Source organism: Mirounga angustirostris, unplaced genomic scaffold (genome assembly GCF_029215605.1).
Source record: "Mirounga angustirostris isolate CCGP_5_RB_7025 unplaced genomic scaffold, mMirAng1.0.hap1 SCAF_147, whole genome shotgun sequence".
NCBI lineage: Eukaryota > Metazoa > Chordata > Mammalia > Carnivora > Phocidae > Mirounga > Mirounga angustirostris.
In genome coordinates, this window is record NW_026991855.1 from 1 (window position 1) to 122591 (window position 122591).

The 122591-nt window shown below is 40.0% G+C and overlaps 2 protein-coding genes, 1 long non-coding RNA gene and 1 pseudogene across 3 annotated transcripts; all 4 read left to right on the forward strand.

Annotated features, from left to right (window-relative positions):
* Positions 1 to 38599: 38599 nt before the first annotated feature.
* Positions 38600 to 69289, forward strand: LOC135363376 (mitotic spindle assembly checkpoint protein MAD2A-like; annotated as a pseudogene).
* On the forward strand, positions 69156 to 95188 carry LOC135363375 (rho GTPase-activating protein 20-like). The gene is made up of 10 exons (XM_064583929.1): positions 69156 to 69285; positions 75714 to 75863; positions 78333 to 78374; positions 79012 to 79096; positions 83196 to 83273; positions 85496 to 85562; positions 88088 to 88276; positions 91559 to 91734; positions 93119 to 93280; positions 95021 to 95188. Exons 2-10 carry the CDS (start codon positions 75760 to 75762, stop codon positions 95132 to 95134), a joined length of 1017 nt encoding a protein of 338 aa, XP_064439999.1. The 5' UTR covers positions 69156 to 69285; positions 75714 to 75759; the 3' UTR covers positions 95135 to 95188.
* Positions 95189 to 97493: 2305 nt separating this feature from the next.
* On the forward strand, positions 97494 to 103088 carry LOC135363377 (uncharacterized). Its single transcript, XR_010409009.1, has 3 exons — positions 97494 to 97607; positions 98847 to 99022; positions 102286 to 103088. It is a non-coding gene; the product is annotated as an uncharacterized LOC135363377 (long non-coding RNA).
* Positions 103089 to 110056: 6968 nt separating this feature from the next.
* LOC135363374 (rho GTPase-activating protein 20-like) lies at positions 110057 to 116412 on the forward strand. Its single transcript, XM_064583928.1, has 4 exons — positions 110057 to 110220; positions 111867 to 111978; positions 113218 to 113393; positions 114782 to 116412. The coding sequence occupies exons 1-4, from the start codon at positions 110125 to 110127 to the stop codon at positions 114977 to 114979; spliced, it is 582 nt and encodes a 193-aa protein (XP_064439998.1). The 5' UTR covers positions 110057 to 110124; the 3' UTR covers positions 114980 to 116412.
* The last annotated feature ends 6179 nt before the right edge of the window (positions 116413 to 122591 follow it).

Sequence of the window (122591 nt, forward strand, 5' to 3'; positions counted from 1 at the left end):
CCTACAGGATATGCTTTCCTTTATTAATCAAAAAGGGCCACTCACAGAAGGCGTCTTCCGCAAATCAGCCAATATAAAATCCTGCAGAGTCCTAAAGAAAAAACTAAATTCTGGGGTCAAAGTGAACCCGTACAGTGAATCTGTTCATGTGGTCGCATCCGTCTTAAAGGTAGGGAAGGTTCTAGCATTATCCACACGTGAGTAACTGAAGCTATGATTGGTTTCCTTCATCATGACTGCTCAAGAACTGTAATGGGCATAATAGATTAAGAACCTGACAAGCTGAAAATGCTTGACAAAATCAAAATTTAAGGAAGCTACTTTAGGAGTTAAAAGCCCCATGTGTTAGAAATACTTTCTGTTTTCACTACACACCGCCCTCCCCACCTCCACTCCTGAAGTCTCCATGCAAAATACTAATACTGAAATGACTACTAGTCATGATAATAAATTTCAAAATACGCACTGACACAAACACACTGTTTACCGAAGCAGACATCCTCACCACCCTGCTAATGATGGCAAAGTTTCCAAAAGAAATGGAGCAGGGAAAAAATTTAATCCATCCACCTTGGCACTAATTAACAGCTCTGAACAACCCTATGTTAATGTAGTAATGAGTACAGTCTTTGAATCTCAGTCACATTTGGTCTTCCCTTGTCCCCCGTTAATGTTCGAAGATGGGATAAATAGCAAATGACTTAGGTAACCACTCCTACTCTGGGGCCATAGTGATATCCAGTAGTAATATACATGTAGGCATTGGGAGACAGGAGAAGAATGATGATACACTAGGTAGCAAGGTGAGCGTTGCCCTCTGTAAGGTGCACACATGGAATCGATTTTTTAGCAAGAGTTAGGAGGTTCCTTCCTGATTCTGTGTTATCAGCACCGACTAGGAAGAGGGTGTGCACTTGTGGGTATGGTGCTTAGACATTTCTAAAGTTTTCTCTTCCTGAAGTTGACGGATCTTGGTGGAGAATCAGACTCTGCAACCTTGGCCTTGATAATATCATGGCAAACTAACTGGACAATTGTCCTAAACTAGAAATGAATCTATCCTCAGGACCACAGTGAGTCTGCCATTAGACTCTCGACTTTTAGACAGTTAAGAAAAGGAAGAATGAAGCAATTGTGAGAGTAGCTTTCTTCCAGGGAGCACGCATACCCCGAGTGAGAAGACCTAGTTCTTTCCTAATATGTGTGCAAGAGCCCACCTGTTTGTGTTTTGATTGTTTCAGGCCTTTTCTTGCTAGAGTTAAGAGTTAGCACCTTGTCTAAAACAAGCAACATGGGTATGTGTATTTCTGTCCAGGAAGCTAATAGGATTTAGGATAGTCTATAGCCAGACCCTGTCAGTTTGTGGTACTTTGCAAAAAAAAAAGCACTCACACAAAATAAGTTCCAGATGATAGAAGGGAGCTTTATCTTCATTTCCACCACAGGCTAAGCTCTGCTTTTATGCCTCTAAGTTTTAGCGGGAGAAAATCCAAGCACCTGCTCCCGCGTGAGCAAGTCAATGGAAAGTCGGAGCCGAGCTCCGTGTGGGTCCCAGTTTGGGTATCTGTGAAGGAAGTGGGGACTGAACTGAATTTTTTAACTACATATTTTCTCTGGAATATTTCCAATAAATATTTTCTACAATATATATACATATTTTTTTATCTCCATAAGGACTTTCTTAGAAATATCCAAGGAAGTATATTTTTATCCGATCTCTATGACAAATGGCTCAGTGTTATTGATCAAGGCAACAAAGAGGAGAAGATAACTGCAGCCCAGAGGTAATGATGCCATAATTACTCTACTCTGGTCACATCTCCAAAATACACCCAACATACTATCAGGAAAACATTGGCTTACGTTTTGCAGCTTTGCCTACTAAAATCATGACCAACGCCAAAGAGTTTCAATTCTTCACACCCATGGGGTCCAGCTTCAGAATAGAGGCATGCTTTAGGGCTATTATTGTTCTTCTCCTGATCTTATTAATGTGGACTCCTTGGCCATTTTACCCCTTCTGGATCCATGAAAGTGGTAGACGAAATTCCCTGGTCCAAGACAGATGCTAGAGCATTGACTTCCAGGGCTATGACCTTAAAAGTCTGTGAAACATTTAACTAAGCAGAGAAGTTGTTATCTGGCTCAGGAACTGAATTCAGTGCAACAATTTTGTATACCTTCACCTGGAACTCTGCTAGAGCGGGTTGTGTGCTAGATATACAAGGATGTACCCTGTACCCTGTCTCTTTTTCCAACCTCTTAAGTGGGATCACTTACCTAATTTAAAAGTGTGTTTTTCTGACTTTAGGCTTTTAGCCCAGCTGCCAAGAGCAAATGTTGTTCTCTTGCGATACCTTTTTGGAGTGCTATACAACATTGAGCAACATTCCTCATCCAATCAGATGACAGCTTATAATTTATCCGTTTGTATAGCCCCAAGTGTTCTTTACCCACGTGATTCCAGCAGCTTGGAATTGGAAGACAACTTGATAAGAAAGGTAATGAGAGCTCTCATTTTTGTCCCCCAGGGGGTAGAATCCCTACTTTGAACCAGACAAGTGCAGTAGTAACTCTGACGGATGGAACTTTGTGAAGTGCACATTTTCATTAGGCCCCTGTGGAGTGGGAGAGTTCTTTATCCTACTCTGGCGGGGTCTGGGAAGGGGTGTCGTTAAACGGGAAACTCGGAGCAGTCGAGTCACTTCTTCCCCCTCCAGGAGACTAAACACTAGACTGACTAAATGAGAGAGAGAAGAGTCGTGTGATACGATAGGAAAGAACCTGGGCTTTGGAACTTCACCAGTCAAGGTTCAACTCTCAGCCTAATCCCTGAGGGACTCGTAACCTTGGGCAAAGCCATGGTTTCCTCACTACACAATGGCGACAACAGCCAGCTCCTCCGGTCATCACTGGCACATCCTGGGTGGCCTGGGCAATATGAGCCCCCATGCCTCCAAACACATTGGCCTTCCTCTGCCAATTGTGGCTCATCTAGAAAAGTACTCAGCTACTATTTCACCTCTGCTACGTCATATGGAAACTAGCAAGAGATTCCAGAATATCCTAATAAGATGACAGGTCTTCCCCAAGCTCACACAGAGAGAGCCAGCATGAGGCAAAGCAATGCGTGAGAAGGAACTGAAGTTAGACAGACAGATACGTTTTCTCTCCAGCTGTGTGGGTTTTCCCTCACAACCCCACCAAAATCCCTGCTTCCCAACTTTATGATACTTCTTCATTTAAGAAATGGTTTTCTTAAGTTGTCGTTCATACTTTATAAAGTTTCATAAGATGGTATACATCAGTTACAGCTCAGTAAAACTGGAAACAAAATTTAAAAGCAAAAAAATAAGTAAACTTTAATAAGGTAGGCTACTTTGAAAATTATCCTAGTTTTATTTATTTTTTTGATATGTATTTATTTGAGAGAGGGAAAGAGAGAGTGTGAGAGGGGCAGGGGCAGAAGAAGAGGGAGAGGGAGAGGGAGAAGTCCAAGCCGATTCCCTGCTGAGCACGGAGCCCAAAGTTGGCTCCATGTGGAGCTGGATCTCACCACCATGAGATTGTGATCTGCGCCGAAATCAAGAGTCAGACTCCCAACAGAGGGGCCCCGAAATTTATCCTAGGCTTAAAGACGTAACCACTGATCCCAAAATGTTAGCTCTTAACCTAGGCCACGCATTATAACTTTAGCCCACGGATGAGCAGTATTTTAAAATGTGTACCCAAAGTACACGGGAAAGTATCACTCTTTCTAAGTTATTTCTGAGAGAACTCTGGTTTCTATGTGTTTTTGTTTTTTGGTTTTTTCTTAAGCTTTTATTTATTTACTTGACTGAGAGAGACACAGCGAGAGAGGGAACACAAGCAGGGGGAGTGGGAGAGGGAGAAGCATGGTTCCCGCTGAGCAGGGAGTGTGATGTAGGGCTGATCCCAGCACCCTGCTTTCATGACCTGAGCCGAAGGCAGACGCTTTACCGAGTGAGCCACCCAGGTGCCCCTGGTTTCTACGTATTTTTATCAAGTCTGAATTTTACTGGGAAGTCCTTCCCATTTTTTCTTAGATCCAAGGTCTGTATACAAAATGTGATTTATAACTATGCCCTATGGAAAAGAGCACCCCATTCTTGTCTTTTTGTGTTACAGATTTCTCTTGTACAATTTCTCATTGAAAATTGCCTCAGGATATTTGGAGAAGACATCACTTCCCTCTTGGGCGAGAACTCAATGAGTCGTGGTAACAGCGAGAAGGCTGCAGGTACCGGGAGTAATTTAATTGGCTTTAGTGAGAAGCAGACAGCAAGGTTGCCAGGGGTCATGGGAGATGCTTAGACAGAGCTGTTCTGGAGCCCAGAGCATCGCCAGGGCAAGGATTTCCATGGGCTCCTTCTTCCGAAGGCAGGCGCACAGGTCAAGGGAGGTTCCACACTGTTGTGAGACCAAAGAAAGGATAAGATGAGGTCTCTGACTTCAAGAAGTTTCTAGTGTAGATCATAAGGGCATTAGGACTCATCATGGTATGCTACAGTGTTTGGGAATTTCTCTAACAAAATTTGAATGGGTGCCATATATATATGTCATATCATACATATATGTTTAGTTATATATATAATATATAATTAGAAATTTAGAATATCTAATTTTTAAACACAATGTATATACTTATGTATATTAGATGTGCTCTGGTTGAAGCCAGAGCAAGTGGCCTTTCTTCCCCTCCCTCCTCTTTTGGCTCAGGGGCTCTTGAGGTACCACAGGATTCCAGTGTCCTTTGAACTGGGTTGAAAAGAACTGGCATCAGTTCTTTCTCTCTAAAATTGTGGATAAAAATATTGTCTAAATCTTAGAATTGTTGTAAAGATTAAATAAGGTGATGGATGTAAAATAAATTTCAAAAAAAAGCCATTAATAGGACTAGGAGAAGTGCCCCTGAGACTAGAGCTAGTATATTTGAGCCTAGCTAATCACAGCTAACTCGTAGCAGTCCACCTTATAATAGACTTTCGATTCAGAACTTGGAGACACATCTCATCAATCCCTCTATATTTTTGACATTTCTTGGTTTTATGACGTTTTTGTCATTGCTTTGAGGAAATCTTTAGGAAAATACATGTCATCAGGAATTAAGATAAATCTAGTGTAGTGTCTGAGAATATGCTTATATAAGACAACTGTTTATTCTTCATTTCAGTAGTGTCAGGAAATCAACCTCTTGAATCCAAGCCAGTGAGAGTGAGAGTGATTTACAAAAAGGCACAACTGCAGAATGATACGAAGACCCCATCTGGCATGGTTCCACCCAGCTACCTGTCTACAGTTTTCTAAGTCACTGAAGACTACCATCTACATAATGACACTTGACTCATTCCGTATAGAAAATAAAATGAACTGTTTTTCCAATGAATGAAAAATGAGCCCCTTCCAAGGAACTTGCTCATCCCATTAGAATTTTTCTTTTGCCTCATCTCATATTATCCATATTGAGGAAATCTTCCCACAAAGTATCTCCTCTGTCTTCAATACCTACCATCTCATATTATGTACTTTGTTGCATTGTAGTGTATTGCATATTTTTATACTGATGCAATAAAAGTAATTCCATCACTCAGTGGGTTAGACATCCATTTTACTTGTTTATGATTCATATCAACACTTCAGTGGAGGCTCATCTGAGCAGTTCTGGTCTCAGCTGAGGTCACTTGAGCACCTGCAGTCAGCTGGCAGCTCATCTCGAGCTAACCTAGGAGTCTGTTTATTGGTGTTGGCTCTCAGCTGGTCCCCATGTCTTCAACGATCTAGCCTGTCCTGCATATGGTGGAGGAAGAGTTGCCAGAAGCAAGAAAGGCTTTTCAAGAGTTAATGTGGGAGAGGACTGTGCAAAGCACCATGCCAAAGACAGTGATTTACAAGACAAGGAGGTATTCATTATTTATTAAGACCACACATGATAATCAAAGCTCAAGGCAGCACCACTACTACACACATCCTTTTATTCATCGGCTTTTAATCCTCAGTGGATTATAATCAGCATTTCCTAAAAGGCATTCAAAGTGTGGTAGGAAGTATCTTTGAAATAGTAACTGATTTTTTACCTCAGGTATTCTTTGCCTCTATCCTTGTCCCGGTCTTAAGCTGTCTTACGGACAACTAGATCACTTCCTCAGGGAATAGAAGCTATAGGAGAATATGAGGAAAAGGGAGCCCTTTGTTGCTTATGAGTTTTAAAAATTTAGCTTTCTAGGAAACAAAACTTACTCATGGCATAGAGTAGAAGATTTAGGTGGAAATCTCATGGGAAAAGCCCAAAATCATTAGGTACATGGGACATCTGCCCCTTTTCCTGGATAGAAGCCAAAAGAAAGCAGGAAGGCCTCACAGAATAGCTAATTGACTTGTCTAAGAAAGACGGGGCCCCTGTGGGTCCACATAGAGTTTCTTATACCTCAGCATGGAACAGATCAGTAAGAAAAGTATTCCCATCAATTCCAGAATAGTATGGAAGAACTACAGAGAGCCACCAGGTTTGAAAGACATGTCTCAACAACAGTAGTACTGACCAATTCCCCAGGACCAGAGAACAGTTAGGACATCTCAGCAGATGCTAGTATACATCAATGACCCAAAGCAGCAGATAAGTGCCACCTCGCCATTTCATAGCCTTCTAACTCCCTGGCACTAGAAGACTCCAGAACATAGACACACTCCTGGGGGAAATTAAGAGATCCTGAATTTCTACCAATCTGGGAACAGAGAATCAAACTAGACACCAAGCGAGCTATTTAAAAACACAGAATTGGACATTTATTACATATGTCAATGTATACATTGAGGTTGGTATCAATATATATAGAATATATGATCCAAGCACAGTTTTCCTAGAAAGGGTTCCCTGGTCAAATAGGTTAGGGAAATTCTGTATTTTCCTTTTGAAGTCAAATGCTCCAGTTTTTTCCACACTTATTTGACATTGCTTGGCCCTTTTGGAGTAACCCCATTAATTAATGATCCTGGGAACATACATTAATAAACATCGCTCTGAATTTATTTCTTCTTAACTCACAGATTTTACCATTTCACTCACCTGCTAAGAAGCCATCAATAGATCTTTGAATTTTTGTTTTTTTTTTCAGAAAAAAATGTCCTTTTTTAGATCCTCCACAATGCAACCTGCTCTAGTAATCAATTTTGTCTTCACTCTTTCCCATTGTAGATCCTTTGCTTTAGCTAGGTCAGAAACGTTACTGGTCCCTGAATAAGTCACACTCACTTTTCTAACTATAATCCTCACCTCTCCTTGGTCTCTACGTTTCCACCCACTAACTAGGTAGCCATCTGGGTTCTCCACTCCCAGAATTTCACAAAGCCTTCCTGATCTCAAATTAATTGTTCTTTACATGAGCGCTTGCCCCTACTAGACATTGGCTCGTATGCTGCTTTGCACCGTCAGGAATTATGCCAGTGTGTTCATACATTATTCAGCAAATCCAAATTCCTGTGGTAAACAACTGTATCTTGTGTTAGTTTTATATTACTTTTAATGCCTGGCTAAATTTCTACTCAAAAAAATATGAATGAATATGTTCAATTTTCGAAGGGTGTAGAGATTTTATACACATTGGTAGCAACTGCAAGTTTTAAAACTGAAGAGGTAGAATACAGCACATATGGAATTTCAATGGGTGGCAATAAGACATCATCAGTTTGACCAATTTTTTTAGATATGACTTCACAGCCTTATTCACAAGTTCTGGGATATATTATTTTTATTCATTATGTAAAAAATCTGATATCGGTGTGATGCATTTGGGAATAATTGCATTTTTGTATTAAATTTCTTCTAAATATCAACAATCCAGAATAAAAGGGGCAAAAAAACATGGCTGGGCAATGCATCTGTGAGTTTTTAAGCCAAGGAAGATATTAAAAAAAAAAAAAAATTGAAAAGAAGAGGAGCTAGAAATACCAGAAGGTAAAGAAAAGCTGAAATTGAACTTATTTGTCAATGGCAACTCAAGAGATTCCTGACCTAGGAAAATGGTTAATAAATGTTAGTATTTCCTTCAGGAGACTCAAGCATAATGTCTCCTTGAGAATAACAATTTATTTCTTAAATTTGAGGAAAAGATCCTAGGAACTCTGATAAACTGTAAAAGAACTTAATTGCCTAATCTAGAATGAATAAAAGGCAATTAGACATTCTGATATTGGCCTTTACCGTACCTGGGAGTAAGATGTGTGTAGTCATCAGTCAATCTGCACTTAGTGATGTAGTTAAGGTTAAACATCTCCAGAAGTAAAATAAAGGTACTTAGAATGACTCTCCTATTTTATTCCAGAAAGAAAGCGACTCACAGGCTACCAATATCAGCAAATTAATATCATGGATGGTTGGGATTAATTACCATGATAAATTAAGTGGGATATATATATAATCACTCAATGTTTATTCCACAAAAGCAACATGTAAGAATTTGGTGAGTGGAATATATATTAGTACAAGAAGCCACTTCTTTTCAGAGAGCACTGAACGATGCCTTTTATATTTTTCTGTAATTCTTTCTATGCTTAAGCCGAATGGGCCAGTAATACTCTGAAGATTTATAGTGGATGGTGACTCTATTTTCCAGTTTTGTTTTGTTTTACTTACCCACAACATAATTGGTGCTAAGAAAAAATTGGCTTCCTTATGGTCCTGGGCCTAAATGTCAGTATTAATTTAGTTGGCTTAATCTTTTAAAAATGGTATCATTCCTTTGTCAAATAAAAGAAACAACTAGAAAACCAAACTGTCAAAGGAAAGTTATAATTTCCTAAAATGGAAAAAGAGAAACTGCTTTGTAAGAATGGGAGTTTTTCCAAAATGTAAAAATATAAAACTAGTTGGGAAAGAAAAAACAAAACAACACCGTCTTCAGGATAGTGATTACCTCTGTGGAAGGAAAGAATGGGATTGAGTAAAGGGGGAAAAAAGAAACTTCAAGCACACATATATTAATTTAATTTCTTGAAAGATTTAAAAATGCTAACATTTCACCACGTGCTTCACACTTCTTAAGAAAATGTTAGAGGTGACTTTATTACATAAATATCCACAACATACCCATGCATACACACACACACACACACAATTTGTATATATAAACATACAAAACATTGTTAAATGAATAAGTAAACTACAGAAATTCTTATCATTCAGCAATTTTATCTTTTTACCATAGGTTTTGTGATTCCTCTGTATGGATGACCTGGTTCACTCCGTCTAGTATTCCATTATATGATAATGCATTTATGTGTGTACACATCTACCTTGATCAAACTTTCTAGAGGCTTGCCTAGTTTATTAGCTTTCAAAGAAATAGATTTTAAAAATCATCTCCATTAATGTTTTTTCCTAGGTTATTAATTTGTGTTTTGCTTTTACCATTCTGTTGCTTCAACTTTCTTACTGTTTTCACTTCTTCATCTAGCTTCTTGGATTAAATGCTAGCTCATTTAAATTTAGTAAATATATTTAATAAGACTATTCATAACTTCTAAGTACTGCTTTATCTATATCTCACAAATTTTTCATATTTTAGTTTGTTGATAAAACCATTACAGTTTATGATTCTCTTTGTGAAGTATTTTTTCACTTACTCATTGTTTAAGCTTTTGTTTTTTTCAGATTTTCTAACCTATAGGATTTTAATTACTAGTGGTAGTAGTTAATTTCTAAATAAATTACATAGTAATTAGATAATATGGTTTGAATAACTATGACTTTTTGTGACTGAGAGTATACAGTTAATTTGATACATATCTAATGTGTTGCATGCATGCTTTAGGAGAATGTGTATCCTCTGTTGTGTTGTCTTTTGGGTGCAGGCATATGTAAATTCACAATTATGTCCTATGCGTTCCTCAGATTCTCTGTATGTTCTCCAAATATGTGGTTTCTGAAAGAGGTGTTAAATTTTGCCATTATGCTTACATGAGCTTTTCAATTTTATTTTGTAATTCTGAATTTTTGTAGTTGTTGGCTTTTGGTGTTTTATAGTTTAACTCTATATTGTTAGGCAAATACAAATTTATAACTTCTATAGCCTTTTCATGAAGTATAGCTTATTTGCTTTATTCACATTAATGTGTTGACTTCATATTCTATTTTGACAGATATTGTTGCACCAGCTCTTTTTTGGTTCATATATGCTTAGTATATTTCTTTTTTTTCCTTTTTATATTTTCTGTTTCAGAGTGTGTTTGTGTGCATGTGTGTATAGCAGTGTGCCTTATAAGCAGCATATAACTGATTTTTTTATATCCATGCTGATAATTTCTGATTTTTAATAGAGTGATTTAATCTATTTACATTTATTGTCGTTACAATGTACTTTGAGTTACACTGACCACCTTATTTTGTATTTTTCTTTCATCAGAGATTTCTCCTGGTTTCTTTTTTCTTCCTTTCCTAATTTTTATGTGTGTACACATCTACCTTGATCAAACTTTCTAGAGGCTTGCCTAGTTTATTCATGCAGGCTAATTTTTGTTGGATTGATAATTAAAGTTTAGTATTTTCTCTATCAATTTTTATTTATATATATTAAAATTTCTCAGCTATTATATCTTTGACTAATTTGCTGCAATATCCCTCTATTATCTTTTACTAGAATCCACTAAAATTTTATGAAACGGTGATTCTCAAAGGACACTCCATATAAACAACTCTTTTAATTTTTCTCTTTATACTGCATCCTGAGTAAACTTCTCAGTTCTTTCTTCCAGTTTATTAATTCTTTAACTTTGGACATTCTAGAGTTAATTCTTTTAGTTTCATGTCTTTTTTTCACGCCTATATGTTTTCTGGGATTACTAATCAGATCTTTTTCCTATTCATGTAATTTAAATTTTTTCAATAAAGATCATTTCAGGGGCGCCTGGGTGGCTCACCGGGCTGAGGATACGATTCTTGATTTTGGCTCAGGTCATGATCTCAGGATCCTGAGATGTATCCCCGACTGAGGCTCCCCGCTCAGCAGGTAGTCTGCTTGAGATTCTCTCTCTCTCCCTCTGCTCCTCCCTGCTCTCTCTCTCTCAAATAAATAAATAAATAATCTTTAAAAAAAAATAAACATCATTTCATTCGTTTTCCTCTCTGATTTTGGTACCAAGAAGGAGGATGCTGCTGTGACAAATACCTAAAAATGTCAAAGCAGCTTTAGAATTGGGGAAGGGGTAGAGGTTGGAGGAGTTTTGAGGGGCATGCTGGGAAAAGTCCACATTGCTGTGAAGGGAGTGTTGGTAGAAATAATAGATGTTGAAGGTGATTCTGGTAAGTGTTCAGAAATAAAAGCGAGAGCTTCAGGGATAGACTCTATCTTCTTAGAGAGTATGTAACTAATCAGAAACAGAATGTTAGAAATATGGATGTTGAACATCTTTCTGGTGAGATCTCAGATGGAAATGAAGAACATGCTGTTGGAAACTGTAAGAAAGGAGATCCTTGTTATGAAATAGCAAAGAACTTGGCTTACCTAGTGTTCTAGTGTTTTCTGGAAGGTCGAACTTGCAAGCTATAAGATTGGGTATTTACCTGAGGAGATTTCTCAGGGAAGTTTTAAAGGAGTTTGTTTCTTCCTGATTGCTCATAGTAAAATGCAAGAAGAGAGAAATGAGTTGAGGCAGGTATTAAGCAAAAGGAAATCAGGACTTGAAGATGTGGAAAATTCTCAAGTTTTCCAAAATCAGTTTGTCATTTCTACTCTAACACAGGTGCTCATGCTGTTGCTGCCCCTAGATGGTTCCTCCTGTTCTCTTCCTGTCCAAATCCAACCTATAGAGTGTCAGCTTCCCAACAAAGTCTGTCTTGATTTGTTCAGTCATGTTGGCATTTTCTCTTGTGAATTTCTATAGCCTTGTAATCATTTTCGTGTAATGTTTGTGACAGGTAGTCTTTAAGGCACATCTTTTTTTTTTTTTTTTAATTTTACATTTTCTGAAACTGAAGTACCCCCCCTGTCTGTGTATATATGTTTTGGGTTTTTTTTTTCAGCAATTCTCTGTCCGCCCTCAAATGCTTTTAAATGGATAACACATGCATAATCCATGGGTTCTAGAAAATGAGGAAGTAGGAAACTTGACTTCGCAATTGTTCTCAGGTGGTCCTCCATGGCACCTTCCAGAGCCACCAAGAGCAGGGCTAACGCAGTGGGAAAGTTAAGTAAACCAGTGGAGCCCTGCTCTGGTCACTCTTACAACCTTGAACAAGCAGCTCACCTCTTTCTTTCTTTCTTTCTTTTTTTTGTACTTTTTGGCTTTATTATTTTATTTATGGGTCTGAGGCAAAAGGTTTTGTGAACCTGAAAATATTGGTATAAATATGTAGTATGTTTTAGATTTGTCTCTCTCATTAGAACACAGGCTTCTGCACCCAAAGGGACTAGCGCAGTTATAGCTAGATAATTGGGTCAGCTTGTTCTTGATCGGTTTGTGTGCAAACATCAGACTACATCCACAGTGAGCATTCCTCTTAATCTTTTCAAACAACTGTGTGCCAATCTCCTAAATGTTAGTTTCTTTCTGTGTCTTAATTTTCTTAAAAAAGTGGTGTCTTAGGCCTCCCAGAATGAACATGAATTATTGCTCTAGTATTTATACACAGCAAGTTTTAGATTTCTTTCCAAAACACATGCATGGGTTTTAAGGAAATCTGTAAATGGCTATAATTTAAGATCAGAAAGTATTACCCTTAAGATAATATTAGAATTTGGAAGGAAAAAAACACAACTTTTATTTAGGAACTTGTTATCTCGAACATAGAATTCTGTTCCTGCAGAATTTCAAGTTATATACTTAGTTTGGATGCAAGAAGCAAATGTTGGAAAACTAGAAGTAGGTGAAGTTTGAAAAGACTACACAGGGAATGAATTTACATTATCTACTTTCCTCCTTTTATTTGGGGGGGGTGAGAGAGAAAACAAGCATACACTTTATTGTAAGAAACTGGCTCACTTGGGATGCCTGGATGGCTCAGTCAGTTTAGCATCCAACTCTTGATTTCGGTGCAGGTCATGAGATTGAGCCCCACATCAGGCTCCATGCTCAGTGTTGAGTCTGCTTGAGATTCTCTCCCTTCCCCCTGCTTGCATGTTCTATTAATTAATTAATTAATTAATTAATTAATTAAAATCTTAAAAAAGTAATGGGCTCACACAATTGTGGAGGCTGGCAAGTCTGAAATCTGTAGGGCACGCTGGCAGGCTTGAAATTCAGGTAAGAGTTGATGTTACAATCTTGAGCCCAAATTCCAGGCTGGTCAGATAAATGAGAAATTTAGGCAAGGTTTCTATTTTGCAGTCTTGAGGCTGTATTTCTTCTCCTATGGAAAACTGGTCTTTGCTCTTAAAGCCTTCAACTGATTCGATGGGGCCCCCACACACTAAGGAATGTAATCTGCTTTACTCAAAGCCTACTAATTTAAATGTTAATCACACCTAAAAAATACATTCACAGCAACATCTAGACTAGTGTTTGGCCAAACTATTGGGCACCATAGCATAGCCAAGTTAACATAAAAAATTAACCATCACAGTGTCTCATTACCTATTAGGCTCTGTTTTCTGACATCTTTTCTTCACTCAGCTCTACTTAGTTTCACCTTAATCCACCAAATAAAATGCAACATGATTTCAGCCTTGTAAGGGTCTCCAATTTGCTAAAGACCTGAAATCCCCGAACTAATCAAGATTTCAGAGAGCTGTCTAGATGACACAGCCACAAAGACCAAATCTCCAGGAGCTTTGTGTGTCAGAGGTTTTCCCGCATGGTAGGTTTGGTGGAAGAGACAATGAGTGAAAGAAGTGGATTATGTGAGGCAGGTTGAGCTCAAAATGTTAACACAGATTTGTCCCTGAATTGACCTTATGGATGGTGTATCACTTGTGTCATTATTTCTAGAAGTAAATTTTCATGAAGTCTTTAAAGGAGTACCTTGGTACATATGTCAAGACTGATGAAGTGTGGGTAAGTAAAGGTGGATCTGAACTGCTCTTTCCTGCTGCATTTGGAATCTCAGTGGTCATCTCCTGGATTTGTTTAGAGCAGAACTGATACAGCACATTTCGAGCTCTCAAAATGACATTTGAATGCATTCAAATGAATGCAAGTAGCTGTATAAAGTAAGCACTAAAAAATGAGATTAACCACTGCTAGGCTTTATGAGCCCTAGCATGTTTTTCTTCTAGCACCGTGGTAATAATAAAACTTACTTGTAGAGGTCTTGGCAGTTTAAAAGCAGCACATTTGTATTTCCACATTTGAGTCTCCCTCCAAATAGCATGATGGTGGGAGGGGGGAACGCCTGGATGGCTCAGTCGTTAAGCATCTGCCTTCGGCTCAGGTCATAATCTCGGGGTCCTGGGATCGAGTCCTGCATTGGGCTCCCTGCTCGGCGGGGAGCCTGCTTCTCCCTCTCCCTCTGCTGCTCCCCCTGCTTGTGCTCTCTCTCTCTCTCTCTCTGTGTCAAATAAATAAATAAAATCTTAAAAAAAAAAAAACAAATAGAATGATGGATAAAATATTGTTCTACAGATATGGAATTTGGGATTCAGAATTCCGATTTCACTTGCTGAAGGACAAATAGTAAATACTGGGGTCAGAAGTAGATAGACCACAGCTTTTTCCACTACATCATCTACTCTGTTAAACATTCTTAATTGCTGTTCTGGGAGATAAAAGTCATTATGTTTCTAAAGGAGATTATGAACAGCACTGAACGACTTGTTTTAGTGGTAGGGGTTCTTACACAGGAAAATAAAAAGCAACTACTTGTGGCATTACTGTGAAAGCCCCTTACTATGAATTATCAGAGAAAAAAGTTAAGTTTACATGAATTTCATTGATTTAAAATGTAACATGAAAATGCTGGAAGAAAAAAGAAATGGTGTTTTTCAGTTATGATAATAAAGGAAGTAATTTTCTTTTGTGACTGGTAATTGCATTGGAAAACATTAAAAAAAAATACGTGCCACTCAAATTTAAGTAGATCTTTGAAGAAGTGGAGGAAGGAGGAGATTCATTCTGAGGATCAGCTTGATCTTTGCTTCTTTCACAGAGATCAAAAGATTTATTGTTACTTGAGAAGGAAAAGCAGAATTCAGTTAGGACTGAAATGAAGGACGCTAGGAGCAGAGTAGCTGCCTTCTGTACTTCCTAATTGGGTATCCTGTCTCCAACTAGATACTCTTAACTGATTCTTCAAATTCTTAATTTCAGTAATTAAGTCATGTAGACATCGGAAGGATGTTAACAGAGTCCAGTAAGAGCAACAGGATTCAAAGTCATTGCAAATGACTAGAGGAGCAAAGAGATGAAGGAATTGGAAAAGAGGAAAACTTTCTTCCTGGCCCTCCAAAGTCAATCTGCAATGCCTCAAATGAGTTCATTTATCATTCACAAGCTAGATAATAGGTCTCAGAAATCTCAGAACGGATTCTCTCCATATAAATCCATCCTTTGTTTTAGGTTCAAAACCTAATTATTCCCATTCTGTCATCATCAGCTCGCGGACTTCCGAGCCGTGCCCAAATCAGAATTTGCTGGCTGAAAGTATATTTAGGGGCCTGAACTTTGTGGCAGAATGTTCTTAACTTCCCTAAAATCAAACTCATCACACACAATACATTAAGTTCTGAAGTTGTGTTGTTTTTTTTTTTAATGCTTTATTTATTTATTCATGAGAGTCAGAGAGAGAGAGAGAGAGGCAGAGGCAGAGGGAGAAGCAGGCTCCCCGCCTAGCAGGGAGCCCGATGCGGGACCCGATCCCAGGACCCGATCCCAGGACCCCGGGATCACGACCTGAGCCGAAGGCAGACGCCCAACCATCTGAGCCACCCAGGCGCCCCTGAAGTTGTGTTTTTTTTAAAAGCACAACCATGACAAAAGTAAGTGATAAAGCCCCAACTGCATTTCATTTCCATGACAATGAAATGTCATGGAACAATGAAATGTTCTCTGTTTCTAAGAGGATCATACGTTCTATAGCACATAATTTAAGAAGGCAAGTTTTAGAGCAGTACAGACATTCAAAATTTGGGCCATGTATTTAATTAGGTTTTAAACTGCAATTGTTATTCATTCTCCGTCTTTTGCCCTTTGCTTATCTCAGTTGACAAGCATATTCTCAATAGCCTTCCTCTTTTTCCACATATATGGAATTCCAACCATATAGAGTTGAGAATTAGGAAGGAAATTAGTATTCCCTAAACACCAGTCACTGTCCTTCATAGTGCTTCATTTTATTTACTTCAGAGCTTTCCTCAATATTGCCTCGAATGACCTTGCTCTTTTGTTCAGTTGTTCATGGTTAATTTGTCCCTCACCAGAATGTAAGTTCCATGAAAGCAGAGTCCTTCTCTGTCATGTGCTCTTCTAGATCCTGAGCCCCCAGAGGTGTGCTTGGCACACAGTAGGTATTTATGCTTTGGTTTGTGTTTGTTTTTGTTTTTGTTTAGAGAGAGAAAGCACATGTGCGTGGGGGGAAGGGGCAGAGAGAGGGAGAGAGAAAATCTTAAGTAGGCTCCACGTTCAGCATGGAGCCCGACACAGGGCTTGATCTCATGACCCTGAGATCATGACCTGAGCCAAAATCAAGAGTTGGACGCTTAACTGATTGAGCCACCCAGGCACCCTAAGGTATTAATGTTTTTTAATAAACTCCAGGCACAGGATTAGACACATTGTGAACATTACCTCATATAATTCTCAAAGTGATCTTGAATATAAATGTATTATCCCTTTTTCACACGGAGGAATCAAGCTTAAAGGAATTAACTAACTTGTCAAAAATCAAACAATTAGGAATTTAGGTCTGATGGTGTGTTCTGTTTGGGGTCCATGTTATAAGGAATGTTCCCAAAGTGGTCCATGGCTGTAAGTGAGAGGATTATGGGTAGTAAACAAAGTGGCATTAAGTAATGACAGCATTAGACCATAAGAAAAGTATTCCCTCTAAAACTTCTTTGTAATTAATTTTATTACATCAAGGATAAAGTCTCCGATTGGTGCCAGTGCCATTAATCTGGTGCTCAGATTAATGCTTCCCCAGTAATTGCTACTCTCTCCCTCTCTCTCTCCTTATTTCACTTAAGGGCGGCAGGTAAGTCTATAAAGCCAGAGTTTGTTGGCAGTGTATAAATTTTCTACAACTTAAAGCAAGTGGTTCTGGTTTCCCATTTGCAATAGTTACATAGTTCCTTCAGAAATGAAATTTTAGATAAAAGTCCTGAATTTAGGGGCGCCTGGGTGGCTCAGTCGTTAAGCGTCCGCCTTCGGCTCTGGTCATGATCCCAGGGTCCCGGGATCGAGCCCTGCATCGGGCTCCCTGCTCCTCCCTCTCCCGCTCCCCCTGCTTGTGTTCCCTCTCTCGCTGTGTCTCTCTGTGTCAAATAAATAAATAAAATATTAACAAAATAAAGTCCTGAATTTACTTAAGGAAAATATTAATGGTACAGGGGATCTATTTGGCAAAAATTGTGGAGGTGGCACAGTGTCTGGTTTAGGAAACCCTGCTCTAAAGCAAATTTACAAGGCCCTGAAATAGAAACAAGCAACAGAAGGCATTGCTATGATCGGGAAACTCAGACACATAAAATAAGTATCTCCAAAATTCTTTAGAAGTGGTGTGCTTGAGGAACAAAAAACGAACTCGACATAACTGGGGAAAATACCACTGAGATACAAATTCTGGATGTACAGTGAAGTTATAGTTCCTGACTAATGGTGCCAAAAATACAGTGGGGGACATATATAAGTAACCAGAATACAAGTAGGGAAATAAAAAATGCCCAAAAGAAGAAAAAAATACATGTGGATGTGAGAAATCACAGCTCTACGGTGTTAGTTACCTTTAATTACCTTCTGTTATCATTAAGTTTGTTAATTATAATTAATAATTATTTACAGTAATGACATATTTGTTTAAAGTCATAATACATAAATCCTATAAATATTATAAATTAACTTACTTAATTTCAATTAATAATTTTGTCATGCATGCTCAGAATAATGAGTATCCTTGCTAAGCCTATCGTATAAAAGGAGAAATAAGAACAAATAGCTTTAATCTCATTGTAGATGGCACACAAATGCAGAATATTCCCACTTGCAAAAGGGCTGGGCACTCTTTCTTATAACTAACTGCAAGAAAAGCCTCGATGGCTTTGGCAAACAGGACCTGCGAAACTGCCAACCATTTAGAAGAAATCGGAATTCATAACCCCGGTAAAGCTGCCACGTCTTTAACACGGTACCAAATCAGGGCTCCACCAAGGTATGGTGCTGCCCGAGAAACTGTCATCACTTAGTACACTTCTGCGTAAACCTCTCCCGATGAAGGGACTGGATTTGCTCTTCTAGTCTTTATGCTGACATCTGTTTGTAGGGAGTATCGGAGTCCATTCAAATGGTCCCAAAGCTGGGGCTTTCTGTGAGGCCACCTGTCCGTGGCTTGCTCCTTGTTCTGCCAGCAGCTTCCAAGGCAGAAGCTATAAGCTAATCCAGGACATCTGCCACTCTCTAGCTCCGGAGAGGCTATCTGGTGACAGGGCGGGCAGGGACCCGACAGCACAGACTCCACGTCCAAATTCTGATTCTCCCGCTTATTTGAGCGAGTTGCTTAATTTCTCGAGGCCTCAATGTCTTCAACTGCAAATTGAGTGAACGGATCTTATTAGGAGATTTTGAAAATTAAGTGAAATAAAGCAAGAGGGTATTCGGTGAGGCCGGGCACATGATAAGTGAAACGTCAGTTATCATTAGCTACTATTAGCCTGTGTTAGAAGTACAGTGTTCTCTCCTCTGGGCATTCCAGAGCCCTTGGGAAACACGAGCCTTTTCATCGGACGCTCTTGTGTCGGTCCTTAGGGTAGCGCTTCAGGCCCGCTTCCCCCATGCAACTTTTGGCTGTTTCCTCAGCCCCTCCGAGTTCTCCCCCCCTCTCTCTCTCCCCCTGTACCTCCCCGGCCAGAAGAGCGACTCTGGAGGCCCTACCTCCCTCAGTGACTCAAATCCCTCTCCTTCTGCTACACCACCAAAGAGAAAGCCTGCATTAAAATTCAAACAGGGACTTTGGTTTCTCCAGAGAGGTGACTTTCACCATAACCTCCGCAGAATCTAGTCTGGAACATTCTTCTCATTTGCCACTCGCTTTAGTTGGCTAAGAGTTCACATCGAATACAGTGCTTGTGCTAATCTTTTTATAGCCACTGGACGGCAGCTCCCTGGAAACTTCTACCTTTTGCTTCTGACAAACAGTATGTCAGACATTTGCCCAAACAAAACACAAAGAAAGTGCCTGAACTCCGCCTGTGCTATCTTTGCATGCCTTTCACTTTATAGCCAAGTGCTCCGATAAAGACATCGTGTACATTTAGTGAGATAGAGTGTGTAAGACCCTTAGACTCCTTCGCCTGTGTCTAGAACAAAATGTTTGCTTCTTCAGAATATCTATCTGGAGGAAGAATCATTCCCGAATGGTCTATTTCCAGGAGTGTTTGCCGAGTGGGCAGTGGGCCCCCGCTGCTGGGTTCTCAAGCCCTGCCAGGCTGGCTTAGCCGTTTGGCTTTCTGAGAGCCAACTGGAACGAAGACACCACAGAACTCTTACTCAGTCCTTGCTTTTACTCATCCTGAGGCTTGAGTGTTCACATCTCCTCGGATTCTCAATGTACCGGAGTACCCTTATTATAAATTACCTCTTTGGGCTTAGGCGAGCACAAGTGGATATCTGCCATGTATAATAAGAATTCAAATTTAAAACTGAAATTAAAAAAATTTTAAGGACATTAAGCTTCTCAGCAATCTATTGGGCTTTTATTTTTCTTTCACTGTAAAAGCTCATCGACTTGTTTCAACAGCCAACAGGTAGGGTTAACTGCCTCTAAAAATATCAGGAAAGAAAAACACTCTTATTCAGTGAATTTCTCAAAGTAATGAGGAATATAAAACACACACGTACATAGCATTTCAGATTTCATTTTACCCTCGCCAAAATTATCTTCTTGCTAAAATGACCTAAATCTTTTGAATTAAAACAAGAGGAGTTTCTTATGATACTCAATATTCAATATTCTTGTGATATTAGTAATATGTGCCAACTCTAGAATTTTAAGTAGTGATATGATATACTTTTGCAAATGCGTATCATTTATTGTAGCAACAGATTTTAAGCAATTTGTGGGACTGGGAAGTCACAGTAGCTGCTTTACTTCTTTTTGTAACGTATATGTTAGGAAATTTAGTCCCACCATCCTTCCTCAGGCTCTTCTTTGACTATGTACACATACCCTTCCAACATACTACGCACTTTCTTGTCTCTGCATCTCCCCCTTAACTAAGTTTGCAAGGAAAACTTCTAATCATCCTGCAGGGCGTGATTTAAACATCACCATCGGGGCAAGTATTCTCTGCACTTTCTGTCTATAGCTCTCTGAGCAGAAGCAATTTTTTACTTCCCTTTTATTTTTCGTCATATCACTTTGTAAAAACATCTAGCATTTTTATATCTGCTCTATTAGTAATTTCAGGCCTGTCACCCCAAGTTATCTGTAAATCCCTTTATGGCAAAAACTAGGTCACGTTCATAATCGTGTCTTTCTAGCACATTAGACAACTTCTCATTGATGACTGACATTTAGTACATGTTTGTTGTTGTCAACAAGGAATTTCAGTTCAGAAAAATGTGAGGAAAGTGTCAGGTGGTCCTGGAGTGATGGTTTTGAGAATTACTAAAATGTTATTAAATATAGTACTAGGGCCTTTTCTGGTTTAGACCTATTTTTTCGATTTATGATTTTATTAAAGCTTGCCAAAAGTTTTTCAAAGTAGTTTTATCAATTTCTATTCCAAGCAACAGTGTGTGAGAGTTCCAGTTGTTCCCTACCTTACCAACGCTTAGCATTTTCACATTATATTTTTATACTTATATACATACACACATATTACTCGATTTGGTTTGACATCTTATTCAGCACTTTTGTTTCTAATGTTTATAAGTGAAGTTGGACTAGATTAACTAAACTTTTCCTAATTTAATCATTTCCTTCATTCCACTTTGGGTACATGCTTCCTTTTTTCTAGTTTCTTAGAGTGAAAACTTAGGTTCACACAGATTCAATAGTCTTTCTGGATTTGTATATGTATGTGTGTATACACATATGCATGTATGTATACATATATTTATATATTAGATATCATTAGATATATATCTTAATATATTAATAGTATTTATAGTATATAATATCAATCTTATGTCTTACATATTCTTATTAATATCTACTTTTTTACTGTATTAATTAATATGTAATATAATTAGTATATTAATATTAGCTATAGTAATATCAGGAAAAATATATCTTAAGGTAGAATTATTTTCTGAAGAAGTTTAGGTTCTAATGATAAATATTTAATATATGCAATATATATGTAATATACGATACATATAATATATAATCTAATATATAATAAGATATATATTAATGACATAAGTTTATCATATATCTTTATTTATACATAATTAATATGCATATATTAAATATATATTACATATTTTATATTTGTATTTGTATGTATATTGTATATTTATATTGTATTTTAAATGTATATTATATATTTTATATATATTACATATAATATATAAATTATACATTAGACTATATAAGTAAATAATATATAAGAAGTTTAAGATCTAATGATATATATCTAATATATACATAAATATATATTAGATTTATGTATGTGAAAGATATATTCAATTATATATTAGACTATAATTTCATACTTATATGTCACTTAATATATAATGTACACATATAATGTGTGATTGATATATATTATATGCCTATACATTATATATTATATAATTTATACCTTTTGTGCAATCTGCCAAGATAGGTGGGATTCTTTCTCACCAGATTAGCTTTCTGTGCTTATGCTACTGTGTTTTCTCCCAATTACTTAAAACAAATAAAACCCAGAAGTTCCTTACTTCTGAGACAGCTAGGATTGCTTACAGTTACCCTAATTTCTGCTTATGTTCATTTATAAATATTGTGCCGTCATTTCAATTACCAAGAAACCAAGCTACAACCATTCATTGTTCTCAGGTACTTATGCATCCATGTTAGAAATCAAGTGACCAACCTCCTCTGCTAATGCTTTTGACTCTTCTCAAAGCCAGCCACAGAATTCAGGAAAATCAAAGGTGAATGAATAAGCAAATTCAAGATGCCTTTTTAAACTATTTTGTTTTCTTTTTTTCTTACCCTACAAAGGAAACACTACTAGAAATAAACTTTATTTAATATTCCATCTTTCACAATTAGCTCAATAGTATCATAAAAGCTACAAGGGAAGAACTGTGAAATCAGACAAGTTTCACCCTCATTGGTTGTTACATTCTGGTAAAAGTGTTATTAATTTAATGTATGTCAGAGATTATATACTTTATAGAAAAGCACTCATATATCATACATAATATGTTACTATCCTAAAGGGAAACTGATGTAATCCTTATGTAACCTTTGCATATTCTACCCAAAAAGAGGATTTTACTTTCCTCCATTCTGATGTTGTTGGTTACTGATATAATCAACCACAGTCATTCATCCTTATCCTCCACAGGTAAAAATTTCCTTTCCTGCTTGCCCCAAAGCTCTGACATTAGGCAGAGAGGCCAAACACTGTCTTCTGTAAGGAAGGACAGTTTCAGAGCCTCGTGAAAAGGATTGTACCAGGCACTCTAATGACGCTTCAAGGAATGGACTCAAAATACAGCCCAGAAGCAGCAGTTTGAAAGACACCTGGAAGGAGACTGATTTCCTGATCTTGCAACTTGTGCTCGGGGTATAGGGATCTTTAGGAGATTTCTCCAAGAACAAAAGAGCTGGTGGGTGCAATTTCCCTCCCCCGCGCCCCGCCCCCCAGTCTAAATATCTAGACAACTGCAGGATCCAGCATGAATACTCTTCACTTAGCTTGCTAACACCGTATGCCTCACCCCTGCATTCTCCTGCGGACCTGCCCACTTCAACACACCCTCAGCCAGAGTCCATCCAAAGCCGCATCACAAGCCTGGCAGTGTGCAAGCAGCCCTAACAGGGGCCAGCACCACTCCACAGTGACTCCTGCCCTGGGGAGAGGGCAAGAAAACCACATACACCAGTTTGTCTGCAGCCCCAGCAGTGGGCTGGGGGCAGACATATGGTCTGACTGCAGGCCCCACCCCCCAACAAAAGCTCCTCGGGGGACAACACAGGGAAAGTACCCTACAGTTCAGTGAGACTGAAGCTCTGGCAAACTGCTGATCTGAGTAAACTCAAGCCCAGGAGGGCCTCAGACTGGCCTATTAACAGCACAGAGACCAAACCCTGCCCACAACAGACAAAGAGAGCCATTGCAGATGACTGGACTAAAGACAAACACAGGTCAGCCACAACAGTAAGGCACATACAACACACATAGGAGACGCCTCTGAAGCATCAGGTTCTGGGCAACAGGGGACATTGCACTGCAGGGCACAACAGGAACTCTTCTTCATAAGGCCACTACCTTCAAGAGCAGGATATGTAGCTGACTTTCCTAACTCAAAGAAACAGAGAATTAGACAAAATAAAGAGATAGAGGAGTATGTCCCAAATAAAAGAACAGCACAAAATCACAGCAAGAGAGCTAAATGAAATGGAGGTAAGTAAAATGCCTGATAGAGAATTTAAAGTAGTAGTCATAGAGATACTCACTAAATTTGAGAAAAGAGTGGAGAACCTCAATGAGACTCTCAACAAAGAGATAGAGAACATAAAAAAGAACCAATCAGAGATGAAAAACTCAATAACTGAAATTAAAAATACACTGGATGGAAAAGAGGCAGCACGCTGGAGGAAGCAGAAGAATGGGTCAGTGACCTGGAGGGGAGAGTAACAGAAAGCGATCAAGCTGAACAAAGAGGGAGAAAGAAGAATAACAAAAAATGAAACTAGACTTAGGGAACTCAACACCACCATCAAGCATAATAACATTGCATAATAAGGATCCCAGAAGAAAGAGAAGAGGGGGCAGAAAATGTAGTTAAAGATATAATAGCTGAAAACTTCCCAAATCTGGGGAAGGAAACAGAGATCCAGATTTAAGAGGAACAGAGGGCCCCCAACAAAACCAACCCAAGGAGGTCCACACCAAGACACAGAGCAATTTAAATGGCACAAAGTAGTGGGAAAGAGAATTCTTGAAGCAGCAAGAGAAAAGAAACTAGTTGCGTACGAGGGAAACCCCATAAGGCTATCAGGTGATTTTCAGCAAAAACTTTGCAGGCCGGAAGGGAGTGACATGATATATTCAAAGTGCTGAAAGAAAAAAACCTGCAACTAAATACTCTATTCAGCAAGGCTCTCATTGAGAATAAATGGAAAGATAAATAGTTTCCCAGACAAAAAAAGTTAAAGAAATTCAGTACAGCCAAACCAGCCTTACAAGGAATGTTAAAGGAGATTCTTTGAGTGAAAAGAAAAGACCATAAGCAGGAATAAGAAGCACAAAAGCAGTAAAATCAAGTATATCTACAAAAACTAGTCAAAGGAGTCACAAAATAAAAAGATGTAAAGTATGTCACCATACACCTAAAATGTGGGGAGAGAGGAGTAAAAATTTAGTGCTTTTAGAATGAGTTCAAACTTAAGGGGAACCATCAACTTAATAAAGACTGCAATATGTGTATAGATGTTACATGTAAACCTAATGGTAACCACAAATCAAAATCTGGTAATATATATGCAAAAAATAAAGAGAAAGAAATCCAAGTAATCCACTAAAGAAATCCTCAAACTGTGAGAGAAGAGGGGTATGTTCCCTCTAGACCTACTTTGTTGAGGGTTTTTATCATGAACGGATGTTGTACTCTGTCACAACTTTGTCTGCATCAGTTGAAATTATTGCATGGGTTTTATCCTTCCTTTGTGGTTGTGATGTATGATGTTGATTGATTTGTGAATACTTTAGTATTTACCCTTGCATCCCAGGAATAAATCCTATTTGATCGTGGTGAATGATTTTTTTAATGTATTGTTAGATTCTGTTTGCTAATATTTTGTTGAGGATCTTTGCACCTATGTTCATCAGAGATACTGGCTTGTAGCTCTCTTTGCATTTTTGGTAGTGTCTTTATCTGGTTTTGGTATCAGGGTAATACTGGCTTCATCGAGTGAATTTGGAAGCTTTTCTTCCTCTATTTTTTGGAACAGTTTGAGAAGCATAGGTATTAACTCTTTAAATGTTTGGTAGGATTTGCCTGTGAAGCCATCTGGCCCTGAACGTTTGTTTGTTGGGAGTTTTTTTTGGTTACTGATTCAATTTCATTGCTGGTAATCAGTCTATTCAAATTTTCCATTTCTTCCTGATTCAGTTTGGGAGATTATATGTTTCTAGAAATTTATCCATTTCTTCTAGGTTGTCTAATATATTGGTATGTCATTTCTCATAATATTCTTATAATCCTTTGCATTTCTGTGGTGTTGGTTGTTATTTCTCCACTTTCATTCTGATCTTGTTTATTTGAGTCCTCTCTCTCTTTTGATGAATTTGGTTAAAAGTTTATCGACAAAATTGATAACTTTGTTGATCTTTAAAAAAAAACAAAAACAGCTTCTGGTTTCATTAAGAAAGACTTTTTGAGGTGGCAACCTTTGAATACAGACTTAAAGAATGAGAGATGACAATCTATGTGAAGACCTGGGCAAAGTATATTCCAAGCAGAAGGAATAGCAAATCTGAATCTCTGAAGCAGCAACAAGTTAAGGGAAGAGCAAGAAATCTGGTATGGCTGAAGCAGAGTAACAAAAAAGGAGGAAGTAGCAGGTAAGTTCATTAAGGAGGTAAGGACAAGATCATATAGGGCCTTGTTTACCATGGTAAGAAATTAGAATACAATTCCAACCAAGATTTAAGCAGAGTAGTAACATGAGGCAATATAATTTTTAATAAGATCACCCTGGTTGATATGTGGAGGACAGACTGCAGAAAAACCAAGAGTAGAAACAGGGAGATAAGTTAGGTAGTCCAGATGAAAAATGATTATGAACTGAGCCAGAGTGGCGGCTGAATAGACGGTGAGAAATAATTATATTCAAAATATACTTTGAATATAGAATTAGAATGGTCCATTTTAGAGCCCAATCCTAATGAAGAAGAAGCTCAAACTCAGAGAATTGAGTTCTCTCCTGCTGGCTCACAGGACAACCTTAAGTTTTCATGATAGGTTAAGGACCTTGCCATAGCTTAATGGGAGCTGAATTTCTAAAATATCTGGGCTGGCCATAGTGTGTCCTCAAAGCTGGGACAAGAGTTCCCATAGCTGCATATTTGACTGAGTGACTGACAATACTGTTCTCTGTGAGTGCCAAAATAAGCAGTTCTTTTTCCTCTCATTTGCCCATGAGGATCCATTATTAATACTTCATCTTTTTCATATACCTTGTTAATTGGTGGAGTAAATGATTTTGTAAAAAAATAATTTTCCTTTCCTTGGTAATGGAAAAGTCTTCGTGTTATCCAAGCATAATAACCATCATTTATTAAGTGTTTATATAAGTCAGACCACACCAAATTTCTTACATATTTTATCTCATTTATTCATCTCAATATGCCTATGAAGTAGGTATTGTTATGACCCTATTTTTTTTTGCACATGAGGTAACTGAAGCCCAGAAAATATAACTGACCTGCCCAGAACCACATGGCCCATAAGAGTAAGAGCCAATGTTCAAACCCAGAACTTTTTCCAAAGTCGTTACTCTTAACCTGTATCATATGCATACACAAAAATAGGCTGTGGATAGCAAGAGGAAACCGATATAAATATTGTGAGACGGAAGATTATTCTAGCTTTCCCTTCTCATTCACATGTTCATCCAAGTCCATTATACTTAAACAAAAAATTCCCCATTTCAGATCTTTGGGGGTCTTCTAGGGATTCTTTTACCTATCAGGAAAATTTTCCTACAATGGTGGAGATTTTTTTTAATAAAAAGGAAGAGAACAAAAGTTAGAAGTTAAAAATGGAAATGGTAGAGAATAGTTTCCCCTCTACGTCTAGGTAAATTCATTTCACTTAAGAGCTCTCTTTAATCTTGGTGAAGATAGAGACCCTGAGCGAGTAAAACCAGTATTCTTCCCAACACCTGCTCTCACACAACGAGGACTAAGGATAATCAGGGAAGAAGAACCTACTCAATCTGCATCACATGCTTCACTAGACTGGCATTGTTCCAGACAAATAAATTACTTGACTACAGAAGGAGCAGTTATATTGGAATTTCAACTAAACAACTACAATAAGAGCAAAAAATAACAATATTAACAACTATGGATTTGTGCACTTATTAATTGTTCAGAAATGTGAGATCCACAACTCTGATGTGTCTGTTGTCCAATGCTTGGTCTGTGGTATACAACAAAAACTTTTCCCTGAAAATTCGTGTGAAATTTACATCCAGTGAGATTCACAGAACCCAATTTTTTATTGTCCATTTTGTCCGGGACTCACTGCCTTATTAAAATCACCCTCTGTCAGCTATTTTTTTCTAATGTGTATTGGTTTCTTATTTAGTCAAACTTACACATTTTATTTCCACTGAATATGGAATTCTAATTCCTTATTATTTAACCTTAACTCAAATCTTACCCTTTTTTTGATAAATTAGGACACACTGGTCTTATAAAATATTATTTGTAATTATCTGCTAGTACATTCCTCTCTCTTCTCTCATTTGACAAGTGAGACATACAATAACTCAATCTTTATGTAAAGATATTTGATGAAATAATATAGATTTTACAGAATACTGTGTATGTTATTTCTATTGAATAATTCATTTTAGTGTTTCCATCCATCAAAATATAGCATTCATATAGAGTTTCTCGAATAAATTTTTTGCCCCTTATGAACAGACATATATAAATGAAGTAACTGCCTTATAACATGAACTTGAGTTGACTTATTTATTTGTATGTGGGGGTTTATACACTGATTTGTCTCCAAAGATCAGTTGAATTAATTTTTAAAAATGGAAAACATAAAAATTTTAATGTGAAGACTACAGGGAAGGTTTTAATTAAGGAGAAGGCTGACAGATTTTCCTGGTGATGACAACACAGACCTTGTTAAATTTCTTTGTGAGGACAATGAGAGAAAAGATAGGAAGGGTGCTTTTATAAAGTTATTGTTATTATTACTCAAGTCAATGAGCTGGTAAGTACAAGCTTAATTATGACCTCTGTTCGTCATCTTGATACTTAATAATGCACCAGATGTGCTTTTCCTGCTTTGTCAATTGCCTGATCTATCAGTTGACTGAGTATTCCCTGCCAAATGTGTAACTATCTTCCATCTCCAGAGGAGATAGATGGTTTATCCACATCTAGCCTCCAGGCAAGTGCCAACTCATTTTCTTCTCAAAAGATCTTGCTCCCTGGGACAGGTTCCATCAGAAATTAAGCTGGACATTTGTTGCTTACTCACCACATCTTAGGTCAGAAGAAACATAGGAAACAGTATCTCAACTTGATAAGTGATTGAGCTATGTCAGATGGCAAAATAACTTTAAGTTAAACAGTTATTTTTGACATGGAGTCTTTCCAGAAGATTCACTAGCTCCAGAAGTTAATGAAATGAGTGTCCTACACAGATACAGCAAAGGAGCACTACTAATTCAAGTGCTGCTCTGCAGCTAACAATTCCGTGGAAGTCTTTCATTTATTTCTCAGAAAAGTTGAGCTCAAATTGAATAAAGAATTGTATTTTTTAAAAGATAGAGAATGAAAGATTATAAAAAGGAGTATTTTAGATTCTTATAAATGGAAAGATATAAATTATCATTTTTTCATTTTAAACTATCCTTTTACTAATGAAGAACATAATTCTCCAATTTTCAAAGAGTAAAAACTGATATTAAATTCCAAATTTACTTACCAATTGAATTACCCTTCAGCTATTTCAGGTGCTCACTATTTTTTATTTTTGGTCTTCATAGGAAAATTTAGATCATAGTTTAGGTCAAACAACAGCCTTACAATTTTTTGTTTTGTTTTGCTTTGGTTAGGTAAAGTATTCTTTACTCAAAACTCAAGAGTTAGTCGTCAGTATTGTACTGACAAATACAGCCTAGGTAACATACACAATTATTTTTGCCTTTCAGAGTAAAAGACCTTTGTTCTTTAGCAGATACACACTCATACACACACACACACCTACAACTTGAAAACCGAGCTTCCGTTAGGCCCTTTCGCCATCTGTCTGTAGAAGAAATCAGTCATTTGATAGGCTTTGTCATATAGACTGACCATCTGCAATCCTGGTAACAGTATTTAAGCTATGAGATCCCAGTAGGAAATCTGTTTAAATGTGCTTTCTCAGGTCATCCAATGTTTCATGTTTTCAACTATTTTAAAAGTAAATAAAAGGGGGGCGCCTGGGTGGCTCAGTTGGTTAAGCGACTGCCTTCGGCTCAGGTCATGATCCTGGAGTCCCGGGATCGAGTCCCGCATCGGGCTCCCTGCTCGGCAGGGAGTCTGCTTCTCCCTCTGACCCTCCTCCCTCTCATGCTCTCTGTCTCTCATTCTCTCTGTCTCAAATAAATAAATAAAATCTTAAAAAAAAAAAAGTAAATAAAAGGGAAAACTTGGTTATATTGGGAGAAGTTTCCTTTTCAAGCAGAATGATCTAAGTAAACACTTCTGAAGATGATATCTGGATGCATACAATTTGACATTGTGCATTTCTGCAAAAATACGAGATTAGTTGAAGGTATCAATTAATAAATAGGGATTATGAAAAGTCATTTTAACAAATATAGAAGATTTTGATATATTCACAGAAATAATATAATTTTGGATATAATATTAGATAATTTTAGTTCTTTAAAATTAACATAAATTAACACAGTTACTTTCAGGAAATTTAATCCCAGAGCTGAAATAAGGCTGTCTGTGCCATACTATCAAATATATAGCTAGCACAAGCCGAATGTACTAGAGAACAAAATTAGAAGATGACTTCACGAAGAGTTCCATGGCAAAAGTCATTTCTACAAATTATAGAAAGAACTATTAGTTTCCTCTCATAAATATACAGTAAGAATATTTAGTTTAAGTTGTGAAAGGCTATCCACTCATGAAGGCTATTCATTAGATACTTAATTAAATATAAGGCATATTTTACAAAGGTACATTTTATGTGTAGCATATAATTCAATATTATCAAGATGCCTTAGTGTCCCTCAATCTTATAAAACTTAATATTCAAGAATGGGTCTGATTTCACTGTTTGTTCTTCATAAAACCAGGAAAGAGATAGTTGCAAATAATCCAAATTGTTCCTTCTATTATTAGGCATTACAGAGTCACTGAAGCATCTGTGGCCCCAACAGTCCTGCTTTCTAACTATAGACAGTCACCATGGGCTAGTGGGTACCTATATCCTCTAGATAACATAGAATGGAGCAGAGAATAAACACCTGTTCTTCAGGATCAGCACTCACTACCAGCCCTGGAGTCCTTCCTAGCAATTCCCCTATCCCTTCTACTCTACAGCTGGCCTTTTTTACTCATCCCTAACCTCAGCCAAGTTCCCTGAAGGTTATTCTTTGTCTCCTTAAATCTTTTACATACAGGTCTCTCCTCTCAGCCAGACTTCCTATTGAACTCTCTTGGCCATCTTGCCCAAATGCCACTTAACAGCTCAGGATGATCATCTGTGTCTTGTCTCTCCTTCTAGATTTAAAGTTCCTTGAGGGTATATACCATATTTTATGCCTCACTGTGATCTCATGTAAACCTACAAAGTACACTCAGTAAGTTTACATTAAGTTGATCCTAGGGCCATACAATTTCAGCATAAAATTCATTGGACTGGATCAGAAAGAGTCAGACTTGACTTTACATGTTTTATTGGAGTTGGCTGCCTGAAGAGCTGTGTGGATAAAGACTGAGCAGTGGTTATCTGCTGTTTCTGTAGGACATGAGAAAGATGACACCCATGCAAATAGTTGTGATCTTAGCATGAATTCGAGGCAAAGAGTTGCAGCTTCTCATCTAAATGTTTTCGAAAGATTCTGTAGAAGTGGTCTTGCGTGAACTTTTATAGGATAATATGTACTCTTGGTCACGCTCTGCTTCTGTATTGGTCAAATGAATATTTATTTATTTCCTTTAGACCAATGGGACCAGTCTCTGGCCAGGAATCTGGGAAATGGGCTAGGTAGCGCCCAAAATGAATGCTGGCTTTTGGAGTGTAGGCTTTTAGGATTGCATAATACTATCCTTTATAATTACTGCACTCCTAATCTGTAATGATAGGCCATGTACAAGGATATTCAGCGTCCACAAAAGACTGACTCTTCATAGTTCCTGGCTTAGTAGTAACAACCACAATGAGAATTTCTTGATTCAGAAAAGCAGAATAAAATTCTCTAAATTTCAAAGAGTAAAAATTATTATTAAATTCCATATTTTCTTACCAAGTGAATCACCCTTCAGCTACTTCAGGTGCTCACCGTTGTTTTATTGATTCCTTGCTTCAAGTTTCGTTTTATCATATTTAATAGCAATTATTGACATTTTTTATGACTTCTCATAAAACTGGAGGCCAAAGCAAGTGGACTCACTTGCAAAAATTCTGAAAGTAAGATTAGTACTTCCATCTTCCAGAACTTCCTAATCCTACATACACTAAAGGAACCTGAGTGTCACTAAATGTGTGCCTTGGGTTCTCACCTCTCCATCTCACATCCTCCAGCTGCACCAACAGTTAAAGCCAATCTTGATAAAAGTTCTTTATTAGTGTGTTCTCATCAAAAAACACCATACTCTACACTAAAAAGCTAAGGAGTCAGCCAAGTTACCATTTGCCTTTCATCACTGTCTTAAATCTTGGAAGTTTAGATTTCAGAAGACCAAACAGTATTCCATTTAGAATTATAAAGCATTATGAAACCAACAAGGTGCTTTAATTTCACTCAATTTACATTTAGGACCTCTCAGCTGCTATTTCTCAAGAGTTGCTGAGAAACAGTTTTTACTAAATCTACAGAGCATTTTAAAAAGGGTGTAATTTTCCTCCTACAACATGGAATGTAGAGAAGCTAGCTAATCAAAAGCAGGCTCTTTACTAATGTAACAGTGATACAAACAATATTAAATATTAAAAGTTTTATTCTTGGAGAAATATTTATGAGTTATGGGAAAAAGTAACACATAAAAAGTATAAAAAGTAACCACAGAAACTTAAAATATTAACAGCACATACAAACAAATGGGTTAGCCTGTACTGTGAAATGGTAAATGGACTGAACAAAGTATTATGTTCCATTTTCTCTTATCTACACTCATCAGAGTTAATATTGTGCAAAATGCTGGGCTATGCTATCTGTTCCCATTTGTAAAGAAGACTTCTGCACACTTTTCAATGCTCTCTTTTTCTTTTTGATAGGCAGAAAGTTTCATATATACAATTTGCGTATTTTTCTGTCAACGGTTTCTGCAGGTCAGTGTAAAAATAGAATGATTTGATCTTTTTAAAAGTGTGCTGCTTTTTGAAAGAACTTTTAAAGAAAATTTTTAGAACTGGGTGTTATACGCAACTAATGAATCATTGAACATGACATCAAAAACTAATGATGTATTATATGTTGGCTAATTGAATTTAAATAAAGAAAAAAATTTTTTATTTCATTTGTTTTTGAGGGAGCAGGCACAAGAAGTTTAGAAAGATTAGGCATACTTTATTCAATGTATTGAAATGATTTTATTTCTCTTCTGGTACACTGAGGTATGAGCCACTTAAACACTCAAATGGGGTGATCCTGTGGATGGTACAATGACAAATACCTTTTTAAACAAACATCTCATTGGTACTTAGCTGTGAGGGCAGAGTACCAAACTGAAGGCAGAACCTAAATTCCTTTTTCAGCATATGCATTAAGAAGTAATTGTACATCTAAAACCTTTAGAGTCTTTTCAGTTTCGTTGCCCTGTCATTATAAATATGCACTGTATGGTTTCTCTTCTTTAAGAGCTTAAATATAAGGCAGGCATATACAATTCTGTCAGCACCATCCCAGTCACATCATCTCTCTCCCACATATAAATACTTACATAAGGTTAATTTATACCTGCATTTAAGAATGTTTGTATTTTGTATCCATGTGATTTTAATTTTGTAGAATATTAGGTTACTTTACATTCTCTATATCATAAATCCATCTGTATCGCATCCCTCTGTCAGGAAGGCGTGTCTAGTATCTGTCCAAAATCCCTCCTGTTTTCGTGGACGTCCGTTTCCTCTGTGTGTGACCTTCGCTGATACAAAAAACAGCTGTTCACCATTTTCTATGTAATGTCTTTTTACATGGATCAGACTTTGTATGTCAAACTGAATTCCGGGGTGCCACAAGAGACTTGGGTAGAAAACCCTACGTTTGATTTGGGAAAGAAAATTCTCTGTACTGATGGGAATAATTGCACCATTATACAGCTTTATTATTCATAAGCTGGCTTAGTCTTTGAAATGGAAAATTATGATCTAATTTAAATTCACACATTTAAGATATTAAGCGGATCCCTGCTGTGCAACAGCTTGAAGCGTGTATTCCAACACTGTCCTCAGAAAACTATTTCACGTGAGGCCAGGGCTGCTAAGAGTAAAAGGTGATTTTATTAAGTGTGATAAGACTTCCAAAGACCATGAAAAGAAATAACCCTTCCTCAAAGATCAATTGCTAACATATTTACATACAATACACAAAAGAACTGCCGAAGTAATTTAAGAAAACTTTTTTTTTCAAATTGCCCCCACAAATATCTACTGGACACATGCTACATCGCACTCACTATGCTTTATGACAGTGTTATTCTAGAAGGATTCCTGAGGTGGCCTCCACGGATCCTTCTCCTGGTGTTCACACCCTGTTGTGATTCCCCTCCCCTTGTGTGAAGGCAGAAGCTTGACTTGTTCCCAACAAACAGAATATGGCAAAGGTGATGGGATGTATGTAATTATGTGTATGTGATTGCATGGTTATGTACATAAGATTATAGTCCCGTCTCGCTGGGGTCTCTCTCCCTTGCTAGATCCAAGGAAGCAGGCAGTCATGGTGGGATAATGAAGGCGGCTTCTTGAGGCAAAGGGGGGCTCCCAGCCAACAGCCTGTTAGGGTCTCCAGCCAGAACTCAGCAAGAAAAAGAATCCCTCGGTTCTACCACCACAAAGAATTGGATTCTGCCAACAGCCTGAGTGCACTTGGAAGCAGGTCCTTCTCCCACTGACCCTCAGATGAGGCAGCTCTGGCTTCCCGCCCGGTTGCCTTGTGAGACCTCCCCTGAGCAGAAGACACTGTTTAGCGGAGCCTAGACCCCTTATTCACAAAAACTGGGAGATGACAAATGTGTGTTGCTTCAAGCCACTAACATTGTGGTAATATTGTTACAAAGTAGTAAATAACTAGGTCCTCACTCTTTCTTTGTCTTTCTTGACCTTGAAGTCTTGGAAGCATACAGGCCAGCTATTTTGTACAAAGTGCCTCAAACTGGGTGTGTTTGTTTGGAAATCCCGCAATCCGATCCTCAGGATTAGATTTAGATTCAGGAATAACATAGAAGTGATGTTGTGTCCCTCTCAGAATATCCTATTTAGAGGTTTATATGCTTGGTTTGTCCCACTATAAGTGATATTAAATTGATCACTTGGTTAGAAAGGTATCCATAAGTTCTCTCCATTGTAAAGATACTATTTCCCCATGATGACTAATAAAAAACTTATGAGGAGATACTCCATTCATCATCAAACTCTCACTGATTAGTTTTAGTAACCATTCATGATCCTCTTACTACATAATTCCTTTTGTATTCATTAGTTAGCATTCTACTGTAAGGAACATTCTCTTCTTTCCTATTTACTTACTTATCTAGTGATTGATTTATACCAGAGTGAAATTACAGTTTCTTATTTTAGTCAGCTGTTAAAATTTGTTACTATTACTGTATCCCAATTTTGATATTTAAGTTGCTCTAGATTTGTCCATTGGAAGCTCCCTGCAGATATATCCTCTGTCCTTCTGACATATTGCCATCTTTTCAAGCCTTTCTAATTTTCTAGCAAAACAAGATTTTCCAGGCTTATCTAATACTTTCTGTGTCCTAGACCTGGAATTTTTTCTCCACAGACTTCTGATTCCTTTTAAAGTGAAGAATGGTTTTTAGACACCAAAATCTGGGTACTAACTGTACTCATTGCTACTGGAATGTCATAGCTTCTAGTACTTCTCAGTGACAGGGCTGAAGTAGATACAGAGATATATCCAACAAAATATGTGTAAGACAAATATACTAAAAACTACATTACTGGGAGAAATTTTAAAAGACTAGAATAGATGGATAAATCCACTATGTTCATGGATTATAAGACTCATCATTATTAAGTTGTCAATTATGAAAATGTCTTAGCATCTTACAAAGCTGCAAGTCTATATATTGGCTGGGATTGTGGTCACATCTGGGGCTCGAATGGGGAAATATCGACTTCTGCACTCACACAGGTTGTTAGCAGAATTTGGTTCCTTGTATTTGTAAGACTGAGGGATCCATTCTCTTGCTGACAGGAACTCCTTGTAGGCTGTCAGCTGGAGGGTACCCACAGCACTTAGAAACTGCCTGCATTTCTTCATCATGTGGGATTTCTCCCCGTGATACAACTCACACCCACACACAAACCCACATATTTAATTTTTAACCTCCAATTCCATTTCAACACCACAATGTACCTTCTAGTCTTCCCCCTTCAATAGTGAGGAAACTGGATCCCATTATAAGTGCAAATATATTAATTTTCTCAAGCCTGGAATACACTGGAAGGTTGCAAAGGGGACAGAATATACTGTATGGGATTTGAATGAAAAAAAAAGCAGGCCAGTCACTGATATGAGGAATTCTTAATCGCAGGACACAAACTGAGGGTTGCTGGAGTGGGGGGTGGGGTGGGAGGGATGGGGTGACTGGGTAATAGACACTGGGGAGGGTATGTGCTCTGGTAAGCGCTGTGAATTGTGCAAGACTGTTGAATCTCAGATCTGTACCTCTGAAACAAATAATGCAATATATGTTAAGAAAAAAAAAAAAAGGAAGAAGAAGAAGGTAGCAGGAGGGGAAGAATGAAGGGGGGGAAATCGGAGGGGTAGACGAACCATGAGAGACGATGGACTCTGAAAAACAAACTGAGGGTTCTAGAGGGGAGAGGGGTGGGAGGATGGGTTAGCCTGGTGATGGGTATTGAGGAGGGCACATTCTGCATGGAGCACTGGGTGTTATGCACAAACGATGAATCATGGAACACTACATCTAAAACTAATGATGTAATGTATGGGGATTAACATAAGAATAAAAAAATTAAAAAAAAAAAAGCAGGTCAGGAAAGATTTCATGACTCCTGTAACTCACATTCCTTTTTTTGAGAATTTGATCATCATTGATTTATTTTTTTCTAGTTGTATGATCAAAACCTCAACAGTAGAGGTAGGTAGAAGTCAAATCATGCAGAACTTTGTAAGCCACATTAGAGAGTTTGGGTTTTATTCTACTACGATGGGAATTGGAGGCCTTTCTGTTAGGCCTCCATTGTGCATTTGTTTGTTGTAAATAGCATTAACAGCATTTTTAAAGTTATTTCCTGATAATGTTTATTATTTACTCAATCTTCAACTCATTCTAAAACAAGATTGGGGATGCTTAGGGCAATCCATACCAGTAAGTTAAAACATTAAAAAATCTATCAGATAGGGATAAAAAATAAAATGGAGCTGGGAAACAAGAGGTCAGGGTGAGGTCACCTTTAAGAACTTTAAAGTTACAGAGATTTGTTACAAATTTTATCTGAGATCTCTGGAGACTAGAACAGTTTGAAATAACTCATCCCCCAAACCACTGTGATATGCTCACTTCAAGTAACCAGCCTTCACAAGAACCCCCAATCTGCCATGTATACCACACAGAATTCAGACTCGCTAATGGCAGAATCCACGGATTGTTTTTCTTGCAGTAACTTTTCAGAAAACTCTCTGGTTTCTGATAATTTAACCCTTTCAGGTTAAGAGAAAAATGGACAGTTAGATAGTGCTTGTTTATTTAATCAAGGCAGCCAGCTGAAGCAAACAATTCAAGCCAAAAATTCACTTCATTTTTTGTAGGAAAGTATAGTTTTAAATTATAACTGACCCTCTGTTAGGAGAAAGGCATGGATTTCCACAGGGAAAAACTGAGCACTGAGGACAAAGTCTCGAGTTCACGAGCACTGTAATCACACATCAGGATCACAGAACTCGCATTTTAAAATCTGATATAATTTATTGCACATTATTTCACATTCTACTGCTTTGCTTACTTTTTGTTGGTTTGTGGTTACTTGCATACATCAGTAAAGTTTCAGAAAAACTATAATTATAGAAGGACAATTATTTAATGCAGGAAGGATAAACCATTGCATTGGCGGATTGGAAGACATTTTTTAAAGTTCTTATATTATCAATTTAATTATGCATTTCTATGTAGTAATACTCATTCTATGAGTAATGTCTAACATTCTTGCCAAGAATAGTTTGAAAGGACTTTGTTAAAAGTATGTCAGCTAAATCACTATGGCTATATCACTGCTAATGGTGTCGTTCACACGTTGTGAAACATACAACTCCATATTTCATTCTGCCCCCAAATTAGGTCATTGCAAAATACCGTTATTAAAACTGCAAATTGCGGGACAAGGAGATGGAGATGAGAACAAAGCAAAAGGAAGACACCCATTCCTTTTTGGAAAGCATGATTGGGATAGGACAAAATAGAGTAGGAAAGCTGAGCCCTTTGAAACGGATACTTTTTTGTGGGGTGTGTGTTAATTCCATTTAAATATAAATGACTAATAAAACTTGGGCTAACCAGTCTGCTCTGTACTATCCCCGGGTAGCGTCTATGCTCTCTAACCTAATTGTACAGAGGTTCCCTTGTCTTCTGACTTCATACACAAACCATGATGATTATTTCAGTTTTACCTTTTCCTTTTCCCAGAAAATCTTGTTGCAGTCATAAAAAGGGAATGTTTGATGCAAAGACGCCTAATTTATAATTATTTGTGGTTATTAACAACATAGTAATTACGGAAATGCCTTTGTTGGAAGTTACCCACCAGGAGCCGCAAATCCGTGGCACACACCCCCGGGCTGCCTGGGCTCGGAGGAAGGTCGATCCCTGCACCTTCCAGACCCCAGCCCTGGGGAGGAAAGCGAGGCCGGTCGGTCACTGTTCACTCAGACCTGAGAAAAGTCGCCAGGGTAGCCGCACCTCTTACTTTTGGTGGAAGGTTCCCCTAACTCCAGCTTTCAGGACTTGGGATGGGCGCACACATCGCGACTCTCCCTTTCCTACTGCGGGGCACTCTGCGAACACACCCCCAGTCACCTCTGCGCGCTCCCCGGAACCCGCTCAGCCCACAGCGCACCCCAGCGGCCGAGCGGCCTCCTTCCAGCGGCGGCCACGTAGCTGCCGGCGAGCTCGCCAGTTGCCTCCGCCGCCGCCTTGGAATCTGGGGCCCCGACGGCCGGCGAGACCCCGCCTCCGCCCGACCCCGGGGAGGCCGCGCGGCTGCTGCGCCTGCCCCAGCCGCCGCACCTGGGAGCGGTGATCACCAGGAGAGGTGGGGCGTGGCAAGAGGCTGGCCGGGCGCCGGAGCAGCTTCGCCAAAAGCCAGCCGGACCGGCGCAAGGCGGAGGGGGAGGGTCTCGGGGCAGAGGCCGGCTCCTCCGAGGGAGAGACCCCAGCTGGGGTGGAAAAGGGCACAAAGCAGCTGCACAGACGCTGGGCGCGGATCATGGAGCGGGCCAGCCCCGGCTCCGGGGAGTCGAAGCTGCAGCGGGACCAGGATTCCGTGGAAGCGTGGCTGGATGATCACTGGGACTTTACCTTCTCTTACTTTGTTAGGAAAGCCACCAGGTAAGAAGAGGGCCCCTGGAAGACCCACCCGGGGCGCTGAGAGTGACCTGGGGTCTCATCTCTCTCCCTTACTGAACTTTCCTCTTCCTTTACCATTAAACGACCTCGGTTCCCAGGCCCTTTGCTTTTGAAGTAGGTCTTTGGTCCTGCTAGGGTGTAGACACCTCGACTTTATGGCTAGTACAGTCGAAAAGCCCAAGCGTGGGATTCGATCCAACTTGCTCAAAAAGTTCAATGCAAAAATGTACATGCGCACCCCCCCCCCCCCCCCCCCCACACACACAGCCCGGCTGCCCCGGTATTCCCTGAGAGCAAGATTATTTACATACATCCGCGCTCACGGGCCTTCCCCCAGCCCTTCTTTAGCCTCCCAGTCCCCCTAAATCTCCTCAGCGAAACCAAAACAGTTTTGAGCCCCTTCCCTGCGGCTCCGGAAGCACCATTTCCAACTCGGTCCCAGCAGCTCCGCTCCTCCCCCGTCCCCCCTCGCCCTGGCCCTTGGCGGGGCGGGGAAGTCGGGGTAGGGGCGAGACCACGAGGAGCCCAAAGGCAGCAACATGCCGGAATCTTCCCAGAGTAAGCGCTGTCGCCTTTTGCCCCTTTCCAGTCCCTTGCTTGGCCCGGCGCTTCCTTTCACTCTCTCTTGCTCCCAAGGCGGCGCCGCTGGAAGGGCTCCGCAGAGGGGTTCGCGGCGCGCACACAAAGGGCGCTGGGGAGGCGCGGCGGGAGCCGACAGCGGGGCGCTGACGGGTCCCGCGCAGCCCCAGCCGACCCCAGAGGCCAGCTCTTCCCGGTCGAGAGCCAAGCGCCGGGGCGGCCGCTGCCGAGGGCGGGGCGGAGGGTGCCTGTCCTTTGGGAGGTGGCTGCCCGGGGGGCAGTTGGGGCGCGCGTGGGAAACGCTCCCGGAGAGTTGGGGAGGAATTGAGGTGGAAGCCGAGGAAGGAGGGGCCGGAGCGGAGAGTGGAGGCGGGCGGATGCCCTGAAGCCTGAGGAGTTGGTGGGAAGCCGCTGGCGCGGGCAAAGGCTTCTGCACGCGGACTCCGACTGCCTCCAGGACGCGCCTCTTTGGAGAAGAGTCCCGAACCCGCCGCCGCCGCCGCCGCCGCCGCCGCCGCCTCCAGGCAGCGGCCGTCGGGCAGCTGGCGCGGGCTGCCTTGGCCGCCAGGAAAGCGCTCTCAAGGCGGTGATGGTGGAGCGGCCGGCCGAGGCCCGGCGCTGGGCTCCCCCCCGCCGGCGGTCGGCCTCCGCTCTGCCGGGCGCTCCCCGCCAGGGGGCGGCGCAGCGCGGAGCGAGCGGGCTGCGGCGGGCGGCGGCCCGGTGGCGGGGTCGGTAAGGGAGCAGGCGTCGAGTCACCGCCTCCCCTGGGCACGTCGTCGCCCCCCGGCGCCTCCCGGAGTCCAGAGTCTGCGGAGGCCGCGTGGTCTGCACGTCGACCTTCCTATGTTTGCTGTGTTGCCCTTTGGAGACAAAACAAGGTAGTCCCTTCAGCCTCCCCCCACTTGCCACTTTACCTTGGGGGCGCCCAGCGGGGGGCGGGGGGGCAGAGGGATGCTTCATTGAAAATGGACTGTCTGATATTTTTGTCTTCCTTTATTCTCTTACGGTGTATTCCTTTGGGATTTTAGAAGGGGCTCTTTTTAAGGCAGTTTCTCCTAAACGAGTTTGTGTCGATTTCATCCCTTTCGGGGGTTTTGGACCGAGGCGATAGCTTAGGGCAAATCTTATCTCTTCTGTTTAATTACTCCGCCCTCCTTTTAAAGTCCTCTTTCCCCGCTTTGGCTGTCTTCCTTCAAAATCTGAAGCTGGAGCAACCAGAGGATAAACCCTGAAAAGAAAAGTGGTTTCTTTTCAAAGGACAGTTTCCTGCGAGTTCGGGGTGAGGCACGAAGGCCATCTAGATCTGGAACTATTGATTGTTGTGGGCCCCCAGTTTTCAAAGGTCACCTGCTACTCCGAGGCCATCTGTCCCTAGTTTCCTTTCACCCTTGCGCACTTCCACTTTTCTGCCCCCATTGAATGGGGAGCGGGCAGGAGAGCTGGGCTGATTTTTTTCAGTGTGTCAGGCTGTTCTTTGGAGATGTTCTGTAGGCAGATTATTAGTAGTTGAAAGAAAAAAGTGATTTGTCTTACAAATCAACATCAGTGTCCTCTTCTTTTTTTCCTTCTCTCCCTTTAAAGACAGAAACTTAGGATAGTTTGGTGATCTTTTTAAGTAGTCATACATAAGAACACTTCACTCAGAGCCTGCCAAATCTTTGAAAGTAACATTTTATTGGAAGTTAAATGGAAGGGGTTACATTTAATTTTCTTTTCACATTACTTTTTCTCCCAAGTAGCACAGGATTACAGTCCTCATTTCTCAAAGTTACACTTTTCTGTGTAAAATTCAGATCATCTGAAACTCTGTATAAAGACTTTTTTAGTTACGGTTTTTATATTATAGTTGATGTTGACAATAGGCTGACCACTTTCTATGACATGTATGTGTATATATATTCTTATATATTTCTAAGAGTTTATGTTGAGTAAAACGTGGAAAACGAAAGTGTAAAATATTTAAGAGTAGTACAGGCCCTCCTTAAGTATAAAGTGCTGAAAGTTGTCAGTTTAAAGAATACGACCTAAGAGCTTGTGTGTAGTCAGAGGTTCCTGTTTGGGCTTATATTTGGTGGCATTAACTAGAGATTTAAGATTGAGAGATTAGACAGTAGTTGATTATAAAAATTCCAAACTTCTAAACCCAGTGTGATTCATATGGTTGTGGTAAAAACTTATTGCAGACATTTTAACTTTATAGCTAGGATTTTTTTTTTTTTCTCTTTTAACTAGAAGCTGTTACTCTGCTTTTATCCTTTTTGTTACACTCTGTAAGTGTAAAATGAGTACTGTGTGTGATTCAGGACCCCATGAGACAGTTCTGTAGAAACATTTAACATGTTTTTAAATTTAAAATAAATTTGGATTCACTTAGATTGGCCATCTGTGCCGGTAAACAGGCATGTTGATGGAACTACTTCCATGCATGACATTCATGCATGCTTTTTTATCCTATTCCCAAACTGAATGATCTGTACTCAGTAGTAGTCACTGGACAGAATGAAGGTTTCTGGCATCCCTAAATTCTCATTTAAATACCCGTGAATTTTGGTTGACCTTGAAAGCAGTTCGGCTGCTATATTACATTGTTTCCTATAACTATCTTCAAATACAGAGCTAAGCACCTAGTTCAAAGCTACAAGCTTGGAGCATAGATGCTTTTTAGTAATCACAGCCTGTTGATGTGAATTTGAGTGTCAGTTGAACAATTCATAACATAATCTATTGGCATACAAATTAACTGGAGACTAGTAAACTACAACATACGGAAACTCCCACCCTCACCATTCTAGACAACTTTGCAGTTCTACCCGCCTGAGATACTACTGTGTTAATTAAGGGCTCTAATCTTCATGCTTTTGCAAATGAAGGCTTCCGGGTGCTAATGCCACTTTAACAGCTGTTGTTATTCTTGACAGCATATTAAAATAATGTTACCTTTCATTAGTTACTAATCATTTCTGCCATTGTGGGTTATGTTTTAGATAATTTAGTATTGTAGGGGTAACGTGATTGACTTCTTATTGCTTTGTTTTGTACTAGGCAAAAGCTTGAGAATATTTGACATATAATGGAAATAGGAGTTACTAACGAGGACCAGTTTTTATGACCGCTTGGATCAAAGTCCAGAAACCGAAGTTTTACACTTCCATGTAACTTTCTATGAGAGACTTTTTACTTGACACTGCAAAACTGTGCTGAATTAGTTGACATTCTGGGTCCTGTGTTTGAGACTTTTTTCTTTTCTCTTTTCTTTCATATTTTTTTCTTATCTCTAAAAGCTGTAACATTTTTATTGGCAAGATATATTAAAATCAGATGATGGATATAAAATAAATATTGCCATCCACTTTTTAAAAACACTGTTTCTGTAATTACATAGGAATATAGTTTTCAATTTTCAAACAAATGATTTGTTAAGCATATTTTATTAAGCTGTCAGTAGTGTTGAAGATAATAAAACCCTGTGGTTATTGACTCAGTGTGACTTTAATATTATTTATAATATTTTTTATGATGGTAATTCTGATGCAGGAATGACCTTTTCTTTTTGTATTGTTTAGAAACAGGGTTCATATGGTCAGCTTTAAGCTGCTTTTTTAGTGCCCTGAAAGTACTCATGTGTATCAGATTCTTTCCTCCTAAAAGAAGCTGTAGGAGCCCTTATAATGATGTTTCCCATTGCCCTTCTATCGCTAGTGTTCTCAGGGTTTCAAATTCAGATCCATTTTAGAGTCTGCAATGCAAGGTCATGATTCCTAACAATGTGGTAGAATTAATGCAGTGGCAATTATTCATAGTTGCATATCTCAAAATAAATCTATTTGCTTAGCTAACAAAAACTTAAGTAGGCATATAGTACAATTCAGTAGCTTTTTTTCAGATCTGTGAAAATGGCTGATATTTTCATAAGATCATGTTTTCAACACCTCAAGGTGTACAATTTTTAGCATTTTGAATATGGTGTGCAACAAAATTTTCTTTTAAAGTAATTCCACCTAAATATTTAAGTATTTAAAATATCTGAAACTGACCCTCCCCCCTCTCATGTGCTCTCTCTCATTCTCTCTCTCTCAAATAAATAAATTCTTTTTTTTTTTTTTTTTAAGATTTTTATCCATTTATTTGACAGAGAGAGACAATGAGAGAGGAAACACAAGCAGGGGGAGTGGGACAGGGAGAAGCAGGCCCCCCGCGGAGCAGGGAGCCCGATGCGGGGCTCGATCCCAAGACCCTGGGACCACGACCTGAGCTGAAGGCAGACGCCCAACGACTGAGCCACCCAGGCGCCCCAATAAATAAAATCTTTAAAAAAACAAAAAAACACACCAGGTTTTGGCGTCTTCTTCCCTCAGGCCGGTCTAGTAGACCACAACTACACACGCCCAGCCGGGACCCTGCGGAGCTTGACCACCCAGAACTGGGCGACCACGCCTACCCCCTGCGCCTGCGGACAGGCCAGCTCCGAAAAGCGCCCAGAGGACCTGCAGGCCCCGCCCCACGGGGCGGGGCCTAGAGGCTCATCGCGCCTGCGCGGAGGCCCGAGGGCGTGCTGCGCCGTTACTTTTGAAACGAGTGGCGGGGAACTGCTGTGGGCGTCTCTGCTGTCGCTCTCTGCCGGGGGGAAGCGCACTCCTTCGTCTGTAGGACTGGCCATGGCGCTGCAGCTCTCCCGGGAGCAAGGCATCACCCTGCGCGGGAGCGCCGAAATCGTGGCCGAGTTCTTCTGTAAGTCGTCCTCGCGCAGGCCGGAGGGCGGGGTGAACTGAGGCCAGGCCGCCCGGTAGGCCCGGGGCTCAGCCGCGGAGGCGGGGGAAGCGGGAGGGGGTGGAGGGGAGGCCGCGAGGCCGCGAATTAAGCTCTCTCTGCCCCAGCCTCCTGCCCGGCGGGAGAATCTAGGAAGAAGCGGATGCAGACGCCGCCTCCGGGCTCCTTGCTAATGGTGGAGCTTGAGGCCTAGGTGCTGCTGAGGCCTGCGGCGCGATGTAGCCCCTCCACCTGCAGCGTTGCTTTCAACTACAGAGCCAGGCACTTTCCGCCCGCCCCCAGCCTCCGCGACTTCAGACGGAGTAGGACCGGGGTGGGGGCCACGTATATTTTTAACAACCCCTCGGCCCCTCTTTGATTCTGGTATTGGCGGTGATGGACTAGAGTTAGGAAACGCCATTCCGGACCAGGACAGTTGTGCCTTCTGATAGGATCTGGCAGGACTTGTGAGGAGAAAAGGAGGAAAAAGAGGGAAAGGTTTGCTGAGAGCATTGCAGAGAACAGTTAATCAGTTGCTAACTGAGATGCAAAAGCCTATTTTGACAGCCTCTAACCACATAATCTGAATTGGGACTTGGATTACAGTGAGTTGTAGTACTACTTTGACAGTAGATTAATGCAGTTTGGCGTTTTTCTCTTTTTTTGCCACAGAAATGCAGGTATCGTGTTCTCTCTTAATTAGAAGCAAGGTTTTAAGAATGTTTAATGCCACTTTTTACCTACTCTGCTTTCAGCAAAACACCCACAAACACGTTAAGGCATTTATGGTTTTATGCCATTAATGAAACGTAGCCACATCTAAATATGTTTTATTTTCCAGAGTTACAAAGTGATAATGACTTTTCTTTAACATTCCTTTTGTTTCCAGCATTTGGCATCAACAGCATTTTATATCAGCGCGGCATATATCCATCTGAAACCTTTACTAGAGTGCAGAAATATGGACTCACCTTGCTTGTAACAACTGATCCTGAGCTCATAAAATACCTAAATGATGTGGTGGAACAGCTGAAAGGTATTTAATTGTTGCAAACCATTTTGAGTTTTGCAGGCCTTGTAGAACCCATATTTTCTGGCATCTTGGTGGTCATTTTTCAGCTCTGTACAAAAAGGTATAAAACACTACAACCTCAAATATAGTGATTCTTAATTGGAAGGAAGCAAATAATATATAAATTGAAAGAAAGTCCACCCTTCCCATACTGCAGTTTGAGTGGGTTGAATATTTTGATATTAGGAATCTGATATGGCTTCACAAAACTGTCTCCATCAACTTCCTTAGAAATGATTTTTGCAGTTCATGTAGCCAGATGGAACAAGTTGGAATTTTCTGTCCTTATGATGGTGTTCACTATTGGAGAAAAATCCACTGTATATTTTTAACATATATTTTCTGTAACTGCCTAGAGTTTAAAGCCATCATTACTTAAAGGAAAATAAAATTGGATCCAACCTGGAAACTAAACTTAAAGAAAAGAACTACTAAGTAATAGAGCACCCAGTAGAGTTTTATTTTTTATATATTTCCATTTGTCTTTTTTAAAATCCTGCCTTTAATCAGTAAGCCTTTTCTATCTGAGCACTCACTGTTTTTCTTTAGCTCAAGAAATTACTATATTGAATCAATACTTGTTCTCCATCTATTCCTTTTTCCCCTCATATTTTTCTCTACTTAGGATTCCCACTTCTAATTTTTCTGTTGTAGGATGTTTCTCCCTAGCTCCCCATTTGATCTTCCAAAACTAGTTCCAAAAAACACTAGTCATCTTTTTTTCTTAATTCATGAGTCATATATATTTCTTTGTATCAAGTAGCTTTATTTTTAAAATTAGATTAATTGTTTTTTTTTTTTTTTATTCAGGGCTAAAAAGTAAGATTATTAGTAAGCAACTAATAATCTATGTCCTCTTAATTTGATGGAGAAGCAAGCCCCACCTAAGCTACTGGTTTTTGGGTTGTCTCCTTTAAGACTACACTGAGGATATTTCTTCACCTCGGATGTATGCAGACCTTCCTATTTAATTTCTCCCTTTTATTTTAGTTAAAATGGAGGAATTGCTCTTCTTAGAGGCAAATTGTTCAATCTGAATCCCCATTCCTCTAGCCTTAAGGATTTTATCCTAGTTCTTCTCTGGTATTTTTGATTTCTTTGTTTTGATCTCTCTTCAGTTTTAAAAGAAAAAAATTTCCACCCACCCCAAATCCTTAAGTTACTATCTAATTTCTTCCTTTTCAGAGCTAAATTGAGAAAAATCGATATATGTCAAGAAAAAGTTGATACATACGACAGCCCGTGTCTAGCAAGTGGCTATTTTTGTACTGCCTGCAAACTAAGAATGTTTTCAGATTTTTTTTTTTTTTTAAGATTTTATTTATTTGAGAGAGAGAATGAGATAGAGCATGAGAGGGGGGAGGGTCAGAGGGAGAAGCAGACTCCCTGCTGAGCAGGGAGCCCGATGCGGGACTCGATCCCGGGACTCCAGGATCATGACCTGAGCCGAAGGCAGTCGCTTAACCAACTGAGCCACCCAGGTGCCCTGTTTTCAGATTTTTAAAGGGCTGTTTTTTAAAGACTATGCAACAGAGACCTAGGTGGCCCACAAGCCCTAAATATTACAAAATTGTTTTGTCTCTTAAAAAAAGAAAAAAAACCACTACAGATTCCTGAGTATACTATCCCAATTTCCAAGATTAATTCAGGGCTTGTCCTGAGGCCCTCTTCTCACTATAATCTCTCTCTAGGATGATCTCTGACATGTACATAGCTTCACTAACAACCTTGGTGTAGTTGACTCACAACTGTACATCCAACCCAATTCTCCTAATTGTGCTCATATATTTCGTGGCTCCGTTGATATCTTCATCTGGCTATCGCAGTGATACCTGAAAACTAAACTTAAGGCGCTCCTGGCTGGCTCAGTCAATGGAGCATGCAACTCTTGATCTCGAGATATGAAGTTGCAGCCCCATGTTGGGTGTGGAGATTACTTAAAAATAAAATCTTAAAACTTAAGCATCATCTCCCATTTGCATTCTTTTTCTCAGTGAATGGATCAGCCATCCAACTAGTGATATAAACTAGGAAGTTGGGAGCTATCTCAGTCTTTCTTCTTGCTTACTCATAAGTAGTCAATAAATCCTAACAGTTTGAACCATGAAATCTCTTGAATCTATCTACTGATCCATCTCTACCAGCTTATCCTTCTCTAAGCCTTCATTACCTCTTGCTTGAATTGCTAATTAATTGGTGTCTCTAGATCCCCTCTTTACCTCTACTCTACTTTCCACATCACAGCCAGAAGGATAGTTCTGAAATACAAATTTAATTACATCATACCATACTTCAAATACAGTAATGACTTCCCTGGTTCTTGAAGTGTAACTTCTTTAATTTGGCCCATATGGCCTTGCATGGTCTGACCCCTGTGTATCGTACACAAACTGACCTTGTTCATTCTCCCCTTTCTTTACTGCAGTTGTATTACCCTTCTTTCAATCCTCTGGTCAGATGCTCTTCCCTTTTCAATATTTAAGACCTGTACCCTTTTCTGTATCATTTTGCATATTTAATGATAATTTATTTGTAGAACTGAAGTCAAGTGAGAACTCCCTGAGTGAGTCCAGTTTTCCTCTATTATGCTCTCATTGCGTCACATACTGCACCTTCATAGCGTTTATCACAATTATAATCTTATATTTATCGGTGCAGTGATTAGATTAATGGCCATCTCCTGCATCTTACTTGGATTAGGGTGTACTTCATGTTTTCTACTCTGTCTTCAGCACTCAGTACTATATCTGGTACAAATACTGAGAATTTGAAAACAGGAGCTAGGTTATTGTGGGGCAGGTTTTCTGTACAGGTTGGCAGAGTTCCGAAATACTAGCGGTAGGAATTTGCTGAGGATAGAAAGTGAGACCTGGGAAGAGAGTTGTTTTGTAATGCAGTGAAACAAAAAAGATTCCTTGTTATGTATTGCAGATTGGTTATACACGTGTTCAGTTCAGAAACTGGTGGTTGTCATCTCAAATATTGAAAGTGGTGAGGTCCTTGAAAGGTGGCAATTTGGTATTGAGTGTGACAAGACTGCAAAAGATGACAGGTAAGTATGAAGTAAATTGCTTCCATTTTTACAGATCTTTTTCCAAAACTGTTTTCTTTTACTAGATGAGTTCTACTTATATTGAACTAGTTTCACATAAAGTAGTTTGTTTCTAAGTATGTTAGATGTGATCTTTAATCTCCTGTGGAGAAGGATTGGGCTCACAAATTGTGCTCACGAAAGAATTTTGCCTATCACGGACTTTTAACATAATTGCGCTTAGGCTAAATCCATAAATTTCAAACTTTAGTGTTTATGATGCTATATGTAAAGCTACCATGGTGTCCGTCCTAGGTGGGCCATTTCATGAATTGTAGAAAGGTACTTTTAACCATGAAGTATTATCCTAGACTTTCTCCCAGCTTACTGTGCAGCTCTACTGTATTTCATTTAATGCTACAAACTTCTTAGACATTCCCTTTTTTTTTTTTTTTAGGATTTTATTTATTTATTTAATAGAGCATGCGAGAGAGGGAACATAAACGGGGAGTGGGAGAGGGAGAAGCAGGCTTCCCGCCAAGCAGGGAGCCCGATGTGGGGCTCAATCCCAGGACCCGGGAATCATGACCTGAGCCAAAGGCAGTCGCTTAACTAACTGAGCCACCCAGGCACCCCTCCTTAGACATTAAACTGAAGTTTTTAGATTATCCGGATGGGAGATGCCCATCATTATATGCTAATTTCTAGCATTGTCCTAGGCATGCTTACCTGTAAACTCTGAACTATCTCTCATAATGAAATGATGGAGTTTGCTCCTGAAGCCTTTGGTCTGTTTTAGAAAATGTTTAATTATTAACGCCATACACGAGTAACATCTTATTTGAGGCAATAGGAAATTAGACATTTAGGCATTACTAAAAATGCCAAAATGATTATACCGATTCAATATTTTAGATACTGCTTGTTATCTTTATTTTAAGACATGCTGAAGCTTTCCTGACTTGAAGTACTTGGCAGGTTTTCTAGTCATCTGTTATTTAATGACCTGATACTAAGAACAACCCTAAAAAATGATTGGAAGGATAAATGAAATAATAGAGATACATATTGTGCCTACTAAGTTTCTTAAGGACATATATTTATTTTCATTTAAAAAAAAACTCCTTTTGAATGCATTACTTATTTGATTTTGGAAGCATTTAATCAGATAAATAATCTTACCTGTGTTTCAAATAACTTGCTAAAACTTAAAATGAATTAATTGGTTTCTTTGATAGTGCACCCAGAGAAAAGTCTCAGAAAGCTATCCAAGATGAAATCCGTTCAGTGATCAGACAGATCACAGCTACGGTGACATTTCTGCCACTATTGGAAGTTTCTTGTAAGTATTATACAACTTCACACTGGCTTAAATTTGTTGTGGAAAAGACTAAGCTACTACTTTAAGAATTAATGCGCTCATTAAGTTTTTTCTTAATTATAAATGTCATGTTATATGAATGAGAAAACTGTGATAAAGCTAAAGTAATGCTATTTGCATTTTATTTACAAGTGCTGAAAAGGAAAGGAATGAAAGTATTCTACAGTACTCACTCTTGAATCTTTTGATGTAATTTCTGTCATTATTTTTATTTTCTACACATTTCTATGTATATAATTAAGATTTATAGCTATAATTGTGTCTTTGTTTTCTTAGTTACTCCTTCATTCATCAGATATATCCTAAATACCTACTACATGCCAGATGCTGTTCTGGGCACTGGGATACAGCTGTCACAGAACCAAGGTATTATCTCTTCTATGGCTTAGATTCATGCTGTCTCATGATTAATTGTATACTTTCTGCAAATATTTTTAGTGGTTTTCTCTTTAAAAAAAAAAACTTGAGTTTTTCATAAAGTAAAAGGAGTACAGTATTTTCTGTACTAAAATTTCCATTGAGGAAAAGCAATTAGTTAATATAATTGATTAGAGATCAAGGTAAACTAGCTTTTCTGACACTATAGATGGTTCAAATGTGAAAGACACAGGAAGGGTGGTTGTACTTTAGAAAAAAATAATTGTACTTTAATGATCTTATCCCCAATTTAGGTTCATTTGATCTACTGATACATACAGACAAAGATTTGGTTGTACCTGAAAAATGGGAAGAGTCGGGACCACAGTTTATTACCAATTCTAAGGAAGTCCGTCCCTTCGTTCATTTACTACTACAATCCACAAAGTCAATAGCATGGTGGCCTACAAAATTCCTGTCAATGACTGAGGATAAGATAAGGACAGTGATGTACTTATAACTCTCAGATGTGGTTTTCCTGAAACCAAGTCAACTATAGTTGATACATTTTGTTTCACTGGTTAATTTTTAGATGGGGAAAACTTAACATTATACTTCTATTGAACTGTGCATAATTGTTCCATTTTTTGGTACCCGTATGACTTTATACAGGGTTGGTATAAATTATTGCACATTGTTCAGAAGGGAACTAGCAGATTACATCAGCATTGTTAATGTCAATTCCTTTAAAGGTGGTAACTGTAGATGGAAAGCTTTTGCCATAAAGCTAAATGCCTTCTTAAACCTTCTGGTCAAGTACCTTGATTCGGAATATAGGTAGGGAGATATTTAAATATAAAATACAGCAAAAGAAGTCCGAAAATTCAGAGTCTTTGTTTAGATCCTGAAATTATCTAATGATAATCTGTAAGTAATGAAATACTGCTCCTGTTAGGTCCTTTTGCCATTTATTTTATTTGTATATTTTCCGTATTAAAAGCATTTCCAATTATTTGATTTTAATTTATATAACTTGAACTTACAAAGCTATGTATATTGCCACTGTTTAAATTCCTGTGATACAGAACACTTAAACATTTTTTTTATGTTTTATAAAATCAAGCTTTAAATGATGTAATAAAGTTAAGTATGTATATTTTAATTTGTCTTAACATATTTTTATATTGGTGTGGTATTAACACAGTTAAATAGCAGGATGGATTCAGTATAGCAAATAATATCTTGTACCTACCAGGGCCTAAGAATACAAACTTGAGTCAGTCTGGAGGTGCTTTCAATTTAATGGACAAGCTTTGATTATACCCCTTTAATCTTATAACTGTGGACTTAAAATAAGCATCATTCTTTGTATAAAATAATACATGTCATTTGGAATTAATTCATTTTAGCATATGTTGGGCTGTAGAACTTTTCTATACTCCTAGCCTTATTGCTAGCCTAGTCTTCCTTATTTTGCCAAGGTCAGTTGAAGGCAGACTTCTAAAAAGTCTCTTCTAATCTCTGTTCTAAATCTTATCTCATTTTGTAATAATTAAGTGCTTAGTATCAGACACTGTTCTAAGCTCTTTATATGTATTAACTCGTTAATCTTCACTATAAAGTAAAAACACATAGCCTGTATCCATTCCTTCAAAAATTACAAAGTGAACACCTGTTAACGTGCCAAGTATTGGGATGAATGAAACAGGGTCCTGGCCTTTCTGAAGTTTGAGATATGAAGGAGAGGAAAATACATGGCAAGCTTCCAAGAAGTAACTACACGGATTTATCACATATGTATTTGTCTTTGTTATTTCACCTGAATGATCTGTTTGATCCTGTTGCCTGCTTGTTAAGAATAAAGGGCAATTCTCTCACTACAAGACAAGTGTAGGTCCCCGTATTTGATGATGGGTGTCGTGAATGCTGTTGCGAAAGCCCATTCCCTTGAGAGTTGAAGCTATCTAATTTTAGAGGTCCACCCACAACTCTTGCCTGAATAAGAAAAGTAGTTATGCAGAAATGGAAATGATTTTGAATTAGGTATGGTCAAGAGTCTGGTTTTCCAACATGAGATATAGTACAAAGTGGTCACTAGTAAGATTAAAACATTTGCATTCTTGGCTGTACATAACCTTCATAACATGACACATTAGGTTGAGAAAGAAAGCAGAAATGGAAGCTCAGTAAAAATATGGAGAGAGTTGAAAATTCTGGAACTACTTTTGGGACAAAAGTTTGAAATTCTTTTCAGAAAGCAGTAACTGCTTTAGGAAACACAATGCCTCTGCTAAATGGCCGGAAATAATGTGGTTCTTCCCCCACAAAAGCTCACTGGTAGCAACTTTCTTAATATATCATTGGTAATACTTAAATTTCTGTCATTTGTGTTTTTATTTACCAAATTAAATGACCCTAATATTATCACTTTTAATTTGTGATTTCTAACATTGCTAATTTCCCCCCCTTATAGATTATGTATCATTTAAGAAATACAAATACAAAGCTATGAGCTTTGTTGGTAAAGCTCAATTGGAAAAGCTTTGGCCTATGGCTCCAACTAAACTTGTCCTGCCTTCTTTCCTATACCTGAAGCTCACCTTAGGAGGGAGCTATTTAAACCAACAGGTTCAAGAATTGTGAATGACCGATGAGTACTGGGTGTTACGTGTAAGTGATGAATCACTAAATTCTCCTGAAACTAATATTACAGTACATGTTAATGAAGTAGAATTTAAATAAAGATTTGGAAGGAAAACAAAAAACAAAAACAAAACGTGCGTGACTTCCATACCATGTTAAACAGAGAAGCCAAGATTCCAAGAGAGTCTGATAGGCCTCTGATAGGCCTGGCCTGGACTCTGACTCGGTTTTGCTTACCGTAGGTACAGGAATGAAAACAACATGTTCCGATTGGGCCTGTCGAGGTCTGAAACAGAGCCCCAGATGGGACTGAACCACACCCGGTCTTCAGGACTCTTCTCCCAGTGTCATCAATTGGACAGAGCAGTCAAGCCTTGATGGGAATTTTACACAGAGGTATAACGATCTCATGTTTTAGTTGGCTTTTGCTTCATAGCAAACAACCATAGAATAACCGTAAGCACTTTTTTTTTTTTCCTGTAAGTCTGTGGATTATCTGGGGTGCTTGTTTTATTCTCATGCAAATCTGCAGGTCACATGTTTCATTCTACCATTGAAGGGGCAATAGCTAGCCAGGACTTTTAAAGCTTAGTTTCCAAACTTTGACACTGACATTTTTGCCCACATTCCACTGATTTTGGCCAAGTCTTGTGGCTGAGCCAAACTTCAGTGGGGCAGGGAAGTATACTCCTCCCATGGAGTTGGGGAAAGGGGTATGTGAAAATGTGATGAAAGTGATAATATTATTATTAGACAGGAAAGATCAGAATAGCTATAATGCCGCATTGTAACTCATTTTCCACCAGATGTCACTAATGCTGCAATATTCAAATTAAGGTGAACTTTTGACTTTAAAGGCTGTAATATTCAGCTTTTCTTATTGGAAATCAACAGTGGGATTTCTGGCTACAAAAATATAGACATCCAAGGAAGGAAATACAGCATCTGTAATTGGCTAAGCACTTCACATGAATTATTTAATTTAATTCTCATGCTTTAGTGCACAAGTAGAATTGCGGAATCAGCGGGCATGCAAACTGCACTACATTTTTTAGAGTTTAGATGGTCTCTTCTGTCCATGACCAAGGAAGCTCATCTGGCTCCTCAGCAAGCACATCAAAAGGAGTGTTTCTTCACCCGTTTCCTAATGGCTCTTACCTTTGACATCCTCTTAGCAATTGAGTGTCCAGAGCAAACTGGTTTTCATTTACTCCGCTTTACAAAACTCTACGTTTCTTTGGGTGCATTTGTATTTACACTTTCCTCAGATGACTTCCTGTAACTTATCCATATTGTGCAAAGAATAAATCAAGTGTGCATTTGTGAGCAGTTGTGAGACACTTGACCCACTAGTCAAAAGAATTGTTCGTTAAGTAACCTCAGTTACTCTTTAGGGAATTAATTTTTGGCTAAAGTTGTAAATAATAATTTCTTATTCTTTTTTTAATTAAATATGTGAAATTAGATTTTAAGTTATTTTGTTCAGTGTAACCGTGATAAAAATTTGTGTTGGAATAACTATGGAATAGAAATGCTGCTAAATTCCAAATTTTATGAGCTACATTTTCTAAGAACAGATCTTTAAAGATCTTTCCATTCATCACGAACATGGCTTTGAAAGCCAGCAGTATTAACTGATGCTTATTAAAAAAAATCTAGTTGGGAAAGCTACTTAAGCTTCATTAGAGTGGACAATGCTGTTCCAATCTGGCAAAAACACTGTAGCCTTAGCAACAAAACTATTAGAAAAGGCCTAGAGAGAAAAATGTCAAGAGTTGACCCTCTGATTACACAAGTCAGTTTATGTTACCATTTCACCTATTTTTGTGCTCTTACCATTTGATCTATTTTTATACTAGAGAAACATAATTTCATTTATTTGTATAAAGTCCATTGTCATCTGCGTTTATCTGCACCATTTTGTTAGGTAAGCTTGTTTGCACAAAGGTACACATCCTATCAAAATCTTTATTGTTTTGGCATTTTATCTGTGCTGAAAAAGGCCTCTGAATATAAGCACGACCGCTCAGGCTCCACTTCCATGCAGGGGAAAGATGTCAAACCTCTTTAAAAGCTATCTAGATATGGACATGCCCAGTGGATACCTAGACATGGATGTGAATTTCTTTCTGAATGGCAGACTCACTGACTCACACTCATTTCCTTTAATCCTCACAACAACCCTAGGAGGGTTATTGTTGCCATTTTACACACGTAAAGCCTGAGATTCAGGGAGCCTAGGTAATTTGCCCAACTTCAAACATCCAGAATCTGTCCCCAGGCCCGCCCCCAAGGCCAATATTCTTTCTAGTATATCTCATTGCTTCTCAGAGACTAGGGAACAAAGGAGGGTGCCCCTGCTCCAGTGTGCACAGACTCAGCCAAAAAGACTAGACTGCTACATGACTCTAACCCCAAGTTGGGGAAGGAGAACTCAACAGTATTTGAGTATCAAGTTTCATTAATTTTTTAAAAAACACTTTTTCATAACAAGCGATCATTAGATGTTTATATACACACAGTATTTTGCTGTACGATAGCTGCATGCATCTTCTTCCATCAACAGTTTCTTCTCTCATTCTTTCACTTGTTTTTGTAACTACATGCTGTGTTGGAATTTGAACGAGTGAGAAAGAGGAGACAGAAGGCGATTGAGATGTATGTTATCATCCAAATCATGGGGTTCCCTAGCAAAGCTGGGTAGAGTGAGGCTTAGATCTCAAGCAGAAACAGGGTTTGCTACTACACCTCCAGAAATGAGCCGGGAATGGCCAGGCAACTGCAGGCATCCTCGCGCAAGCCCACTCCAACGTGGGAGCAAGAAGCCCTGCGTCCTGAACGCCAAGGGCACAATAAGAAAGCACTTGACTCGAACTCCTATAAGTCTTAGAAAGGTCTTTTCTCTGTTGCTTGGGATGGTGTGAGAGAGAAAGTGGAGAGAGGGGCCCCAAATCTCTGCCCAACACCACCTTCTGTCATCAGGATTGGAGTGGAGACCCGGAGAGTGGAGTAGCATGCATCCCTCTCGTTGAATATTTGCCAGCTTTTTAAGCTTTTTAGTGTATTACACTGTGCGTTCCACAGGCGTCCTGTGAGTTGCTTTAGGTAGCATGCTCACGGGCATTTTTTTTTTAATTTTAGTAGCTATGTATTTTAATCTGTATTCAGAAAAACGTATAACATGTTCTAACACGTTACCATGAGCGAAGATTCTACAGTCCACTCTGAATATTTAAAGAAAAACCGATCAGTGTTTTGTATGGATGATGCAAATGTAGACAAGGGAAGAAGGCCGCGCACTCATGATGGAAGGCTGCGAAGCAGTGTCGTAGCCCATGGTGCTCCAGCCTCCGAAGGGAGCCAGGGCAGCAGTCCCCTTAGCGGAGCCGCGCCTGCTCCCGCTACTGCTGCGCTCACACACGCCTGAACTCGCCTCCTCCCCACAGAGTCCTTCGGGAACTGCTGAAGGGCATCTTGCTTTCTGCCCACAAAAGACTCCGGCCCCATGAGTCCGGTAGAACGCCATGCAGCGCCCTAGGCTGAAAGTTAACTCGCCGTTCCATTTCGTATCACTAATTAGGTCCAGTCATGTTGTCCAAAGGGGCTCACCAGCCTTTGATGAAATGAGCACAGAGACTGTATCCACATGAAAATGTCCCAGATTTGAACACTAGGACACTCTTTGTTTATGACTCCACTTCCCCCCAAACTAAATCCCCTCACAAAAGCCCATAGAAATTAAAGTCCAAGTGCCTTCATTCTCAATCGTATACAGTTGGCTCAGTGTCAGCCAGAGGCTTTTACGCAGAGCCTGGGTTCCGGTAGCTGTAGCGGTGTCCGGGGATTTCACAGGAATGGGCGTAGCTTCTTCAGCCTCTTCAAAGTTGGTTCGAACCTCGAATTAGTTCTAGTCTCCAAGGGGTCAGCAGTCACCAAAGAAACTGCATCTCCCCTATAGAAGTTGTCACAAACAGGGGCGCCTGGGTGGCTCAGTTGGTTAAGCGACTGCCTTCGGCTCAGGTCATGATCCTGGAGTCCCGGGATCGAGTCCCGCATTGGGCTCCCTGCTCGGCAGGGAGTCTGCTTCTCCCTCTGACCCTCCCCCCTCTCATGTTCTCTCTCTCTTTCATTCTCTCTCTCAAATAAATAAATGAAATCTTTAAAAAAAAAAAAAAGTTGTCACAAACAAAACTGTGGTCCCCCAATTAAGTGACTAGGTAATGGCGTGGCAGGTAACTTAGTGCTCCCTCTATTGGAGACAGCGAGGACCTGGGAACTGTTGGGTTTCAGTCCCACGGCAAGCCAGCCAGAGGCACCCGCCTTGAGTCCACAGCCTGTGAATCCGTATTCACTGAGCACACAGCGCCCAGCAACTGTTGTGCTTCCACAACGGCTTATGTTTAATATGTGTGTGTATTTCTTTGTGTTTGTTGTTGTTACTGTTTTGTTTTGGTGACTCGTGTGTAGTTATCTCCCATATATATTGCCTACTTTCAGGGAGTGACCTTTTCTTTTTTTTTTTTTTTCTTTCTATTAACATATAACGTATTGTTTGTTTCAGGGGTACAGGTCTGTGATTCATCAGTCTTCCACAATTCACAGCGCTCACCATAGCACATACCCGCCCCAATGTCTATCACCCAGCCACGTCATCCCTCCCACCCCCCCACCACTCCAGCAACCCTCAGTTTATTTCCTGAGATTGAGAGTCTCTTATGGTTTGTCTCCCTCTGGTTTCATCTTGTTTCATTTTTCTCTCCCTTCCCCTATGATCCTCTGCCTTGTTTCTCAAATTTAGAGAGTGACCCTGAGACATTATTGCCTTCTTCGAAAATTTAGATATTCTGGTTTCATTTCCTTGTGTCTCGTGTCCCATGCTTTTGGCACTTTGGTGCAAGATTGTGGTCTAGAGAAAACGTCTACTCCCAAATTCCTCCGAGTGTGTTCTCTCCAGAACAGTGGAGTGAAACACATTCTCCTCTGTCAGTGCATGAGGAATGGGGTAATGAACGTCACCCTGCTCCCTTAGCACTATGTTTAACTTACCTAATATGCCACGTCTTACTTGTTCTGATAGTAGTAATTGTCATCACTCTTCCATAGACTTTTCATTCCTACCTAGGCAGGCTGAGTTGGACCTGGCTAGGAAGTAGTTGACCAGAACCAAGATTCTAAGAAAATAAAATACCACGGTCACAGTAAGAGCCAATGAGTCAGGATTACTCTTTGTCAAGAAGGAACAGAAGGATACCAAAGTTTAGCAAGACTTTAAGAAGATTCTAGATATCACAGATGAAAGTAGTCAAAAGTTAGTATTCCAAAAAGTGGCACCATTTGAAAAGACAGAACACAAGCACAAACAAATAAAAAAGATTCCAAGACACTCAAATTAAGGGCAGAAACTTTTCTTTTCTCTCTTACTCCTTCCTGTCTCAGTAGGATCTGACCACTGGTGTAAGGAAAGAGACTGCAGCTGGGAAGGAAATGATGCCAAGAGCTGCAGCTGCAAAGAGGGTTTTTTTTTTTTTTTTAACTTTTATAGTGTAAAATTAATACATACACACATTTTAAAAAACAAGCAGTACAGAGTGGTACCAAATGAAAAGTAAATTCCCTGCCTGAACCTGTTCCCCAACTCCTCATTTCCAGCTCCCTATTTTTAAATATTTTCTGTTCTGCTGGTGGTTATCACAATACCTCTGAAACCTATGTTAATACTTTCATTTCTTGTTTTATGAACTTGAAATAGCATCTATTGAAAGATGAGAAACTTATTTCTTTTATCCATCTGCTTCTACATTTTCCAGTTACATTGTTTTGGTTTTTCTGGTTATTACCATTTTAAAGAGTATGCTTACGTCTGTATTTTGTTACATCAATTTTAGACAGTGTATCTTGATTTTTTGCTATATAAATAAATAGGTGAAAAAGATCTGTGACATTATCTCTTCCACGTCTCTGCTGCCTTAATATTCAGACTTCCATTTTTTTTATATTATCAATGTTAGTATTAGTCAGATTCTTTTACAGTTGTTGTCTTCCAAGTTTTGTTTATACGTTGATTCTACAAATTCAAATAGCATTTCCATTATTCCAATGATTAAATTACTCCTTACCGAAGGACCAAATAGCTCTACTTACTGAGAAAGAAAGGGTAATCTTATGTCATTAAAACTGAAAGATGAATGTTCCAAGTGTCAAAGTCAAGTGGGATTCCTTAAACTCAATCTTCAAGACTTTCTAGTACATTTAATTTGGTCGATGATATCTTTAATTTCCAAAAAATTTTTTTCTTTGTTCTTATTTTATAGCCACCCATTCTTTGGCTTCTTGACTCTGAAGATGTTAGTTGGTTTTGTTTTCTTAATCAGTTTTTTTTTTTTTTTTCCCTGTTCTCTTACTTGTTTTCTTTAGGATTCGACTGTTACAATATCTGTTCCACTTAGACCTTCTCATTTTTGTTTTTCACTTACTCTAAATTTTCTGGGTTTTTTCCCCCCATATATGTGAGTGATGAAAAAGGTTGACCAGTATTGATAGCATGATTTGCCACTGCAGTATTAGACCTCTTTCTTGAATGAAAAGATGGATGGCAGGTTCTGTGTACATATAAGCTAGTAGTACTGTTTTAGGGTACATTTAGATATTTTGTTCACCATGTATTTTTTGCAAATTGACTTTTTAAAATACTATATTAAAATTAAAATATCATATCTTATTTACTTAGTTTTTTGGTGCACCTCAAATTTTGTGTGCCTGGTTTCACTCACTGTAGTATCTATTTGGGCCAAGGGCCTGAAAGGTTAAATGTACTTTCCAGGTATGGTCAGTAGAGGGCAGCAAAGGGTAGTGGAGTGAGCACTCGCAGCCAAGGCCTGGGCATCCCTTTTTTCCCCTCTATAGAGATAAAAACCCATCAGTGGTAGTAGAAAGTCCAGAGTGCCAGAATCAGGAGAGAAATTACTCATAGGGATACTGATCCAGAATGGGGATCAGCTGAGGAGGCACAATTCACAGCCTGGTATCTATCTTAGCGATGTGAACCACTAGACATCAGGAGGGGAATCATTCGACTTTCCCAGTCCTGACTCCTCCTACTCCCTGCCTGTCTAAAACCTCAGATCTGGCTCCGTAAAATAACAGGAGTCTCCTGTCCATCTTGGGAGCTGATGCAAACTTCCTGACTGAGAGTTAGGACATGGTACCAGCAGTGGCTAAGTGTTCCTCAACCAGCCATTTCAGGGAGGAGAGACTGAGTGGGATAGGGGCACCATAGGCAAACACTGACAGCTGATGAAAACACTCACATATGTGTCAGTTAAATAATTTGGGAGCCGACCTAAATGGGATGTGGCTTAAAATATATTTTCTTTCCTCCTCCAGAAGGAAAACATTGTTTAGGTGAGGAAAAACTATATGACTTTGAAATTAGACAAACTTGACTCTGCAGATTATTTGGTATGTGGTTCTCAGTTACTTCACTTTATTGAGCTTCAGTTTCTCCATCTATAAAATGGAAATAATGATTCTTACCTCACAAATCTGCTGCAAGCAAATGAGATGATGTCCATAAACTGCCTGGCAAAGAACTTGGCAATTTGTAGTTACTCAATTGGCATTACTACCTGTTCTCTCTCCCTGTCTTTATTCATGGGGGGAATACCCATTATATTGTTGCTATTTTTGAATAAAAAGTCTCATTGTCTCCTGTAAGCATAACTAAATTATTTGAAGGATTAATCTGTTAGGTACCATACTAACATTTCTGCAGTATGATCTCATTTAATTCTCACAACAACCCTATGAAGCAGATGCTTTTATCATCATTTTGATTTTGCAGATAAGGACATTGAGGCTTTAGAAGTATAACTGGTTTACCCAGTGTCATGTAGGTAGTAAATCATAAGGAAGGATTAAAACTAGGTAATTGGATTCCAGAGCTCATGCTCTCGACACTACATAATGTTTTCCAATATACACATTTAATCAAAGATTTAAAATTGTAAGGGAATAAATCAGAGAAGAAACTAAAAAATACATGGAGACAAATGAAAATGAAAACACCATGGTCCAAAAACTTTGGAATCCAGCAAAAGCTGTTCTATGAGGCAAGTTTATAGCAATCAAGGCCTACCTCAAGAAGCAAGAAAAACATTGAAGAAACAACCTAAACTTACACCTACAGAAGCTAGAAAAAGAACAAACAAAACCCAAAACCTAAAGAAGGAAGAAAATAATAAAGATTAGAGCAGAAATAAATGAAATAGAAACTAAAAAAAAAACCCAATAGAGCAGATCAATGAAACCAGGAGCTGGTTCTTTGAAAAGATCAACCAAATTGATAAACCTTTAGCCAGACTCATAAAGGAGAGAGAGAGAGAGAGAGGACTCAAATAAACAAAACCAGAAGGGAAAGAGGAGAAAGGACAACCAACACCACAGAAATATGAAGGATTATAAGAATATTATGAAAAATTGTATGCAAACAAATTGAACAACCTAGAAGAAATGATAAATCCCTAGAAACATATAACCTCCCAAAACTGAATCAGGAAGAAATAGAAAACTTGAACAGACTGATTACCAGGAATGAAATTGAATCAGTAATCAGAAAACTCCCAACAAACAAAAGTCCAGGAGCAGATGGCTTCACAGGTGGATTTTACCGAACATTTAAAGAAGAGTTAGAAGGAAAGCTTCCAAAATCACAAATTCATTCTGTGAGGCCAGCATTACCCTGATACCAAAACCAGGTAAAGACACTTAAAAAAAAAAAAAAAAGAGGACGGCTGGGTGGCTCAGTCAGTTAAGCGTCTGCCTTCAGCTCTGGTCATGATCCCAGAGTCCTGGGATCGAGTCCCCCATCGGGCTCCTGGCTCAGCGGGGAGCCTGCTTCTCCCTCTCCCACTCCCCCTGCTTGTGCGCTCTCGCTCTCTCACTCTTGCTCTATCGCAAATAAATAAAATCTTTTTTAAAAAAGAGAGAACTACAGGCCAATATCTCTGATGAACACAGATGCAAAAATCCTCAACAAAATAATAGCCAACCAAATCCAACAATACATTAAAAAATCATTCACCGTGATCAAGTGGGATTTATTCCTAGGATGCAAACGTGATTCAGTATTCACAAATCAATTAACATCATACATCACGTCAACAAGAGAAAGGATAAAAAGCACATGATTATTTTAATAGATGCAGAAAAGCATTTGACAAAGTACAATATCCATTCATGATAAAAACTCTCAACGAAGTAGATTTAGAGGGAACATATTTCAATATAATAAAGACCATATAAAAACCTACAGCTAAAATCATACTCAATGGTGAAAAACTAAAAGCTTTTCCCCAAGATCAAGAGCAAGACAGGGGTGTCCATTCTCACTACTTGTATTCAACATAGTACTGGAAGTCCTAGCCCCGGGAATAAGACAAGAAAAAGAAATAAGTGGCATCCAAATGGGTAAGGAAGAAGTAAAACTTTCACTATTTGCAAGTGACATGATACTATATATACAGAAAACCCTCCAGACTCCACCAAAAATAGACTAGAACTGATAAATGCGTTCAGGAAAATCACAGGATACAAAATCAATATACAGAAATCTGCATTTTTATACACTAATGAAGAAGCAGAAAGAGAAATTAAGAAACAGTCCCATTCACAATTATACCAAAAATAATAAACTATCTAGGAATAAACTTAAACAAGGAAGTGAAAGACCTATATTCTGAAAACTATAAAACACTGATGAAAAAAAATTGAAGACAACATGAATGGAAAAATATTCTATTCTTATTGATGGAAGAACAAATATTTTTAAATGTCCCATACCCAAAATGATCTACAGATTTAATGCAATCCCTATCAAAACACCAATAGCATTTTTCACAGAACTAGAACAAATAATTCTAAAATATGTATGGTACCACAAAAGGCCCCAAATAGCCAAAGCAATCTTGAGAAAGAACAAAATTGGAGGTATCACAATCCCAGATTTCAGGGTATATCACAAAGCTGTAATAATCCAAACAGTATGGTACTGACGGAAAAGTAGACAATAGATCAACGGAACAGAATAGAGAATCCAGAAATAAACCCATGATTTTATGTACAAGCAGGGAGGCAAGAATATACAATGGGGAAAAGATAGTCTCTTCAAAAACTGGTGTTGGGAAAACTGGACAGGTACATCCAAAAGAATGAAACTGGACCACTCTCTTACACTATACACAAAAATAAAATTCAAAATGGATTAAAGACCTAAATGTAAGACTTGAAACCAAAAAAGTCCGAGCAGAGAGCACAGATAGTAATTTCTCAGACACTGGTTGTAACAACATCTTCCTAGATATGTCCCCTGAGGCAAGGGAGACAAAAGCAAAAATAAATTATTGGGACTACATCAAAATAAAAGGCTTCTGCACAGCAAAGAAAACCACCAATAAAACGAGAGGACAAGTTACTGAATGGGAGAAGATATTTGCAAATGATATAAAAGGTTAGTATCCAAAATATATAAAGAGCTTATACAACTCAACACCAAAAAACCAAATGATCCAATTTAAAAATAGGCGGAAGACATCAACAGACATTTCTCCAAAGAAGACACAGATGGCCAACAGACACGAAAAGATGCTCAAATCACTCATCATCAGGGAAATGCAAATGAAAACCACAATGAGCTATCACCTCATACCTGTCCAAATGGCTAAAATCAACAACACAAGAAACAACAGGTTTTGGCAAGATTGTGGAGAAAAAGGAACTCTTGTGCACTGTTGGTGGGAACGCCAACTGGTGCAGCCCCCTGTGGAAAACAATATGGAGGTTCCTCAAAAAATTAAAGATAGAGTTGCTATATGATCCATAACTGAGTATTTACCCCCCAAATAGAAAAACACTAATTTGTGGGGTGTCTGGGTGGCTCAGTCGGTTAAGCATCTAGCACATGGTTTCAGCTCAGGTCATAATCTCGGGATCATGGGGTCGAACCCCACATTGGGTTCTGCGCTCAGCACAGAGTCTGCTTGAGATTCCCTCTCCCTCTTCCTCTGCCCCTGCCCCCACCTGTCTGCTCACCCTCTCTCATTCTCAAATAAATAAATAAATAAATAAATAAATAAATAAATAAATAAATAAATAAAATCTTTAAAAAGAGAAAAACACTAATTTAAAAACATATATGCACCCCTATGTTTGTTGCAACATTATTTACAGTAGCCAAATTATGGAGCAAGCCCAAGTGTCCACTGATAGATGAATGGATGAAGAAGATGTGATATACACACACACACACACACACACACAATGGAATATTATTCAGCAATAAAAAGGATGAAATCTTGCCATTTGCAACAACATGGATGGATTTAGAGGGTATAATGCTAAGTGAAATAAGTCAGAGAAAGACAAATACCATATGATTTCACTTATATGTGGAATTTAAGAAACAAAACAAATAAAAAAGAGATAAACCAAAAGACAGACTCTTAGCTATAGAAAACAAACTGATAGTTATCAGAAGGAAGGTGGGTGGGGGGATGGATGGTAGGTGATGGGGATTAAGAGTACACTTATCATGATGAGCACTGAGTAATGTATAGAATTATCGAATCACTATATTGTACACCTGAAACTAATAATAACACTTAATTATACTGGAATTGAAATAAAATAAATATAAAAAAATTAAAAGAAAGAAATTGAATTAAGAAAATAGTCTAGGGGCACCTGCATGGCTCATTCAGTTAAGCATCTGCCTTCGGCTCAGGTCGTGATCTCAGGGTCCTGGGATCAAGCCCCACATCGGGCTCCCTGCTCATAGGGGAGTCTGCTTCTCCCCCTCCCCCCGACCCCCCTCCCTGTTCATGCTCTCTCTCTCTCTCACTTCTCTCTCAAATAAATAAAATCTTCAAAAAAAATTTTTAAATAGTCTTGTCTTTGCAACATGCTTAAAAATATTGGTATTATGGGCATAGGATTACCTTATACTATCTCTTCTATTTGATATTTAGGGTGAAAAGTTAAGTGTTCAATGAAATAGATGAAAACAAACCCTATCACTGTGATTCTATTTAGAGCTCATTCATCAAATTAAAATAAGTAGCAATGGTATTTTAGAAGAAATTAAGCTTTAGCTATTACTGTAAATGTAACTATTACATGACTAAGGAAAGCTCCCTTTATCTTTCTAAGAAAACTTTTCTCTCCTTGGCTTTACTACAAGGGGAAGATAGAATCAGAACACTACATCTTTCTCAATTAATTCCTGAAGATTAGTAACTCACAATCCTGGTTACATACAAGAATCACTCAAAAAATTTTTCAAAATACAGGTTTTCTGGATCTGATGAATCAGAACCTCTGGGGGTTAGAGAGGGAGTGCCTGAAAACTCCCCCAAGTGAGACTGATGCATATCAGTATTGATAAGCAGATACTAGATTCTAGAAGGAGAGTTTTCCTGGTCTCTAAATCTCTAACCTCTCTGAAGGGAGAGGCAGAGAAATGGGACATAATCTGGGAATTGGGGAAGGTGCAGAGATAAGTTTGCCTACATTTTTACATTAAATAACTGTTGACAGATGCTTGAGGGGAGGCCAGAAAGTGTTGCCCCATGAGCCTCCATGGTTCTAATACAATCAAACATGTCCAGACTAGCACTTGTCCCTTTAAAAGTGGTGAGAAGGGGCATCTGGGTGGCTCAGTCGGTTAAGCTTCTGACTCTTGATCTCGGCTCAGGTTGTGATCTTGGTTCAGGTCATGATCTCAGGGCTGTGAGATCGAGCCCCAGGTCAGGCTCCACTCTCAGCACTGTTTGTGCTTGTCCCTCTCCCTCTGCTACCCCCCACCCAAATAAATAAATAAAATCTTAAAAAAAATAAAAGTGGTGAAAAGTCTGAAGGCCACTATCTACATGTCACTTCTGTGCTAGTTTGGTTTTAAGATGAGAGGCCTCAGTAAAGTCTCAAAGGTCTACCAGGACTTGTGCTCTTGCCTCTACCTACTTTTTCAGGCATATTTCATGCTCCTGTACCTTCTGCCTGTATCTCCAAACTAGCAAACTCTTCCATGTCTCTGAAACGTCACATATTCGCATTCTGTCCCTTCAGCTGAAAAATGTATCTTCCCTTCCAATACACTTCTCTTCTTGTCCCTTCCCTCTGCCTTCCTCTTTTCTCTCCTCTCTCTAATCAATCCCTAATTATTCTTTAAAGCTCATTTTAAAGGAGCTCTTCAAAGGAGACTTCTTCACAACTGAAATCAGGTGTCAGGTCCCTCTTTTAATTTCTCATCTCACTCTTTAATTTTTCTCTGCAGTACTTTCCAGAGTCTGGTGTTACACAGTTATTGATGACACTCTTTGTTTAATTTCTGCCCCCCACCCCCCCATTTAAATCCTGGTTTTGTGAGAGTTGGGCCTGGCTCTCTGTTGCCCAGACCTAGCAAGTGTCTTTCTCCTAGTACAGGTTCAAACACTATCTGTTGAATGAATGAAGTAAATGAGAGAGAGACTAGTTTAGGTCATGCCTTTTCCCCATCCATCCATGCCAGAAAACTATTTCATTCACCCATTCAAGAGAATTTTTGAATTCCTCCAATGTGCCAATGTTTGTGAGAATTAAAATGATAAATCAGACATAGACTCTTTCCTTGAGGCCCATAGAGTCGAGTGGGGAATAAAAGAGAGGGATTCACATACCTGTTCGAGGTGCCTATAAGGGAAACCATGAACTTTGTTAGTAGGATCAAATTTCAGTCCTCCACTGTTGTCAAAGGAAAGACACTGTCCGTGTGAGAAGAGTGGGGGGCCCTCACAGGAAGCTGAGTGACCTCCTGAGTCAGCTGGATTTGAATCCTTCATGTTATGTCGCAGCTGCTTGAATTGAAAGCGTCTAACCTGTCCGTGAAGCACCTCCTCATCTGTAAAATGGTCAGTTTTCTAGTGGACAGGGAACACCGTCTCCACGGAAAATGTTTTTAACAGACTACTGTAGGTTCCGTCACACTGAAGAAGATGTCCGCACGGCAAATAGATGTTTAGCATCACTAACCATTGGGGAAATGCACGTTAAATCCACAGTGAGATATCATGACACAGCTATCAGAACAGCTAAAATAAAAAATGACAACACTAGTTGCCAGTGTGGATGCTAGTGTGGATGTGGGGAAACTGAATCACTCCCACAGTACTGGTGAGAATGTGAAATGGCAGAGCCATTCTGGAAAACAGTTAGTGTCTTAAAAAACAAAACAGAGCAGCTACCCTAGGACCTGGCAATTGGACTCCTGGGCATTTAGCCCAGAGGAGAGAAGACCGACGCTGACACAAAAACCTGTACACAGATGTTTACAGCAGCTTTATTAGTGAACGCCCAAGCCTGCAGACAATCCAGAATTCCTTCAGCAGGTGGTGAAGCAAACTGTGATACAGCCATATCCTGGCATACTACTAAGAGACACAGAGAAATGAACTGTGAGCACCTGTGGCAATCCGGATGACTCTCCCGTTATGTTGAGTGGAAAAAAGCAAATCACAAAAATGTTACATACTATATGATCCCCTCTGTATACCATTCTTGAAATGTCAAAATTATACACATGGAGAACAGATTCGTGATTGCCAGGGATTAAAGAGGTGGGGGAGGTGGAAGGAAGTTTGTGTGGTTGTAAAAGGGTAATAGGAAGGATCCTTGTGGTGATGGAAGTGTCTGGAAGTCTCTATCTGTAGAAAATTGATGTAATCTCTCTGTATTATTTCTTACAGATACATATGAATCTATAGTTATCTCAAAATAAAAAAGATTACTTTTAAAAAATCAAAACGTGCAGGCCAAATCAGGGAAACAAGTATGTCAGTTTGGCAGTTACGACATGAGCCTTAGATCCGTGACATCATAATGGTAGTGATCTCAGGTTACTATGGAATCCTCAGGCTTCAAGCATTTTACAGTACTCTGCCTAGTGCTGTAGACTCACTTGATTTTCAGTCCTGAGAACTGAAGACAAAAGGATGTTCACATCATTCAGAAAGTATGCAGAACTTATAGGTGGTCATTCAAGGCTTCACTGCAGAAGGTAGTCTTTTGATATACTATTTTTGAGCCTCAAAACAGACTGACAATAACAGGAAGTGTTGTTCTCTTTTGTTTCTTCTAATACGTGTACACTAATGAGTAACTTCAGCACCAGCTTCGTGAAAGGCTACTCAGGTTCGTAAGATTCAGTGCTGCTGAGCTGAAGAGAGCAGGGTTTACATTCTCGGAGGAGACACTTTCTTGGCTCCACGAGAGAGAATTTTCCCAGGTCTATGAAAATATCTGTCCTATTTATGAAAGAACTTTTGCATTCTGTTCAATTTAGCTGTTTTACCTATGATGACCAGAAAGTCCTATCAGCGCTCAGTCAGAGCTCAGCCAAGTAATAGCTAAACTCTTGTGTTTAGAAACTTTTTGATGTTTCCAGTATTTTTGCCGATCTTTGAGAATTTTTCCCCCAAGTTTGAATATTGATTTAGATAAGATTTAGGTAGATTTAGATAAGTAAATTTCCAGAATCTTCAGTTGTCTTCATTTTTATCTTAACATGAAAGCAAATTGTAATTAATTCTTCACACACACACCGTATCATTTTGTTTTATATTAGGCCACCAATTGTCCTGTTTGTTGTTGTTGTTTGTTTGCCTTCTTGTAATACACTCTACCTCTTGATCCTCCCCTTCCTAAAAGCTCATGATTAGCTTTGCTGCTTTCTCCACCCCACGTCTAAGTGTTGGCATGCCCAAGGGCTTTGTCCTTGAAACTGTTCTCCATCTGCATCAATTCACCAAGTGACCTCATCTCTCTCTCCTTTTTTAAAATATTTTGTTTATTTATTTGAGAAAGAGAGCATGTGAGAGAGAGAGAGAGAGAGCTCAAACAGGGTGGAGGGGTAGAGGCAGAGGGAGAAGCAGGCTCCCCGCTGAGCAGGGAGCCCGACGTGGGACTCGATCCCAGGACCCTGGGATCATGACCTGAGCTGAAGGCAGACGCTTAACCGACTGAGCCACCCAGACGTCCGACCTCATGTCTTTCAATAGCTTTCTATAACTCAGCGATCCCTGAATGTGAGCTCTGGAGCTCTGCTTTCGGGGTTGAGACTAAATTTTAGTGTTATGCGAACCTTGACATTTAGCATAAAACTCTATTGTATATTTGACTAGTAACTAGCTGCTCCGTGGTGTTTGGTGGGTTGCAGGAAGAGCTCTTCTGTTGAGGTGGATGCCTGCAGCAAAAGCACTACATCATCTGAGGGTGCCGCCCATACCCTGCTTATCCACGGCCCCGTCGAGCTCAAGAGAGGCTGGAGGAGGCAGAAGCGGCACCTCTTCTTATTCAGCGATTTCTTGCTGGTGTCCGATACCAAGTATGTATACTAAGCAACGTGCCCTTGTGATGATCACGAAGTTACATTTCCATTAACCCTTACCATAAGAAGACATGACATTTTTTTTCTTTTGTTTTTGCCCATGTTTGGATCCTTCATTCATTCAACAAGTACTTATGGAGGTCTTGTTTTGTGCCATACCCCCCTCCCCCCCACCCCCCCGCCTGCAGAGAATACAATAGAGAATGTGACAAGCAGTGTGTCTCTTGCCTGGAACTTACAAATGACAAAAATAAGAGGGGTAATTATAGATTGTGATTAGTGCTTCTGATAGAAAGTAGGCAGGGGGCCGTGTGGAGATGATGGGAACGTATGAGAGAGGGGTAGTCCAGGAGGGCCTCTCCTAGGTGGCAGCACTGAAACTCGATCTATGGGATGAGAAGCAGCCACAGTCCTAGACAAGGTGCCTGAACCTTCTAGGCTGAGGGACCGGCAGGCTACGTGGGTGCAACCTGACCCCTGGGGGGAGGGGCTCAGGAAGGCTGATTTGATGGGAGCCGAAAGCATGGGGCATGCGATCAGATGTGAAACTGCGCTCGGGGTCCAGTCACACACGGTCTTCACAGGCCATGGTGAAAAGTGGAAATATTTTGCCAAAGCATTTTTAACTAGGACTGACTGAATCTGATTTATAGCTCTCGCAAATTTTTCTGACTGTTGGTAGGTAATGGATGGATGGTTGAGCAAGAGTGGGAGCAGGGAGACTGGTGAGGGGAGGCAGTAGTCCTGATGCCTGCTCTCAAGGGCTCCAGGATAGGAGTGCAGTAAAAAGGAAGGAGGCAGCAGACAGATTGGGAATATATGCTGGAGACAGAACTAACTGCGTGCACTTTCCTCTCAACCCTGAACACAAAGGTAACTGATAGCCAGCCTGGAACCTGATGATTGCTCAATAAATGTCCAAAAGCAGGTGGATGGGAGGTCAGCTGTTTACTTGCTCTGTCTCTGTTTTCATTATTCACAAAACATCATGAAAGACAAAGACTATTCCAACCAACCAAATATCAAGAAGCTTTTTAGTCACCAGAAAAAAACTACGCCCCCTTTATTTTGCTGCCCTCACCAGCTCCCAGTTATGCCATGCCATTAGTAAGCCATGCAAGTACTAATTTGGCAAAATGCTGTACTCAATCTGAGTGACATTAATGATAATTTATCAGGGGCTTACTACATGACAGGTGTTATGCTAAGAACTTCATGTATGCAATCTTCTCCAACCTTACAACTACCCTGTGAGATGGGATTATTTTTATTTTAGAGAAGACCTCTGAAAATCAGAGGTCTGAAGGTTTTGCCCAGGTCACCATATTAGTGATGAGTAGAGTCTACATTTGAAATTAGGTCCGTTTCTTTCAAAGTACAGGCTTTTACTCTACGTGTGGTGCTGCTGTTTCTATTATTTCTATTTTTCTGAATTTCATACAACATTCCATGAACACCTAGATTCTCTCTCATTATTGAAATCAACCTTTCCTTTATGTTGAGTAAACAACTCCAATCTGCTTGGTATCTGGTAAGAAATAGGTCAGAATGCTTAGTGAACTGAGAAATGAAGGTAGTGTAGCTGTCCAAAAAAAAAAAAAAAAAAAAATCAGAGGCAAAGACAGAAATAGTAAAATATATTTGAGATGAGTGATATTGCCTACAGATGTAGCCTTGGAGGTGGTGATGTCATGAGGAGGACAGAGAGAAAAAGACTGTCCAGGTCCTGGCATGAGGTCCGTATGACGCACTCTGCTCCTCCTGATAGAGGGCCACATCATTATTTTTAAAAAAGCAGACTAGTTACCATTCCCTTTATTTAACCAAGGTGAGTACAGGAGACTAAAATGTGTGGGATGCATGCTGGGGACCACACGAGGAGCATTACAGATTCCTCGTGTAATTTCCCCACAGCCCTCCAAGGCCAGTATTGTTACCATCCACCGACTGCAGAAATGAAAGTGGGGATGGAGGAAGTCTCAGGAATGGACCTGTCATCCACAGGGAAATGGTGGGAGAGACTCCAAGCCAGGCCTGCCTTCATCCCAAGGCCACACTCTTCCTGCCACACCATGCCACACCTACTCTTGCATGCTCAGCCCGAGACACGCTAACAAACAGCAAACTCCTTTCCTGCTCCTTGGGACCTTGCAGACCACTCCCATTCGATTTATAAGGGGAACAGGTTGTCCTTCACTTTGTTTTCATCTTTGTAATTATTATAGCACTTAGGGAGAGGAGAAGACCTTTCTTTTCTTACTAGAGCCATTTATTGTCCTGGATACTGCTTACCTCTCAGCGGGTTTTACAGAACCTACGGTGTTCTGCTGAAAAGATTTTATATAAAGGCAGTGTTCTTTCCCCATGAGAGAACTGCATCCTTTTAAGAGCTGAATTTTTTATTTTGATTGGTTCACTATTACAAAAGAAGTGCAACATTTTTCCTCTTCACATATTGCTTTTGAGATAGGTCTTTGTGTCTACGCAAGGGTTTTTATGATGTGACAAAATCTACATCAATGTATTTAATAATGTTCTCTTTAAGAGACTCAGCTCCTGAAAGATTATCTTATATACTTTTTACATCCATTTGGAATATTAGAAAATGTAAGTGATCTCAGGCACTTGAATTTGGCTTCTAAAACCAAGGCCCTTGACAGAGAGAGAACACAGATTTTTGGAAGTCCAAGTTCGGGACACCATCAGGGTCAGGTTCCCGCGAGAGCTGTCTTTCTGCGTGCAGATGGCTGCCCTCTCGCCTATGCCCTGTGGGGTTTCCTCAGCGCCTGCATGTACACACACACACACAGAGCTCTCTCTCCCTCTTCTTACAAGGGCACCAATCCTACTGGATTAAGCCCTTACCCTGATGGCCCCATTTACACTTAGTTACCGCTTAAAAGCTCTCTCTTCAAACATGGTCATATTGGCAGAGAGGGCTTCACGGTAAGACTGTGGGGAGCAGTGGGGGAGGGGACACAATTCTGTCCCTAGCAGTCACGAGCAGCACTTCATGCTGTGGCCGCGTACAAGTTTTTGCCAGTTTTTAGAAAACGACCATGAGAACATTCCCATAGTAAACATTTGGGTATATTTATGATCACTGTGAATATTGGACAAGTTTACATTTTTTTTTTCTAGAAGGAAACAACTAAAAAGAAATAGCTCCTGCATTAACAACCTTGTTTCATCCCTGTCATCCTTGTTCTTGGAGGATTGTGTTATGTCCTGAATCAATCTGTTCAAATTAATCATCTGAATTTAGGGCCTACGTTTTCCAATTAGCCATAAGAAGGGGTTGGGGTGACCCAGGTTCTGTTTTACCTCAGCTCACCTGCAGGCTTCAGCTGGAAACTCTCATCTTTAGGTTGACGCTATAGAAATTAACACAAATTGGGTAAGTAGTTGACTAATTGCTACCTCTGTATTCTGTCAAAATTAGTGAATTTTAGTTTGTGTGTAATAATAAAAGGAATTTAAATGTTTGTTTCTTCACAAAGAAATTATATTTCTCTAGTCGTACAAGATGTTAATAATAGTGAAAATTGTTTGGGGATTCTTTTCATACGCCTTCAGAAATTTCTCAAGAATTGAGGTCAGATGGAACCTTCCTTATTACTTTTGATATTCATTAGAATACTAAATAAGTTATTTTTCAAAGAAAATTATTACTTTATTTTTAAGAACAGTATCTGCTTGATAAATATTAAGATATTAATACTAGTAGAGGCCCATGAAGAATTTACAAAAAGGAAGGGACTGAACTTAGTTCTTTAGACATCACATCCCTCATATGTAGTTATTAAAGAATATAAAATGAAACAAAAAATGAATTTAAATTAGGTCAAAAGATGAAGATGACTATTAACTCATTATCCGTGAAATTACAAAGAATTACTTACAGAATATAACAGGACCCCCACTCCCAACATCTGTAAAAGGATACCCCTATCTTAGAACAGGGGAAATCCCCCTAGAATCCTGTAAATTTCCACAGTGCACTGGGGCTTCCCTTCTGGTATAAAGGTTGAGGTAGCAGAAAGCAAGAGTGATATCCATCATGTTAATACAAATATAATAAAGGACTATTTTTAGAAATAAAAACCACAGTTCTTTCTCCTCCTCTTTCTTCTCCTCAAGTCAGTTTACATTAGATTAATACTTTCTAATTTCTACTGAGATAATCCAGTTGGGTCAGTGATTGAGAGTGAAGAAATGCAGTAAGACCCTAGAAGAATCCACTGAAGTATGAAGCTTTGTTGTAATAAACTTTAAATATTTCCAAGCTAGTAACCAGCTTTGTTAATATAATGTCTTGAGATTTATCCTCTCACTCCCCAGATAATCCAATGAGAAAGCCTGATGGCTCTGGGGATCGAAGTGAGGCTGAGTGAGGGTAGGAAACATGAGAAGGGTAGTTCATGGAACGATAGGTCAGCAGCCACAGAGGCCAAGTGGTTACAAACATGGGCTCATGAGTTAGGCTGTCTGGGTTCAAACTCTCTTGCCTTTGGCAATTTAGTTGACCTTTCTGTGAGTTTCCTTATTTGTAAAATGGAGCTAATAAAGACCACCTAGTGTAGTTGTTTGAGGATTACATTTTTTATATTTGTATTTATAAAATATTTAGAACAGTGCTTGGCATATGATAAGTGCTCCAAATGTGATAGGACAGTCGAAACCATGCTCTGGGCTTTGGGATAACTCCTTGGTTTGGAGTAGATAATCTTGGTGCTTTCTTGAACTAAGGAGAGAATTACTGAAATGCCTTTTTCCAGGTCAATGTATTTGGAAGTTCCCACACAGTACCTTGGGTGTCTGTATACACACAGATACCTACATTAGAAAAAAAAAAAAATCTTAAAAACCAACAGATATATGTCTATCTTTCCCATTAGCCATATATTTTTACCCTGACAATGCCTTTGGAGTTACTATCTAGAAAAATGATTTTATCTGATAATCAGACATCTGATATCTGATAATGATTTTATCCGATGACTTTATTCATTGTGTCATAAACTTTGAATCTAGATTATCCTTCAAGTGTGCGTCCAGCAAAATTATTTTTATTTCATAAAACCCATTGGAGAGTCTTAGCTTTAATTGTTCCATGAATCACTGGAGTCACAGGGATTTTTGCACATGAGGTGTCTTTGATCTCATTTTAGTTTAGTGTTTCCACATGTGTTTCTGAATAGTAAGGAGTTCCAGAGTGGTGTGTCCAAGTTCCCTAAGCATCCCTCAGAGGGCTTATAACTATTTAAATCCCAAGCCCACCTGAGAGTTAAAGTTGTGAATTAACCAAATCAATCAATATGGTGGTTTTCATGTTAGAGATCAAAGAAGATTAGGCAGAAATTGTCAAAAAGCAATTTCACCACTGACAAAGTTGATCACCTTCTGACTCCTCAGAGAAATGGGAAGTATCCATCACTCACATATAAGACCTCCTGACCGCTGATCTGGGATTGATTGATGGATGGATTGATGATTTTTAAATTGGGCTCAATCTGTAGGCTAACAGTTTTTCAGTTTTAGCCATAATCTAAGGGAAAATGATATGGATAAAATTTTAAGAAGGGAAATTGAAAATAACCTATGCTTTAAAGGCTAGAAAGTATTTTTTTTTAAAATTAAGGTTGAAAATAACTTTTAAATCTTTCTGATCCCCCCCCCCCAAAAAAATCTTTCTGATCCAAGTTTATTTTTTGTTCTTGGTTTGTCTCTCTCTCTCTCTTTTTTTTGAAGATTTATTTATGTATTTATTTATTTTAGAGAGAATGAGCGTGAGCGGGGGGAGGGGCAAAGGGAGAGGGGAAGCAGACTCCCCACTGAGAGGGGAGCCTTACATGGGGACTCGATCTCAAGACCCTGAGATCACCACCTGAGCCGAAACCAAGAGTTGGATGCTTAACCGCCTGAGCCACTCAGGCACGCCCCCTGGTTTGTGTCTCTTAAGCAAAAAATTGTATGACTATTTTTATAAATCGTGTATCAGGTAGCTTTGTTCAGCCCCTCAAATACTTTTTGAAGTAAGCAAGTCATAAATGAATAATTAACTATAATAATAACCATAAAACTATATATAATAAGAAACAAATTCTAACAATAATAAATGAATTAATGGTTTTCTTAAAAAGCTCTGGAATATATAGTCTTTACTCAACACTCAACATTCAGAAAAATGGCCACTTGCTGCCATTTGAGGAAGTGTTTTCAGGGCCTTCCTAGGGCCAGACTTCGCTCAACACACACTTTGTAAAGGTCATGTCACCATTTGCTGTGCTGGGCACAGAGGGTAATAGAGACAAGGGAGGCATGCTGTGCCCTGGAGCAGTGAGAACTGGTCTCTGATGAGCACAGCTGTTCCCATAAGATTTATGAAACAAACTAACAGAGGTCTTGTTTGGGTATCTTTCTAGGTATAAGAAAAAACTTAAGATAAAAAAGAAAATACCACTGAACACCATGTGGACTGCCAACTGTATGGACAGAGTGGAGGATGCCAACATCTGTGCTGGGAGGTCCTTTATCCTGGGCTGGCCCACGGTGACCTTTGTGGCCACCTTCGGGTAAGACCGACCGTTTGGTCTTGTATTTACATGGGATAAAAAGAAAAACATTTTAATCTGATTATATGTCAAGCCAGTGACTCCCTTTTTGACTTCCCATAATGACACTCATTTGCCTTGTACTTCCCCCCAAAAGGTATGTACAAATGGGAGCAAGTAGATAACATAGAGTGGGAACTATTGGAGTAATTTCTTTTGGTTTTGATCAGTGGTTTTTCCCATGGGCTCTAGGAGCCACTTGAGGAATTGGGTGTTTTAGGCATATGGAAGGAGAATCAAGAGAGTGAGGTTCTAGAACCCCTCTCCAATATCCTGCCCCCTAATTCCCAGGGGGTATGTGTGTTTCTAAATCACTGGCATATTTTTCTTGAGCAAGTACTATTAAAGAGTCCAATTAAATTTGAAAAATTGCTCTTATACTCCCAAGGTCATTCCTTTAAAAATAGTATGGAATTATACAAATAAATTAATCATGTCATTGAATATGAGGTTGCCTGAATTGCTGTGTACTGATTATCTTAGTTGGTGTCTCTAGAGAGGTGACCATCTAAAACAAAAGTATGATTGCATTGAGTAGAGGTTAGTTGTGCAAGACACATTCTTAGGCTGACACGAGGATGGGGAATGTGACTCTCTACCCCGGACATCCTGAGCAGACACTCCTGAGTTTACAGGGGTGGTGCAACACTTACATCTGCTGTTTGAAACAACCACACCCCAAGTCTCATTCTTGTTTTGCACAATGAGTGTTCATCACATGCACTTAACACCCTTCTTTCTTCTCCTCACCCCACTCCACCAAAATGTCCCACGTCATCACAAAGGGAAGACAACGAAAATGTTTACAAGTTGTTAATTTATTAAGCCCTATAATGCAGCGTTGACTTAAGGAGAAATTTTCAAAGCTTATTGGGAAGAAATATGTATTTATATGCTCTCCGCATGTCTTCTTTTCCACGACGCATTTCTGTAAAGATTCTCAGTTCCTCTTGCTTCCTGTCTTCTCCATGTTGCAAATGGAAGGAAACAGTTTCAATTGGGAATGTATAAAGTCTTTGACAGGGGAGTTTCCAAGAGACTTTTTTTCCCTAACAAGCAGGAAAATGTGGAAGCCAGGCTTATACATGTTATATTAGTTAAAAAGCTGTGTAAACATATAGAAGGCATTTATAACAATTCCTGGCACCTAGTGCTTTTGCTATTTGTGGTTATTACTGTTCTGCAGATCAGCATGGCTAACTAGAAGCTGTGTCCATGCGCATAGGCAGGCTGGGACGCTAAGTGGGCGTTCCATTTTCCAGATGGGACAAATCCTGAAACAGCGATGGAGGGGTTGGGGAGCAGTGTTGCTGGGAGGAGTATAAAATGTGGCAGCCACTGTGGACAGTTTGATGGTTCCTCAGTAAGTCAAACAGAATTACTATACGACCCAGCAATGCCACCCCCAGATAGATACCCAAGAGAAACGTAGGTCCACACAAAAATTGATACACAAACGTTCATAGCAGCATTGTCGACAATAGCCAAAAAACAAACAAACAAACAAAAGTAGAAACAACCCAAGTGTTTATCAACAAATACACAAAATATGGTACAGGAGCTAGAAACAGGAAGGAAGGAAGAGTGACTGCTTCGTGGACACAGGTTTGCTTTTGGGTGAAAAAATGTTCCAGAACTAAACAGTCACGGTAGTTGCACAAAACTGTGAATGTACTAAAGGTCACTAATGGTCAATTTTATTTTGTGTAGTTTACCACGGTAAAAAAACGCTAGTAAGTGGTAAGGCCATGTATGCATGAGGCTTAAAACATTCGCAACTTTGGGTACTAAATGCTGTGAAAACTTTAGTTGAGAAAAGACTAACCTTTAGTAGTTTAGCACTAGCTGGATCGATCTTGCTCAGAGGATCACAGTAACGAAGAATGTTTTCTAGAAACTAATTTAACACATTCCAATCTGCTATGTGTATAAAGAAATAAAAATATTACAGGTGTTTCTTCCTAAAAAGCTATTCTTGTTTCTGGGCCAAGATAGTTCCATCCAAATGCCAAATTTCTTAAGTATGATTTAATTTGAATAATAATGTTCTTTATATCTGAATAGCACTTGCAGCTGCAGGAACACTCGGGGTATAATTAACCCTTTTCCAGTTCTGGAAACTGAAGATCAGCGCAGTGAAGCAAAGTGCCCATGATCACATAGCTTGCATCACATAGTTACAATTAAGTGTTCAGATTCAAAACCAACTTTTCTCCCACTTTAGGATCTACTTCCCATTGCTTTAATACGCTCATAAAAGAGTGGGGTCCCTCCAAAGCGCAACTATGAGGACAGTATGATATTAACACATGCATCCACATCCTTAACAACTGGCTGCTGCTATTTTTTTTCTGGAATGGTGATCTTATTTTGCTAGTATAAGTATTGTATGTATCTTAATTTTTTCTTCCCATTTTTTTTAAATTGCAGTTCTTCGGAACAAAAGGAAAAATGGCATTCTTTCCTTCAAAGGTATCTTGTCACTATACATATTATACATCTTTAACCCATGAGAAAAGAATAAATCTCTTCAAAGCAGTGCCCCCACACACTATGCTTCCCCTACTTAGTAGAAATTGTTAGACTATCCTCAAATAATTTCTTATTTAGATGTACCCTGGCTGCTACTGCAAATAATCTGCTCTTATTTACATGCACATATTGCTTATTTTTGATGAAATTCTGGTTATCACTCTCATCTTCCCCTTCTCTCAGACCTAATGATTGGAGCTAACATTATTCTCAAAAGATACATATTAAATTTTCTTAAGTGCAATTTACTCTCCTGAGTGATGCTCAAAGCACCTTCTCATTCCTACCCTTGAAGGTGCTGGGCCCTCCAGTCTAGGCAGGAAAGCTTTGATGACTGGATCCGCTACTCACATCTTACATGACAAGAGCAACCTGTTGTTTTCTGAGTCATGTCTTACTTTCCTGAAATAGTTTTGCATGTTTTCTTCCAACCCATAATTTGATGTTGCTGAGTTTATTTACATGCATTTAAAAATAACAGAGTATGTTGAAAATTTTAGCCACATAGATCAATTTGAAAGTAAGCTAATAGCTAATTCATCCTACTCTATTTGGGGTTATTATTGAATTTGATTAGGTACATCAATCTGGCCAAAGAGAAGGACCAGCCCAAAAGCATTCCTCTCAGAATCTTCACTGAGGACATCAAGAACTGTGCCTGTGTAAGTGTTTTTAAGACCAAAAATTAAATTCCATGTTCCTGATTCAGATAGAATGAAAGAGATGGAGATGGAGATAGAGAGAGGGAGGGAGGGAGAGATGGGGAGGTAGGAAGGAGAGAGCAAGAGATAAGAAGAGAGAGAGTATTTAGAAAAGTACCATGTGGGAAAATGTATTTTCCTGTCTACACGTGTCTTTGTATACATAAAGAGTGAATCCTAGGTAATATGAAGTGAGAGGAATCCATGCCACAGTACTTAAGCATGAAAAGAATATTGCATGTTAAATATCCATAATATTTCCCTGGTTCTTTCTAATAGCAACAACACTGGCTTGTAATAAGGTGATTTTCACATGCAGGTATTTCCTACTAGAAGTAAACATTTTTTCCCAATGGTTACTACTTATGTACAGAATGGTTTGGATTGTTTCCACAGTTCTCCACCCTCCCCCCATTGACGCTTTATTTGGTATAACTGTAAACTCACAGAAAAGTTGTAGGTATAAAAATAAAACAAAAAACACCCCATGCACCCTTTACCTAGATTCAGCTATTAGTAACATTTTACTCCACTTGCTTTATCATTTATTTTCTTTCTCTGTCCCTATTATGTGTATGTTATACTTATTTTTGAGGGTCATACAAATGCCATGGCCCTTTATCCTTAAACCTAGGTATTTCCCAAGAATAAAGATATCCTCTTATATCACCATCACACAGTTATCACCTTTAGTAAATTTAACATCGGTGTAATACTTTACTCTGCCTTCCATGTTCCCATTTTGTCAGTTGACCTCAATAATGTCTCCTTTCCAGTACAGGATCTACTCAAGGGTCAGGTATTTCACTTAGTAGTTATATCAACTGCAGAGGGGTTTTGAAAGGTCTTTTGATCCAAGGAATATCAGGGTTGAATTGAGCTCAGAGGGATGACACTTTTAAGGGATCAGCATATTTCTATCTCATTTTCTTTTGGCTGTTGGGGGAAAAAAAATCAAACCAGTTGCCCATTCTTGGTATAAAATTTGATTTCTGAAATTGTAGTGCAGTAGCCAAGACATTTGCAATGATGAACAAGATACTTTGGGTATCTTTAAGTGACATTTTTTTTTTCCTGTTATACTTTACAGTAGCTCTAGGTCACACAAAATAGTATTTGAAGGTGGAAAAAGGGGTAGTTATTCCTGGCCAAAGCAAAAGCCATGCAAATATTTTGATTGGTTTCTAAGCACCAGGTAGATGCATTGCATGAAGGAGATAAGGCCAGAGGGTTCTCTAGCAGCAGAGCACACTCTTGTCTCTGCCTGCTTTGATTTCAGCTGTGGCAGTGGGTTACACTCAGAATTTTCCATGGAAAATTACCTTGAAATCTTTAAAAATCAACTTTATTTATGTATAATTTACACAAAATAAGCATTTCTAATGTTCTTCACTTGTTCCTGAACATCCAAGTTTCCCTCTAACACTGTTTTCATTTCATCCTAGAGAGATGATCCTTAGCATTTCTTGTGCAGACCTGGTGCAAACAGATTTTCTTAATTTCTCTTATCTGAATATGGCTTTATTTCACACTCACTCTTGAAGGATATTTTGAGGGATGTAGAATTTTGTTCGCAAACTTTTTCCTTTCAGCTCTTTAAAGATGTTCCACTGTCTTTTTGTCTTTGTGCTTTCTGATGAGTAGTCTGTGATCAATCAAACGTTAATCCCCTGTAGGTGATTTGTCATTTTTCTCTAGCTGCTTTCAAGAGTTTCTCTTTATTTTTGGTTTTTAGCAGTGTGGCTATGAAGTATCAAAGCATGGTTTTCTTTGAATCTGTCCTATTTGGCATATTCTGAACTTCTTGAATTTATAAATTTAATTTCACCAAATTTGGGAAATTTTGATCATGATTACCTCAAATATTTTCTTCCCCATTTTCTCTCTCCTCTCCTCCTGAGAGTCCAGTTATATGTATATTAGACCCTTTCATATTGTTCATAGATCCCTCAGACTCTTAATTTTTTCAATCTTTTTTTCCCCTTTTCTTCTTCAGACAGGATAATTTCTATTATCTATTTTCAAATCACTGACTTCTTTTTGTCATCTCCATTATGCAATGTAGCCTAGTCAGTAAATTTTTTCTTTAAGATATTTTTCAGATAAAAAATTTCTGTTTTTAAATATTTTTAGTTTCTATGCTAAGATGCCTCTTTCGTTTATTGTGAGCATATTTTCATTTGTATCATTGAGCATTATTGTAATAGCTGTTTTTGGCTAACAGTCTGAACATCTAGATCATCTCAGGGTTGGCTTCAGCTCTTGAGAATTGATCACATATTCCTTGTTCTTCATATATTAAGTAACACTTTGACTCATATAAAAAAAAGTAACATTTCTTTTTCTTTTAAATTATTTCAAAAAGCAGCTTATTTTTCTGAAGTCATTTGTTTACAGAGAGCTCTATCTACTGGAATTTATCTGTTTTGGAGAACCTACAACATGCAGGAAAATATACATACATCTCTGGAATTACTATTTTGAACATAGTATGTTCCTTATACCATGAAAACCATTATCTTGCAGACCAGATAAATTAAAAAGTGATTATTAGTATTTCAAAAGAGATTTTTTTTTCTTTAAAAAGATTTCATGGGAGGGATGCCTGGGTGGCTCAGTCAGTTATGCATCTGCCTTCGACTCAGGTTATGATCCCAGGGTCCTGGGATGGAGTCTTGCATCAGGCTCCCTGCTCAAAGGGGAGCCTGCTTCTCCCTCTGTCTTCTCTGCCTGTGGCTCCCCCTGCTTGTGCTCTCTCTCTGACAAATAAATAAACAAAAATCTTAAAAAAAAAAAAAAATTTGTGGGAAACTTTTTAAGTTGTACTGAAAGGCTTTCAGACATCTTAAAAAAAATAGCAGAGCCATTACTTCTAACTAAATTTCAAGCTAAGACCCAGTCTTGAATCCTCTAGACAATTTAACATAGGAAGCCCCTCCTAGACAATTTAACATAGGATATCCTTGAGTTTGGGTGCTCTGAGTCCTACTGCTAGGTTCTGAACACTTTTTTTTATAATCCTTAAAGCTCAAGTAGTTTGAAATCAATGAACACTTTTGTTTATACAAGTTCGATTATCAAGCAACTTTTGGGCCATCTGTCATATCAAGCAATTGCATTTCAATTCATAAGAAGAAAAATACAATGAAAGAACAAGTTTCTTTTAACTTTGTTTTTAATATTTTTAAGGACTGTGAGTGTCCACTTCTGTTGCTTGTCTTCTTCATGCACTGTTTCTCAAAGAACACAGGCCTCATTGCCTAATAATGTTATAAAAAGTGTATGCGTGGTTGGTTACATATTGTCCTCTTTTAAAATGTCTTTTGGAATTCGGGTACTTTTATCGATATCATCTCAGATTCCTATCCATCCCTTTCAGATAATTTTCAATAACTGTTTTCCTTGTTGTATGGAGCAGTTTCTCAATATAAGGTGTGATAGAGAGATATTATAAGTAACTACTCACTGTCAGAGTTGCGAATGGAATATAAACTTCTAACATTTTCAGTCTCATTTCCTAGACTCATTGGTTTTATTTGTCTCAACAGATTTCAACAATGGAAATCTTAGTAACCATGATGACACAAAGAAAGTATTGACTAAATAGTTTTTTTTTTTTTAAATGTCTGTCACAGACGGTTCTTATTCTGATTTTGCTGAAACTGAGTATGTAATTGCGAAGAGAGAAAAGTATCTAGCTCCTCCTTTTTAAACTATCTCCCCTCTCTATTTTGGGAATAGCCTTATGGAGCTGAGGGTCAGTTCATGTCCCCTCGTGGAATTCTGTTTTTCTCTTTCTTGCTTAAGCTGCTATATTTTGTAAGCCACAAATCCTTGAAGGGAAATATATGTTTCACTGAAATGTTTCCTACTAGCTTCATGTTATGTAAAGAAATGAAAATATAATCAAGGGTGTGTGCTCTACATATGCTTTACTTTGTCATTAACTGAAAACAAGCTTTGCCTTTAGAGTATGGATAATAATTTGACAATAATTATTTGGTCACCTGCTTTAAATTTTTAAAAATTTATAGCAATTTTTCTCATTTCTTTTTTACAGTCTGTAACTGTAACAGTAACAAATTCAGACACAGTGAATGACATTATCAACATGTCACTACCAATGCTAGGAATAACTGTAAGTACCCTTGCAAACTATTTTTAATTTAAAAACCATCTTTGACTTTTGAGATTTGTGTGTGTGTGTGTGTGTGTTGTGTACCTCCCGTTATAAGACAGCTGATTATTATACATATCATAGTCATATTTTGTCCCCCAGATTTAGAAATTGAAGGCAGCAAAGCTATATTATTAGCCTATACATGGGTGCTCTTCTTGTCTTCCCATTTTAAATTTTCTGCGAATTCAAAATCATAGCATAAAATTGGGCTATAATTTTAGAGTGCTAATAACAACATGCAGTTTATTGTATATATTTTATACACAGACAATAAAATATTTCTAAGTTTCTAAATATTTCCTCCTCTATTGGACTCTTCTTTCTGTGTCTTCATTCCTGATTCCTCCCCATCCCTGTTTACCCTGGTCATCACCCAAGGACTCAATCCCAGTTAGATGAATCCTAAATTATATGTTTTGTTGTACATTTTGACATAAAGACCACATGGCTAGAAGCTACCTCCTCTTGATGCAGTTCCTTGGGATGAGGCGGCTCACACCCCTTATGAACTGGTAAAGAGGACAAGTTCTGAATAAGACCATGATCTGGGGGCAGTTGCGTACATATCACTTTCATCTTGTTTTGGTTTTAACGGCCTGTTCCTTTATGTTTTGATGGCGCTGGTGTGAGTTGCTGGATTTTTTTTTTTTTTTTGATGAAAGACATGGACATATTTGAGGATGAGGTTTTCTAAGGGAAAAGAGAGGGAGAGTGATAGTCAGATGGACAGAACTGAAGGGAGCACTTGTAAAGCACAGCTTCTTATATAAAATCCTCTATAAATGCAAAAATGTCTTGCTATTATGACATGACATAATTACAAGATTCTTACTTAAATTCTGTCTGACCCAATGGTATAATAAAGCCCCTTAAAAATTCAGGGCAACTGGAATTTAGCATAAGAAATCAATGATTTCTGTACAAACAAAATTTAATAATATATCTGAAATAAAATTGAATTTATATGTACTGAGTAAAGCACATATCTACATTGATTTCTAACCTGTATGATATATATACCCTAAATAGGAATTAAGTCTTAGACAGAGAGTGAGTGGTTTTAGGGATGAAGTTGAGGAGATTGATTAATGATGAAGCTCATTTTATTTCATGTTTGTGATTTTCCTTTGCATAAAGTGATCAATCTCACCACACAAAGAATTTCTGTTTTAATGAAGAATTGGGGTTATTTGGCTTTATGTATGCCTGATTTAAGGGATTCCAGCATAGCATTTCCAAACCCTACCCTACCTTACTAGCTCTCACGAGTTATTTGCAATACAATTTTGAGCAGATTTAGCTATGTGTGTGTGTCTGTGTGTCTGCGTGTGTCTGTGTGTGTGTCTGTGTCCATACCTATGACCTTTCTTCATAAGGGCAAGACCATGATTTTTAATCAGGAGTCCAGGTCAAGCATAGTACCTATCACCAACAACTCCATGTCAAACATTTTTTGCTTTAGTCTCCTGGAAGACTCTCTAAAATAGTTCAGCGATCTTTATAATTTAGATGTGTTTGTTTCAAGTAGGACTTCCAGGTTTACTGGGCGGTAATTCTGCTGGGAGTAATTGTTTTCTGCATCTGATATGTTGTCTAGGTTAGAGTCCTTGTTCTTTCTCTCCCTGAAGTGGGGCTTGCCTGCACCAAAGCCAGTGGCTGACTTCAGTCCACTAACTCCTCAAGGCCTCTTGGGCGTTTGTCTCCTTTTGCCCAGGGCTGCGGAACTATTGATGCCTTTCAAGTTACTTTGCTCAGGAATAGTCATAGCAGGGTATATGGCTCTCTGGACAATATGCATGTCAGGGCAGGGACATTTGGCGGCAAAAGCCAGCATTATCCAAGGAATCTAGAGACAGCGGAAGGCAGGACTCTGAGATTAGAAGTTTCCTCCTTAGCGAAGGGGCACAACTGTGATTTCTTAGGCCATGGGCCACCCACACCGTGAGGGGCTGATTGTACTGTGGTTTCCTGGCCTTTATCAAAAATGACAAGAACCTGGGACGGTCCACTGGAGGCTATGAGGGAACAAGTTAACAAGTACTGTAGCTACCTCCATGGACCAAATGGCATTTATACTGGCCCCAATTCTTTCTTTCTGGAAACAGAGAAATGCAAAGGAAATGTGTTCTTCAAGTACTGTGAAAGATTTGTTATGATGCATAGTTCTTTTTGTTTCCAAGGGCTCTGAGAAAGACTACCAGCTGTGGGTGAGTGCTGGCAAGGAAGCGTCCCCACACCCACTCACTGGTAAGTGTCAGGGAAAATCTAAGATGGGATTGATTAGGTTCAAAATTGTAACTCTACATCTCAAAGTAATGGTTGTTCTGTCTTCAGCTTAAATACCCTTAAAAGTGAAAATCACATGCAATATTCACTCTCACGTTTATTAAAGAATTACCAGGTGCTTACTTGTTCCCAGGCACTGAGGACATCTCTTCATTCATCAGCTTAAGGTCTAGTTAGGGAGAGAAATGTAAATTTTTCGTTTCTACTTCATTTTACCTGACAAACGGAGCTGTCTTAAAAATTTTTTTGTTTATTGTTTACTTACTTATTTACTCACTTAGGTATGAAAGCATAGAATTGGAATTTTTTTTTCCCATACATTTATTTTTCATATTCCAGTCTTGAATTCCAGTTCCTAACAACTAAATAGCCTCTATTTTGTGAGAATCCGCTAAAATCCAATCATGTCTCTGAATCCAGGTATAGGTATGTATTTAACACCTGCTCTGTGCCCAGAAGTTTTCTCAGCATCATAAAGAGAATGAGATAATCACATTTAAACTCCTCAAGTCTTCACTGACTAAACTACCTGCACTTTGTTGTTTCTCAGGCTTTTTCCATCACTGTTCTTAAGGTTATTGATAAACAGATTACACCTCTCCTAAAATAGTTATTAGCACAAGTCCTCTAAAAAAAAATCTTTGGATTAGCAAAATTGTTCAGTGCTTACCAAAAATAGAAGGATTAAAAAACAAGAGAAAAAAGAGAGGATCTGTAGCAGACCTTGAAGTATAGTAATGTATGGTAATGGTGACAATGATTTCTGCTAGAAATCTTAGAGCATTCCTTCTTACATGCGTTTTTCAAAATCTTTTTAATAATCCTGTGAGGCGGGATGCCTGGGTGGCTCAGTTAAGTGTCTGCCTTTGGCTCAGGTCATGATCCCAGGGTCCTGGGCTCCTTGCTCAGTGGGGAGCTGCTTCTCCCTTGGCCTGCCGCTCCCCCTGCTTGTGCTCTCTCTCTCTCTCTGACAAATAAATAAATAAAATCTTAAAAAGAAAATAATCCCGTGAGGCTATTACTCTTTTTCAAGTTATCTAAAGAATATTTTCAAGTGATCTAGAAATCTAAATAACCAATTTCTTTCTACGAAATGTATATTCCCAGTCTTAGAATACAGAGAGTCACCAAGGGCATAGCTGAGGAAAAAAATCCCCCCCACCATTTCATGTTTCATATTAATATTGACATCTCTGTAAAAGTCGGCCAACCACAAAAAGGAAAAAAGTCAAATACTTAAATATATTTATTTTAATAAAGTGCATTAATTTAGGTAAAACAATATAGATGATAACTTTTTAGACTTTGAGCAGCTTCACACACCAAGGCAGCTCTAAGGAATCCGGAGAGCCTGTCATTCATGATGATCCATTGGCAGCATTCAAAATGCATTTTTTACCAATGCTCTCAATTCTCAATTGCGGATTATCTCCTGGTTATCTTTGTGATTTGGTTGTATTGCTGTCGTAGAAGCTTCTTTTTCCTTAAAAGAGGGAAGTCACTGTGATTCTTGTGAACACATCAATGACACTGCATCTATGACAGATGAGAAGGAACAGCAAAAGCTCCCCAAGTTACATTCAATAATAAATCAGAAATGACAGAAAGAGAACTTCCATTCTGTTCTTAAAAAATGAGATCCATATCCTATAGCACAGGGTCTTTGAGAATTCTATAGAGAGGAAACAATTTAAAGCATACAAGAACAAAACAAATCACTTGGCAGGCAACTCTCACTGACTCTGGGTGCAGTTTTCCACTCTGTAAACATCGTTTTGCACTTTGCTTCTGGGTTCCCAACACTGTTCAGCCTTCCCTCTGATCATCACCTGGCAGGACTCCCCTTGGAGGAAGGGCAGCAGTGGGAGGGAAGTATAAAGCATAAAGGCAACCCATCCCACTGCCCTTGAGTAGCTCTGCCTCTAGAAATTGACAAAAGGAAATGAAAAAAAAATCTGCTCAACTGACATTATGTGAGAGAGAATAGCAATTCTTAATATATATGTTCAATTATTTAAAAAATATTACCCACCAATGCATATTAATATATTTACTCTGATCCTTATAAGTTTGTGTGAGGGCAAGCATTTCAAAGGATGAATGTAAGGCTCAGAGGGGTCAAGTAATTTGCCTAAGATGTGCAGATCTCGTTAGTGTCAAGGCAGAAACTAGAAGGCCTTAAATATTCTCAGATGGAAACACAGCGAAAGTCAGCATTGTGCAATGCACTGATGAATCTTTGTATTCCAAGTAAAGTAACATGCTTTACATTTTTTTTCTCTTTTTAAAATCTTTTCCTTGGGCACCTGCTTTCTGCAGGGTGTCTCCAACAAGAGCGAATATGATGCTCACTCAGGAGGCACAGAGTGAGTGCCAGAAGCCCCAGGAGAATAGCAGCATATACCAGTGTGATGCATACACTCATGGGAAGGGGGATTTGATCAGAGCCATCACCATCAGCCTGAATCTATATTTTTTCCATATAGGACATAAACATCCCTATGGAATTAAAATGAGCCATCTTCCATCTACCACACTGCTGCCGCAGACACCAGAGGACTCCATCTCTCCTTCCACCCTCCAGGAGTCCCTCCTTCTGGAGCAGGGGTTCGCAGAGATGCAAGGCCGGTTCATCCTGAAGCCCAGGCACCCGGCGCAGAATGAGCAAGGGAGAGGTGAGCCCCTTCCCTTTCTTCAGGTGTCTTCTCTTGGCTCATGTCTCCACTCTTGCCCACAAATTGAGGACACAGAGCTCACTCTCTCTGTGGGGGGTGGGGAGGAACAGTAGAGGCAAGAACCCCAAAACTGCACAGAATCGAGCTTAGAGAAACCCAAAGGTCTTAGGACCCAACTCACTTCGAGGAAGGTTGTGTGCTTGTTTTAATTCTCCTAGGTAGACTGTTAGCTCCTTTCTCTGTATCCCCAGAACACTTTCTACATATAATTATGTGAGTACACATCTGTGTGTCTTCTTAGAGCACAAGCTGTTTGTGGCCTGGAAACAGGTCTTCCCTATTCCAGGGTTTTATCTAGTATCTCGGGCCATCACAGGATGGAATCAAATGACTGCATGGCTTAGACGCACCTGGAATGGAAGAACTCCAGTGGAGTAAAGAGTTATGGAACTGAATTGGATTTATTCTGGGCTTAGGCTGAAGTGGCCTTGGGCTTACAGTTAGAATTCAAGTCTCAATTCTGCCCCCACTTTCCATGTCTGCTTCAGACACAGGTCAAGGCTGGAGCTAGACTGAATGTTTATGGTCAGGGCTTTTTCATCTTCCTTCTTGCTATTTTTTTCCCTACCATTCCAGTATTCTCCCATTGATATTTTTTTCTCTGATGAAAATGTGTTATTCATCTGAGAAGTATTGGGCCAAAATAGAAAGTATTTTATTGTTATGATTGTGATTCTATAAGCACAAAGTTTCAAAAATTTTATTTTTTAATATTCATACCCTAATTCAAGCATTAGGAAACATTAACCCAAATCTTGCCAGGACTGTTTAAGAAAGAATAGGTTTCCATAAAGTTAGCTTGTTTAATCATTCCTATATTTTTCATGGCTATAGCATATATTTTTATTAGTAATAGAGGCAACATGACCTCTAACAGCAAATAATGTACATTATGAAACATCCAGCTAAGCCTGAAAATACCTTGGAGAAAGTATAGGACTCAATGTGTACTTATTTTCTGTATACTCATAGAGTAGCTAGATATATAGCTTTGTACCAAGGGATACAACATTCTTCTTAAGAGCATTCTTCTTATTAAAGCTGAAGAATGGAATATATTTGGGTAGTTTTAGAAATAATAAAACTAGGGGAAGAGTAGGGAACCCAGGTTGCATACAACAACTCAACTTACATATTAACACGTATCTTCAGCAAATGCATACATTTTGATGTACAGGAATCTCCTCCTGGATTTAAGAATGTGTTTGCTTTCTTTCTTCTCTCCTTTTAAAATGGTAGCGGTATCAATTTCAGAGCAGGAAGAAAGAGCCTTAGTTAAGTAAAGTGGTAGCCATCCTTCATGATTGCCTACCTTCTAGAGGTTGCAAAATCAAATAGAGAATGGGAGTGATGTCTGCTTTGGAGGGGGAAGAGACTGATGTCTAGACTGCCTGAGGCCTTCTGAGCAAGGAAATTACTTTTATCAAGGCTGCCACGAGCCATGCCTTGTGCTGAGTAGTACATTACATTTAGTTCAACGAGTTGTAGGCAGCAGCATTTATGTTAAAGTTAAGCAAACCAAAGCTTAAGAATTTTTGAGTAATCTAACTAGGTGGCAGAACCAGGATGCTTCTGGTTCTTAGATCCTGGTCTCTCTGGTCAAGTGCCATGAGTGTTGCCACCCACGTGAGTGGATACGGTGATGCACTCACTACATCCCAGAAAAGCCCAGTGGACAGGTGTTTATGGGTGTTTGGTGAAATGTTGCTCATTTGTTTATCCTTCTACAGCTTGGCTCCTCTGTGGACTTTTAAAGAATTCAGTTATTTAAGCAGATTTTATAAGCAAATGTTAAGGTATCTTATAAGGAAAACATTCATAGCTGAGCAGTAGAAACTTTCAACTCAGCTTTTCACTGCAGATCACCTTTTCTTTGTAAAGCTCTTCTTCTGCATTCCTTTGATAGGGAATGTTGGGTAATTCAAAATCATCTCTGGAAATTGGGGATAAATCAGGCATTCATAATCTCTCATTGTTTTTCTTTTTGTATGTTTTCTTTCAAGCCTTGTACTGGTATGGTGTATATACATGTATGTTTGAGTATGTGTGAGGAATTGGGTGCAATTCATTGTGGATTAGACTCTTTTCCGTAAATATCAAACATAATTTACAAAAAAAAAAGTCATCTCTGGGTAGCTTGGTGGGGTATCACAAGAAAACACAGTCACCTGGAATCTTACCACATAGCCAGCATGTAATGACTATTTCCCAAGAACCCTGAATGCAGGGAGTCATCCTTGGGGATGGCCCAGAGCAGAGACACCAGAGGCCACCTGAGAAGTGGGGTCAGGCGGATCATGTCATGAGAGGCAGATCCTTTTGATCATAGAAAGATGAGCACTCAGGGGCACCTGGGTGGCTCAGTCGTTAAGCGTCTGCCTTCAGCTCAGGTCATGATCCCAGGGTCCTGGGATCTAGCCCTGCATCAGGCTCCCTGCTCAGTGGGAGTCTGCTTCTCCCTCTCCCAATCCCCCCCTGCTTGTGTTCCCTCTCTCGTTGTCTCTCTCTGCCAAATAAATAAATAAAATTAAAAAAAAAAAAAAAAGTTGAGCACTCAGAAAGCCAAAGAGGAAACTTAAGACTGGAAGGAGACTCACTGTGAAAGCAGATGATTAACAAACTCAGCTTGATTTGAATACCAGATCTTTTGAGCTTTTAAAATCAGATCTGACACTGGATGAATCCACTAATCATACTTACCAATAGGAAACAAACAACAAGTGAAGTGCCTCGTGATAAAGCACAACGGGCAGTAGATGGGATTGAAAGCATTGACACTAAGTCTGATCAAGTCTCTAGGTTTAACCATCAGTTTGCAGGATCTGGGGAACAACTGTTAACACCATAAGAATGCTATTGGCCAATTTCAAAACATGGAAAATTCTACACAAAAAATGCCTCAGTTTCCCTCTTCTAGCCATTGCAGTGAATGTACCGTAGAATGGGAATGGTGAAAATAAGGTTAAGCGGGATGGCTGGGTGGCTCAGTTGTTAAGCGTCTCCCTTGGGCTCAGGTCATGATCCCCGTGTCCTGGGATTGAGCCCTGCATTAGGCTCCATGCTGGGTGGGAAGCCTACTTTTCCCTCTCCCGCTCCCCCTGCTTGTGTTCCATCTCTCACTGGCTCTCTATCAAAAAATAAATAAAATCTTTAGAAAAAAAAAAAAAGAAGGTTAAGCAAATAAAACAACAACTACTACTACTAATCTCACTTCTTCCTTAGATTACAGGCAGAAGACAGTTAAAAGCGGTTTTTTCAGAGACTGGGCCTGTTGTCTGGGCTCCAGCACTAGCCAGGACAGCCAGTGCACAACCCCACCTTCTTCAAAGCCAGGACAGCTCTTTGGAGTTTCCCTCATGGATGTGTGTAATAAAGACAACTTGCCCTTCCCAATCCTGGTAGGTCATCTCCTTTTGGTCTTCTATAGCCCTTCTGAGGAGGGGACACTCTGAGAGGCCACGTGTCCTCATCCAAATCTATTCCCAAATGGAGAAGTCATTAGACAGCCCCTGGCTTTGGCTGAGAAGCTCTGTTACTGTTATTTCAAAGAATAGAATCTGATTTCGGTCCTGCAGAGTCATGAGGCAAATACAACAGGAAAAGACATTCTCCATTCCACTTGGGTCTTGTTTCCACAAAGACATGCGGAGGCTTGTTCAGATCAGTCAAAATGGACTCTGTGTATGTGAGTCTCTGAGAGTCCACCTCATCTTCACACTCTCCCCTCATTGCCTTCCTGAACTCACATGAGTCTCAAGTCTCCTTCAGCAGAGTCTACTCAGTCTAACAACTGTAAACATCTGACACGAGCATAGACTCATCCTCTGGCAAATAGGAATCTGTTAATCCTAACAGAATATGTCAAATGAAAGCCACAGAGTTTGGCCTGTGTTATCTCAAACTGCTGTAGTGAATTGTCAGTGTGGACATTGACTGAGTATTCGGTGTCTCTGCAAGCACTGTACGGGATGTAGGGAACGTTCTGCTAGCTATGAAGAAATGTATCATCTTAGCTAGCATGTTACCTGCTAGCTACTACCCCAGGTCCTTGCATCACAGCAAATTTAGAGGGTAGCTAGGATTATCATCCTCCACACTTCTTAAACGAATCGGAAAAGCCTCAGTACAGGATGTATGTGCCCCAGCTCACACAATAGATAAGTAGCATAATAGACTTCAGATCCATTTTATTCCCTGAGTCCAGCCCTTATTAAGATTCTACACAGCAGGGAGAGGACATGAAGATACAGCAAAAGACAATGAAAGACTCATGAGAAGGGAGGGTAATCAGAGAAGGGGAAGAGAGTTTCTGAGCCTGACTTTAAAAGAGGGAAAGAAATAGAACAAGTAGGAATGGAGTATACACTCACTTAAAGAGAAATAAACAAATGGGAAATGTGTATTTCCTAAATAGACTTCCATACTTGGCGGAGAGCATCTATGTAAGGCAATAATGAGAAAAGAATGGTAAAGTAGGAAACGGACGGTGATTGTGCAAAGGCCTTGAAGCAGAGAATTTTGATTTAAGAGTGGAAACTCAATGGAAAGGAAAATCTGCTTAAAAGAAGTGTTTAAAATGTTTCAGTGTATGACTGTAAAATGGATATATGGGTAGAAAGTATATAGAGAGACACTGAAAAAAAAAACAATCTAAATTGACTTTAGTCCTTTCAGCTCAAAAACAGTGTACCATTGCATTCCCCTCCTCTTTCAAAACGGAGGCAAGCTTGAGCTCTGCGTTTGGGGTATGAGATGCGATATAATTTTCTTTTCTTCCTACAGGATATGCTTTCCCTTATTAATCAAAAAGGGTCCCTCACAGAATGCATCTTCAGCAAATCACCCAATATAAAATCAACCAGGGTCCTAAAGGAGAAACTAAATTCTGGGGTCAAAGTGGACCTGTACAGCGAATCTGTTCATGTGGTCGCATCCGTCTTAAAGGTAGGGAAGGTTCTAGCATTATCCACACACGAGTAACTGAAGCTATGATTGGTGTCTTTCATCATGACTGCTCAAGAACCATAATGGGCATAATAGATTAAGAACCTGACAAGCTGAAAAACGCTTGACAAAATCAAAATTTAAGGAAGCTACTTTAGGAGTTAAAAGCCCCATATGTTAGAAATTCTTTCTGTTTTCACCACACACCGCCTACCCTGCCTTCACTCCTGAAGTCGCCATGCAAAATACTAATACTGAAATGACTACTAGTCATGATAATAAATTTCAAAATACGCACTGACACATACACACTGTTTACCCATGCAAACATTCTCACCACCCTCCTAGTGAAGGCAAAGTTTCCAAAAGAAATAGAACAGGGAAAGAATTTAATCCATCCACCTTGGCACTTATGAACAGCTCTGAACAACCCTATGTTAACGTAGTAATGACTACAGTCTTAGAATCTCAGTCACATTTGGTCTTCCCTTGTCCCCCGTTAATGTTCGAAGATGTGATCAATAGCAAAGTCCAGAAATGACTTAGGTAACCACTCCTACACTGCGGTCATAGTGATATCCAGTAGTAATATACATATAGGCATCAGGAGACAGGAGAAGAATGCTGATACATTACGTAGCAAGATGAGTGTTGCCCTCTGTAAGGTGAGCACATGGAATCGATTTTCTAGCAAGAGTTAGGAGGTTCCGGGTGCCTGGGTGGCTCAGTTGGTTAAGCGACTGCCTTCGGCTCAGGTCATGATCCCGGAGTCCTGGGATCGAGTCCCACATCGGGCTCCCGGCTCAGCAGGGAGCCTGATTCTCCCTCTGACCCTATCCCCTCTCATGCTGTTTCTCTCTCTCTCTCTTTTAAATAAATAAATAAATAAAATCTTTAAAAAAAAAATCATTAAAAAAAAAAAGAGTTAGGAGGTTCCTTCCTGATTCGGTGTTATAAGCACCGACTAGGAAGAGGGTATGCACATGTGGGCATAGTGCTTAGACATTTTTAAAGTTTTCTCTTCCTGAAGTTGATGGATCTTGGTGGAGAAACAGACTCTGCAACTTTGGCCTTGATAATATCATGTCAAAAAACTGGGAATGGACCTAATCTAGAAATGAATCTATCCTCAGGACCTCAGTGAGTCTACTATTAGACTCTCGACTTTTAGACAGTTAAGAAAAGGAAGAATGAAGCAATTGTGCGAGTAGCTTTCTTCCAGGGAGCACACATACCCCGAGTGAGAAGACCTAGTTCTTTCCTAATATGTGTGCAAGAGCCCACCTGTTTCTGTTTCGATTGTTTCAGGCCTTTTCTTGCTAGAGTTAAGAGCTAGCACTGTGTCTAAAACAAGCAACATGGGTAAGCGTATTTCTGTCCAAGAAGCTAATAGGATTTAGGATGGTCTATAGCCAGACCCTGTCAGTTTGTGGTACTTTGCAAAAAAAGCACACAAAGAAAATAAGTTCTAGATGATAGAAGGGAGCTTTATCTTCATTTCTACCACAGCCTAAGCTCTGCTTTAATGCCTCTAAGATTTAGGGGGAGAATATCCAAGCACTTGATGCTGCGTGTGCAAGTCAATGGAGAGTCAGAGCCAAGCTCCGTGTGGGTCCCAGTTTGGGTATCTGTGAAGGAAGTGGGGGCTGAACTGAATTTTTTAACTACATATTTTCTCTGTAATATTTCCAATACATATTTTCTGTAATATATATACATATTTATTTTTATCTCCACAAGTATTTCCTAAGAAATATCCCAGGATGTATATTTTTGTCTGATCTCTATGACAAATGGCTCGGTGTTATTGATCAAGGGAACGAAGAGGAGAAGATGACTGCAGCGCGGAGGTAACGATGCAATAATTACTCTACTCTGGTCACATCTCCAAAATACACCCAACATACTATTAGGAAAACATTGGCTTACGTTTTGCAGCTTTGGCCACTATAATCATGACGAATGTCAAAGAGTTTCAATTCTTCAAAGCCATGGGGGTCAGCTTCAGAATAGAGGCACGCTTTAGGGCTATTATTGTTCTTCTCCTGATCTTATTAATGTGGACTCCTTGGCCGTTTGACACCTTCTGGATCCATGAACCTTGTAGACGAAATTCCCTGGTTCAAGACACATGCAAGAGCATCAACTGCCAGGGCTATGACCTTAAAAGTCTGTCAAACATTTAACTAACCAGAGAAGTGTTTATCTGGCTCAGGAACTAAATTCAGTGCAACAATTTTGTCTACATTCATGCCTGGAACTCTGCTAGAGAGGGGTTGTGTGCTAGATATACAAGGATGTATCCTTTTCCCTGTCTCTGTTTTTCCAACCTCTTAAGTGGAATCATTTACCTAATTTAAAGTGTGTTTTTCTGACCTTAGGCTTTTAGCCCAGCTGCCAAGAGCAAATATTGTTCTCTTGCGATACCTTTTTGGAGTGCTATACAACATTGAGCAACATTCCTCATCCAATCAGATGACAGCTTATAATTTATCCGTTTGTATAGCCCCAAGCGTTCTTTACCCACCTGATTCCGGCACCTTGGAATTGGAAGACAACTTGATAAAAAAGGTAATGAGAGCTCTCATTTTTGTCCCCCAAGGGGTAGAAACCCTACTTTGAACCGGACATGTGCAGTAGTAACTCTGACGGATGGAACCTTGTGAAGTGCACATTTTCGTTAGGCCCCTGTGGAGTGGCAGAGTTCTTTAGGCTACTCTGGCGGGGTCTGGGAAGGGGTGTCGTTAAACGGGAAACTCGGAGCAGTCGAGTCACTTCTTCACCCTCCAGGAGACTAAACACTAGACTGACTAAACGAGAGAGAGAAGAGTCGTGTGATACGATAGGAAAGAACCTGGGCTTTGGAGCTTCACCAGTCAAGGTTCAACTCTCAGCCTAATCCCTGAGGGACTCGTAACCTTGGGCAAAGCCATGGTTTCCTCACTACACAATGGCGACAACAGCCAGCTCCTCCGGTCATCACTGGCACATCCTGGGTGGCTTGGGCAATATGAGCCCCCATGGCTCCAAACACATTGGCCTTCCTCTGCCAATTGTGGCTCATCTAGAAAAGTACTCAGCTACTATTTCACCTCTGCTACGTCATATGGAAACTAGCAAGAGATTCCAGAATATCCTAATAAGATGACAGGTCTTCCCCAAGCTCACACAGAGAGAGCCAGCATGAGGCAAAGCAATGCGTGAGAAGGGACTGAAGTTAGACAGACAGATACATTTTCTCTCCAGCTGTGTGGGTTTTCCCTCACAACCCCACCAAAATCTCTGCTTCCCAACTTTAAGATACTTCTTCATTTAAGAAATGGTTTTCTTAAGTTTTTGTTCATACTTTATATAAAGTTTCATAAGATGTTATACATCAGTTACAGCTCAGTAAAACTGGAAACAAAATTTAAAAACATAAAATAAGTAAACTTTAATAAGGTAGGCTACTTTGAAAATTATCCTTGTTTTATTTATATTTTGATATGTATTTATTTGAGAGAGGGAAAGAGAGAGAGTGAGCGGGTCAGGGGAAGAAGAAGAGGGAGAGGGAGAGGGAGAAGCCCAAGCCCATTCCCCGCTGAGCACGGAGCCCAAAGTTGGCTCCATGTTGGGCAGGATCTCACCATCATGAGATAGTGATCTGAGCCAGAATCAAGAGTCAGATTCTCAACTGAGGGGCCCCAAAAATTATCCTAGGCTTAATGATGTAACCACTGATACCAAAATGTTGGCTATTAAACTAGGCCACATATTAAAACTTTAGCCTACTGATTAGCAGTATTTTAAAATGTGTACCCAAAGTACACGGAAAAGTATCACTCTTCCTAAGTTATTTCTTAGAGAATTCTGGTCTCTGTTTTTTATTTTATTATTTTTTTTAAGATTATATTTATTTTCTTGACAGAGGCAGACACAGCGAGAGAGGGAACACAAGCAGGGGGAGTGGGAGAGGGAGAATCAGGCTTCCCGCTGAGCAGGGAGCCCAATGTAGGGCTGATCGCATCACCCTGGGATCATGAGCTGAGCTGAAGGCAGACGCTTGACCGATTGAGCCACCCAGGCGCTCCTGGTCTCTATGTATTTTTATCAGTTCTGAATTTTTCTGGGAAATCTTTCACATTCTTTCTTAGATCCAAGGTCTATATACATAATGTGATTTATAACTATGCCCTATGGAAAAGAGCACCCCATTCTTGTCTTTTTGTGTTACAGATTTCTCTTGTACAATTTCTCATTGAAAATTGCCTTAAAATATTTGGAGAAGACATCACTTCCCTCTTGGGAGAGAACTCAATGAGTCGTGATAACAGCGAGCAGGCTGCAGGTACCAGGAATAATTTTATTGGCTTTAGTGAGAAGCAGACAGCAAGGCTGCCAGGGGTCATGGGAGATGCTTAGACAGAGCTGTTCTGGAGCCCAGAGCATCGCCAGGGCAAGGATTTCCATGGGCTCCTTCGTCCGAAGGCTGGCTCACAGGTCAAGGGAGGTTCCACACTGTTGTGAGACCAAAGAAAGGATAAGATGAGGTCTCTGACTTCAAGAAGTTTCTAGTGTAGATCATAACAGAATTAGGACTCATCATGGTATGCCACAGTGTTTGGGAACTTTTTCTCACAAAATTTAAATGGGTGCTATATATATATCTATGTAGTTATATATATTACATAATTATATACTGATACTATATAAATATATAAACATAATGTATATATTTATGTATATTACATGTGCGCTGGTTGAAGCCAGAGAAAGGGGCCTTTCTTCCCCTCCCTCCTCTTTTGGCTCAGGGGCTCTTGAGGCACCACAGGATTCCAGTGCCCTTTGAAATGGGTTGAAAAGAATTGGCATCTTTGAGAAAAAAGAACTTGACTTGATGTCAAACAACCTCTCCAGAGTGTAAATTCCTGTACCCCCATTTACCAGCTATATTATCTTTGGCCCGTTATAGCAGCTAAGCATCAGTTTATTCATCTCTAAAATGTGGATAAAAATAATGTCTAAATCTTAGAATTGTGGTGTAGAATAAATAAGATGATGGATGTAATTCAAAAAAAGCCATTAATAGCACTAGGAGAAGTGCCCCTGACACTAGAGGTAGTATGATTTGAGCCTAGCTAATCAGACCTAACTGGCAGCAGTCCACCTTAGAAGGTAGACTTTCGATTCAGAACCTGGAGACACGTATCATCAATCCCTCCATATTTTTGACATTTCTTGTTTTCATGACACGTACCACATACTTTGAGGAAAGTTTTAGGAAAATACAAGTCATCAGGAATTAAGATGAGTCTGAGGCACCTGGGTGGCTCAGTCGTTAAACATCTGCCTTCAGCTCAGGTCATGATACTGGGGTCCTGGTACCGAGCCCCGAGTCGGGCTCCCTGCTCCAAGGGAAGCCTGCTTCTCCCTCTCCCCCGCCCCCTACTTGTGTTCCCTCTCTTGCTGTCTCTCTCTCTCTGTCAAAAAATAAATAAAATCTGTAAAAAAAAAAAAAAAAAGGAAAAAGAAGGTTCAACATATTAAACAACAACTACTACTACGAGTACTCTCACTTCTTCCTTAGACTCCAGCCTGAAGACTGTGAAAACCCGTTCTTTCAGAGATAGGGCGTTTTGTCGGGGTTCCAGCACTTCCCAGCACAACCAGTGCACAGCCCCATCTTCCGCAAAGCCAGGACAGCTCTTTGGAGTTCCCCTCATGGATGTGTGTGATAAAGACAACTTCTCCTTCCCAATTCTGGTAGGTCATCTCATTTTGGTCTTCAATAGCCCTCCTGAGAAGGGGAAACTCTGAGAGGCCAAGCGTCCTCATCCAAATCTATCCCCAAATGAAGATGTCATTAGACAGCTCCTGGCTTTGGTTGAGAAGCTCTGTTACTGTTATTTCAAAGAATAGAATCTGATTTCGGTCCTGCAGAGTCATGAGGCAAATACAACAGGAAAAGTCATTCTTCTCCATTCCACTTGGGTCTTGTTTCCACAAAGACATGCGGAGGCTTGTTCAGATCAGTCAAAATGGACTCTGTGTATGTGAGTCTCTGAGAGTCCACCTCATCTTCACACTCTCCCTTCATTGCCTTCCTGAATTCACATGAGTCTCAAGTCTCCTTCAGCGGAGTCTACTCAGTCTAACAATTGTAAACATCTGACACAAGCATAGACTCATCCTCTGGCAAATAGGAATCTGTTAATCCTAACAGAATATGTCAAATGAAAGCCACAGAGTTTGGTCTGTGTTATCTCAAACTGCTGTAGTGAATTGTCAGTGTGGACATTCACTGAGTATTCGGTGTCTCTGCAAGTACTGTACGGGATGTAGGGAACGTTCCGCTAGCTATGAAGAAATGTATCATCTTAGCTAGCATGTTACCTGCTAGCTACTACCCCAGTTCCTTGCATCACAGAAATTTAGGGGCTAGCTAGGATTATCATCCTCCGCACTGCCTAAACGAATCAGAAAAGCCTCAGTACAGGATGTGTGTGACCCAGCTCACACAATAGATAAGTAGCATAATAGACTTCAGATCCGTTGGATTCCCTGAGTCCAGCCCTTATTAAATTTCTACACAGCAGGGAGAGGACATGAAGATACAGCAAAAGACAATGAAAGACTCATGAGAAGGGAGGGTAATCAGAGAAGGGGAAGAGAGTTTCTGAGCCTGACTTTAAAAGAGGGAAGGAAATAGAACAAGTAGGAATGGAATATACAGTCACTTAAAGAGAAATAAACAAATTGGAAATGAGTATTTCCTAAATAGACTTCCATACTTGCGGAAAAGCATGTATGTAAGGGAAAAATGTGAAAAGAATGGGAAACTAGGAAACAGACGGTGATTCCGCAAAGGCCTTGAGACAGAGAAGTTTGATTTAAAAGTGTAAACTTAGTGGAAAATCTGATTAAAAGAAGTGTTGAAAATGTTTCAGTGTATGACTGTAAAATGGATATATGGGTAGAAAGTATATAGAGAGACACTGAAAAAACAGCAATCTAAATTGACTTTAGTCCTTCCCGCTCTAAAACATTGTACCATTACATTCCCCTTTTCTTTCAAAACGGAGGCAGGCATGGTATATGAGATGCCATATACTTTTCTTTTCTTCCTACACGGTATGCTTTCCTTTATTAATCAAAAACGGCCACTCGCAGAAGGCATATTCAGAAACTCAGCCAATATAAAATCCCGCAGAGTCCTAACGGAGAAACTAAATTCTGGGATCAAAGTGAACCCGTACAGGGAATCTATTCATGTGTTCGCATCCGTCTTAAAGGTAGGGAAGGTTCTAGCATTATCCACATGTGAGTAACTGAAGGGATGATGGGTGTCCTTCATCATGACTGCTCAAGAACCATAACGGGCATAGTAGATTAAGAACCTGACAAGCTAAAAAACGCTTGACAAAATCAAAATGTAAGGAAGCTACTTTAGGAGTTAAAAGCCCCATGTGTTAGAAATACTTTCTGTTTTCACCACACACGGCCCTCCGCACCTTCACTCCTGAAGACTCCATGCAAAATACTAATACTGAAATGACTACAGTCATGATACTAAATTTCAAAATACGCACTGACACAAACACACTGTTTACCGAAGCAGACATCCTCACCACCCTCCTAATGAAGGCAAACTTTCCAAAAGAAATAGAACAGGGAGGGGCGCCTGGGTGGCTCAGATGGTTAAGCGTCTGCCTTCGGCTCAGGTCATGATCCCAGTGTCCTGGGATCGAGCCCCGCATCGGGCTTCCTGCTCAGCGGGGAGCCTGCTTCTCCCTCTCCCTCTGCCTCTCTCCCTCCTCATGCTCTCTCCCTCTCTATCTCTGTGTCTCAAATGAATAAGAAAAAAAAAAAAAAGAAGAAATAGAACAGGGAAAGAATTTAATCCATGCAGCTTGGCACTTATGAACAGCTCTGACAAACCCTATGTTAATGTAGTACTGACTACAGTCTTAGAATCTCAGTAACATTTGGTCTTCCCTTGTCCCCCATTAATGTTCGAAGATGTGATCCATAGCAAAGTCCATAAATGACTTAGGTAACCACTCCTACACTGGGGCCATAGTGATATCCAGTAGTAATATACATATAGGCATCAGGAGACAGGAGAAGAATGATGATACACTAGGTAGCAAGATGAGTGTTGCCCTCTGTAAGGTGCACACATGGAATCGATTTTCTAGCAAGAGTTGGCAGGTTCTTTCCTGATTCTGTGTTATAAGCACTGACAAGGAGGAGCGTGAGCACTTCTGGGTATAGTGCTTAGACATTTCTAAAGTTTTCTCTTCCTGAAGTTGACGGATCTTGGTGGAGAATCAGACTCTGCAACCTTGGCCTTGATAATATCATGGCAAACTAACTGGACAATTGTCCTAAACTAGAAATGAATCTATCCTCAGGACCACAGTGAGTCTGCCTTTAGACTCTCGACTTTTAGACAGTTAAGAAAAGGAAGAATGAAGCAATTGTGAGAGTAGCTTTCTTCCAGGGAGCACACATACCCCGAATGAGAAGACCTATTTCTTGCCTAATGTGTGTGCAAGAGCCCACCTGTTTGTGTTTTGATTGTTTCAGGCCTTTTCTTGCTAGAATTAAGAGCTGGCGCTGTGTCTAAAACAAGCAACATGAGTATGTGTATTTCTGTCCAGGAAGCTAATAGGATTTAGGATGGTCTATAGCCAGACCCTGTCAGTTTGTGGTACTTTGCAAAAAAAGCACACACACAAAATAAGTTCCAGATGATAGAAGGGAGCTTTATCTTCATTTCCACCACAGACTAAGCTCTGCTTTATGCCTCTAAGTTTTAGTGGGAGAAAATCCAAGCACCTGCTCCTGCGTGTGCAAGTCAATGGAGAGTCAGAGCCGAGCACCGTGTGGGTCACAGTTTGGGTATCTGTGAAGGAAGTGGGGGCTGAACTGAATTTTTTAACTACATATTTTCTCTGGAATATTTCCATTACATATTTTCTATAACATATATACATAGTTTTTTTTTTTTTTATCTCCCTAAGGATTTTCTTAGAAATATACACGGAAGTATATTTTTATCTGATCACTATGACAAATGGCTCGGTGTTATTGATCAAGGCAACGAAGAGGAGAAGATAACTGCAGCCCAGAGGTAATGATGCAATAATTACTCTGGTCACATCTCCAAAATACAGCCAACATACTATTAGGAAAACATTGGCTTACGTTTTGCAGCTTTGCTCACTATAATCATGACCAATGCCAAAGAGTTTCCATTCTTCACACCCATGGGGGCCAGGTTCATAATGGAGACACACTTTAGGGCCATTATCGTTCTTTTCCTTATCTTATTAATGTGGAATCCTTGGCCGTTTTACATCTTTTGGATACATGAAACTGTTAGGGGAAATCCCCTGGTCCAAGACAGATGCAAGAACATCAATTGCCAGGGCTATGAGCTTAAAGGTCTGTCAAACATTTAACTAACCAGAGAAGATTTTATCTGGCGCAGGAACTGAAGTCAGGGCAACAATTTTGTATACATTCATGCCTGGAACTCTGCTACAGCGGGTTGTGTGCTAGATATACAAGGATGTATCCTGTTCCCTGTCTTTTTTTTCAACCTCCTAAGTGGAATCACTTGCCTAATTTAAATGTGTATTTTTCTGACCTTAGGCTTTTACCCCAGCTGCCAAGAGGAAATGTTGTTCTCCTGCGATACCTTTTTGGAGTGCTATACAACATTGAGCAACATTCCTCATCCAATCAGATGACAGCTTATAATTTATCCGTTTGTATAGCCCCAAGCGTTCTTTACCCACCTGATTCCGGCACCTTGGAATTGGAAGACAACTTGATAAAAAAGGTAATGAGAGCTCTCATTTTTGCCCCCATGGGGTAGAATCCCTACTTTGAACCGGACATGTGCAGTAGTAACTCTGACGGATGGAACTTTGTGAAGTGCACATTTTCATTAGGCCCCTGTGGAGTGGCAGAGTTCTTTAGGCTACTCTGGCGGGGTCTGGGAAGGGGTGTCGTTAAACGGGAAACTCGGAGCAGTCGAGTCACTTCTTCCCCCTCCAGGAGACTAAACACTAGACTGACTAAACGAGAGAGAGAAGAGTCATGTGATACGATAGGAAAGAACCTGGGCTTTGGAGCTTCACCAGTCAAGGTTCAACTCTCAGCCTAATCCCTGAGGGACTCGTAACCTTGGGCAAAGCCAAGGTTTCCTCACTACACAATGGCGACAACAGCCAGCTCCTCTGGTCATCACTGGCACATCCTGGGTGGCTTGGGCAATATGAGCCCCCATGGCTCCAACCACATTGGCCTTCCTCTGCGAATTGTGGCTCATCTAGAAAAGTACTCAACTACTATTTCACCTCTGCTACATCTTATGGAAACTAGCAAAAGATTCCAGACCATCCTAGCAAGATGACAGGTCTTCCCCAAGCTCACACAGAGAGAGCCAGCATGAGGCAAACCAATGTGTGAGAAGGTACTGAATTTAGACAGACAGATACGTTTTCTGTCCAGCTGTGTGGGTTTTCCCTCACAACCCCACCAAAATCTCTGCTTCTCAACTTTAAGATTCTTCTTCATTTAAGAAATGGTTTTCTTAAGTTTTCGTTCATACTTTATAAAGTTTCATAAGATGTTATACATCAGTTACAGCTCAATAAAACTGGAAACAAAATTTAAAAACAAAAAACAGGTAAACTTTAATAAGGTAGGCTACTTTGAAAATTATCCTAGTTTTATTTATTTTTTGATATTTATTTTTTTGAGAGAGGGAAAGAGAGCGTGAGCGGGGCAGGGGCAGAAGAAGAGGGAGAGGGAGAAGCCCAAGCCCATTCCCCGCTGAGCACGGAGCCCAAAGTTGGCTCCATGTGGGGCTGTATCTCACCACCATGAGATCGTGATCTGCACCGAAATCAAGAGTCAGACGACCAACAGAGGGGCCCCGAAATTTATCCTAGGCTTAAAGACGTAACCACTGATCCCAAAATGTTAGCTCTTAAACTAGGCCACGCATTATAACTTTAGCCCACCGATGGGCAGTATTTTAAAATGTGTACCCAAAGTACACGGGAAAGTATCACTCTTTCTAAGTTATTTCTGAGAGAACTCTGGTTTCTATTTGTTTCTGTTTTTTTGTGTTTTTTTTTTAACTTTTATTTATTTACTTGACTGAAAGAGACACAGCGAGAGAGGGAACACAAGCAGGGGGAGTGGGAGAGGGAGAAGCAGGCTTCCCGCTGAGCAGGGAGCGCGATGTAGGGCTGATCCCAGCACCCTGGGATTATGACCTGAGCCGAACGCAGACGCTTAACCGACTGAACCACCCAGGCGCCCCTGGTTCCTACATATTTTTATCAACTCTGAATTTTTCTGAGAAGTCCTTCCCATTTTTTCTTAGATCCAAGGTCTGTATACAAAATGTGATTTATAACTATGCCCTATGGAAAAGAGCACCTCATTCTTGTCTTTTTGTGTTACAGATTTGTCTTGTACAATTTCTCATTGAAAATTGCCTCAGGATATTTGGAGAAGACATCACTTCCCTCTTGGGCGAGAACTCAATGAGTCGTGGTAACAGCGAGAAGGCTGCAGGTACCGGGAGTAATTTAATTGGCTTTAGTGAGAAGCAGACAGCAAGGTTGCCAGGGGTCATGGGAGATGCTTAGACAGAGCTGTTCTGGAGCCCAGAGCATCGCCAGGGCAAGGATTTCCATGGGCTCCTTCTTCCGAAGGCTGGCTCACAGGTCAAGGGAGGTTCCACACTGTTGTGAGACCAAAGAAAGGATAAGATGAGGTGTCTGACTTCAAGAAGTTTCTAGTGTAGATCATAAGGGCATTAGGACTCATCATGGTATGCTACAGTGTTTGGGAATTTTTTCTAACAAAATTCTAAGTGGGTGCTATATATCTCTATATATATACAACATCATACATATATATGTAGTTATATAGATATATAATATATAATTAGATACTTATACTATATAAATATAACCATAGTATATATATTTATGTATATTAGATGTGCTCTGGTTGAAGCCAGAGCAAGGGGCCTTTCTTCCCCTCCCTCCTCTTTTGGCTCAGGGGCTCTTGAGGCACCACAGGATTCCAGTGCCCTTTGAAACAGGTTGAAAAGAACTGGCATCATTGAGAAAAAAGGACTTGACTTGATGTCAAAAAACCTCTCCAGAGTGTAAAGTCCTGTGCCCCCATTTACCAGCTATATTACCTTTGATCAGTTTTTCTAGCTCAGCATCAGTTTATTCATCTATAAATGTGGATAAAAATAATGTCTAAATCTTAGAATTGTGGTAAACACTAAATAAGATGATGGATGGAATCCCCAAAAAGCCATTAATAGGACTAGGAGAAGTGCCCCTGAGACTAGAGCTAGTACGATTTGAGCCTAGCTAATCACAGCTACCTGGCAGCAGTCCACCTTAGAAGGTAGACTTTTGATTCAGAACCTGGAGACACGTATCATCAATCCCTCCATATTTCTGACATTTCTTGGTTTTATGATGCTTACCACATTGCTTTGAGGAAATCTTTAGGAAAATACAAGTCATCAGGAATTAAGATGTGTCTGGGACGCCTGGGTGGCTCAGTCATTAAGCGTCTGCCTTCAGCTCAGGTCATGATGCCGGGGTCCTGGGATCGAGCCCCGCATCGGGCTCCCTGCTCCGAGGGAAGCCTGCTTCTCCCTCTCCCCCTCCCCCTGCTTGTGTTCCCTCTCTCGCTGTCTCTCTCCCTCTTTCAAAATATAAATAAAATCTGTAAAAAAAAAAAAAAAAAAAAAGGAAAATGAAGGTTCCGCGTATTAAACAAGAACTACTACTACTAGTACTCTCTCTTCCTCCTTAGACTCCGGCCGTAAGACTGTGACAAGCCGTTCTCTCAGTGACAGGGTCTTTTGTCAGGGTTCGAGCACTTGTCAGCACAACCAGTGCACAGCCCCACCTTCCGCAGAGCCAGGACAGCTCTTTGGAGTTCCCCTCATGGATGTGTGTGATAAAGACAACCTGCCCTTCCCAATTCTGGTAGGTCATCTCCTTTTGGTCTTCTAGAGCCCTCCTGAGGAGGGGAAACTCTGAGAGGCCACGTGTCCTCATCCAAATCTATCCCCAAATGGAGAAGTCATTAGACGGCCCCTGGCTTTGGCTGAGAAGCTCTGTTACTGTTATTTCAAGGAACAGAATCTGACTTAGGTCCAGCAGAGTCATGAGGCAAATACAACAGGAAAAGACATTCTTGTCCATTCCACTTGGGTTTTGTTTCCGCAAAGACCCACCGAGGCCTGTTCAGATCAGTCAAAATGACTGTGTGTATGTGAGTCTCTGAGAGTCCACCTCATCTTCACACTCTCCCTTCATTGCCTTCCTGCACTCACATGAGTCTCAAGTCTCCTTCAACGGAGTCTACTCAGTCTAACAACTGCAAACATCTGACACGAGCATAGACTCATCCTCTGGCAAATAGGAATCTGTTAATCCTAACAGAATATGTCAAATGAAAGCCACAGAGTTTGGCCTGTGTTGTCTCAAACTGCTGTAGTGAATTGTCAGTGTGGACCTTCACTGAGTATTCGGTGTCTCTGCAAGCACTGTACGGGATGTAGGGAACGTTCTCCTAGCTATGAAGAAATGTATCATATTAGCTACTTTGTTACCTGCTAGCTACTACCCCAGGTCCTTGCATCACAGCAAATTTAGGGGCTAGCTAGGATTATCATCCTCCACACTTCCTAACCGAATCAGAGAAGCCTCAGTACAGGATGTAAGTGACCCAGCTCACACAATAGATAAGTAGCATAATAGACTTCAGATCCGTTGGATTCCCTGAGTCCAGCCCTTATTAAGATTCTACACAGCAGAAAGAGGACATGAAGATAGAGCAAAAGACATTTTAAGACTCATGAGAAGGGAGGGTAATCAGAGAAGGAGAAGAGAGTTTCTGAGCCTGACTTTAAAAGAGGGAAGGAAATAGAACAAGTAGGAAAGGAGTATACAGTCACTTAAAGAGAAATAAACAAATGGGAAATGAGTATTCCCTAAATAGACTTCCATACTTGGGGAAGAGCATCTACGTAGGGGAATAATGAGAAAAGAATGGTAAAGTAGGAAACAGACGGTGATTCCGCAAAGGCCTTGAAGCAGAGAAGTTTGATTTAAGAGTGGAAACTCAATGGAAAGGAAAATCTGATTAAAAGAAGTGTTTAAAATGTTTCAGTGTATGACTGTAAAATGGATATTTCGGTAGAAAGTATATAGAGAGACACTGAAAAAAAAAAAAAAAACAACATTCTAAATTGACTTTGGTCCTTCCCGCTCTAAAACAGTGTACCATTACATTCCCCTCCTCTTTCAAAACGGAGGCAAGCTTATGCTCTGCGTTTGTGGATATGAGATGCCATATACTTTTCTTTTCTTCCTACAGGCTATGCTTTCCTTTATTAATCAAAAAGGGCCCCTCACAGAAGGCATATTCAGAAACTCAGCCAATATAAAATCCTGCCATGTCCTAAAGGAGAAACTAAATTCTGGGGTCAAAGTGAACCCGTACAGCGAATCTGTTCATGTGGTCGCATCCGTCTTAAAGGTAGGGAAGGTTCTAGCATTATCCACACACGAGTAACTGAAGCTATGATTGGTGTCCTTCATCATGACTGCTCAAGAACCATAACGGGCATAATAGATTAAGAACCTGACAAGCTGAAAAACGCTTGACAAAATCAAAATGTAAGGAAGCTACTTTAGGAGTTAAAAGCCCCATGTGTTAGAAATACTTTCCGTTTTCACTACACACCGCCCTCCCCACCTTCACTCCTGAAGACTCCATGCAAAATACTAATACTGAAATGACTACTAGTCATGATAATAAATTTCAAAATACGCACCGATACATACACACAGTTTACCCATGAAAACATCCTCACCACCCTCCTAATGAAGGCAAACTTTCCAAAAGAAATAGAACAGGGAAAGGATTTAATCCATCCACCTTGGCACTTATGAACAGCTCTGAACAACCCTATGTTAACGTGGTAAATGACTACAGTCATAGAATCTCAGTCACATTTGGTCTTCCCTTGTCCCCCGTTAATGTTCGAAGATGGGATCAATAGCAAGGTCCAGAAATGACTTAGGTAACCACTCCTACACTGGGGCCGTAGTGATATCCAGTAGTAATATACATACAGGCATCAGGAGACAGGAGAACAATGATGATACACTAGGTAGCAAGATGAGTGTTGCCCTCTGTAAGTTGCACACATGGAATCGATTTTCTAGCAAGAGTTAGGAGGTTCTTTCCTGATTCCGTGTTATAAGCACCGACTACGAAGAGGGTGAGCACTTGTGGGGAGAGTGCTTAGACATTTTTAAAGTTTTCTCTTCCTGAAGTTGACGGATCTTGGTGGAGAATCAGACTCTGCAACCTTGGCCTTATTAATATCATGGCAAACTAACTGGACAATTGTCCTAAACTAGAAATGAATCTATCCTCAGGACCACAGTGAGTCTGCCATTAGACTCTCGACTTTTAGACAGTTAAGAAAAGGAAGAATGAAGCAATTGTGAGAGTAGCTTTCTTCCAGGGAGCACGCATACCCTGAGTGAGAAGACCTACTTCTTTCCTAATATGTGTGGAAGAGCCCACCTGTTTGTGTTTTGATTGTTTCAGGCCTTTTCTTGCTAGAGTTAAGAGCTAGCACCTTGTCTAAAACAAGCAACATGGGTATGTGTATTTCTGTCCAGGAAGCTAATAGGATTTAGGATGGTCTATAGCCAGACCCTGTCAGTTTGTGGTACTTTGCAAAAAAAAAGCACACGCACAAAATAAGTTCCAGATGATAGAAGGGAGCTTTATCTTCATTTCCACTACAGGCTAAGCTCTGCTTTTTGCCTCTAAGTTTTAGCGGGAGAAAATCCAAGCACCTGCTCCTGCGTGTGCAAGTCAATGGAGAGTCAGAGCCGAGCTCCGTGTGGGTCCCAGTTTGGGTATCTGTGAAGGAAGTGGGGGCTGAACTAAATTTTTTAACTACATATTTTCTCTGGAATATTTCCAATACATAGTTTCTATAGTATATACAGATATATATATATTTTTTTTATCTCCCTAAGGACTTTCTGAGAAATATCCAAGGAAGTATATTTTTATCTGACCTCTATGACAAATGGCTCGGTGTTATTGATCAAGGCAACAAAGAGGAAAAGATAACTGCAGCCAAGAGGTAATGGTGCCATAATTACTCTACTCTGGTCACATCTCCAAAATACAGCCAACATACTATTAGGAAAACATTGGCTTACGTTTTGCAGCTTTGCCCACTATAATCATGACCAACGCCAAAGAGTTTCAATTCTTCACACCCATGGGGCCCAACTTCAGAATAGAGGCACGCTTTAGGGCTATTATTGTTCTTCTCCTGATCTTATTAATCTGGACTCCTTGGCCGTTTGACACCTTCTGGATCCATGAAACTTGTAGACGAAATTCCCTGGTTCAAGACACATGCAAGAGCATCAACTGCCAGGGGTATGACCTTAAAAGTCTGTCAAACATTTAACTAACCAGAGAAGTGTTTATCTGGCTCAGGAACTGAATTCAGTGCAACAATTTTGTCTACATTCATGCCTGGAACTCTGCTAGAGCGGGTTGTGTGCTAGATATACAAGGATGTATCCTGTTCCCTGTCTCTGTTTTTCCAACCTCCTAAGTGGAATCACTTGCCTAATTTAAAAGTGTGTTTTTCTGACCTTAGGCTTTTAGCCCAGCTGCCAAGAGCAAATGTTGTTCTCTTGCGATACCTTTTTGGAGTGCTATACAACATTGAGCAACATTCCTCATCCAATCAGATGACAGCTTATAATTTATCCGTTTGTATGGCCCCAAACGTTCTTTACCCACCTGATTCCGGCACCTTGGAATTGGAATACAACTTGATAAGAAAGGTAATGAGAGCTCTCATTTTTGTCCCCCAGGGGGTAGAATCCCTACTTTGAACCGGACATGTGCAGTAGTAACTCTGACGGATGGAACTTTGTGAAGTGCACATTTTCATTAGGCCCCTGTGGAGTGGCAGAGTTCTTTATGCTACTCTGGCGGGGTCTGGGAAGGGGTGTCGTTAAACGGGAAACTCGGAGCAGTCGAGTCACTTCTTCCCCCTCCAGGAGACTAAACACTAGACTGACTAAAGGAGAGAGAGAAGAGTCATGTGATACGATAGAAAAGAACCTGGGCTTTGGAGCTTCACCAGTCAAGGTTCAACTCTCAGCCTAATCCCTGAGGGAGTCGTAACCTTGGGCAAAGCCATGGTTTCCTCACTACACAATGGCGACAACAGCCAGCTCCTCCGGTCATCACTGGCACATCCTGGGTGGCTTGGGCAATATGAGCCCCCATGGCTCCAAACACATTTGCCTTCCTCTGCCAATTGTGGCTCATCTAGAAAAGTACTCGGCTACTATTTCACCTCTGCTACGTCATATAGAAACTAGCAAGAGATTCCAGAATATCCTAATAAGATGACAGGTCTTCCCCAAGCTCACCCAGAGAGAGCCAGCATGAGGCAAAGCAATGCGTGAGAAGGGACTGAAGTTAGACAGACAGATACGTTTTCTCTCCAGCTGTGTGGGTTTTCCCTCACAACCCCACCAAAATCCCTGCTTCCCAACTTTATGATACTTCTTAATTTAAGAAATGGTTTTCTTAAGTTGTCGTTCATACTTTATAAAATTTCATAAGATGGTATATATCAGTTACAGCTCAGTAAAACTGGAAACAAAATTTAAAAGCAAAAAATAAGTAAACTTTAATAAGGTAGGCTACTTTGAAAATTATCCTTGTTTATTTATATTTTGATATGTATTTATTTGAGAGAGGGAAAGAGAGAGCGTGAGCGGGGCAGGGGCAGAAGAAGAGGGAGAGGGAGAGGGAGAAGCCCAAGCCCATTCCCCGCTGATCACGGAGCCCAAAGTTGGCTCCATGTAGGGCTGGATCTCACCACCATGAGATAGTGATCTCCGCCGAAATCAAGAGTCAGACGCCCAACAGAGGGGCCCCGAAATTTATCCTAGGCTTAAAGACGTAACCACTGATCCCAAAATGTTAGCTCTTAAACTAGGCCACGTATTATAACCTTAGCCCACGGATGGGCAGTATTTTAAAATGTGTACCCAAAGTACACGGGAAAGTATCACTCTTTCTAAGTTATTTCTGAGAGAACTCTGGTTTCTATGTGTTTCTGTTTTTTTGTGTTTTTTTTAAACTTTTATTTATTTACTTGACTGAGAGAGACACAGCGAGAGAGGGAACACAAGCAGGGGGAGTGGGAGAGGGAGATGCAGGCTTCGCGCTTAGCAGGGAGCGCGATGTAGGGCTGATCCCAGCACCCTGGGATTATGACCTGAGCCGAACGCAGATGCTTAACCGACTGAGCCACCCAGGCGCCCCTGGTTTCTACATATTTTTATCAACTCTGAATTTTTCTGAGAAGTCCTTCCCATTTTTTCTTAGATCCAAGGTCTGTATACAAAATGTGATTTATAACTATGCCCTATGGAAAAGAGCACCCCATTCTTGTCTTTTTGTGTTACAGATTTGTTTTGTACAATTTCTCATTGAAAATTGCCTCAGGATATTTGGAGAAGACATCACTTCCCTCTTGGGCGAGAACTCAATGAGTCGTGCTAACAGCGAGAAGGCTGCAGGTACCGGGAGAAATTTAATTGGCTTTAGTGAGAAGCAGAGAGCAAGGTTACCAGGGGTCATGGGAGATGCTTAGACAGAGCTGTTCTGGAGCACAGAGCATCGCCAGGGCAAGGATTTCCATGTGCTCCTTCTTCCGAAGGCTGGCTCACAGGTCAAGGGAGGTTCCACACTGTTGTGAGACCAAAGAAAGGATAAGATGAGGTGTCTGACTTCAAGAAGTTTCTAGTGTAGATCATAAGGGCATTAGGACTCATCATGGTATGCTACAGTGTTTAGGAATTTTTTCTAACAAAGCTCTAAATGGGTATAACATCATACATATATATATAGTTATATATATATAATGAGATACTTATACTATATAAATATGTAATCAATATATATATATATTTATGTATATAAGATGTGCTCTGGTTGAAGCCAGAGCAAGGGGCCTTTCTTCCACTTCCTCCTCTTTTGGCTCAGGGGCTCTTGAGGCACCACAGGATTCCAGTGCCCTTTGAAGCGGGTTGAAAAGAACTGGCATCATTGAGAAAAAAGGACTTGACTTGATGTCAAAAAACCTCTCCAGAGTGTAAAGTCCTGTGCCCCATTTACCAGCTATATTATCTTTCGCCAGTTATTCCAGCTCAGCATCAGTTTATACATCTCTAAAATGTGGATAAAAATAATGTCTAAATCTTAGAATTGTGGTAAACACTAAATAAGATGATGGATGGAATCCACAAAAAGCCATTAATAGGACTAGGAGAAGTGCCCCTGAGACTAGAGCTAGTACGATTTGAGCCTAGCTAATCACAGCTACCTGGCAGCAGTCCACCTTAGAAGGTAGACTTATGATTCAGAACCTGGAGACACGTATCATCAATCCCTCCATATTTCTGACATTTCTTGGTTTTATGATGCTTACCACATTGCTTTGAGGAAATCTTTAGGACAATACAAGTCATCAGGAATTAAGATGAGTCTGGGGCGCCTGGGTGGCTCAGTCATTAAGCGTCTGCCTTCAGCTCAGGTCATGATCCCGGGGTCCTGGGATCGAGCCCCGCAACGGGCTCCCAGCTCTGAGGGAAGCCTGCTTCTCCCTCTGCCCCTCCCCCTGCTTGTGTTCCCTCTCTCGCTGTCTCTCTCCCTCTGTCAAAATATAAATAAAATCTGTAAAAAAAAAAAAAAAAAGGAAAAAGAAGGTTCAGCGTATTAAACAACAACTACTACTAGTACTCTCTCTTCTTCCTTAGACTCCGGCCCTATGACTGTGACAAGCCGTTCTTTCAGAGCCAGGGCCTTTTGTCGGGGTTGCAGCACTTGCAGGCACACCCAGTGCACAGCCCCACCTTCCGCAAAGCCAGTACAGCTCTTTGGAGTTTCGCTCATGGATATGTGTTATAAAGACAACCTTCCCTTCCCAATTCTGGTAGGTCATCTCCTTTGGTCTTCTATAGCCCTCCTGAGGAGGGGACACTCTGAGAGGCCACGTGTCCTCATCCAAATCTATCCTCAAATGGAGTAGTCATTAGACAGCCCCTGGTTTTGGCTGAGAAGCTCTGTTACTGTTATTTCAAGGAACAGAATCTGACTTAGTTCCAGCAGAGTCATGAGGCAAATACAACAGGAAAAGACATTCTTGTCCATTCCACCTGGGTCTTGTTTTCACAAAGACCCACCGAGGCTTATTCAGATCAGTCAAAATGGACTCTGTGTATGTGAGTCTCTGAGAGTCCACCTCATCTTCACACTCTCCCTTCATTGCCTTCCTGCACTCACATGAGTCTCAAGTCTCCTTCAGCGGAGTCTACTCAGTCTAACAACTGCAAACATCTGACACAAGCATAGACTCATCCTCTGGCAAATAGGAATCTGTTAATCCTAACAGAGTATGTCAAATGGAAGCCACAGAGTTTGGCCTGTGTTATCTCAAACTGCTGTAGTGAATTGTCAGTGTGGACATTCACTGAGTATTCGGTGTCTCTGCAAGCACTGTGCGAGATGTAGGGAACGTTCTGCTAGCTATGAAGAAATGTATCATTTTAGCTAGCATGTTACCTGCTAGCTACTACCCCAGGTCCTTGCATCACAGGAAATTTAGGGGCTTGCTAGGATTATCATCCTCCGCACTGCCTAAAGGAATCAGAAAAGCCTCAGTACAGGATGCATGTGCCCCAGCTCACACAATATATAATTAGCATAATAGACTTCAGATCCATTGGATTCCCTGAGTCCAGCCCTTATTAAGTTTCTACACAGCAAGGAAAGGATATGAAGTTACAGCAAAAGACAATGAAAGACTCATGAGAAGGGAGGGTAATCAGAGAAGGAGAAGAGAGTTTCTGAGCCTGACTTTAAAACAGGGAAGGAAATAGAACAAGTAGGAATGGAGTATACAGTCACTTAAAGAGAAATAAACAAATGGGAAATGAGTATTCCCTAAATAGACTTCCATACTTGGGGAAGAGCATCTATGTAGGGAATAATGAGAAAGAAATGCTAAATTAGGAAACAGACGGTGATTCCCCAAAGGCCTTGAAGCGGAGAAGTTTGATTTAAAAGTGGAAACTCAGTGGACAGGAAAATCTGATTAAAAGAAGTTTTTAAACTGTTTCACTGTATGATTGTAAAATGGATATTTGGGTCAAAACTATATAGAAAGACACTGAAAAAAAGAAACCAATCTAAATTGACTTTACTCCTTCCCACTCTAAAACAGTGTACCATTATATTCCCGTGCTCTTTCAAAATGCAGGCAAGCTTGTGCTCTGCGTTTGTGGATATGAGATGCCATATACTTTTCTTTTCTTCCTACAGGATATGCTTTCCTTTATTAATCAAAAAGGGCCCCTCACAGAAGGCATATTCAGCAAATCAGCCAATATAAAATCCTGCATGGTCCTAAAGGAGAAACTAAATTCTGGGGTCAAAGTGAACCCGTACAGCGAATCTGTTCATGTGGTCGCATCCGTCTTAAAGGTAGGGAAGGTTCTAGCATTATCCACACACGAGTAACTGAAGCTATGAGGCACACTTTAGTCCTTCAACAAGACTCCTCAAGAACCATAAAGGGCATAATAGATTAAGAACCTGACAAGCTAAAAAACCCTTGAGAAAATCAAAATTTAAGGAAGCTACTTTAGGATTTAAAAGCCCCATGTATTAGAAATACTTTGTTTTCACTACACACCGCCCTCCCCACTTTCACTCCTAAAGACTCCATGCAAAATACTAATACTGAAATGACTACTAGTCATGATAATAAATTTCAAAATACGCACCGATACATACACACTGTTTACCCATGCAAACATCCTCACCCCCCTCCTAATGAAGGCAAACTTTCCAAAAGAAATAGAACAGGGAAAGAATTTAATCCATCCACCTTGGCACTTATGTACAGCTCTGAACAACCCTATGTTAACGTAGTAATGACTACAGTCGTAGAATCTCAGTCACATTTCGTCTTCCCTTGTCCCCCGTTAATGTTCGAAGATGTGATCAATAGCAAAGTCCAGAAATGACTTAGGTAACCACTCCTACACTGCGGTCATAGTGATATCCAGTAGTAATATACATATAGGCATCAGGAGACAGGAGAGGAATGATGATACACTAGGTAGCAAGATGAGTGTTGCCCTCTGTAAGGTGTACACATGGAATCCATTTTCTAGCAAGAGTTAGGAGGTTCTTTCCTGATTCCGTGTTATAAGCACCGACTAGGAAGAGGGTGAGCACTTGTGGGGAGAGTGCTTAGACATTTCTAAACTTTTCTCTTCTTGAAGTTGACGGATCTTGGTGGAGAATGAGACTCTGCAACCTTGGCCTTGATACTATCATGGCAAACTAACTGGATATTGTCCTAAACTAGAAATGAATCTATCCTCAGGACCACAGTGAGTCTGCCATTGGACTCTCGACTTTTAGACAGTTAAGAAAAGGAAGAATGAAGCAATTGTGAGAGTAGCTTTCTTCCAGGGAGCACGCATACCCCGAGTGAGAAGACCTACTTCTTTCCTAATATGTGTGCCAGAGCCCACCTGTTTGTGTTTTGATTGTTTCAGGCCTTTTCTTGCTAGAATTAAGAGCTAGCAGTGTGCCTAAAACAAGCAACATGGGTATGTGTATTTCTGTCCAAGAAGCTAATAGGATTTAGGATGGTCTATAGCCAGACGCTGTCAGTTTGTGGTACTTTGCAAAAAAAGCACACATACAAAATAAGTTCCAGATGATACAAGGGAGCTTTATCTTCATTTCCACCACAGGCTAAGCTCTGCTTTTATGCCTCTAAGTTTTAGCGGGAGAAAATCCAAGCACCTGCTCCTGCGTGTGCAAGTCAATGGAGAGTCAGAGCCGAGCTCCGTGTGGGTCCCAGTTTGGGTATCTGTGAAGGAAGTGGGGGCTGAACTGAATTTTTTAACTACATATTTTCTCTAGAATATTTCCAATGCATATTTTTCTATAATATATACACATATTTTTTTTTATCTCCCTAAGGACTTTCTGAGAAATATCCAAGGAAGTATATTTTTATCTGATCTCTATGACAAATGGCTCGGTGTTATTGATCAAGGCAACAAAGAGGAGATGATAACGGCAGCCCGGAGGTAACGATGCATAATTACTCTACTCTGGTCACATCTCCAAATAATACCCAACATACTATGAGGAAAACATTGGCTTACATTTTGCAGCTTTGCCCACTATAATCATGACCAACGCCAAAGAGTTTCAATTCTTCACGCCCATGGGGGCCAGCTCAGAATAGAGGCACACTTTAGGGCTATTATTGTTCTTCTCCTGATCTTATTAATGTGGACACCTTGGCCGTTTTACACCTTCTGGATCCATGAAACTGGTAGACAAAATTCCCTGGTCCAGGACAGATCAAGAGCAACAACTGCCAGGGCTATGACCTTAAAAGTCTGTCAGACATTTAACCAACCAGGCAAGTGTGTATCTGGCTCAGGAACTGAATTCAGTGCAACAATTTTGTATACATCCATGCCTGGAACGCTGCTAGAGCGGGTTGTGTGCTAGATATACAAGGATGTATCCTGTTCCCTGTCTCTGTTTTTCCAACCTCCTAAGTGGAATCACTTGCCTAATTTAAAAGTGTGTTTTTCTGACCTTAGGCTTTTAGCCCAGCTGCCAAGAGCAAATGTTGTTCTCTTGCGATACCTTTTTGGAGTGCTATACAACATTGAGCAACATTCGTCATCCAATCAGATGAAAGCTTATAATTTATCCGTTTGTATAGCCCCATGCGTTCTTTACCCACCTGATTCCGAAAGCTTGGAATTGGAAGACAACATGATAAAAAAGGTAATGAGAGGTCTCATTCTTGTCCCCCAGGGGGTAGAATCCCTTCTTTGAACCGGACATGTGCAGTAGTAACTCTGACGGATGGAACTTTGTGAACTGCACATTTTCATTAGGCCCCTGTGGAATGGCAGAGTTCTTTATGCTACTCTGGCGGGGTCTGGAAAGGGGTGTCGTTAAACGGGAAACTCAGAGTGGTCGAGTCACTTCTTCTCTCTCCAGGAGACTAAACCTAGACTGACTAAAAAAGAGATAGAAGAGTCGTGTGATACGATAGAAAAAACCTGGGCTTTGGAGCTTCACCAGTCAAGGTTCAACTCTCAGCCTAATCCCTGAGGGACTCGTAACCTTGGGCAAAGCCATGGTTTCCTCACTGCACAATGGCGACAACAGCCAGCTCCTCTGGTCATCACTGGCACATCCTGGGTGGCTTGGGCAATATGAGCCCCCATGCCTCCAAACACATTGGCCTTCCTCTGCCAATTGTGGCTCATCTAGAAAAGTACTCGGCTACTATTTCACCTCTGCTACATCATACGGAAACTAGGAAGAGATTCCAGAATATCCTAATAAGATGACAGGTCTTCCCCAAGCTCACCAAGAGAGCCAGCATGAGGCAAAGCAATGCGTGAGAATGGACTGAAGTTAGACAGACAGATACATTTTCTCTGCAGCTGTGTGGGTTTTCCCTCACAACCGCACCAAAATCCCTGCTTCCCAACTTTAAGATACTTCTTCATTTAAGAAATGGTTTTAAGTTTTTGTTCATACTTCATTAAGTTTCATAAGATGTTATACATCAGTTACAGCTCAATAAAACTGGAAACAAAATTTAAAAGCAAAAAATAAGTAAACTTTAATAAGGTAGGCTACTTTGAAAATTATCCTAGTTTTATTTATTTTTTGATATGTATTTATTTAAGAGATGGAAAGAGAGAGGATGAGTGGGGCAGGGGCAGAGGAAGAGGGAGAGGGAGAAGCCTAAGCCGATTCCCCGCTGAACACGGAGCCCAAAGTTAGCTCCATGTGCGGCTGGATCTCACCACCATGACATCGTGATCTGCGCCGAAATCAAGAGTCAGACGCCCAACTGAGGGGCCCAGAAATTTATCCTAGGCTTAAAGATGTAACCACTGATCCCAAAATGTTAGCTCTTAAACTAGGCCACGCATTATAACTTTAGCCCACTGATGAGCAGTATTTTAAAATGTGTATCCAAAGTACACGGGAAAGTATCACTCTTTCTAAGTTATTTCAGAGAGAACTCTGGTTTCTATGTGTTTTTGGGTTTTTTTGTTTTTTCCTTAAACTTTTATTTATTTACTTGACTGAGAGAGACACAGCGAGAGACGGAACACAAGCAGGGGGAGTGGGAGATGGAGAAGCAGGCTTCACGCTGAGCAGGGAGCCTGATGTAGGGCTGATCCCAGCACCCTGGGATTATGACCTGAGCCAAACGCAGACGCTTAACCAACTGAGCCACCCAGGCGCCCCTGGTTTCTACATATTTTTATCAACTCTGAATTTTTCTGAGAAGTCCTTCCCATTTTTTCTTAGATCCAAGGTCTGTATAGAAAATGTGATTTATAACTATGCCCTATGGAAAAGAGCACCCCATTCTTGTCTTTTTGTGTTACAGATTTGTCTTGTACAATTTCTCATTGAAAATTGCCTCAGGATATTTGGAGAAGACATCACTTCCCTCTTGGGCGAGAACTCAATGAGTCGTGGTAACAGCGAGAAGGCTGCAGGTACCGGGAGTAATTTAATTGGGTTTAGTGAGAAGCAGACAGCAAGGTTACCAGGGGTCATGGGAGATGCTTAGACAGAACTGTTCTGGAGCCCAGAGCATCGCCAGGGCAAGGATTTCCATGGGCTCCTTCTTCCGAAGGCTGGCTCACAGGTCAAGGGAGGTTCCACACTGTTGTGAGACCAAAGAAAGGATAAGATGAGGTGTCTGACTTCAAGAAGTTTCTAGTGTAGATCATAAGGGCATTAGGACTCATCATGGTATGCTATAGTGTTTGGGAATTTTTTCTAACAAAATTTTAAATGGGTGCTATATATCTATATATATATATACAACACCATACATATATATGTAGTTATATATATATATATAATATATAATTAGATACTTATACTATATAAATATAACAATAATATATATATTTATGTATATTAGATGTGCTCTGGTTGAAGCCAGAGCAAGGGGCCTTTCTTCCCCTCCCTCCTCTTTTGGCTCAGGGGCTCTTGAGGCACCACAGGATTCCAGTGCCCTTTGAAACAGGTTGAAAAGAACTGGCATCATTGAGAAAAAAGGACTTGACTTGATGTCAAAAAACCTCTCCAGAGTGTAAATTCCTGTGCCCCCATTTACCAGCTATATTACCTTTGATCAGTTTTTCTAGCTCAGCATCAGTTTATTGATCTCTAAAATGTAGACAAAATAATGTCTAAATCTTAGAATTGTGGTAAAGACTAAATAAGATGATGGATGGAATCCACAAAAAGCCATTAATAGGACTAGGAGAAGTGCCCCTGAGACTAGAGCTAGTACGATTTGAGCCTAGCTAATCACAGCTACCTGGCAGCAGTCCACCTTAGAAGGTAGACTTTCGATTCAGAACCTGGAGACACGTATCATCAATCCCTCCATATTTCTGACATTTCTTGGTTTTATGATGCTTACCACATTGCTTTGAGGAAATCTTTAGGAAAATACAAGTCATCAGGAATTAAGATGAGTCTGGGGCGCCTGGGTGGCTCAGTCATTAAGCGTCTGCCTTCAGCTCAGGTCATGATCCCGGGGTCCTGGGATCGAGCCCCGCATCGGGCTCCCTGCTCCGAGGGAAGCCTGCTTCTCCCTCTGCCCCTCCCCCTGTTTGTGTTCCCTCTCTCGCTGTCTCTCTCCCTCTGTCAAAATATAAATAAAATGTGTAAGAAAAAAAAAAAAGGAAAAAGAAGGTTCAGCGTATTAAACAACAACAACTACTACTACTAGTACTCTCTCTTCTTCCTTAGACTCCGGTCGGAAGACTGTGAAAAGCCATTTTTTCAGAGACAGGGCCTTTTGGTGGGGCTCCGGCACTTCCCAGCACACCCAGTGCACAGCCCCACCTTCCGCAAAGCCAGGACAGCTCTTTGGAGTTTCCCTCATGGATGTGTGTGATAAAGACAACTTGCCCTTCCCAATTCTGGTAGGTCATCTCCTTTTGGTCTTCTACAGCCCTCCTGAGGAGGGGAAACTCTGAGAGGCCACGTGTCCTCATCCAAATCTATCCCCAAATGGAGAAGTCATTAGACAGCCCTTGGCTTTGGCTGAGAAGCTCTGTTACCGTTATTTCAAGGAACAGAATCTGACTTACGTCCAGCAGAGTCGTGAGGCTAATACAACAGGAAAAGACTTTATTATCCATTCCACATGGGTCTTGTTTCCACAAAGACCCACCGAAGCCTGTTCAGATCAGTCAAAAAGGACTCTGTGTATGTGAGTCTCTGAGAGTCCACCTCATCTTCACACTCTCCCTTCATTGCCTTCCTGCACTCACATGAGTCTCAAGTCTCCTTCAGTGGAGTCTACTCAGTCTAACAACTGCAAACATCTGACATGAGCATGGACTCATCCTCTGGCAAATAGGAATCTGTTAATCCTAACAGAATATGTCAAATGAAAGCCACAGAGTTTGGCCTGTGTTATCTCAAACTGCTCTAGTGAATTGTCAGTGTGGACCTTCACTGAGTATTCGGTGTCTCTGCAAGCACTGTACGGGATGTAGGGAACGTTCTCCTAGCTATGAAGAAATGTATCATATTAGCTACTTTGTTACCTGCTAGCTACTACCCCAGGTCCATGCATCACAGCAAATTTAGGAGCTAGCTAGGATTATCATCCTCCACACTTCCTAACCGATTCAGAAAAGCCTCAGTACAGGATGTATGTGCCCCAGCTCACACAATAGATAAGTAGCATAATAGACTTCAGATCCATTTTATTCCCTGAGTCCAGCCCTTATTAAGACTCTACACAGCAGAGAGAGGACATGAAGATAGAGCAAAAGAGAATTTAAGACTCATGAGAAGGGAGGGTAATCAGAGAAAGAGAAGAGAGTTTCTGGGCCTGACTTTAAAAGAGGGAAGGAAATAGAACAAGTAGGAAAGGAGTATAGAGTCACTTAAAGAAAAATAAACAAATGGGAAATGAGTATTCGCTAAATAGACTTCCATATTTGGGGAAGAGCCTCTACATAAGGGAATAATGAGAAAAGAATGGTAAAGTAGGAAACAGATGGTGATTCCGCAAAGGCCTTGAAGCATAGAAGTTTGATTTAAGAGTGGAAACTCAATGGAAAGGAAAATCTGATTAAAAGAACTGTTTAAATTGTTTCAGTGTATGACTGTCAAATGGATATTTGGGTAGAAAGTATATAGAGAGACACTGAAAAAAAAACAATCTAAATCGACTTTGGTCCTTCCTGCTCTAAAACAGTGTACCAGTACATTCCCCTCCTCTTTCAAAACGGAGGCAAGCTTGTGCTCTGCGTTTGTGGATATGAGATGCCATATACTTTTCTTTTCTTCCTACAGGGTATGCTTTCCTTTATTAATGAAAAAGGGCCCCTCACAGAAGGCATATTCAGAAACTCAGCCAATATAAAATCCTGCCATGTCCTAAAGGAAAAACTGAATTCTGGGGTCAAAGTGAACCCATACAGCGAATCTGTTCATGTGGTCGCATCCGTCTTAAAGGTAGGGAAGGTTCTAGCAGTATCTACACACGAGTAACTGAAGCTATGACTGGTGTCCTTCATCAAGACTGCTCAAGAACAATAATGGGCATAATAGATTAAGAACCTGACAAGCTGAAAAACGCTTAACAAAATCAAAATTTAAGGAAGCGACTTTAGGAGTTAAAAGCCACATGTGTTAGAAATACTTTCTCTTTTCACTACACACCGCCCTCCCCACCTTCACTCCTAAAGACTCCATGCAAAATACTAATACTGAAATGACTATTAGTCATGATAATAAATTTCAAAATACGCACCGATACATACACAGTTTACCCATGAAAACATCCTCACCACCCTCCTAATGAAGGCAAACTTTCCAAAAGAAATACAACAGGGAAAGAATTTAATCCATCCACCTTGGCACTTATGAACAGCTCTGAACAACCCTATGTTAACATAGTAATTACTACAGTCATAGAATGTCAGTCGCATATGGTCTTCCCTTGTCCCCCGTTAATGTTCGAAGATGTGATCAATAGCAAGGTCCAGAAATGACTTAGGTAACCACTCCT

Coding starts and splice junctions, on each gene's coding strand:
- LOC135363375 (XM_064583929.1), top strand. CDS start 75,760: ATGTGGACTGCCAACTGTATGGACAGAGTGGAGGATGCCAACATCTGT. Junction 88,277..91,558: donor GCAGAATGAGCAAGGGAGAG/GTGAGCCCCTTC, acceptor CTTCTTCCTTAG/ATTACAGGCAGAAGACAGTT. Junction 91,735..93,118: donor ACTTGCCCTTCCCAATCCTG/GTAGGTCATCTC, acceptor TTCTTCCTACAG/GATATGCTTTCCCTTATTAA.
- LOC135363374 (XM_064583928.1), top strand. CDS start 110,125: ATGACAGCTTATAATTTATCCGTTTGTATGGCCCCAAACGTTCTTTAC. Junction 111,979..113,217: donor TAACAGCGAGAAGGCTGCAG/GTACCGGGAGAA, acceptor CTTCTTCCTTAG/ACTCCGGCCCTATGACTGTG. Junction 113,394..114,781: donor ACCTTCCCTTCCCAATTCTG/GTAGGTCATCTC, acceptor TTCTTCCTACAG/GATATGCTTTCCTTTATTAA.